Genomic DNA, 144,179 nt, shown 5'->3' with positions numbered 1-144,179 from the left:
CTTCCTGACCAGAGCACTTTTTGCGATACGACACTGCATAGCTTTAACTGACAATTGCGCGGCTGTGCGACGTTGCACCCAAACAAAATTGACGTCCTTTTGTTCCCACAAATAGAGCTTTCTTTTGGTGGTATTTGATCACCTCTGCGGATTTTATTTTTTGTGCTACAAAAAAAGAGCGACAATTTTGAAAAAAACGCAATATATTTTACTATAATAAATATCCCCCAAAAATATATACAAAAAACAATTTTTTCCTCAGTTTAGGCCGATATGCATTCTTCTACATATTTTTGGTAAAAAAAATCACAATAAGCATATATTGACTGGTTTGCGCAAATGTTATAGCGTCTACAAAATAGGGGATAGTTTTATGGCATTTTTATTATTAATTTTTTTTTACTAGTAATGGCAACGATCTGTGATTTTTATCGGGACTGCGACATTATGGCGGACATGTTGGACAATTTTGACATATTTTTGGGACCATTGGCATTTTTACAGCAATCAATGCTATAAAAATGCATTGATTACTGTAAAAATGTCACTGGCAGTGAAGGGGTTAATCACTAGGGGGCGATAAAGGGGTTAATGTGTTCCCTAGTGTGTGTTCTAACTGAAGGGGGGAAGGGACTGTGTAGGGGAAGAGATAGATCGCTGTTCATACTCTGTATGAACAGACGATCTGTCACCTCTCCCCTCAGAGAACCGGAAACTGTGTGTTTACACACACAGATCCCGGTTCTCCGTGTGCCCTGAGTGATTATGGGAGCCAGGCGGTGATTGCGAGTGCCGGGCACTCGCATCGGCTCTGTGGGCGCCCCTAGTGACCACAGGGCAAGTGTGCCATTCTGCCGCAGTTCAACTGCGGCGGCTGGTCGGCAAGTGGTTACACTTTATTGTTGCATTCCTTATAAAGTCTGAATGCTGATGATGATCCCTCAACCTTGGATTTTTTTAAGGCCTTCTCCTTTGCATTTATATGCATTTTTACATTGGAGTTAAGCCATCCAGGACTTTTGTTTGCTTTTACATTTATTACAAAATGGGATTCATTGGCTAATGCCCTTATTTAATATGCTCTTAAAGCAAATCTATCTCTCTTTCGTGTTCTTTGTTCCTAAGATTTTATCCCAGTTTATGCCTTCTAGCAAGGTTCGTAGTTTAGGGAAGTTGGCTCTTTCTAAATTCAGTGTCTTTGTATTCCCCTAGTGCTTCCTATTTGTGTGATTTATACTGAAGCCAATTGACCTGTGATCGCTGTTTCCTAAATTGCCCCTTATTCCCACATCTGTGATCAGGTCTGTATTGTTGGTAATCAGTAGATCCAGTAACGCTTTATTTCTAGTTGGTGCATCTACCATCTGAACCATAAAATTGTCCTGCAAGACATTTAGGAACTGGCGAGCCTTAGACGAATGCATGGTTCCCTCCGCCCAGTCTATGTCTGGATAATTAAAATTCCCCATTATGATAACACTTCCGATCTATTGCGGGGTCACCAGTATGGTATTTGTACATTGAAATCATATCCCCTCTCAAGCGTCTCTTCTCCAGAGACAATAAGTTCAGTGCTCGCAACCTTTCCTCATAAGTAATGTCCTCCAGTCCCTTTATTAGCTTTGTTGCCCTTCTCTGGACTCTCTCCAGTTCCAGCACATCCTTCCTGAGGACTGGTGCCCAGAACTGGACAGCATACTCCAAGTGGACCGTACCGTACCAGCATTTTGTAGATTGGGAGAATTATCGTTTTATCTCTGGAGTTAATCCCCTTTTTAATGCATGCCAATATTCTGTTTGCTTTGTTTGCAGCAGCTTGGCATTGCATGCCATTGCTGAGCCTGTCATCTACTAGAACTCCCAGGTCCTTTTCCATTCTAGATTCCCCCAGAGGTTCTCCCCCAGTGAGTACATTGAATTAATATTTTTGCCACCCAAACAACAATACACAGGTTCTCAACAAGACAATACACAGGTACCCACAGCACAGTCTTGCGCCTAAAACTGTGCAGAGAAAGCTATTGATCAGTAAAAAAAATAGGTGATGTGGCTTTTTACACAGCATTATCTTCTACTGAATTAAATTGGCGAAAATTTGAGCCATTGTTGGCTCTATCAGAACCACTAGACTGGCTGGAGAAGACTTGATTGAAAAGTGAAAGGAGCCAAGTGGAACATTTTTGGATGAACAGTAACTGCATCAGATGTAGTCATTGGTGTGTGCAGCCTATTGCATTAGGGTGTGTACCCCAGAGCACAAACACACGTGTGTGTGTATCAGCAGAGCAGAGGATGGTGTCAGTAGAGCAGTGGACGGAGTCAGTCTTTCTTTTATTTTAATTTTTTTAAAATTATTTTTTACAATTTAATTATTTTTATTATTTTTTACAATATTATATTTTATTATTTTTTTTTTTACAATTTTAAACAGACCCCTGATGTCTCACTTTTGAGACAGAGAAAGAAACTGAGGACAGAGATTTCCCAGGACCTTCATCTGCAGCATACAGTAAACATAGTTTACTATGCTTCAGTTTAGAATGACGACTGGAGCAATCTGAACAGATTACTCACCGTGTTCATTCAGAAAAGGAAGGGGCTGGCTAATTAAATATTTACCAGCCCCTCTCCTGCTCCGGAGAGGAGAGGAGGGAAGCTGGCAGCATTGCCAGGGTGGAGACAGGAAGCAAAGGGAATTGGCACCACATGAGGTGATTAGGGTGTGCCCAGGCACACCCAGCACACGCCTATGGATGCAGTCAACATTTAAGTATTTAGGCAGCCATGGGTCCTTCTGGCTGCTTAAATGTAGTATCTGGCAGAGTAGATGGACCAAATTAAAGAAATCTAGTCTTATATGGCTAGGTATAAAAAATGTCAGTATTAAAATGTAAATGATGTAAATATTCCTATCCCTTTGGGTGGCTTATTAAATACTGGGGTCCTCTCAAACTATGGTAGGGCTGGACTTGACTGCAGGACCACCTACAGGCTGCAGCCCCCCAGATTGCCATATTGGTGACAGTTGACCATCAATCAGAAGCAGATAGGGTACGAAATCTTGAGGCAGAGTTGTAGTCTATTTCAGGGTAGGTAAAAGGCAGTTAGCATACCTCCCAACTTTTCGATATGGGAATGAGGGACACCTACTACCAAAAGTATGTATAAATAGGTCACGCCCCCTGCCACACCCCCTTAAAGGAGAATTAACCCCCCAAAAAGTTTAGTCAAACCCACAAGGGCTTTATTTTTGTATTATTTACCACTACAATTCCTTTATACTGGCTTTTGAAATTTACAAATGCAGCAATTTAGAAACTGGATGAAAAGTTTAGCGCTGGAAAACACTTTTTAAAGATAAATAATGCACTTTATATACAACTATATAGATCAGACCAAAATGAGGAACAAATGATGTGGAACAAGGGACAGAGGGAAATTGCTCCAAATCAAGGACAATCTCTTGAAATTAGGGACAGTTGGGAGCTATCCAGTTAGGTGTGGGTTGTGGTGTGACTAAACTGCAACTCTGAATATCTATCAACAGAGGGCATGAATCTCAGCACTGGTGAACCTGGGAACAGGTTGCAAGGAGCGAGGGGTGAGGGGTCCAGTCATCTGCAGAGTTTGGGAGGTAAGCAGACTCTGGCAGGTCCGGAAAGCCAGATTTCATCTATTTTTGTAGGAATCAGAGCTGCCAGCAATGATGTGCAGAGAAGCCGAATGGGAATAATAGGATTTTTCCAGATATTATTGAGAGAACCAGGTGAACCCCAATATAGTGTTTCCAGTAGTTTTATGGATCTTTAAATTTTCATTGCTGTTCCCTTAGGATGACAGTTTATATATGAATTGTGTTTCTTGGAGTTTCTCAGAATAGGCTGCATTACATTTTGTTCGACTGTAATCAGACCGAGGTCAGATGATCAGCGCTGACAAGCTCATAAAGCTTCTTACAGACGTTCATCTTGCAGCCACCTTAATAATTTTTACAACAAAAGTTCATTGTACAGACATGCACATGCTTATTGGACAATCAAGCCTGTTTGTGCCTATGGAATGGCCATACACTGATTGAGATTTGACCAGCCCAGCCAAGTTTCAGTGTATGGGCTCCCTCCTCATGACTTTGTTTAAAGACTAATTCCAGAGCAGACACTGGCATATTATACGTAGTTACTTTCAGGGCTTTTTTGACACACTCTTCATCTCTGCCTCCTACCCACCTCTGAGCACCATCCCCTACCCACCAAGTATCATTTTGTGTTACTAAGTAATTTGAATGGAATTTGATAGACCCCACCCCAGCATTTGGGGGAGACTGTTTTTGACCAGAAGATGCTAGACATGGAGGCAGGGCCGTAGATCATTTTTTGTGCTGGCGGGGGTTCAGCAGCAGGTACTAAGTAAAAGTCTTTTTAAATAAAATAAATAAAATAAATTGCGCCAAAATTCTAAAGACTGGAAAAAGGAAAAACAATATGTGTTGCCCCTATTAAGCAATCACATCCTTAATTGTATTTTATCAGGTCCTTTAGAAAATCAAACCTGATTTCAGTTTTTTCCTTCTAGTTTTTATGAACGCTGTTGGCTATTGTCCAGTATTAGAGTCCAAACTGAATAGGTGCAAAGTGATGTGCTGCCTACCTACAAGGAGATGGTGACCTTTGCACCTCTTCAGTAAGGTTGGCTATTATGGGGCAAAGTGCACCATGTTGTGTCAGACAGAGCACTCACTCACTTTAACTTTTACAGATTAAAAAAAAAAGGGGGAATGCACTGCCTACCACAGGATGGTGCCCTGTAATAGCCAATCTTACTGGGCAGGTACAAAGGGCACCATCTTGTGGAAGGCAGCACACTCACTGTTAACATTAGCTTCATTTTCAATTAATCACAGAATAAATAATAAAAAAAAACAATCAACTGAAAAATGACCAGCCTTGAATACACTGACTTCTCTTTAGGATAGGTTCACATTTAAGCGGGTACGAGAAGGTGTGTCATTGAACACCTTCCTCCACTGGCAGAGGAAAAACACACTACTACTTAGGAGATACGTGGAGGTACACTACAATACGGGAAACCCTCAATCCACGCACGTTTCATGCACCTCATTCAAATCGCACCCCCCTTGCAATCTGCAGTGGGTGTCAGTGCTATCTTAACGACACCCCCAATCAAAGGTTGCAAAACACAGTGTATTTGCCTGAAACAGATCGCATTCACAAAACAAGCATGCAAACCAGTTGCAGTGCGGTTCCAAAAATTGGTGCATGCATGACTTTGGTGCGATTTAAGCCCATTCAAAATGAATGGGCCTTGATTGCACCGCAATCAACACAGTAAGCCTGGTTTCACACTATAGTTTGCATGTAAATCGCACAGGAACTGCACCGCATTCCTGTGCAATTAACATGCAATTCTGTGTGGTGTGGATTGAGCCCATTTTAAATGGGCTGAATCGCACCAAAGAAGTGCAGGCACCTTTTTTTGAAAACCAACCATGCAATCTGGTTCAGACAAACACTGCGTTTGTGACCTTCTTTTGGGGAGTTGTTAACTTTGAATTGACACCTGCAGCAGATCAAAAACACAGTGTAATTGCAATGCAGTGCGGGAAACGCACAGGGATCACAGCGTATCCTGTACATCATATGTATGAACCAGGGGTAAAACTGGGCCAAGGCATGCCACTGAGAGAAGCAGAAAGTCCTGGCTCTGGCATTGGCAGACATGTTGTGGTGCCAACTGCTGAATTAGTAAGCCGGTGAGCACCACAACAAGCTTGCCAGTGCCAGGCTGGACTGTCAGTAACACAAGCAATAGAAAACTCAGCTTAGCCTCAGTCAACTGTCATTAACACAAGCAATACAAAATTTAGCCCAGCCAGCCTCAATCACATACTTTGCCAGTTGCCACACAGAATCACAGACAGTCTCTCACTGACTCGCGATTACCTAGCATGAACAGCAGAATGCCAGCAGCAGCACAGCAGTCTGAGCAGTAGTAAGTCTGAGGACACTCTCTGAGACTCTCTGAGACTCTCTGAGACTCTCTGAGACTAGGCCAGAAGAGAAAGAGGGACATACCTGGACAGGATAGCAGCATCCATGTGGGGGGGGGGCTGGCGGCTAAACAGCACTTTACAAGCACTCTGTTTTCCAGGGCCCAGGCAAAGCTCCTCTCCCAAGTCCAAGGTGGGAGTGGCACTGAAAGCCAACGGGAATACATGCAGTGCAGTGGGCAGGACTACATGCCCCGCCGGCTCCCACTGTGCTGCTTGGTGATAGATCTGTCAGCCTTTAGCCCGAGCCCAATAGACCGGCCTGGCAGTGTACCACAACATGCATGCGTTATGCTTAATGATCTATTACACTTGCTGCAGCGACTTTATTACACTCTGTGTGCCACTGACTGCAGTGCTGCCTGTCACTGGCATAGCTGCCAACTGTCCCGGATTTCCCGGGACATTCCCGGGACTTGGACTTCATTCCCGGATTTGTGGTGTCCCGGGAAATGTCCCGAAAAATCCGGTTCCCGTTTTGAAGCCACCGCCGCCGCTAGAGGTCGGCGGAGACATTGTCTCCGCCGGCCGCCATTTTGTTGAAGTTCAGGAAGATGGCTGGGGGGGGCCAGACGAAGCTTCTGCGTCGCCGCCCACCCCCTGCCCCGCTCCGCCTCGGCCCGCCCCGCTCCGCCTCGCCCCGCTCCGCCCCGCCCCGCTCCGCCTCGGCCCGCCCCGCCCCGCTCCGCCTCGGCCCGCCTACCCCCCGCCCCGCTGCCAGTCTGATATGGAAAGGGGCGGGGGTTCTAGGTGGGGGGGAGCGCGCGCACCGCTGTGGGACACCTGAGGTGAGTGGGGGGGGCACTGGGGACACCTGATGTGAGGGGGGGCACTGGGGACACCTGATGTGAGGGGGGCACTGGGGACACCTGATGTGAGGGGGGGCACTGGGGACACCTGATGTGAGTGGGGGGGGCACTGGGGACACCTGATGTGAGGGGGGGCACTGGGGACTCCTGATGTGAGTGGGGGGGCACTGGGGACACCTGATGTGAGGGGGGGGCACTGGGGACACCTGATGTGAGGGGGGGGCACTGGGGACACCTGATGTGAGGGGGGGGCACTGAGGACACCTGATGTGAGGGGGGGGGCACTGGGGACACCTGATGTGAGGGGGGGGCACTGGGGACTCCTAATGTGAGGGGGAGCTCCGCCGGGGACACCTGATGTGAGGGGGGGTCCGCCGGGGACTCCTGATGTGAGGGGGGCTCCGCCGGGGACTCCTGATGTGAGGGGGGGCTCCGCTGGGGACTCCTGATGTGAGGGGGGGCTCCGCCGGGGACTCCTGATGTGAGGGGGGGGCTCCGCCGGGGACTCCTGATGTGAGGGGGAGCTCCGCCGGGGACTCCTGATGTGAGGGGGGCTCCGCCGGGGACTCCTGATGTGAGGGGGGGCTCCGCCGGGGACTCCTGGTATGAGGGGGAGCTCCGCCGGGGACTCCTGGTGTGAGGGGGGGCTCCGCCGGGGACTCCTGATGTGAGGGGGGGCTCCGCCGGGGACTCCTGATGTGAGGGGGGGCTCCGCCGGGGACTCCTGATGTGAGGGGGGGGCTCCGCCGGGGACACCTGATGTGAGGGGGAGCTCCGCCGGGGACTCCTGATGTGAGGGGGGGCTCCGCCGGGGACTCCTGATGTGAGGGGGGGCTCCGCCGGGGACTCCTTATGTGAGGGAGGGCTCCGCCGGGGACTCCTGATGTGAGGGGGGGCTCCGCCGGGGACTCCTGGTATGAGGGGGAGCTCCGCCGGGGACTCCTGGTGTGAGGGGGGGCTCCGCCGGGGACTCCTGATGTGAGGGGGGGGCTCCGCCGGGGACACCTGATGTGAGGGGGAGCTCCGCCGGGGACTCCTGATGTGAGGGGGGGCTCCGCCGGGGACTCCTGATGTGAGGGGGGGCTCCGCCGGGGACTCCTGATATGAGGGGGGGCTCCGCCGGGGACTCCTGGTGTGAGGGGGGGCTCCGCTGGGGACATCTGATGCAAGGACGGACTCTGCTCGGACATCTGAAGCAAGGACGGACGGCTGGTGGCAGGCGACGTGGCTGGTGACACGCTCAGGGATCCCACTGATTCTGCATTATGGTGAGTTGAATGATTTCATTTTATATTACAATGTAATAATAGAAATAATGCGCTTCAATCATCCTGACACCATAACAACCATGGTGCCGGATTGATTGAAGTGCTAACACCAGGTATTTGGAGTATCTTTATCTGCTGATTGTTAAACTTTCTAGAATACACATATTTCTATTGTGTAGGATCTAGGGCTGCTGTCCCGTCATTTCCCTCTCTCTCCCCCTCTCTCCCCCTCTCCATCCCTCATTCATTTCAGACTCTAACCACACCCTCTAGAGCCACGCCCATTTAAGCCACGCCCACAATTTCCCGTAAACCACGCCCATTTTTGCTAGGCCACGCCTGCTGACGAATGCCCCACCCCCTAATTATTGGACAGCTCCGCCTACAGCCACAAAAGTGTCCCACATTTTTTTTTTACAATGTTGGCAACTATGCACTGGTGCCATGTGCGGCTGCAGAGCAGGGACACCATGCATTTCATTTTGGCCCTGGGGGGGGGTTTGAACACCCCTGACCCCCCCCTTATCTACGCCCCTGCATGGAGGCTATACAGACCATGTGCTAGGATGCCATCTTAGAGCAAGTGGGGACATTAAATATCTGCTTTGAATGGCTACATTCCACCATTATACCTGTTGGAACGTTTGGTTGGAATCCTCCCAATTTTGGGATTTACAGCATTCCAGATAGTACCTTTAGTTGGAACCTAGGGGGAATTCACATATGAGAACACTATAGACATTGAGGGGGTCCCCATTTTCAATGGTCTCTCTCCCCACGAGCCGGCAGGACATCTTTGGATCTGTCCCTTCACTTGTCCTTATTTTGATGGATGAACTCTTTAAATTTGCTGAACCTGATACATATTGTATATCAAGTGTTATAAAATTGAGATCGGAGGTCCTGAAGAAGCAGGATGTGAAACACATTGACCCATACTTAATGATCACCAGGGGTTTTTCTACACAAGTCCCTGTAAAATTGACTTTGGTGTATAATGATTTTATATATGTTTTAAACCTGTACAAATAAAGGTGTGTAAATAATTTTAAATGATGTTTATGAGTTATATGTACCACTGGAGATATAGTCAAAGTCCCTCTCTATGGACATAGACCCACCCCAGCAACAACAGACCCCACCAGTATCAACAGACCCGACCACAGCAACAATAGACTTTCCCCAGCCACAATAGATCCCCCACACAACAACAAACCTCCTCTAGCAACAGTAGATTCCCCACACCACAATAGACCTCCCCCAGCAACAAAATACCAACCCAGCAACAATAGACACCCAGCAGCAACAGATCTCCCAGCTGCCAGCAACAACAGACTTCTCCCTCAACAGTAGATCCCCCTCAACAACAAGAGACCCCCACACAAAAATGGTTCTCAACCAGCGACATTAGAACCCCCAGCAGCCAGCATTAATAGACCCTCCAGCACTTCTTAGCATAAATGAATTCAGTGCTGGAGGTGCCAGAACTGCGTTCCCAGCATTCCCGCTGAAAAAAAGCCCTGGTTACATTGGTCCATCTAGGACCAATGTAACTATGTGTATACCATACCTGACTTATGCTGCTGCTAGCTAGAAATCACTGAAGTAGACAGCACTAGTCCAGTGATCTCTACTTGCTTCCAGGTCCTGTGCCGAGGGGCTGCCCTGCTTCATTTTACACAAAGGGGGTCAGCTATTCAGCACAGGCACCATTCATAGAATTCTTTACTGTACATGTTCTTATTAATGCAAAGCAATCTCTGATTGGACGAGGTGGAGAACCAGGGTGGTAATGTCACGCTCTCCTACCTCATCCGATCAGAGATTGCTTTGCATTCATTCAGAATAAAGCCGGCTGCTCAGAACGCAACCTGGAAGCAAGTGGAGATCACTGGAGAAGAGCTGTCTACTTCAGTGATTTCAAGCTTCCAGCAAATTCTTCTTTAATAGACTTCTGTCAAAGGAAAATGTTAAAAAAACTTTCCAATGATCAGTGGCTGCAGCCAATGAGCTGTATTAGTGTATTCAGAACAGGGCCATAGATTATTTTTTGTGCTGGGGGGGTTCAGCAGCAGGTACTAAGTAAAAGTCTTTTTAAATAAAATAAATTGCACCAAAATTATAAAGACTGGAAAAGGGAAAAACAATATGTGTTGCCCCTAGTAAGCAATCACATCCTTCATTGTATTTTATCAGGTCCTTTAGAAAATTGAACCTGATTTCAGTTTTTCAGTTTTTCCTTCTTCTAGTTTTTATGAACGCTGTTGGCTAATCCAGTATTAGAGTCCAAACTGGGGGGGGCGTGACCGGATGTCGGTAATGGCGGTGTGGGAGTGAGGAGAGTGAGCGGTGAGATGTGAGCTCCTCTCTCTACCTCTAGCTGACTGCAGAGCCTTGTACCCAGTGCCTGGGTGGATAGGAGCAATGGTGGCAATCAGCCGGCGAGTTGGCGTTTGAATCCTTCTCCCGCTTCTCTGTTCCTCAGTCGGGGCGGCTGCTGAAACTGCGGCTGCGCAACAGGAGCCCGGGAATTGCCAAGTCCCATCGGAAACAGCAGGCCGGTGAGAGGGTGAAGTCCGCGTCCCCCAATCCAGGGAGAGCTCGGACGGACGCCACTGGGGAACAGTTGCGGTGCTCCCGTGGTGGTCGGGAGAGCGACCGAGAACGGTGGGGGCTGAGTGTGGCGGAGCGCAGACATCCCATTTTTGAAGTGTGGCGGAGGGGATCTCAGGTGAGCGACCCTGAAACAGCAGGCTGGGACTATCAGAAACAGCAGGTGAGCTGCAACAAGTGGTGGGAGATATTGTGGAAGCATTGTGGGACATTGGGACAGTGTATAAACCCTCAAGCCTATATTGTTTACTGGCTGCATTGCCAGGAGAAGCTAAGCAAGTAACCCTGCATTTTAACACAAGAGAGTTAAGGATAACCCAGATATATGCTATAAAGCTTTCAAAGGACAGTGTAAAACAGCACAATATAGTATAATATAGCACAATATAGTGCCATCCTCACCGCTAACTTCAGTGTTTTGTTGCTCCTTGTTTTTACCCTCCTTTTGGTCCTTACTTAGTTACACTAAAATACAGTCATGTCAAGGAAAAGAGGGGATGAATAAGTTAACCAGGAGAATGTGGGGCCTCAATCATTGCGGTCCGCGAAGGATAAAGGAAATCAGGCGGCAGCTGCAGCGGCAAAATTAGAGAAATATGCACATACTCCTGAACAGACTCCCACAAAAAATGGACAACTAGCACAAGTAAAAGCATCAGTGGATAGGAAAAGCCATCGGCAGGTAACAACAGCCACAGCAGGAACAGGGCCTAAGACCGCGAATAACAATAAGAGTGCAGGGTCGGCAGAAAAAGATCATATATTAATATCAGTTAACATCCCCCCTACGGAGATAGAACCCACCTTGAGGGACGTACTGCAAGCCGTTAATTCATGTAAATCATCGCTTGGGGATCTATGCTGTCAAGTTAAAGAGGTCAAAGAAGAACTGTCACTAATGAGGCAAGAATTGCAAAAAGCAGTAGAAAGGATAACAGCCTTGGAGGGAAGGGTAAGCCAAGTGGAAGACGACGTATACCCCCTACAGCAAGCAGTTAAAACCCTAAAGGATCAACTGGGCAGAGTCATTGAAAAAATGGATGAAATGGAAAACCGTCTCAGAAGGGACAATGTGAGGGTAGTGGGGTTTCCAGAAGGGAGTGAGGGGCCTAATCCTATTGCTTTTTTGGAAAAGTGGCTTATAGAATTATTTGGAAGAGAGACTTTTTCCTTACAGTTCTCAATTGAAAGGGCACACAGAGTCCCTTTTAGGGCCACTCCCCCAGGGGGACATCCTAGATCATTATTACTGAAGTTTTTGAGTTACAATGTTAAAATAATTTTACTGCGCAAAGCTAGAGAGTTGAGACCTACCCTCTATAAAGGAACCAAAATCTCATTTTACCCGGACTTCTCACCAGAACTGCAGAGACGTAGGGGGGGGGGGGGGTGTTTGGGGATTAAACGTAGTCTACAAAAATTCGATGTTAAGTATGCGCTACTTTATCCAGCGTGGCTGCGGATAGAGGCGATGGGGGAAATTCTTCTTTTTGACTCTCTGGCAGGAGTAACCTGGTGGTTTGAAGGAAATAAACAGAAGTTGAAACCCAAAGAGAGGAACCTCGCATGTTAATGATACCTGGGCTGAAAACACGGAACACTGGGATGAGTTATGGACCTGGCAAAGAATAGAGTAGGGAAGCTGGGTCTCACATATTAGAGTAGAAATGAATGTAGTGGAAAGTATCATATGTAAAATTTCATATATTTGCATGTTTTCAGTTTGGGCGTGGTGCAATATGGTAGGAGTGGGTATGATATATGAAATGCATGAGGTGGTCACAAATAAAGCCCCTTGGGAGAACCTGGTAAGGTGGGGGGAGGGAGAGGGGGGGAGGGTACTAAGGAGGGGGGGTTGGGGGGCATGGGGAGGTGTAGTTGATGGGGGGAGGGGGGTAAGGGGTTTATTGGGTTTAGGGCAGAGCAATATTACAGCTCACACATTAGTTGCGGTGAGTTATGGGGAAGAAGGGGAAAGAAAAGTAGGTTTGAGTATAAGAGAAAAAAAAATGTTTGGAATTGACACAAGTGAGAATAGAAGGAAAAACCGCAAGGGTATTAAAGCACAGAGGGCAATTAAGGTTTATAATATAATGCACTTTATTGATTCTGAAGTTAAGTTTTTTGCTATTTTGTTTTTGATGTTCCTTTCCTCACTTCTTTTTTTATGCAGCCTAAGGTTCTTAACATAGGCTCCTGGAATGTCCGGGGTTTGGGGAATCCGGATAAGAGGTCTGCTATTTTTTCGATGCTGTAAATGAGGGGGGTGGGCTTGGTCTGCCTGCAGGAGACCCACCTGACAAAGGACACCACGTCCTATCTTCAAAATAGGAGGTTTCAAGACCAATATCATTCGGTGTACTCTTCATATTCCAGAGGGGTGAGCATAATGGTGAAAAGAGGAGTGGCTTTCTCCTGCCGGCAGATCAATATAGATGGAATGGGCCGATATATTTTTTTGTATTGTTCAATAGAGATTAGAATGTATGTTTTAGCAAACATTTATATACCTCCGCCATTTAAACTTGAAGTTATGTATAAGTTAATGGAATTTATGCTGGATAAAGTTGACACTCCGGTTATAGTAGTGGGAGATTTTAACGAGGCCCTTAATAAAAGTCTGGATAGATTTCCACTGGGAGTCCAACTACATAATGTAGCAGAAGGCCGTTTAGGTCAGTTCTTGGTAGAGGCAGGGTTGGTTGATGTATGGAGGGTACGGAACCCTGATAAACGGCAATACTCTTGTTTTTTGGCCTCCCATTCTACACTCTCTAGGATCGATATGATTCTGGGGAATGCGGAATCATTGCCATTGATAAAATATGTGGTTTGCCTTCCAAAAGGGGTCTCGGACCACTCACTGGTGGTGGTATCAGTGAATATAGGGGGGAAGGAGCCACGAGGATCCTGGAAGCTGAGCCCATTTTGGTTGGAGCTAATGGGAGAACCAGAGAAGATAATAAAAAAGCTAGAAGAATTTGTAGTATTCAATGAAGGCTCAACTTCATTTGGTGTACAGTGGGACACCCTGAAGGCATTTGTCAGGGGTGTACTGATCCAAGGTGTGGCAGGGGTCAAGAAGAGATCTAGGGAATGGGAGGAAGGTATTCGGAAAGATCTGGAGAAGGAAGAGAAACAATATATAGAAAACCCAACACTAGAGAAACAAAATGTATGGTTAAATAAACAAGAGACCTATAGAATAGCAGTACTAAGGAAAGGGGAGAATAAGCAACTTTTCCAGAGACAATGGGCCTTTGGAGAAGGAGAAAGCGTGGGACGAATGTTGGCCTACCTAGTGAGAACCAACTCCTCCTCCTCGACAATTCCCGCGATTAAGACTGTAAAAGGTGAGATTTCCTCCCATACATCAGAGATTACGGATAAATTTAGGAATTATTATGAATCCCTGTACAGGTCGCAGTTGAGAGCCGGGGAAGAGGATATGGATACTTTTTTTAAGAACATATTAATACCAACCTTTACAGGAGAGGATAGAGAGGGATTGGAGGCCCCAATAACCTTAGCTGAATTACAGCAAGCCATGAATGGGATGGCAAATCAAAAGTCTCCGGGGCCAGATGATCTCCCGATTGAGATTTATAAGCGCTATGGGAAAATATTGCTACCAGAATTACTTAAGACACTGAACTGGGTGTTGAAGGTGGGGAGATTGCCTAACTCAATGACTGAAACTACCATTGTCATGCTACATAAAGAAGGGAAGGACCCGTTGGAAACGTCGGCATATAGACCAATATCTTTGCTATGCGCTGATGCTAAAATATTGGCAAAAGTGTTGGCAGCCAGATAAAATAAAATCATTCATAAACTCATACACCCGGACAGGGTTTATTCCCAATAGGTCCACTAGTATGAATATAAGAAGGGTATACCTGAACTTGCAGACCCCGACAGAGAATATGGGGTCAAGAGCTGTTATGACCCTGGACATAATTAAGGCTTTTGACAGCCTGGAGTGGGGTTATCTCAGGCGGGTTCTGGAAGAATTCGGATAAGGTCCTGTTTTTATAAAATGGATAAAAATACTGTATAATGGCCCAAGCGCGAGGATCAGGGCTAATAATGAATACTCAGAAAAAATCTGCTTAGAAAGGGGGACGAGGCAGGGGTGCCCTTTGTCCCCCCTGCTTTTTGCCCTCGCGATGGAACCGTTAGCAATTAGTATTAGGTCCTGTGTAAATATGAAGGGATTCCTAAGAAAATCAGGAGAGGAGAGGATCGCTCTATATGCCGACGATGTCCTCCTCTTTTTGAGGGACACGGAGCACTCCCTTAAGCAGGCAATGGATATGGTAGAGAGGTTTGGTAATCTTTCGGAATTAATGGTAAATTGGAGGAAGTCAGCACTCCTACCAATAGACACTCTTAATAACTCCCTGACGTCGGAAATACCCCAATTGGAAGTAGTTACAACAATGAAGTATCTAGGTATAAATCTGACAAAAGATCCAAATCAGTATATAGAAGATAATATAGTCCCACTATTTATTAAATTTAAACGTAAAATTGATATATGGAATCGACTACCCCTGACAGTAGCTGGGAGATGCAACCTAATCAAGATGGTATGGATGCCCCAATTACTGTATTTGTTACATAACTCACCGGTGTGGCTAAATAAAAAGTGGTTTAAGAAAATTGATACGCTATTTAGGGAGTTGGTATGGAGTAGGGGTAAGGCCAGGATTGGCCTTCAGAGTCTGCAGTTGCCAACCAAGGAGGGGGGAATGGCAGTCTCTCATCCAAGGTGCTACTTCCTGGCGGCACAACTGCAGCATCTAAGAGGCGGGAATGCCGACAGGGGCCTGCTGACTCTGGAGGCTCCACACAAGACAGTGGTAGAGGTATTAGAGGCAGACTCCTTTTCCATTAGTAATCCCACAATTAGGATGATAATAAAAGTATGGAAGGCAATAAAAAGTTTAATGGGATATGATGGGTTCACAGAGTATGCCCCTCTTTGGCATAATAGAAATCCACAGGAGGTGGTTGCTATGGGGGAGTTTAAAGAATGGGAAAAGCTGGGCATAAATAGACTATTATATAAAGGGTATGTATTAAAATCCTTTGGAGATCTCCAAAATGAAAATGGGATACCAAAACAAACATTTTAAAGATATTTGCAAATGAGACATGCTCTGAGTGTCCAATTCAAGACACAGCCTCTAGTATGGAATAATGCACCATTGCTTCAAAAAATGATCAACGCAAAGGGACTTATCTCAGAAATATATACGCAGCTGTGTAGTAAAAGCATTGTAAGGCTGGAACATCTTAGATGTAGGGAAGGGTGGGAGGAGGACATAGGGAAAATAACAGATGAACAGTGGAAAAAATCCTGGAGCTGGGACATGTGGCATCGGTTTCTCCCTCACAGAAAATCTCACATTTAATGCTGATACATAGAGTATATTATACTCCTAAGAATCTATTTAGATTTGGACTAAGACTAGACGCCAAGTGCCCTAGATGCCATGAAGTGGGTGACTTGATCCACATGGTATGGAGATGTCCCAAACTGGTCCAGTATTGGGCGGGGGTAGTAGAAGTTATAAATGGAACGTTTGGGACTGCATTAGAGACAGATGTTAGATTATGTATCTTGGGGTATGGAGCATGGGAAGGAGTGGAGGCAATTTTAAAAATTGCGGTTGTAAGGTGCCTGTTTCAAGCCCGGAAACTGATTGCGCAAAGATGGCAATCAGCTAAGCCCCCTAGGGTAGAGGAGTGGTTAAAAACTATAAATGAGACAATATGGAGGGAAAGAGTTTTGTACATTAAGAGAGGGAAGCTTAGGGAATTCGAAAAAATGTGGAATCCCTGGCTGGCAAAACTAGGATATAACGGTTAGCAGCGAATGTGAGAAAACCTGCCCGTTGGGGGAGGGGGGGGGATGGGGGGGGAGGGGGGGGATGGGGTGGGAGGGGGGGGTATGGTAAGGGCATATTTTATTTACTCAATATGCAATGCAATGTCAGTTTGTTGTAAAACCAAAGACTTTAACAGTATTTTATTATGTGGCTTTGCTCTCTTTTTTTAAATGTGTCTAAGATGGGATGTAAATCTAAGAAACTTTAATAAAGAATATAAAAAAGAAAAAAAAAGAGTCCAAACTGAATAGGTGCAAAGTGATGTGCTGCCTACCTACAAGGAGATGGTGCCCTTTGCACCTATTCAGTAAGCTTGGCTATTATGGTGCAAAGTGCACCATGTTGTCTCAGACATGTTATGTTAGAAAATCAAACCTGATTTCAGTTTTTTCCTTCTTCTAGTTTTTATGAACGCTGTTGGCTATTGTCCAGTATTAGAGTCCAAACTGAATAGGTGCAAAGTGATGTGCTGCCTACCTACAAGGAGATGGTGACCTTTGCACCTCTTTAGTAAGCTTGGCTATTATGGTGCAAAGTGCACCATGTTGTGTCAGACAGAGCACTCACTGACTTTAGCTTTTACAGATTAAAAAAAAAGGGGGAATGCACTGCCTACCACAGGATGGTGCCCTGTAATAGCCAATCTTACTGGGCAGGTACAAAGGGCACCATCTTGTGGAAGGCAGCACACTCACTGTTAACATTAGCTTCATTTTCAATTAATCACAGAATAAAAAATAAAAAAAAACAATCAACTGAAAAATGACCAGCCTTGAATACACTGACTTCTCTTTAGGATAGGTTCACATCTAAGCGGGTGCAAGAAGGTGTGTCATTGAACACCTTCCTCCACTGGCAGAGGAAAAACACACCACTACTTAGGAGATACATGGAGGTACACTACAATATGGGAAACCCTCAATCCACGCACGTTTCATGCACCTCATTCGGATTGCACCCCCCTTGCAATCTGCAGTGGGTGTCAGTGCTATCTTAACGACACCCCAAACAAAGGTTGAAAAACACAGTGTGTTTGCCTGGAAGAGATCGCATTCATAAAATGACCACGCAAACCAGTTGCAGTGCGGTTCCAAAATTGGTGCATGCATGACTTTGGTGCGATTTGAGCCCATTCAAAATGAATTGCACCGCAATCAACACAGTAAGCCTGGTTTCACACTATAGTTTGCATGTAAATCGCACAGGAACTGCACCGCATTCCTGTGCAATTCACATGCGGTTCTGTGTGGTGTGATTTGAGCCCATTTTGAATGAGCTGAATCGCACCAAAGAAGTGCAGGCACCTTTGTTTGAAAACCAATCATGAAATCTTCTTTTGGGGAGTTGTTAATTTTGAATTGACACCTGCAGCAGATGAAAAACACGGTGTGATTGCAATGCGGTGCGGGAAACGCACAGAGATCACAGCATTTCCTGTACAGCATATGTATGAACCAGGGGTAAAACTGGGCCAAGGCATGCCACTGAGGGCATCAGAAAGTCCAGCCTGGCTCTGGCATTGGCAGACATGTTGTGGTGTCAACTGCTGAATCAGTAAGGCCCCTTTCACACTGGGGTGGGGGCGGCGTCGGCGGTAAAGCTCCGCTATTGTTAGCGGCGCTTTACTGTCGGTTTTCGGCTGCTAGCAGGGCGGTTTTACCTCTGCTAGCAACCGAGAAAGAGTTAAAAACCACCGCGAAGTGCTTTGCCAGTGGTATAGCCGCGATGTCCCATTGATTTCAATGGGCAGGAGCGGTGAAGGAGCATGTATACACCGCTCCTTCACCGCTCCGAAGATGCTGCTGGCAGGACTTTTTTTCCATCCTGCTAGCGCACCGCTCCAGTGTGAAAGCCCTCGGGGCTTTCACACTGGAGACACAGCAGCGGCTGTTTCGGTTCAGTTTGCAGGCGCTGTTTTTAGTGCAATAGCGCCTGCAAACCACCCCAGTGTGAAAGGGGCCTAAGCCACAACAAGCTTGCTAGTGCCAGGCTGGACTGTCAGTAACACAAGCAATAGAAAACTCAGCTTAGCCTCAGTCAACTGTCAGTAAAACAAGCAATGCAAAATTTAGCCCAGCCAGCCTCAATCACATACTTTGCCAGTTGCCACACAGAATCACAGACAGTCTCTCACTGACTCGCGATTATGAGTGAGAACAGCAGAATGCCAGCAGCAGCACAGCAGTCTGAGCAGTGGTAAATCTGAGGACATTCTCTGAGACTCTCTGAGACTAGGCCAGAATACAATGTCCCAGCGATTGGTTTCCACCTCGTTTGTCTGAAGGAAAAAAGCTAGCCATGTATATTTAGTGGACATCCCCGGTGCTGGCCTCACAGTTCTGGCTATGCTGGCCTGTAGGTTCCCAGGATTTGGAGATTCAAGCATTTATATATATTTTTTTACAAGACAATGATAAGCTTTAAAACAGACCCTCACTGACCTCAGTAGCTGCAAGCGATGTGGACCAATTCATCCCCACTGCAGAAGCACAGAAGTTGTTCTCTCAGCAGCACAGCAAGCAGTGACTTAAAGAGGAATTGCCATTCTGAAGCTTCCCTCCAACCACTTTGCATATTATTCTATATATACTGTGATTCTGTACTTGCCAAATATGCTGCAGAAATCTCCCTCCACTGAGTCTGGCTGCAGCCATTTAAACCGTGGGCAGCTGAAGCTGCTGCCTAATCACTTCCTGGATTTACACAGACACACAGAGGCACACCTCCAGCTCTGCAGCTCTCATTGGCCCTCCTATGACTCACCCCCCTCCCTTCCTGGCAAACTCTCATTAGAATGAGAGAGAGAGCCGTGCATGATGTCATAAGCCTAGGCTTTTTACCAGCCAAGAAACAGGAAGTGGGCTGTATAAGGTATTTACTTGCAGAAAAAAATGTTTTACTATCCAAAGTTAAAACAACAAGGGCAGAAGATTTAATAAATGGAAAGATGAAAAAATGACTGAAGTTCCCCTTTAAAAGCTTTGCTCAATCTGCTCCCCTTTTTACTAGTGGCTTGGCAATTCAGCCTGCTCTCTTTGCGACAGTGACTAAGCAGCTCAGCTGACTATGCTCCCCCTCTCTACAACTCAGTTGACTCCGCTCCCCCTCCCAATAGCTCAGCTCCCCCTCCTAGCAGTGACTCAGCATCACAGCTCCCCCTGTAACCTTCCAGCCTTCTAATTTTCCCTGTAAACACCCCCCCCCCCCCCAATGCTCTGGGAGGTGGAGCAGGTGAGATGTGTGAGATGAGTATTCCTATCAAATTTGAAAAATAAAATATGCAGAAAAAAAAAATCTTCAAATTTCTTTTTAAAATGTCTTTTTTAGGCTCTTGCACACTGCAGCATGAAAAAAACTCAGTACAGCTTTTTTTTTTTTTTTTTACTGAGCTAAAATACAGCCCATTAATTGTAATGTGCCCATGCACACAGCCGCATACACAAGCACCCACCATTCTTCAATAAAAAAAAAAAAAAAAAAAGAAAAATCTGCATTTTCAAAGAGAATTGTAAAAAAAAAAAAAAAAAAAAAAAAAAAAGTTGATTACACCCACAAGTTCTTTTTTTACTACTTTCTCTTTCACTTCCTTTATATTGGCTTTTGTAATATGAAAACAGCAATTTAGAAATTGGATGAAAGGTATAGTGCTGGGAAACACTTTTTGATAGATAAATAGTTCATTTTATATACAATTATACAGATCAGACCAAATGAGGGACACATGAGGAGGAAAGAGGGACTTTGTTCCAAATCAGGGACAGTTGGGAGGTATGCAGCTGCATATTTTTTTGAATATTCATAGAAAATGTTTGTTTTTCCCATGAACTCCAAATTTCTGTGTGGTTCTGGTAACTCATTCCAATGTTAGCAAGCCATAACAAGGTTGGTTCATGTAAAAGGAAGCTATCACCTATTAGAGTATATAGGCCAGTGATGGCGAACCTTGGCAACCCAGATGTTTTGGAACTACATTTCCCATGATGCTCCACTACACTGAAGAGTACATGAGCATCATGGGATATGTAGTTCCAAAACATCTGGGGTGCCGAGGTTCGCCATCACTGATATAGGCGTTCAATTAATTTGTAACCAGAAGGTGGCGCCATTGCACAAAGATCTCTCTGAACATTTAGAAAAGTACAATAAACCTTCTTATAACATATTTAAATATCTCCTCTTCCTGCACAAATCCAAAAGTCATGCAAATCATTTCTTTATGCACATTAAAAAATGTGGAAGTATTTTTAGAATACATTACAATCCAATGCATAGAAAAGTGCTGTGTAAAATTAAGTGTTTCTAAGCAGGAGTTAGAACCCGAATAAAACCTGACACTAGAGCCTTTGTTGTGATCTTGATGATCTTTGATAATGAATAACTTTAGGTTACAAACAGCCACAGAGATCAGCGATGCTTGTATTAAAGCTCTTTTAGAGCCCTTGCACATGGGTCCCTGAGGCCATGCAATGTATATGCCAGAGCCCCCACATAAGGATGTAAGCATAAAATAGAAAACTTTCTATTTTTTGCAATGCCAGTATGTTTTGCTTGTGTTCAAGTACGTACCGCCATATAAACTATATTGCCAAAAGTTTTGGGACACCTGCCTTTACACACACATGAACTTTAATGGCATCCCAGTCTTAGTCGGTAGTGTTTCAATTTGCAGCTATTACAGCTTCAACTCTTCTGGCAAGGCTGTCCACAAGGGATAGATAGATAGATAGATAGATAGATAGATAGATAGATAGATAGATAGATAGATAGATAGATAGATAGATAGATAGATAGATAGACTTTATTGTCATTGTATACATACAAGAAAATTTATCCGGATACTTACTTTACAGCAGCAATAAAACACTTCTCAACAAAACCACACATGCATACTCCTAGCAAATGCCCACATATCTATTTAAATATAACAAAATATAAAATGTTATTTAAAAAAAAAAATTCACAAATGTAGCCAAATCCTGAGCCCCTTGAGGCCTAATGGTGACCTCCAGAGTTAGGGACAACTGACAGCCTGTGTAGAGTGGGTTACAAGGCATGGTGGGTGCAATGCAAGGTAGATTCATAGGCGCCAGACAGTTCTTGAATGCAAAGAGATTCATTGTCTCCTAAACAGAACATTGGGAGATAAGGTCAGGGCCAGGACACCCTTTAGTAGTTGCAATGTTAATTCAGCAGACTCCGAGACTTCTATAGGCAGACAGCCACGCAGGGAAAGGCATCCAGCAAGACACCACATCTGCATGAGTAGGATCGCTGTCTCCTATGGCAACAGTCTTGAAACATTTTCTAACAAAGGTGGTAATGAACTTATTCACATTCTCCTATTGTAGATCTTCACTCAATTAAGCTCCCAGTCTTTCACTAGATCCGCTGATCCACTGCCACTGAATCCCTTGGCTCTTCCAATCTTCTCATTCAGTATCTTCCTCAAGCGTCACCCCCACATCACTGTAACCCCCTGCTCATCAGCCCCACCACTGTACCCCCTTGCTCTTCTGTCCCACTACTGTAACCCCGCTGTTCATCGGACCCATCAATGTACCCCTTTTCATATCTGCCCCACCACTGTACCTTCCTGCACATCTGCTCCACCAATGTATCCCCATGCTCTTCCGTCTCACTACTGAATCACCTTCTCATCTGTCCTAACACTGAACTCATCTGCTCATCTGCCCCACCACTGTACCTCCTGCATATCTGTCTCACCTCTGTACCCCCTGCTCTTCTGCCCCACCTCTGTTCCCCTGCTCATCTGTTCCACCAATACACCTCCTTTCACATTTGCCCCACTGCTCTACCCCCCTGTATTTCTGCCCCACCACTGAACCCCCTTCTCATCTGCCCCAATACTGAACCCCCTGCTCATCTTTCCCACCACTATAACCCCCTTCTCATCTGGCCTCATCTGGCACTCTGCGCCACAGGAAAAGTTGTGGGTGATTTTCATTGCACTGAATACTGGCTCTGGCTTAAAAGGACACAGAGTGCAGGGTTCAGTAGTAAGTGACGCAAAGGTTCAGGAATAATTTCAACAAAGTTCCCAGAAGCTCCACAGTAATTCCACAAACTGTCACCTGATTGTGGTTTTCTCAATCACAGTGAAATCCCTTCTTTCTGAGATTGGTAGTAGCAACCAAGCGAGTCATCTTCCTCCAGATGGTGGGTGGGGCTAGCAGGACTGTGATTGGCTTTAGCAGTGGCCAATGACAGTCCTCCTCCTCCTGGAAACAGGGACCCCCCCCCCCCCCAGCAGAACTGCACCCAGTCTCTTCTCCATCACAAAAGCTGACGATCGCAACTACAGCAAAGTTACAGAACCAAACAATGTTTCCCATCTTTTACAATGTATGGGGGCACAGGGCCTCCCCCCTCAGTACAGGTGTGGCATGGGGAATTCTGAAATTGGAATGCGTTAGTGTCTCACTGACACTTCCCTGCACTGCTCTGCTGATGGGGAGGGAGTCGAGTGCCGGCAAAAGAGGCTTTGTGTGCTGCTTGTGACACCAATGCCGGGGGTTGCCTACCCCTGGTTTAGATGGAACACTTTGTTATAACGGATTTCCGTGTTTTATTGTTTTTTTCCCTTGGCGTTTTAATGTTTTTATAATCCCTAAATGCCTAATATGTAACTGACCAAATATTTCAGCTAAGGCCTAAGCTAGGCAACCTATGTTAATGTGTATGTATGTGTCAGTTATATCTGTTATTTGCAAAATGAATGTTAAAGTTCTCAGGGGGTAAAGTCTGGCAAGCTGGATTTGACTGTAGTTTGCAGTGAGTTGTGATTGCCTAAAAGGGAAGCTATTTTTTTTATAGACGGAAATTAGTAAAGCTATACAGTTTGCCAAAAAGTAAGAATGTAGTGCTGGGCTTTCTGATCATAAAACCTAGCATGCTTTTTAAACAGTGTCATGAATGCACCCTTTAAAATATTTTTTTTAATATTTTAAACCAATTGATTTGAATAAATAAAAATAAAAATGAAACAGGATTGGTTGCATTATTGAACCTAAAGTCAAATTGGTAGAATTGACTTGTTGAAATTGATTGTGACAGATGACATGTGAGTAACATTGCCAATAATTATACATCCATTCCTTGAATTAATTGTACAAAAATAACAGCAAAAACTTACCAGCTGTAAATAGCTTGTGTATTTGTCAAATTTATATGCAGTAAGTAAATACAATAAAATCCTTATGATTTTCTTTCAGCTTTCCTGTTCCTACCTGTCAATATATAAAAGTAAAATCAAGTGATTAACATCTTTTAAACCGGTACTGGCCCATAACAGGACCTGTGATGATGACGACAGTCTGGCAGAGGGGTATAGGAGCGTATTTGGCAATTCATTGGGGATTGTAATCATAAAACGGTTAAGAACGCCTATTTTAAAGAATAAAACTAAACTTAGCCAGACTTAGGGCATTTTTGTTTTTCTTCAAGTTCCCCCCCAAAAAATTACCCCTTTCTTGTAACCAGAGAGTTGGGAAATTGATCTAACAAAGCTGTCTAAAACCAAAATAAATTGGCTGGACATACACTTTAAAGTCTGTGTAAGGTTAGATCCCTTTCTATAGTGCTTCAAAGTTTAAATCTTATATTTTATAAATTATAAAGGAACAAAAATTGGTTAGAAAATGTCCAGAATTCTCAGCTCACCTCTTATTGACACGCTATTGAAAAAAAAAATCATATTTACTAATGTAATTGTAATGTACTAATGTAATCATATGTATCATGTAACAATTTTACCCTGGCCTCCCTGAGAATGGAAATGGCTGATCAGTGGCTGCTTAAAAAAACAAACAAAATTATGCTACATTTTTCATGACCTCCTGAGGCCTGTCCTAGTCACTTGCCGACCGCCCACAGTAAATATACATAATTACTTTGATGTTAAATGCTGGGGTTATGGCAGCAGCTAGCTGCCATAACCCCGGTATTGTTGTTTACTGTGGGCGATTCTGTGTCTGATAAAAGTGGTCCCACGGGATCACTTTTATGGGCGGCGGGATAGATGCCCCCCCCCCCGTAAGCGATCTCGTGTGGCCGATCGCTGGGCAGGAACTCAAGTGAGGCCAAGATGGCCCACACTCGGCTCTATGCCTTTGGAGGACCGGAGTGACCTCTTACATCACTTTACGGTTCTTAGGCATCAAAAAACATTTTTTTTTTCTTAGACTGGGTTCACCTATGCGAATTGGATGTTGTGTTTCCCTGCATCCAATTCACATAGCAGGAGATTGTGACCGGCTCCCTATGGAGCCGGTTCACACATCTCCAGAGCGGCTCCGGTGTGAATTGCATAGAAGTCCTGCACGTCTTTTGGTCCATTTCAGGTCTGAATTCAGCCTAAAATTTGGTCTGAAATTGGACCTGAAAGGGTGAATGGGGACGCACCGGACTCTTGCTGTGACTCGGTGAATGCTGCAATCTGAACCCAGCCAAGTCAAAATGTAAAAAAATTATTTTTTTTTCTTTTGCTTTTAAAGTTTAATGAGAGATCTGGGGTCTTTTTGACCCCAGATCTATCAATAAAGAGGATCTGTCATGCTTATTTCTATTACAAGGGATGTTTACATTCCTTGTAATAGGAATAAAAGTGATAAAAAATAAATAAAGGAACAGTGTGAAAATAAAAAGTAAGATAAATAAGAAAAAAAAAGAATTTAGAGCGCCCCATCCTTCCGTGCTCATGCTCAGAAACAAAGACATATGTAAGACAAGAGGGAGAGCAATGCCAAATAAGTGTAGCAGTAAAAGTTTTAATAGGCACATTAGGTAAGGCAACTGACAGGATTGTGGTCAACAATGCTCGTCAGTAAGTGGACAGACCCCGCTGTGGGTGGCCAGCTGACCGGCGTTACTCCTCGAGGGAGACCGGATGACTCCCTCTGCAGTGTCGATGAGCGGCAACACTACCAGGAGGTGTTCCGAGAGTCCCAAGTGGATGAGGATCAGGCTGGCGTCGCGGGCGTTCCTGGTGGTGGGCGTGGCAGAACGATGGCCAGATGGCCACCAACAGTGGAGTGTGCCCACTTACTGACGAGCATTGTCAACCACAATCCTGTGAGTTGCCTTACTTATTGTGCCTATTAAAACTTTTACCGCTACACTTAGTTGGCGCTGCTCTCCCTCTTGTCTTCCCTGCAGAGTCACTTCTAGCTCCTCTACAGTGGCTGCCACTCAGTTAGCACCTTGGACTTTCTTCCTCATGTGACGGTCCTTGTTGTAATTAATTTATTTGCTTATTCAGCCTAGCGGATTTGGGTATGATAGCCTCTAGTGCGCCAGATTTCTCCCCTCTTGAACACATATATAAGTAGCGCCCGCATATGTAAACGGTGTTCAAACCACACATGTGAGGTATTGCCGTGATCGTTAGCGTAGTTTGTCGCCATTCCACAAACATGCACAATTTTAAAGCATGACATGTTAGGTATCTATTTACTCAGCATAACATCATCTTTCACATTATACAAAAAATTGGGGTAACTATTTGAAAGACCGTTGCGCAATTACAGTGGAACCACCTTTTTATTCTCTAGTTTCTCTGCTAAAAATATATATATAATGGTTGGGGTTCTAAGTACAGTAATTTTCTAGCAAAAAATGCTAATTTAGAATTGTAAAAAAAGTTCCAGAAAAGGCTTAGTAAGCAAGTGGCTAAGAAGCTGTTCCAATGATTGGAGACAGTAGCGTCAGTGTGTAGGTACTCTTGCATATCTAAATCTATTTGTTGATATTTCTGTTGTGTCAATTTTAATCTACTCCTCAAGAATCTAAGAATCTATCTTACTAGTATTGTGATAATATTGTGATAGTATTGTGATTTAAAGTGTGTGTTTAAACAAATCTTTTATTTTTTTTTACTAGTTTTGGACAGAATAGAGAATATCTAAAAAAATCCCTCGTCAGTTTATTTTTTAATTTGCCTCACTGGGGAGATTTCCCTTAAATTCTTGTTCTGGAGATACAGCAGGAAGTAAGAGGACATTTCTACCAGTTGAGGTATTTTCTCGTTATTAGAGGAACAGGTGTCATCCATGAAAGATTTACCCTCACCTCTTGCTGTGTTGAAAACCCAAAAAAAGTTGGATTTCCCTTCACTTTGCTTCTCTGTGACAATGGCCACTAGGATTAATTTAGAGGGTGACTCCACCCAGTAGGGACACAAAATAAAAACTTTGTAATGTAGTAAATCCTTCCTCACTCTATCCAAAGCTAAAAACAAAAGTTTTGGTTTTGAATATACTTTGAACATTTATGTAAGCCCCCCTGTGCCAGTTTACAGTCTAAAAGGTTTCTCTACAGATGATAGACCCATGCAAGAGCAGCACAGTGAACTTTTCATTCACACTGACCCAAGGACTTGTCCGAGTCAATGGCAGGCGAATTAAGAAACCTGTTTTTGGGCAGCTACAGCTTCTGTATTGTAGCATCTTTTATTCTACAGCATGCTACAATTTGTATTATGCCATAGCTAAAACAACCTGTACATGCCACCATAGTAGCCTAAACTAAGAGCACAAAACTATACCTGATGATTGCATTTATGTTCCCTCATTACTTTTGGAAATATGCATTACTGGTTTAACGTAATTGATTATTAACAGCAGTAATAAAGGATCTGTGATATTCTTTGTAATGATTAACATTGGTGTTAATTGTCACACTTTAGCTGTGAAAAAGCACACTTTGTTTTAGAAGAATCCGAGATAAGAAGCCTCCGATATTCCACGATGCATCGAAGGACAAAAAGAGACTCCTCTTCATCCAATGATGGAAAAATGGAACATGAAACCCAAAAATTACAACTCAAACGTGAACTTGGCCTGGTTAGTGCTGTATCACTGCTAACTGGCACCATGATTGGTTCTGGTATCTTCATGTCTCCTCAGTGGGTCCTCTATCACATGGGCAGTCCTGGAGCCAGCCTGTTAATATGGGCAGCCTGTGGTGTTCTAGCGATGTTAGGTGCCTTTTCCTATGCTGAACTTGGCACTGTCATTAGGGAATCTGGAGGGGAGTACATTTATATTTTAAGGAATGTTGGCACCTTACCAGCCTTCCTTTGTGCATATACATCAGTCATTGTGTTACGACCTGCTAGCATTGCTGCTATCTCAATTGGTTTTTCAGAATATGTGGTGGCTGCCTTCTACGAGGACTGCCCACTGCCTCAAGTAGCGGTGAAGTGCACATCAGCTGCCTGTATCCTCGTCCTGGGCATCATCAACTGCCTCAATGTTAGGCTTTCTGCTTCTTTGATGAACTTCTTCACAGCTGCCAAGCTGATTGCCTTGTTGATCATAACTGTGGGTGGTATGGTTTTCTTGGCCAAAGGAAACACTCAGGTCTTCCAGAATGCCTTTGAAAATACGGCTGCAGGATTTGGTCCAGTTGGAGTGGCTTTTTATCAAGGACTCTGGTCTTATGATGGATGGAACAATCTGAACCCTGTAATAGAAGAACTGAAAAACCCAGAGGTTAGTTAATGCATCAAACACAATCAATAGATAGTACATACTTGCTAGCAAACTTGCATTTCCAGGGATTCTCCAGATTATCTGTTAATGAAGGGCGGGACTGCATCCACTTGTGCGTAGAACATACAGTACTGTGCAGAAGTTTTAGGCAGGTGTAAAGAAATTCTGTAAAATTAAGAGTGCTTTAAAAAAAATACATTTAATTGTTTTTATCAAATTACAAAATGCAAAGTGAGCAAACAGAAATAAAATCTAAATCAAATCAGTATTTGGTGTGACTACCCATTGGCATCAATTCCTACACTTGCACACTTTGTACACTTGCACAAAGTCATGGATTTTGTAGGATTAGAGTCAGTTGTATGATTAACTAATTATACCAAGCAGATGCCAATGATCATTAATTTCATTTGTACGTTGAAACACAGTTATTAACTGAAACAGAAACAGCTGTGTAGGAGGCTTAAAATTAGGTGAGGAACAACCAAACTAAGGTGAGGTTATGGAAGACTCATGTAACAGGTCATACACCAAGACAAGGCTGAGCACAGCAACAAGACACAAGTTAGTTATACTGTATCAGCAAGGTCTCTTCCAGACAAAGATTTCAAAGCAGACTGGGGTTTTAGGATGTGCTGTTCAAGATTTTTGAAGAAGCACAAAGAAATGGGCAATGTTGAGGACCATAGACACAGTGGTCAGCCAAGGAAACTTAATGCAGAAGATGAAAGACACATCATGCATACTTTCCTTAAACATCCTAAGATCTGTAGTTAGTTCTCTAAGATGTTTGGAACAATCTACCTGCCGAGTTCCTTCAAAAACTGTGTGCAAGTGTACCTAGAAAAATCGATGCTGTTTGTGATCACACCAAATATTGATTTGATCTGATTTTTGCTTCTGGTCATTTAGTTTCCATTTTGTTAATTGATCAAAATAAACTGTTAACACTTCTATTTCCAAAAGCATTCTTAATTTACTGCATTTTTTCACACCCGCCTAAAACTTTTGCACAGTAGTATAAATCATATTGAGTGTTTAGCGTTATTCTTGTCCAGCAGCTCTGTGATATTTGCCCAGAAGAGCAGTTTCCCAAACCTGTCTTCAAATCTCACCAATGGTGAATATATTATGGATATCAAATATAGAACACACACGCCTCGGTTATATATACTGAAGTGATTGGGCCACTGCTGTTAGTACTGTCCCCACTAGTGGAACAAAGGTGAAATAAAAAATGCTAAACAGCGCTTGCTCCACCTAATGTAGTGCTAAGTACCTATATCATAATCCTCCGTGTCTATATCTGGATCATTACAGTAACATAAGACAATTAGTGATTGATGTCTCAGTCAACAAATTAATTATTAGATGATGAAATGAACATATAGTGCATAAATTAAAAACAAAATGAACCAATTTTATATGAGTGGTAATTGTATCCAACAATCTATAAGATTTTAAAGTGACATTTATAGTGCATTAGAGTGATATCTGGGCAAAACAAAGTCTTTTCTTTAAAGTGCTTCGTGTTCCAATGGTGTCTGTGCATGCACCTCGTAGGGGGCTGTGAATACTTCGCACTCACCAGAGAGGTTGGACTCCTCTACCCTATAGAAAAAAGAAATCTGCTGTGCTTGTAGGTCTTTAGGGGGACCTGTCCCACTGCAGTATCCTCTGGTTACTCCCACTGGTGTTAGTTACCTCCAGTTATGACTCCAACGCTCCAGGACCAGAATGTGCAGGTGTGCGATATATGTAGAGAAAACTCCTCATAGTGTAAAGTCCTCAAAAAAATTATTGAATATTGGCATCTTACATGTTAAAAATCCATTAAAATTGAATAGTCATATGTAACCCGACTGGACGTCACTGAACACACAAACAGCCCTACACTAGTGTAGATAGTGGTCGCTGCCTATGGTATGGCGTGCGTTCCAGATGCCTATATTCAATAATTTTTTGGAGGATTTTATACTATGAGGAGTTTTCTCTCCATATATCACACACTTGCACATTCTGGTCCTGGAGCGTTGGAGTCATAACTGGAGGTAACCAACACCAGTGGGAGTAACCAGAGGATACCGCAGTGGGACAGGTCCCCCTAAAGGCCTACAAGCACAGCAGACTCCTTTTACTATAAGGTAGGTGCAATGTATCTGGTGAGTGCGGAGTATTCACAGCCCCCCACGAGGTGGATGCACAGACACCATTGGAACACGGAGCACAACAGCACTTTTTAAAAAAAGAAAAGACTTTGTTTTGCACAGATATCACTCTTATGCACTATAAACGTCAATTTAACATTTTATAGATTGTTGGATAAAATTTACCACTCATATAGCATTGGTTCGTTTAGTTTCATTTATGCACTTTATATGTTCATTTCATCATCTAATAATTAATTTGTTGACTGAGATATCAAGCACTAATTGGCTTTTGTTACTATAATGATCCAGATTTAGACATGAAGGCTTATGATATAGGTATTTAGCACTACATTAAGTGGATCAAGAGCTGCTTAGCATTTTTTATATTATGGATATCAACAGAGGTAGTGAGTCTGCATTCATGAGACACTTTTAACTGCACTTGTAAATATGTGGGGTTATTTGCCAAACTTGCATTGTAGGTGGGAATCTATTGGATTCTCTAAAAAATCTCCATAGATCTTATCCTAGTAACATGTCAAACTTAGGTAAAATGGCATTTTGGATGAACATATGTACTCTACCTTCTTCGTCCTGGACAGCTTCCCCAAAAGGAATGAGTCCCCTTCCCCTCGACTTTCAGGTGAGAAAATAATTGCCCAATTTTTAAGCAACTTCCTCACTTTTGCACTTCCATCCCATATCCTGCATGTCTGCCCCTTCCAGTGCTCCTCATTCCTTTGATTTTGTTCTACTACCCCTAAATATTTTAAATGTGCATTAGAAAGTTAAAGGACACTTATGAAAAACATAGAGGCTGCCATTGCAGGTCCTTCCCTGGCTTAAAATTTTTAAATAACCCGCAAAGGTATGCAGATAAGGATTTCTGACTTCATGTGCTTGTTCTAGACCCATTAACTAATATTAAAGCTAGTGGTTCAGCATAACAGCTAAACAACTAGCATTTTCAGAAGGAATTCTGCAAAGGAAGCACCTATATTTCTCCCAACAATTTTTAAAACCCTGATAGTTTCTTAGTAATATTGGCAGTTGTCTCTAACAGTCTCTTGTTTCTGAGAACTCTGGAGAATAAAACAGGGAACTACTCTAAAAAGTGCTGATTAAGAATTTGTAGGGTTTATTACACTACTACAGTGGCATAATGGTCATCACTGGCCAAGTTTAGCACCGTAATTCTAATAGAAGAGACTGCTACTAGCCAACACTATTTCCTGTGGACTTTGGTGCCTATGGAACATTGAGCACATAAGCCCTCACCACTGAGTGAGCTTGAGCTGGTAGGTGTATTATAGCAACAGTTTTCTTTTGTCATTCAGATAAAGGTTTTACATAAATAAAAGCTGACCAACTCTTTAACTGCCACATTTGCTGGACAGCTTGGTCTGTTGAAAGAAGTTGAAAAATAAAAGACTTTCTGGCCGATCACCAGATCATCAAAAATAACAGACTTACTAACCACTTTAAAGGGATTGTAAATGATCACCTTGTAAAACAACCCATTCAGTTTAAAATAGAAATGAAAGGCAAAACACAAAAACACTTTCCTGACAGACTCCATGGCAGCCTTTGTGTGGGTTAATCCCGCCCCCTCATACCTCATAGGACCCTTCTCCCATAAATCTTTGTTCCGGGCCAGAGGCCGTGTTCCTTTTTTGTCCTCCTCCTAGGATAAGGTGACCAGATTTTAAAATTAAATTCAGGGACATTTTTCTTTTTTTTGGCAAATGGTAAACTATTTTATAAGCATATTTTCCTCAAATTATATATGCAGTGTATGTAGTATGTGTTTATGGAATGATTGTATGATATATACGTTATTTCTCACATTTCGTCCATGAGATAAAAAAAAGATACTTCTATGAATTTTTTGTTAGGAGGATAAGATGGAGAAAAAACTTCATAAAGTATTAGAGTGGTATGGAGGGTATGGCGGTGGGTGGTATGTACAGGAGAGGGGTTGGGTTGTATGTGTAGAAGAGGGGTGTGGAGTGTATAGATGGATGGTGTATGGGGGGGGGGGGTGAGGACTGTATGGATGGATGGGGTATGACATACACAATACCCCGGACACTTACTGTACAAGTCTCCCAGCACAATCTCCGCAGTTTTCAAGAGAGAAGCAGGTAACATGGAGGCTCTGCCTGCAACCCCACCTCTGTGTGCCTTCTGCAGCTAGCCAGAGCACCAAAGCAAGGTGGGGGCTCCGCCTCCATGTCCTGTCTGCAGCAAGAGCACCCGGCTCCACCTCCACCTCCACCTCCATGTCCCGTCTGCAGCCAGAGCACCTGGCTCTGCCTCCACCTCCACCTCCATGCCCGTCTGTAGCACAATGAGCACATGGAGGCGCCGATTGCAGGGGGTAGATGGGGAGGGAGAAATTTTGGCCGGCAGGAGCGGAAATGTCGGATGAGACACTGTCTGGGTTACAGGCGGCCAGAGACATGTCTCACAAACCGTACAGGTGGCAACCCTAATTGGGCCCCTGCAATCCTAGGACAAAACTGGGGACAGACAGGCTCCAGGGACAGTGTCCTCAGTCCGGGGACTGTCCCCGGAAAACGGAGACGTCTGGTCACCCTATCCTAAGACCAAAATGAAGTTTTACCTTTTATGAAGTTTTTTTCCGCAATCCAGACTTGGCAGGGTTGGAAGGCGATACTGTGGTTTCAAAACGATCCTCTCTGAAGTCCAGCAATCCTAGCTATTAGCAGGTGGACATGGGCGATAATATGCCACGAAGAGCTTACTAACCAGGCCATTGGCAGGCAAGCGGCAATATGGCCAAACGTCCCAGCTATTAGTGGGAGTCCTTGTAAACGCCCTGGTCGTGCAATGAGTTGAGCAGTAGCTCCCAGTTCCAGGTCTGGTCGGGATCGTGTCGCAATGGTGGTGGTGACGTATATAATTATTCATTAATATGGCAGCCGTATCTATGTATTGTGTGTCCCCTTCCTTTTCCTTCTCAGGCTACGGTGTCTAGGGCCATGGCGGCTGGAACACATTTGCGCTCCAGCTTGCCATTTCAGGAAGTCGCCGGGTCCCGTCTGTGCATCTGCCAGCTGCGAGTGAAACTGAGGCTTGGTTCGCACATGCGAGGTTCCATCAATATGGCAGCGGTCCAGCAGGCACACGACCGCCGCTGGCACGCTGCGGGGCGCAGTGACATCATCAGCGGTGGATATTTTAATTAGCTGTCAGATCTGACATTCCCTGGGTTATACTGCAAACTTGCCGGCGGTTTTCCCCAGAAACCCTTTTGCTTACTGCTGGGTAAATGTTCATGTTGCAGGCTTAATGACTCATGGCTGATGGATGTTACAGGAGTTTCATCCATTTCTGTTGATGTCTTTGCAGTCTTTGTCCTATCCTGCTCTGCGAAGATAAAGACTGTCCTAGGTCTCAACGTCGTCACTCCTCTTCAAGCTCCAGGCGCCATAGATCATCCTCCAGGTCTAGGCACCACAGAGAGGAGCCCAAAACCACATCCGGGGCGACACTCTCACCACCATTCCAGCCGCTCAGAAAGGAAAACCTGCTGGGGATATGGGGCCCAGGTCCCTCAAGGCAAGTTGCTCTGCGAGCCATGCTTTTCGAAAGCCATGAGAGAAAGATGGTGGAGACCAACGAGTGGAAGCACTGGTCGGAAAGGTGGTCCATGAGTCCTTGTGTAAAATGGATTCCGACCATACCCACAACTCTGCTGGCGACACAGTCCCAGTTCCTACTTCGGAAGATCTTGAGGCTCCAGGTCCATTGCAGCCGAGCCATTCCTCAATTAAAGGAACACTAAAGGTAAATTTTTTATTTTTTAAAAATAACAAACATGTTATACTTACCTCCACTGTGCAGCTCGTTTTGCACAGAGTGGCCCCGAACCTGGTCTTCTGGGGTCCCTCGGCGGCTGTTTCAGCTCCTCCCCGCAAGAACTAATCACCACCATGCGAGGGAGCTTGCATGGTGGTGAGTTCTTGCGGGCGCGCTCCCGTGATACAGCCGGCGGCCAAAGCCGCTCACTGTATCACTCGGCCCCGCCCCCCAGCGTGCCGCGTCATTGGATGCGATTGACAGCAGCACGAGCCAATGGCTGCGCTGCTTTCAATCCATCCACTCTAGCCAATCAGCGGTCAGGTTGATCAACGAAGATGATGTCGGGAGCAAGCGCTGGACTTTCGAGGGTTCAGGTAAGTAAAACGGGGGGGCTATTGTCGGAAGTTTTTTCACCTTAATGCATAGAATGCATTAAGGTGAAAACATTTTTACCTTTACAACCCCTTTAAAGCCTCAGACAGTGAGGCAGAGGTAGATGACCCCGGCGTGAGTTTTGAATTTGCCTTAGTACCACAGCTAGTCAAGGCAGTCAAAGAAGCTTTGAGGTGGGAAGAGCCAGTAGAGGCACCCTCCAAACAGAGGAAATATTTCAAACACCTCAAAAAAGAACGCCCTAATAATAAATAAGAAATAATTACTGATGAATTGGGTGGTGTAGAAAGGAAGAATTCCTTGCTAACAAAAGTTTCAAAGATGTATCCGTTTAGAAGTGAGAATGTGAAACATCTGGAGTTGGCTCCTCTCATTGACGCAGCCCTAATGAGATTGGTGAGGCACATCACACTCCCACTGGAGGATATCCTTTATGGGTGGCCTGAAGAGGAAAATCGATAACGACCTCAAGCGGATCTACATTACAGCAGGTATGACCTGCAAACCAGCTTTGGCTCTCGCAGCCCTATCTAAAGCGATGGAGGCCTGGATGCTATTCAACATCTACATCCACCCACTCCTCAAAATGATCAAAAAATTAGACCTCTGCTTCCACTTATACGCTGACGATACCCAAATCTACTTTCGCATCACCGGACAAAAAGACCACCATCATCAACTAGAGCAATGTCTCACTTTGATAGACGACTGGATGACCATCAGTTCCCTCAAACTCAACGGGTCAAAAACAGAACTTCTCCTCCTAAACGCTAACCAAAATCCCAAAACCAAGTCTCCATGGATACCTCCCACCATCTTTGGACAGACCATCTCCCCGAGCACCAAAGCCAAGAGCCTTGGAGTTATCTTTGACTCAGAAATGACAATGGATGCACAAATAGGATCAGTAGTCAGTGGATGTCACCATCTCCTCCGCCTGCTACGCAGACTCATTCCCTTTATCCCAGAAAAGGACAAAGCAGCAGTAGTTGGAACAATCATCAATTCCCGTCTTGACTACGCAAACTCACTCTACATAGGCTTACCCCAATATCAGCTTGCGCGCCTACAGGCCATTCAAAACGCGGCGGCAAGACTGCTAACAGGAAAAAAACCCTGGGAGTCCATCTCCCCATCCCTGAGGAGCCTACATTGGCTAACCGTAAAGAATCGGTTCACATTCAAGACCCTCTGCCTCACCCACAAATGCATACAAGGAAACGCCCCTCAATACCTCCGAGAGAAAATAAAACACTACGCAACCAATCGCAATCTGCGATCAACCAACCAAAACCTCCTCCTCGTTCCCAAATACCGCTACAAAGCAAGGGGAGAACGCAGATTCGCAGTCCAGGGACCTCGGCTATGGAATAGTCTTCCAACTCACATCAGCATGGAAGAAAACCATCTGGCCTTTAGGAAAAAACTAAAAACCTTCCTCTTCTAACAAGCTGCTCAGACACAAAACGCATTAGCGCCTTGAGGCAATTCAGTTCGCATTTGCAGCGCTTTGCAAATCATTCATTCATTCATTCATTCATGGATGACGTAGATGCATCCCCGAGGAGCATCTCCGAAGAAATGGCCAGGAGTTCCCCTATACATGAACTAAGGTTGGCCACGGCTTTTCTGGGGGAAGCTTCCCTTGACATAATTCGCCTGGTGGCTCAGATCATGCTGCCTTGTGGCTGCGCCCGTGGGTAGCTTACTCTGCCTCCAAGCAGGCATGGTGCAGGATTCCCTTTGAGGGTTCGTCTCTCTTTGGGAACAAATTGGACAGTGCCATCACCCGTGCCACAGGGGGCAAGTCGGGATTCCTTCCCCAGAATCTTCGCCTGCTAAACCAGAAAAGAACACAGTCCAGGAAAGGATCGGATTGTGCGAGGGATGCTCGCTGTTATAGACATGGCCATGAGTTCAGGAAGACTTGGAAGAAAAACCAGCCTTCAGGCCATAAGTTTTCAAAGGGAGCACCTTCCAGGGGACAAGAAGCCTCTAAGTCTTTTTGATATTGCGCCTGCCCAGACAGAGCGAGTCGGGGCTCTCTTACTTCGCTTTCAGCACGTCTGGGCAGCCTCGATCAAAAGGGTTTCCTCAGGCAATGCCTGGACATTCAGCAGTCCACCCACTCTCCGATTCGTACCCACATCCTTGCCTCACTCGGAAGAGAAAAAGCAAATCCTCCTGTCCTACACAGACTCTCTAGTGGCTCAGGGCGCTGCAACACCAGTTCCAATCGATGAAAGGTTTCAAGGGCTCTTCTCGCCCCTCTTCATGGTTCTGAAGAAGAACAGCTCCTGGAGACCCACTTATAGATCTGACCCACTTGAATTCTTTCATCAAGAAAGAGAAATTCAAAACGGAGACACTACTCACAATCCGTCAGGCAATCCAGCCAGGCGATTGGATCACGTCCATAGATCTGAAGGACGCCTACTTTAATGTCCCAATAGCAGAAGAGTTCCAGAAATTCCTTTGTTTTGCTGTAGATCAAGTCCACCTGCAATGCACCTGTCTCCTCTTTGGGCTTACGGCATCGCCTCATGTGTTTTCTTGTTGGCTGTCGTGGCACTGATCAGGACCAGAGGTATCCATCTGTATCTGGATGACCTGCTGTCCACAGATCCCAGTTCATCTCCACTCTACTAGAGTTCGGCTGACTACTCAACCTGGAAAAGAGCCACCTAGAACCTACACAGTCCCTGATATTTCTCGGGGCTCAATTCAATACGCTCCGGAGCACCATCTCCTTGCCCCTTGAAAAAATTCCAGTAATTCGGGACAGAGTTTGGCTTGCAATGTCCTCCTCTTATCTCCGGGCCTCACAGTGCCTGAAAATCATTGGAACCATGGTAGCAACAACACCTATGGTAAAGTGGGCACAATGGAAAATGCGGCCCTTCCAGAAGGGCTATCTCCAGCAGTGAAACCCAGGGCTCCAGGATCATTCCATCCGAATAACCTCATCCATGTGGGAGAGCCTTCCTAGGTGGTTGCCTCACCTAGGTGAACCTCCTCAACTGTCACTCCATCGCACCTATGTTTTGGAACACCATCTCAACAGATGCCAGCAACAGGGGCTGGGGAGCTCTCTGCCTGACAGAGGTAGCCCAAGGCATATGGAGCTTTCCTTCTCACAAGATAGTCTAGTCTCCGATGTTCTGGAACTCCAGGCAGCGTTCTGTGCTTTACAGGTCTTTCACCACTTAACAGCGGGAGCCTCAGTCCTCCTAAGACTGGACAACACAACGGCAGTCTCATACATCAAGAGACAGGGAGATACTCGCAGTCTCTCCCTGTTGAAGGAGGTAGCGCCTTTCATGACCTGGGCCCAGATGAACATGGGCAACCTAATAACTGTCTATCTTCCCAGAGTCCAGAACGTGCAGGCAGATTTTCTGTCGAGAGTTTCTCTAGACAACAATGAGTGGGCTCTCCACCCTGAAGTCTTCAAGTGGGTCCTGTTCCTGGGAGTCATTCTGGAAGTAGACTTTTTCGCCTCCCCGTGCAACTTCAGACTAGAGAGATACTACACAAGGTCACAAGATACTACACAGGGCCTATGCCTTTCCCCCGGTTCTTGTCATTCTCCAGTTTCTGTCGAGGCTCAGGATGCAAGAAGCAGAGATGGTGGCAATAAACCCGTACTGGCCAAACAGGCCATGGTTTCCCCTGCTGATGCAACTCAGCTTCCGGGACCCAGTTCCTCTGCCCTCCAGACCAGATCTCCTGTCGCAAGGGGCAACTCTACATCCCTGCCCGGCCCATCTGCACCCGATGGTTTGGTTTTTGAGAGGGGAAGGCTGGAGGCCCTAGGCTGTCCAAGCAGGACCATCTCCACGTTATGGAATGCCAGAAGATCAGGCACCAACAGAGTCTACCAGAGGGTTTGGAAAAAAAATTGCAGACTACACCTCCTCCACTGCGGGGTCTTGCAATAATCCAAAAATTCATGATATCCTGGGCTTCCTACAATCAGGCTTGGATCTCTCCTTGTCATTCAGCTTGTTATGGGTTCAAGTCTCTGAAATTTCTGCCTTCACGGGCTTATCCTGGGCTAGACACCCTCTTCACCTTTCTCCTTGGCAGCAGGAGTTCCCTCCCAGTGTCTGGATTAGGCTAAATTATGGAACACGGCCTCTGGCCCGGAACAAAGATTTATGGGAGAAGGGTCCTATGAGGTATTAGAGGGCGGGATTAACCCACACGTAGGCTGCCATGGAGTCCATCAGGAAAGGAAAATTGCGGTAAGTATTTGATAGAAAACTTTCAGTTTTCGCCCCTTTTTTTTTATAAGTGATTACATTACCTCTGTTCTCAGCTGCATAAGAGTCTGATCATTGGTGGAGAGCATATTGAGTTCCAAGCATAGCTAGAGAACTGACCATGGTGTGCTCTCCTGTTTAGTGTGGTCAGTTGTTAATAGGAAAGCAAGGGGACTAGCAGGGACACCAGAGATTTCACACAAAGGAAGCAATACAAAGAGAACAGGATATTTTCTCATACATGGTACAGCAGGCACATACAGTGTCTTCAAAAAGTATTCATACCCCTTGAAATTCTCCACATTTTGTCACAAACAAAAATGTAAATGTATTTTATTGGGATTTTCTGTGATAGGCCAACACAAAGTGGCACTAATTGTGAAATGGGAGGAAAATTATAAATGTTTTTCAATTTTTCTTACAAATAAATATGTGAAAAGTATGGTGTGCATTTGTATTCAGCCCCCCTGAGTCAATACTTTCTAGAACCACCTTTCGCTGCAATCACAGCTGCAAGTCTTTTTGGGGATGTCTCTACCATTTTTGCACATCTAGAGTGAAATTTTTGCCCATTCTTCTATGCAAAATAGCTCAAGCTCTGTCAGATTGGATGACGAGTGTCTGTGAACAGCAATTTTCAAGTCTTGCCACAGATTCTCAATTGGATTTAGGTCTGAATTTTGACTGGGCCATTTTAACACATGATAATGCTTTGATCTATATCATTCCATTGTAGCTCTGGCTGTATGTTTAGAGTCATTGTCCTGCTGGAAGGTGAACCTCCGCTCCAGTCTCAAGTCTTTTGCAGACTCTAACAGGTTTTCTTCTAAAATTGCCAAAAATCTAAAATGATCAACTCTGACCAGCTTCCCTGTCCCTGCTGAAGAAAAGCATCCCCACAACATGATGCTGCCACCACCATATTTCACAGAGGGGATGGTGTGTACAGGACGATGTGCAGTGTTCGTTTTCCGCCACACGTAGCGTTTTGCTTTTATGCATAAAGGTCAGAAAGTTAAGTGCTGTGTCCCCCACATGGCTTCTCACAAACTGCCAACGGGACTTCTTATGGCTTTCTTTTAACAATGGCTTTCTTCTTGCCACTCTTCCATAAAGGCCAACTTTGTGGAGTGCATGACTAATAGTTATCCTGTGGACCGATTCTCTCACCTAAGCTGTAGATCTCTGCCGCTCCTCCAGAGTTACTATGGGCCTCTTGGCTGCTTTCTGATTATGTTCTCCTTGCCTGGCCTGTCAGTCATGTCTTGGTAGGTCTCCAGTTGTGCCATACGTTTTCCATTTTTGGATGATGGATTGAACAGTGCTGCGTGAGATGTTCAAAGCTTAGGATATTTTATTATAACCTAACCCTACTTTAAACTTCTCCACAACTTTATCATTGACCTGTCTGGTGTGTTCCTTGGTCTTCATGATGCTGTTTGTTCACTAAGGTTCTCTAAAAGACTTCTGAGGGCTTCACAGAACAGCTGTATTTATACTGAGATTATATTACACACAGGCGGACTCCATTTACTAATTAGGTGACTTCTGAAGGCAATTGGTTCCATTAGATTTTAGTCAGGGGGATCAGAGTAAAGGGGCTGAATACAAATGCACACTTTTCAGATATTTATTTGTTAAAAAATTTTGAAAACCATTTATAATTTTCCTTCCACTTCACAATTATGTGCCACTTTGTGTTGGTGTATCACATAAAATCCCAAATATAATACATTTACATTTACCAAAAGTTGTAAAATGACAAAATGTGGAAAATTTCAAGGGGTTAGACTACTTTTTCAGGTCACTGTATCAGGAATATGAAGTGTTGAGGTAACAAACTCTTTAAGTAAAAAATTCACTTTCTTACATATGTCTGGGTATTCTTTGCAAAATTTAATTCACCCTCACTTTATTAACTAGATTAAGCAAAGTAAAAATGTTGCTTTGCCAAGTGAACATGCTCCAGTTCTTCAGTAAATCAACCCTTAAGAACTGCAAGATCTGACTGGTAAAACATCTGATTGGCAGGTATTCCAAGTTAGGGGTGCTGATTTAAATGGGTCTCATAGCTTTTAACACTCGGGAAACCTCTTTGTGTTTTTGTCAATTTATTTTAAAGTTTTATGCAAAGTTAGTAAGTTTTAAACTGACTTGTTTATCTTATTATTTCTCTACAATCTTACAAATATATATTGAATACACCCATGAGTAGGGATGGGCCAAACACCCGCCGGTTCGGTTCGCACCAGAGCATACAAACAGGCAAAAAATTTGTGTGAACATGCAAACTCTATTAAAGTCTATGGAACACAAACATGAAAAATCAAAAGTGCTAATTTTAAACGCTTATATGCAAGTTATTGCCATAAAAAGTGTATGGGGAGCCGGGTACTGCCCCAGGGGATATGTATCAATGCAAAAAAATAAACTTTTTTTCAGGAGCAGTGATTTTAATAATGCTTAAAGTGAAACAATAAAAATGAAATATTCCTTTAAATATCGTGCCTGGGGGTCCCCTTAGTCTGCCTGTAAAGTGGCGCATCTTTGTAATGTGTACAACAGGGCCGCAGCAAAATTACATTTCTAAAGGAAAAAATTTAATATAAAATTGCTTGCTGCTGTAATGTATTGCAATATAGATAAAAATCAAGGAAAAAAATCGGGCCTGGTATGGATTTTAAGGGGAACTCCATGCCAAAATGTAAAAAAAAAAATTGGTGTGGGGTCCCCCCCAAAATCCATACCAGACCTTTATCTGAGCAAGCAGCCTGACAGGCCAGGAAAGGGGGGGATGAGCGAGCCCCCCCCCCTCCTGAACCATACCAGGCCACATGAGAATTCCTTTATTAAAAAAGAAAAGAAAAGTGTCCCACGATGTACATCCATTGTCAGTCACGCCACCTGACGGACCTGAAAAATAGAAAAAAAAAAACAAAAATACTCCGCCTCCATGGGAGGGCTTCTGCCGACTGCTGTCTTTTCGCTGTGACAGCTGTTATATAGGATAGGCATAGGCGGAGCATCCCGCTGACATAACTGGGTGAATCCACCCCCCTCTGACGGCACATGACATCAGAAGGGGAGGAGCCACTCGGTCACATCACCGGGTGGCCCTTGCTTATATAAAAGCTGTCACAGTCAAGAGACATAAGTCGGCGGGATGCCTCCCATCGAGGCGGAGCTTTTTTTTTTTTTCTATTTTTTGGGTCTGTCGGGCAGCGTGATTGAAGATGGATGGACATCGGACACTGTACTGTATATATAGTCTACACTACACTGACTACACTGTGTGTGTGTGTGTGTGTGTATATATATATATATATATATATACACACTAAACTGCCTGCACGCCACTAACTAACCTGCGGTCTCTCAATCTCCTCCGCATTATTATAACACTATATACGGCCGCCATGTAAGCAGGCCTTATATAGTGCGGGGCATGGACTTAGCCCCCTGAGCCATGATTGGCTAAAGGCACCCTGCCTTTGGCCAATTATGGCTCTCGCAGCAGATCTTGCAGTGCAATATGGGGCGTTCTGCAGCGCTCGAACTTGCCACAAGTTGAATTTACAGTTGACTCAAACATTGGGCCCATCCCTACCCATGATACAGGAATCATGTATTTTTTAAGAGAGAGCACAGCAAAAGCTGTTTGCCTTTAGCTTTTGCCTGTTTCTCTACGATTTAATCTCCTTATAGCCCTATCTGATCAGAGCAGGCAGGAGGGAAGAGAAGTCAGTTGCGTGTGCAAATTGTAGCTTTAATATTCAAGAGGAGTCAAGTTTATGCTAGTTGGAAATGTTAATATGATATGCATATTCATATACATTTTAACCTATCTAAACAAAGAAATCAAAAATATTTTTTAGAAGCATTTTAAATCCTGAACATAGCATTTCTTTTATTTATACATTGTAGTCAACCTATGAAAAGTTATGATGGCCCTGTTTGTTAGAACTTCAAAGACAGTCTAATGCCGCGTACACACGGCCGTACTTCCTGACAGAAAAAGTCTGATGAGAGCTTTTGGTCGGACATTCCGACCGTGGGTATGCCCCATCTGACTTTTTCTTTCGGCATTTCCGACAGACTCAGGTATAGAACATTTTCTAAATTTTTCAGTCGGAAATGCAGACGGAGTTTAGCTAGTTGGCAAGTCCGCTCGTGTGTACGCGGCATAATAGGTAATAGGGAGTGGACCTTACAATTACATTGGAGGTTCTTCCACCAAAACCACATTTCATTTATTTGAAAGCATATTTTGTATGTGATCACTGCATATTTATCAGCTAATTTTCTATTTTTTCTGAATATGTTGGTGCTTCAACAAAAAAAGGCAAGCATAAAATATATAAAATGTATTTAACCAATCTATTTATTATATTCAAACTGAATTTTTATTTTATTTTAAATCATATAAATGTTACATGTGAATGTTTCATACTTATCTCTTTCCACTTTCAGCCAGTAGGTGATCCAAGTAAGGACCAAAGGCTTCTACATATCATTATATATATCTATATGTGTGTATTAATAATATATATGTAATAATTCATAATAATTTAAACAAATAATGAAATCAGTAGCTTATGATGGTTTTTTAAAAAAATTACTATTGTTTGTGTTTTAGGTGATTCTCCCGCGAGCTCTGATGATTTCTATTCCACTAGTAACATGCATCTATCTCCTGGTCAATGTCAGCTATTTTGCAGTGATGACTCCACAGGAATTTCTATCTTCAGACGCCGTGGCCATCAGCTGGGGGTCAGTTTATTGATTATATTAATAATTATAAAATGCTATTCGTTTGGGACTAAAGCTAGCCTATGCATATCACTCATGCTTCCAAATTGCTCCCCTATTTTTCCATCGATTGGTTTCATATTTTAAGCATTTTATCAATAAAACTCCCTCACCCTTATATAGAGATGAGTGGATTTATTTCCTCAGAAACAACATTCGACCCAGACTGAGATGACTCATAGGAAGCAAACTTCACCATGCCTCTTTTTGATCAACCAGGTAAACTATCTGCTCAACTAGTGCAGTAGTAAATTAGTATTTTGGACTCTGATTTCATTTATCCTGGGAGCCCCTGTTGCATCCTGGAGCTTGGTCAGCCTGGAGAACCTGGTCAGCTAGTGAGTGGGATCCAATAGGGTTCCTTCTTTTATTGACTTACAGGGAGCAAGACATTATTGGAGAACCTGTACGCTGCATTTATACTAAAAACGAAGTGCCTTATGGGCTCGTTCACACGGACGCATTGGGACATATAGCATAAAATGTGCAAATATTTTGGCACCCGGGAGCCACAGGTATTGCATATGTAGCCAGGTATTGGCACATGGGTGCCTATTATGGAAAAAGAGAAATTAACTTTGCAGATTACCATGTTTAGTTATTCTCTATTGCCAGTTCCTGAGAGCCCAGCCTTGACAGTTTGGTATAGAATTACTCTGTATAAACTATGTAAATATGCAAGAATAAATTTGTAGTCCATACAGTAGATGCTGTATTTGGCTCTTGAACTTATATTTTTTAATCTGGATGACAGCCTTAATGATTTATCAATGCTCATCATGTGAGATGATGTTAGAAGCTCACTTTAGGAGAGCTGTTTTCTTTTTGTTTTTTTTTTACCTTAGGCACATATGTTGCTCAGTTAACAAAAGAAGATGCACTTTGCAATAAAAATTTTCTGGAAGCTTAGTGAACATGGTGAAACTTCACTTTGTATAGAACACCCTATCACATGCAAAGAAAAAAAAACACCATTTTGCTTGCACGTGATTGGATCATGGAAGTCAGCAGTGCTTTACCCCATTCATTAAGCTCTGTGGATAATTCCCCTGCAAAGTGCAACTTTCCTTGTAAAATGAACAGTCTGTCTTTATTATGTGCAGGACAAATTGCCCTCAAAGAGGTGGCACAGTATCTTGTATATTTTGCCTGCCTCCTGCCATCAGTGCCTTTAGAAATTTATCTCCTTTCTCAGTTATTTTACATATCGTCATTTTTATTGCAGACTGAAGGTTCTGGGAAGCTGGACTTGGATATTATCTCTAGGTGCGGCACTTTCTACTTTCGGCTCAGCAAATGGAGTCTTCTTTAGCGGAGGACGTGTGTGCTATGTTGCAGCCAGAGAGGGTCACTTGGTAGGCATTCTTTTTAAGTCGTTATAAAATGGTACTCAAGACATTATAAAATCTTAGATCAAGATAGCTTTGTGACAACATCCTGATTTTTATACAAGAAAAACTAACTAACTAAGTGGGACTTTAAATGAGGACATTTCTAAAATGTACCTCCATCCCCAAAATGCATATAAAAGAAGAACACAGAAAGGTAGGGGGGTTTTGTGGGACTTTAAATGAGACAGGCCTGGGAAGGTAACACAACATGGTAATAATGAGAATATCTGTTGATTGCACCATAAATGCGACCACATCGTGTTGCATAGTAATAATTACATAAACGGTAAGTTATAATAAATCCAGGAGATATTCTCATTATTACCATGTTGTGTTACCTTCCCAGGCCTGTCTCATTTAAAGTCCCACAAAACCCCCCTACCTTTCTGTGTTCTTCTTTTATATCCTGATTTTTATGTTGCCAAACCCATTGTTGCACCGTGTTTTCTCAATGACAATGGGTAATTATGTATCTATAATCTCATGTCAGTCTAAATCTGGCTATAGATATAGAACAGTCCAACATGCAAGTGTGTTCTCACAATGTCTTGAGCTTTAAACAGGAATACATGGGTTCTGCAAGTGGTCCTCCTGTTTAGCTTTGAAGAAGGGAGTGAGAGGCGTCATTCAGCATGCTGTAGAACGTCCTGGTTTATTGCATTAAACATGAAAAATACTAAAACACCACAGCGTGGCGACATGTGTGGTAGGTATGTACAATATACAGATGAAAGAATACATTTCCTTTTAAAAAAGTGATAAAGTACAGTACCCAAAATCAGCAGCCTTGTGCATGTCATATTCAGCTGTTGTAATCTACTACAGCATGGTGGTGTGTATTATTAGCTGACACTTTTCATTAGGTGTGCCCTCTTCCTTAGTCGGGCCTGTGACATTGTTCCCTCCAGTACCTGTTTAATGCTTGGAGTAAGAAACATGTCACTTACACTGAGGAAGTGGGGATGCCCACTGAAACGCATCGGCTAATGATGTCAACACCATAGCGGTGGTCACTATGTATTGGAGTACAACAGTGAAATATGTATTGATACCTCCACTCTGTGTAAAGAACAAAAATGCATGATGGAAAGAGAATAGTCCAGCATGATTGCACAGTGCCCCAACAGAACATAACTGCTGCTACATGCTGCTAGAAAAGCTTACGACAGGGAACCATTTGTTCATCAGTTTGGTAATCACAAGCAATTGTATTAGCATGACTGATTTACTAAAAAAAATTGTCCATGTTTGTTATGATTAGAACTGAAAAATATATTTTTAAAAGATTAAAAAATAATTGTACTTTTTTTCATGTTTTCGTAGACAGCCAGTAGATGTAGCGCACGCATCATTTTCTAGACTCTCCATAAAGCTGACCATAGATGGTTTGAATCTTGGCTGATTCGGCGAGACCGGCCAAGATTCAAACCATGTATGGGCAGGCTGATAGTACCCAAGTTGATAGATCTCAAACTATCACCTATACAGATCACTCTAGATAAACAGCGTGCTAAAGTGCATAATCAAATGCACAAGAAAAATGTCAGTCCATGCTATAAACACAAACATTGATAATAATGATAAATACACAGTAACAATGTGATAACAGACACAAGTAAAATCACCCAAGTGAAAATAAACATAAAAATGAGAAAAAAGAAAAAAATGTAGTATAACACAAGTCCATAGAACTGAATGCCACAGTATGCCACAGTGCAATTAAAAGTCCTCCAAATATGAGAGTTCTTCACACCACACCACTTGTGAGCCAGTCGCCTCTTCCCCATAAGAATTGAACTCACCAATCTAATTGCCTCACATGCTCATGTTTGGCAATAATGCAGTTTAACCACACCGGGTTAATAAATCCAATATAGCCATATCCACCTCTTCAGATATGGATCAGCTCACCTATGTATGGGAAGAAAGAGGAGAGCTCCACTAGTGCAGTATGTCTCAAATGTGGTTTATTAAAAAAAAACTTCAATCATTGCACTTACATTATTCCAATTAAAAACAAGCATGAATTGCATTTGTCCAAAGCGTAATAGTGGTCAGACCTAATGCCCACAGGCAATGTCTCACCCGACTGGAGAAGAGGTGGATATCGCTATATTGCATTTATTATATTTATTGCCAAACATGAAAATTAGATAAGTGGTGTTGTGAAGAACTCTACCTATTTGGAGGACTTTTAATTGCACTGTGGCATACTTCGGCATTCAGTTGTATGGACTTGTGTTATACTAAATTTTTTCATTTTTTCATTTTTATGTTTATTATCACTTGTGTGATTTCACTTAATCACTTTATGCTTGCGTCTGTTATCACATTGTTATGCCCCATACACATGGTCGGATTTTCCGACACAAAATGTTCGATGGGAGCTTGTTGTCAGAAATTCCGACCGTGTGTAGGCTCCATAGGACATTTTCCATCAGCATTTCCGACAGACAAAATATGAGATCCGGATCTCAAATTTTCCGACAACAAAATCCGTTGTCAGAATTTACGATCGTGTGTACACAATTCTGACGCACAAAGTTCCAAGCATGCTCGAAATCAAGCAAAAGAGCCGCACTGGCTATTGAACTTCATTTTTCTCGGCTCGTCGTATGTGTTGTACGTCACCGCATTCTTGACGTTCGGAATTTCCGACAAGATTTGTGTGACCGTGTGTATGCAAGACAAGTTTGAGCCAACATCTGTTGGAAAAAATCCATGGATTCTGTTGTCGGAATGTCCGATCGTGTAGTTTTTCCGCATTTCATTTTTTACATATTTATATATTTTTTTTTCTGTGGCGCATTGGTGTTTTATGCATATTTTAGATCACTTATCCATAGAACCTACACATTAATAGATTAATCAACTTGAGTACAACCAGCATGATGGATTTTTTTTCATTTTTTTTCCCAAGAAATTTTTATTAAAGTTTGCATGTTAACAGAAATCATAAGAAAGGTTACAAAGAACAATAGGTAAGATACAGTAACCGTCATCTGGGTGTCTTTCTTAAATGATGGTTATACCTAAACCTTTGTATCTAGACATATCCATTCCCATGCAGGGGTATTTTGTTTTTTATGGAAGGATTCGTGGTGTAATCTGAACATCTACGTTGTGGGGGGTTGGGGTGGTTGTGTGTATGGGGCTCTGAATGAGAAGTAGGGGTAAACCGAAACAAGCCACCTCGTGACCCATTCACCCCTAAAGGGATCTGACTGTGAGTGGGTGGGGGCCATAAGCACCGGCGTAAGTTTTTTAGTCAGATTTGGTTTACTGCGAGGCGTAAATGAGCCCTATCGTAACTGTGACATATGAGGATCTGTCTATACCTCTGGTGGCCTTTCTTCCTCATGGGTGAACTAGTAAGGCCTTACTTTGGGGGTCTGATAAGAATATCAGGTCGCCTAAGTGGTGATGGATGAATTAGTTGGGGGGGGGGGGGAAGGGAGGGTGGGGTTGGGGTGACGGAGATCCTTAGTGTCCTTGAGAAGTCTATAATTGTTCTCCCCTAATTGGGTAGTGATGTATTAGTTTGTAGATTGCTAGCCTCCGTGGCTTCCCTAAAGTGTAACCAGCATGCCCAGGTTTTCCTATACTTTGTCGGATTTTCTTTAGCTTGGTGGATAATGTATTCCATTTCAGCAGTTTTCTCTATGCGGTGGAACCATTCAGAAATTGTAGGGGGAGTAGTGCACCTCCAGTGTACTGGTACACATTGATTGGCAGCATTAATGAGGTGTGAGGTGAGGGATTTTTTGTACGCTGAAAGAGGTATGGAAGTGTGATGGAGTAGGTATTGTGCTGGGGTGAAATCTGGGGTGTATGACGTGATTTGAACAATCATGCGGTGGATTTCCATCCAGAGTGGTTGTATGAGCGGGCAATCGCACCATATGTGCAGTAAGGAGCCTAATGCCGCGTACACACGACCGGATTTTCCGGCAGAAAAGGTCCGATGGAATCATTCCATCGGATATTCCAATCGTGTGGGCTTCATCTGACTTTTTCTTTCTAAAATTCTGACGGACCTAGAAATGGAACATGTTCTAAATCTTTCCGACGGAATCAATTCCTATCGGGAAAACTGTTCATCTGCATGCTATTCCGACGGACCAAAAACGATGCAAGGGCAGCTATTGGCTACTGGCTATTGAACTTCATTTTTCTAGTCCCGTTGTACGTCATCGCATTCTAAACGATCAGACTTTGGTGTGATCGTGTGTGGGCAAGTCCGTTTCAGCGGAACTCCGTCTGAACGCAGTCGGAAAAACCGTCAGAGTTTATTCTGACGGAAAAAACGTGTGTGTACGCGGCATAAGGCTGAGTTGTATCTCCAGCACAGTGGAGAGATGCCGGGGTGGAATTTGTGGATCTTGTCAGGTGTCCTGTACCATCTGGAGTAGATAATATATCTACTTTCTTGAGTAGAGATATTGATGGATCCTTTGTGTATATGGTTGTATATGTGCTCCCATTTGTCTTTGGGTATATCCATGGCTAGTTCAGTCTCCCATTGTCGGTTGATTTTATAATCTTTTGGGTTGCATCCTATGAACAGGAGTGTATAAAAAGCCGAGATCAAATGCCTTTGAGGTTCTGCGCTATTACAGAGTGCTTCAAAGGGGGTATAGTCCCGGTGCCAGTGGGTGTTGTGGAAAAAGTGTCTAATTTGTAAGAATTTAAAAAAGGGGATGTTTTGTTCTGGGAATTTAGAGGAAATTGCCGGGTATGAGAGGAGTTTGCCATTTTGAAAAAATTGTTGCGCTCTAATTGGGGGTTCGTGGGAAGGATCACATGTGTGAGGAGAGACCTGAAGGGAAGTCGGGGGTTCTGGTCTAAAGGAGTCATGGGCCCGGGCGAAGGAATCAGTTGAAGGTTTTTTCAAGCAGATCTAAAGTTCAGCATCGTTGGACCTATTAACAGGTTTGTGGTGTATTCTTTAGGGGTGGATTTGTGGTCGATCCAGGGAAGGTGAGAGACCGGTACCTGTGCAAAGGAGTTTTCAATTTGGATCCAATCCTTGCTATACTTGTGTACGTGCCAATCGATAATTCTGGTAAGGTGGCATGCCCAATGTTATTTGTAGATATCCGGGAGGCCTAACGCCCCTTTCAGTTTGGGAAGTATCAGTCTATCCCACCTCAGTCTGGGGGTATTGGAGGACCACATGAGGTTTCTGCACATTCTTTTGTAAGATGTGAAGGAAGAAGGGGGAAGTTTGATGGGGATGGCCTGAAAAAGATAGAGGAGTCTGGGCAGAACATTCATTTTTAAGATGGTTGTTCTACAGAACCAAGAAAAAGGACCTGTATGCCATTTGTGAAGGTCTCCCTGGATGATCTGGAGAATGGGTATAAAGTTCCGTGCGTAAAGTTTGGTTAATTTGGTGGGGATTTGGGTACCCGGGTATGTGATCGCATGTGGTTCCCAACCAAAGAGGAAATTACATTGGCATTGTGATACCGTCGTTGTCGGGAAAGTTATGTTCAGGGCTTTGGATTTAGTGAAGTTGATTTGGAGATTGGAAATTGTTTTAAAAAGAGTGAAGTCTTTAAGGAGGTTGGGAATGGTGGTTATGGGGTCTGAAAGGAATAGCAGGCTATCGTCCACATAAGCTGCAATTTTATATTGTTTGTGGTGGATATTAATGCCTTTGATGTCTGGGTTGTCTCTCAGTTTGCAAAGAAAGGGTTCCATGGTAAGGACGAAAATAAGGAGGGATAGGGGACACCCCTGACGTGTGCCGTTTGAAAGGGAGAAGGCGTCCGACAGGCGGCCGTTGACTCTGATTCTGGCTGTGGGAGACAAATATAGTGCAAGTATCATTTGAAGTAGGTGATTTGGAAATCCCATCGCCTGTAGTGTTGCATGAAATCAATCTGGGGAGTATACGGTTTGCCAGGACTTTGGCATAGAGCTTCACATCTACGTTAAGAAGTGATATGGGACGGTAGTTAGATACCATTGTGGCGTCTTTGCCTGGTTTTGGAATAAGCATTATGTGGGCCTCTAGGATGTCCTTGTTGGCGATCGGGGAAGAGGGTAGATTATTGAATCCCTTGACAAAATGGGGGATGGAAGTATCGGTAAAGGATTTATAATAGCTTACAGTTAGGCCACCGGGGCCTCTATTGAGATCGGGTGGTCTAAGTCTGTCGATTGTTTCCTGGTGAGTGGAGACGGGCTATATCGTAATAGTATGAGTATATATAGTGTAGCGCTAGTATTAGATCACAAAAGAGTTTAAAATCGCAAAAAACAAATATATCCAACTTATTCAAAAATAGTACCAAGAAGGATTTCAATAGATATCTGTTTGCCTAAAGAAATCTGAAGACCAATAAAGAGTCAAAATCAGGTGGTAGTGTCTGTATACCCCATAGATGAATTGAAAGAGGCAATACACAATAAAAGGGTCAGGAAAAATAAATACATCCAACCATTTTGTTCGTAGCACCATATGTTCAAAGTAATACTGGAGAGGATTTCAGTAGGTATCTGTTTGTATAGAAGCTGAAAATGCAATAGAAAGTCCCAAATAGGTAGTGATATCTATACGCCACATAGATAGGTTGAAAGGAGGTGGTATACAATGATAAAGTCCCCCATGTGGAAGCAATGCAGGCTTACCGGAACCGTTGGACTCACAGAGACGTATATCCCCTGAGTCAGAAAGGCTTGTGTTACCACCGGGCAGTAAGGTGAAGTATCCCGATGGACCAATATGGAATCCGGATGTTGTTTCCAAGGCTCCCAACAAAATTCTTTCTTGTATAACCAAATTTGTAGTGGCTCATAGAAAGTAAAAAAGGGGCCACATAGTATAATACCGTTTTTGTAAGGTAAAATTTATTATGATAAAAAACTTACATGTTCCATAATAAAAAGCGCTTAAAGTAAAACTGATGGCAGGCAGTGGAGTCTCCCGACGCGTTTCGTCTCATTAGACTTCATCTGGGGTACCTTGCCACTGCTGCCATACTCACTTATATATCTACCAAGACCCCCTTTGATGAGAATCCGGCATGTGCCACTTGTTTGCTTGCACTTCCGGGTAATGCCAAAATGGCGGCCCCGCGTGCGTTCCAGGCCTCTTTCTCATGGCTTCTATGCGTTCCAACCTTCCCTTGTGGAAAGAATGAAGAATAGATATGCCCATTTATTACAAGGTTTCCGAATCTTATAAAAACTAGATACCAGTGATGGTGTATAAAAGTAAAAATGATGATGTGAATTGAAGAAAAGACATCCGGATCTCCCGCAGGAAGCGAGTAGAACCGGATGACCGCTCCTCGTGACGTGTGTAGACTCAGCTTCCGTCCAAGTGGAACGCAAGCTAGGCGGCCGTCCGCCGCATGCGTCTCAGTGCAGCGGAAGGCATGGCGCGATGTCATTACCAGCGGTCTACTCTACCGACACAGATGACTATACACTGCATGTCTTATGTGTATTTCTGTATATGTTACTATCTGATGTATATTCTTATTTTTTCGTCACGAGGAGCGGTCATCCGGTTCTACTCGCTTCCTGCGGGAGATCCGGATGTCTTTTCTTCAATTCACATCATCATTTTTACTTTTATACACCATCACTGGTATCTAGTTTTTATAAGATTCGGAAACCTTGTAATAAATGGGCATATCTATTCTTCATTCTTTCCACAAGGGAAGGTTGGAACGCATAGAATCCATGAGAAAGAGGCCTGGAACGCACGCGGGGCCGCCATTTTGGCGTTACCCGGAAGTGCAAGCAAACAAGTGGCACATGCCGGATTCTCATCAAAGGGGGTCTTGGTAGATATATAAGTGAGTATGGCAGCAGTGGCAAGGTACCCCAGATGAAGTCTAATGAGACGAAACGCGTCGGGAGACTCCACTGCCTGCCATCAGTTTTACTTTTAAGCGCTTTTTATTATGGAACATGTAAGTTTTTTATCATAATAAATTTTACCTTACAAAAACGGTATTATACTATGTGGCCCCTTTTTTACTTTCTATGAGCCACTACAAATTTGGTTATACAAGAAAGAATTTTGTTGGGAGCCTTGGAAACAACATCCGGATTCCATATTGGTCCATCGGGATACTTCACCTTACTGCCCGGTGGTAACACAAGCCTTTCTGACTCAGGGGATATACGTCTCTGTGAGTCCAACGGTTCCGGTAAGCCTGCATTGCTTCCACATGGGGGACTTTATCATTGTATACCACCTCCTTTCAACCTATCTATGTGGCGTATAGATATCACTACCTATTTGGGACTTTCTATTGCATTTTCAGCTTCTATACAAACAGATACCTACTGAAATCCTCTCCATTATTACTTTGAACATATGGTGCTACGAACAAAATGGTTGGATGTATTTATTTTTCCTGACCCTTTTATTGTGTATTGCCTCTTTCAATTCATCTATGGGGTATACAGACACTACCACCTGATTTTGACTCTTTATTGGTCTTCAGATTTCTTTAGGCAAACAGATATCTATTGAAATCCTTCTTGGTACTATTTTTGAATAAGTTGGATATATTTGTTTTTTGCGATTTTAAACTCTTTTGTGATCTAATACTAGCGCTACACTATATATACTCATACTGTTTACAAATTTCCTTATTTTGTGTGTGAGCTGCTTTAATAGAGTAAGCGCGGTGTTTTTGAGGAATTTTTTTCACTATATCGTAATAGGAAGTCATTAATAGTCTACGTTCCGTCTGGGGTTGGATCATTCAGGTGTGAAGTAGATATATTGTAGAACTTGGAGAAATATTGCAAAAATTGGTCGGCTATGTATTCTGAAGTGGTCATGGTATTACCCGAGGGGTCCTTGATATTATGAATAGTATATGCTGCTTTTTTAAGTTGGAGGGCTCTAGCCAAGAGTTTCCCAGATTTATTACCAAATTCATAGAATAATTTTTGGGTTAGGGCATATTTGCGTTTCAGTGTTTTGTGGAGCTCCTCCGGGAGTTCCTCCCTGCCTTTTAGGAGTTCATTGAAAGATGTAATGGCCAATGATAATTTGTGTGCTTGTTCAAGTGAACGTATGCGTGCGGACAGTTCTTCAGTACGGGCTTTTCTAATTTTGTTCCTTTTAGCAGCTAAGGAGATAAGTTCTCCCCTAATTACGCAATTATGCGCGGCCCAAATTGTAGCAGGTGAGGATTCCTCAGAAATGTTTTCTGGGAAATATTGGGATAGGCTTTTGGTAATTTTTTGAGTTGTCTCCAGGTCAGTCAAGAGGGAGTTATCTAAGCGCCAGATAGTGGATCTGGTGTGTGTCATCGGGAGTGTCAGTCTCCTGGTGATGGGGTTATGGTCAGAGAGCAGCATGGGGTCAATTGTAGCCTCAGTAAGAAAGGTTAAGTCATTCTGTGAGATTAAGAAGCGATCAATCCTGGAATACTTGTTGTGCGACGGGGAGAAGAAAGTGAAGTCTTTTACATTTGGATGCAACATGCGTCATGTAGAGTCAGGTCACTAAGTTGGGTTTTTATCGCGTGGAGGGCTCTGTAAGTCATGGATGACGAACCATTGGATGTGTCTTGGGAAGGGGTCAGGGCAACATTGAAAGGTTGTAAGTTGTTGTAGGGTTTTGCGAAAAAAGGATACTTGTGTGTTTGAGGCGTAAAGTTTTGCTATCGTGATAGGCCTTTTATGTATGTATGAAAATCTGCCCTGAACATATCTTTGGACTTATAATATTTGGATGGGGCAGTGCTTGGATATCAGGATAGAGACGCCTTTAGATTTAGCTTCCTCATTGGAGGCATGGTAAACTGTCGGAAAGTAATGGCTGTGAAGCTTGGGAATGCTGTCTGCTCTAAAGTGAATTTCCTCTATACGGGCTATGTGCACCTTGGTTTTATGGAGAGTGGAGAGTAGTTGTTTTCAGGGGTGTTAAGTCCATGGATATTTAGCGAGCATAACATGAACTGTATGGGGAGTTGTGTCGATAGCTGGCGTGTTGAGGGTGGGGCGATGTTATTTATGCTGCTGCTGTATTTAGAGTAGGAATAAATTGGGAGTTGTTATCTCTAGGGGTGTACAGTATCTAGTGGGATCGGTGAGGTACAGAGCGTAAACAATGTGTGCACTCCTATTGGTTTGCCTGCACTGTGTTACGCTGCTGTGTGGGGGTTGACGAGTACCAAACTATGAAGAGTTACCAGATGTATATGTTCGCCCTTCGCCACAGGGCGTTGGACTGAGAGGGCGGAGGTTAACCCCTCGGAGTACTTTGTAAAGCAGGGTGTAGCCTGTACGCGTTGGTTTGACATGGTGAGAGTCAGTGTGTGGGATTGAGGCCATGTCAAATAGAGATTATTTGTATGCCTAGTGCAGTAGTCTCCCTGTGGTATTTGCCCTTAAGATGGAGTTTCTACCGAAATTCACAGAAATTCACAGTAGAAAGTCCATGGTCTGGGTTGTGCAATATAACAATACAAAAGTCAGTAACCCAAAAACATAAACTAGGATAGTAAAAAAATGCAAGCCTAAAACCTTTGGGACTGCAAGAAACAAACTTTTTACCAATGTGAACATTATACAGATAAAGATACCAATCGATCTGTGCCAAGAAGGCTGAATACCTGCTTACAAAGTCATCAGTCTATAGTTCTTACAGCTTGTTTTCTTCTGCTCCATTATGAGCCCTTTATCCTTCATTTCATGGGGGGCACAGAGCGCCAAGAGTCTTTTGTATGGAGTGTTGCCCTGCCCCTATTTACCACACTCCAGCAGCCTTCGTGGGGAGGGTATTATCTACGTTGGTTGAGGAGGTCGGGAGGATGTTGCAGGTGAACGTGTTTCATCATCCCTTTAATAGGGGTTGTGTGATGCCCCACTGTCCATCCAGGCGTAGAGTTGTACTGACCTAAGGGGGCTGGGGCACGGTCTAACTTGACTGAATGGGAGCGGGGTAGTATATAACCAAGGTATTGTTGCTGAGCGGAGACCCATATCTAGTTTGTAATTTCCTCTGTCAAGTGTAAAAGCTCCTCAAATATGGGTGGTAGTGCAAGTAACACGACAGTTTGCGGTATAAAGGTAAAGTGTCTGGCGGGTGCCAGATAATGGCCTCTGCGTCATTGTGGTATTATATTTTCCTGGGATGGTTCCTTCCACTGTAAGAAGTGGTCTATCAATACGACTTGGTGGTCAGGGTAGAATGTTACACTTCGTAAGAGTGTATGGGACTCCACTGTTTGATGCAGGCTTCATGCTGTGAGGGGGTCTCCGCAAAACGGGGGGGGGGGTGTGAGTGCCATGCCAGGTCGTAAGTCCAGTAGTACACTGTGGGACAAATGAATTTTGGGGGAGCCACCCGCGTCTGCTACCATTCCGCCTTATGCATACAATGTCAGATCTATAATTAAGCTATACGATCATGTCTTTTAGGTCAGATGGCAACTTAATTCCCATATTGGAGGTAGGGCATGGGGGATTTCGGCTTATGACCACTGTATAAAGCCTTAGACAAGGCTCCATGAAAGCATACCATACCCTGTTGTCTAGATCTTCCATGTGGCGTTACATTTCCCTTAGTTGGGTGTGGGTGTCTACTCTTTTCGTGGCCCGGCGGAGTACTGTGTCGTGCTGTTCTGTCACTTTTTCTACCTCATGTACTCTGTCAGTGAGCACATGATAATCCAGCCAGAGTTCTGAAATGGCAGCTGACAGAGTATCTTTTATATCAGCAGCAATAGTCCGAAGATCATGGATGTTCAGGTGGGGTTGAGGGGGGGAATCTATCCCTCCCGTGCCTGTTGTGACCACCGAGGGTGTAGCAGTTGGTGTCCCCGTTAGAGAAGGGGCTGTTGTCTGAGAGTGCCCGTGGTGGGAAGACGCCATGTTCCCTCTGTTGGTCCGGAACATTTCAGGAATGTTTTGGCTCAGACCCCCATTCTGTTCCCGGGGGGGAGCGGAAGAGGGACATTGAGGAATGACGGGATACTGTCCCCATGTTCTATGTGTATTTTGGGGTAAGGTTACCTTCGGTAGTGAGTAGCTTTGTCCTGTAGCGGCGGGAGCTTTAGATTCAAGCGTCCATCTTCATGCTAGGTCAAGCCACGCCCTCCCCGCATGTTGGATTTTTAATGCGATTTTTGCAAGTGGCTATAGATCCTAGCAATAATCATTGTGTCTTCCCCCAGCAGCAGGTACGTCTCCCTGTGCCCCCCTTGCCTGGGAGAACACAATAGCGCCACTAATTGTGTTGATGGGGGAATCCAGCGATATTCTTTCCTATGGCCGGCGGCTTAACTCTGCTGAAGAAAGCCTGCTGTCTTTGAAGTTCAATAGCTCAAGCTGAAATTTAGACATACAATTGAATGAGTCACAGCAGTGACTCATCTTCATCCCTTTTTCTCTCTTCAGACATGGAGATCCCCGTAATTTTGTATAGTGTGTGTGTGTGTGTGTGTGTATATATATATATATATATATATATATATATATATATATATATATATATTATATAAACAAAGTGTGTATCCACCTTCATGATAATATTAACTGTGTGTGTATTTTGTTATTATTATACTGTTATTTTTTTATAATCATTATGAATAAATCTCATTTACAGCCAAATATTCTCTCGATGGTTCATGTGAAACGGCTCACACCCTCCCCTGCCCTCATCATAACATCTGCCATCTCATTAATAATGATCATTCCCTCTGATTTCAGCACTATTGTAAACTATACCAGGTAGGTGAACTCATTTCTTCCTCATAATACAGTATCCTTTGTCCATCAGATGTTCATTTTCCAGGCACTTAGCCTTGTACACAGTAGATGATAAAATGTATGCTGTACCTATGAAAAGCATTGCTGTCTGGCACTGGGTGACCCCCTGGGGAAACAAAACCAATCAGATCGCAGTGTCAGAGGATGTGAGAAACTTTATTCAGCACAAGGTGCCTACTTGCAAGATAGCTGACTCTTTCGGCTACACCTTATGTGCATTATGTGCCCCTAAGTATAAGGGGCTTCAGAGACTGGTACCCCACTGTGATGCAGCCATTAAAAGGTTTTCCTCTAGATTAAATGATTGTCTTTCAGAAAGAAATTATCATAGGATGACTGAGATACACCATGCTTATGGGCAACATCACACAGCAGTAGACACCGACAGATCCTGGGGGATATCTAAAAGGCAAACAGGAATATTTTTGTAGTACACAGGAATTTTTAAAAAAGGGCTATATGTAATGATATTCAGGGTTTTGGATCACCAGCCAACTTTGTTAAAACAAAGTGTTTTTATTTTTTAAACATGCAAACAGAAAAATGTTTTCTTCAGAGGACAAAACAAAAGCAGTCCATAAACTCTGGAATGTAAAAACTTTGGCTCACTGCCAGTAAAGCTTGTCCCTTACCAGGGTTTTAAAGTCCTCGCCTGCATTGGGGTCCAAAGAAAAGGACACCAAAGCTCAGCCATGTCCCCATTACAAACTGAACTCGGCTTCCTCACAAGCATGTCCTGTTCCACGTTACACCTCAATTATACCTGCTGACTGTTTCCTACCCTTTTTCAGCACCCTCTAAAAGGGGGTTAACCCTTTTAGAACCATAGTACCCGTAGTCAGGGTTGGAGACTCTCTCCCACCAAAACTCTCCCCAATCCTCTTAATTCCAGGTGTGCTTTGTCCAACCCCCCCCCCCCCATGAAGGAGTAGGACCTCTCCCTGATCCCCTGGGGCGCAAGGCTCCTGACAGTTACATAGGGTATGACATGGTCCACCTAGCCAAAAGGCCTGGTGGGCCCCTCTCCTTATGGCCAGCCAAAGTCGACCACCAAGTACTAGGTCAAGGGGCTCTCCCAAGGACAGACCCTGCAGGTTTGGGGGAGGAAGGAACCTAAGGGCCACACATCCTGCCCCTAGACGTCAGAGCAAGCCCAAGGACTCACATCCTCCATCCAGTGAGAAAAAAACACACACAAAAGTGAAAGGTGATAAACGTGGAGATAAAATTTAATAAAATAAACGCACTGGATAAGGCCTGAGGCCTGATAACAAAAATTGCCTCGGACTTCGCCAAAAGGCCTAGCCCTAAAAGGCGCAGTGCAAAAAAAAGTTTTTGGTGCTGTGACCATGTGCCTTTTCAAATCGCGGGGTCCCACACCCCAGTGTTACTGAGAGCACCTCTAGAGTGACCACACCCAGGGAGCAAGGACACAGTGGACTCTCTGCCTTCCCAGCCCATGGCCAGACAAGGTGGATCCATTTAAACCAGGAGAAACTGGGCTGTTCCAGTTTTCCATGGGCAATTACTCCCATGCCCCAACTGCCTGTGGATGTCCTAGTTTCTGTTCCAGCTGGTACTAGCCTTCAGATCCCCCATCATTCCAGCAAGGGTACTATATAGCCAGCCATCCCAGCCCCCCTTTAGGCCAGAATGACAGCATAGCACCCCTACTGGACACTGATAAGAACAGACACCACACTTGATCTTAGCCAAAAGGCAGAGAAGGGATATGGGCAGCAGCTGTGTTTGCCATAATGAACCCTGTCTGTACTGTGCAGGCAGATCTTCATTATCAGTGGTAAGTAGATTTGAACACTGTCTGTTCTAACAAAGGGTTAAAGGTGTTGAGACTGGGCTTCTTGAATTGTATGTTAATGAGGACAGATTTGGGACAGGCTCATTTTAACATTGTTCAAAAAATCTTTCAGTCAGCCATGACACCAACATTTTTTTAGGCATTCTGTGTGAATGGCAACACATAACCAACATATAGTGGGGTTTTCTCAAATTTGACTACAAACCTGAAAATATCCTTTAAGGTTGATTTTAAAAAGCAGTTGAGCCCGTTCATTTTTTTCTAGAACACAGGGTTTCTAACTATATCCCTGCTACTGTCTATTTCACCTTGGGGCTTTACACAGCATCCTAGCCTATTCTTGGAGCCATCCAGAGCTATGTAACATATATACAAGTGATCTGACTATAAAGACTGTGTAATGCATGGTTCATCTGCATTCTCTGAATATTCAGTAATAAGTATAATACTGGAAGATGAATGTTGCAGAAGGAAAATGCCCAATGCAATGAAGGGTACTGGGTAAATGTGAGGCAGATCTGTAATGGTTCTTAGCCATGTGTGCGCAAGCAGGTCATATTCCCATAGATTTCTTTCATTCAGTCTGTGGGCTAAAGAAAAGAAATGTAACATCTTCCTTTATTACCCCTTGGCGCCAGCCGTGCACATATATGCGGCCTCTTGGCAGTTGGGTCTTGAGGCCGAGCATCCGCATATATGCGGTCGCCCTGTGTTTTTCAACTTACCATGCTTGGAATGCACTTCCAGCATGGTAGCCAGAGGGAATCGGTAAGCTCCCGATCCCCGGGAGGGGATCTTAATGGGCCAGGAGGCAATTGGCACAAAGAAGTTAAACATAAACAGTGTAGATGGATAAAATTTCCTGTTGTAACAATTGTATTCTGACAACCGCCACCAAAGGCTGTCAGAACACCCGAACACTGACTATATCTGATTGGATGCTTGCTCTGTTCAGCCAACAATTTTCCATCTGACCCCTTTGAGTGGTACCACCTGGGCCACCCACTGATTGAATTTTGGCCGGTTCATCAGCAGCTGGTCGAATGTTGTTCAATGTAAGACCAGCTTTAATGTCAACTCAGGTAAAGGAGAAGTCCAGACCAATTTTAGGACATATTAGCACTTATAATTTAGCAGGTCATCCAAAAATGTCCTCTTTGTTATTGCTAGTTTTATGATTGTTAAAGGTGGTTAGCTATTACATTATCTTATCCTTATTTCAGACACCACTGCTCTTTACCATGCCTGAACATTTCAGTATACGCAGTGATAAATTCTGATTACTGTAATCTTGTTCCCTTGTCTACATTCAGCTTTACAACCTGGCTTTTCTATGGTACAACGATTGCTGGCCTGATATATATGAAGATTAAGAAGCCGGATATTCCCCGACCATATAAAGTAAGTGATAAAATGTTCGGCTTCTTAGCTGTATCCACAAGTTATTTCTACCTTAAAGCAGTATTAAACCCCAAGGCAAACATTTATTATATTGCAGCTTACCAATTCTTAGATGTGATGGCTGCATTAGATTTCTTTTTCCTGATGCCAACATGGCAGCATACTAGTGATAGAGCTCTGCCTCTTGACCACTCCCTCTGGACCAGTGAATAGCATAAATGAAGGCATAATTAGCCGCCACCCCATTCTTCTATTTTTCCTCATACCTACACGCACCTGTGATGAAGTAAGCAGTTTTATGTCCCCCACCTCTGCCGCTGAGCAGTAGCTGTCTGGGTTCAAGCCTCTCCCAGTGCGAAGTCCCAGCGCTCGGGCTGCTAAATGCCTGGGAAACCCTCGTCTGTGGGTCTTGATGGGCCTCTGCAGTGTTTCCTCTTTAGGAATGAAATCTGAAATATAGCCTAAGTTTAGGGGCTTTGGGGGGGCAGCTTGCCATTTCCTTTTACTATGAACTTCCCTGGCCCTGCAGGCTATGACTTTACCTGTTTTTGTCAATCCTCTTTTTGTTTTTTCCCCCCTTTCTCTTCTCCTGTTTACTCTGGGGTCAGGGTAGGTTGCGTTCGGGAGGTGAGCGAGTCGCTCCATGCAGCAGGGGTCCCGGTCTCCCTATAGGCATGGGGCGGCCGACGAACGATGTATTTACCGGCCTAGGGCGCTCCCGATGATGTTCAATTTTGGCCACAACAATAGGAGGAGCTTGGGGGGGCGGTTTCTCCCATCCCCAGGAACTGGTGTAGGGCGGGCAGTATACAGCCTCCTGACTGTGGCTCCAGGCTTTGCAGTTATCTTGGATGCAGACTCAGCAAGTTTCTGTGGCGCCCTCTGCTGGTAGGACATTTTTTTTGTTTAAAAAAAAAAAAAAAGACACTGAAAGGGAAAATGTATTCTTTTTTGTTTTAATATAAAAAAAAAGGAGAAAGAGAGGGGGGTGGGAGGTATCCTGTTAGAACATTACTGGCGATCTCCATCCCTTTTTTCTCTCTTTCAGCTATTTGTATTTTCGGCTGGCTGTCCCTTTATCGCTATCACCATGAGTCAGTCACCACTTATGCAAGACCCTCAATGCTTAACCACTTCGTTACCCGACTATAGTAATATGACGTCCGCAAAAGGGCTCTCCCATCCTGGGCGGGCGTCATATGACATCCTGGGCTTCCCAGCTGTCTAGAGGGCGCATATCAGTGCCCATCAATTCTACATATCAGTGCCTCCTCATCAGTGCCACCTTATCACATCAGTGCCCATCGGTGCTGCCTCATTAGTGCCCATCAGTGCCGACCCATTAGTGCCTGTCAGTGAAGGAGAAAACAAAATTTTATAACAGAAACGAATACAAACTTTTTTTTTCAAAAATGTCGAACTTTTTTTAGAAAGCCTATCAGGCAGCCGGGGCAGCCTGCTGTCCAGCTGTGGCCCTTACTTCAGTGGCTAGTGCCCTGAAAGTCTGGACTCAAAACATTGAGTCAAGGAGGGGGTGCCAAGGGCGGATATCATTCGGGCTCTGGATGAGCTAAAGGTGTCAGCTGATTTTATAGGCGAGGCAGCAATAGACACGGTCAAGTGCTCTGCCAGGGCTATGTTGCACACAGTCACGGCAAAGATAGAGTTAAAACCATGGTCAGCGGATCCTTCCTCAAAACAGTCTTGGTGTAAGATACCTTTTGATGGCAAGTTCCTCTTTGGTTCCAACATGGAGTCGGCCATCTTAAGAGCGTTGGGGGGCAAGTCTGGTTTGCTCCTACAAGACAAAAAACAACAGAGGTCAAAGCCTTTTTCCAGTAGCTTTCATTCCTACAGAACCAGAGACTCAAGATTTTCTCGGCAGTCCAGGGCCCCGGGTGGCGGCTGGAAGGGGACACAATCAACTTTCCTTAGAGCTCACAAGCAGAAGATGCTGAGTGCCCCGCGGGAGCCTACTAAGTCTTTTTGATGGTGTGCAGTCCCAGATGCTCCCAATAGGAGCCAGATTGGCGCACTTTGCGGACATCTGGGCAAAAAACTGTACAGACCCTTGGGTAAGATCCACGATCACCCAAGGGCATGCTTGGAGGTTCCTTAGCACACCCCTTCCAGATCGCTTTTTACCCACTAAAATTCCAGAGACACAATCAAAAGCAGCTGTCCTATTCAATATGTTCAGTCTCTCGAAATGCAGTAAGCAGTAACACCAGTCCCCTCCTCGGAGAAGTACTCAGGGTTTTACTCCACCCTATTCATGGTATGCAAGAAGGACGGAGGGTGGCACCCAGTCATCGACTTGAAGGGACTGAATCGTTTTATTTAGTTAGAAAAATTCAAAATGAAGTCCATTTACACAATCATTCAAACCATACAGCCAGGCAATTGGATGCTCTCTCTAGATCTACAGGACCCATACCTCCACATTCCAATCTTGCCCACCTTCCAGAGGTACCTGAGGTTTGCAGTCGGTCAGACGCATTTACAGTTTACAAACCTACCCTTCTCCGAGGACCTTCACAAAAGTCCTCATTGCCATGCTAGCCCCACTCAAGGTGCAGGGACTTCGAGTCCACCACTACTTGGATGATGTCCTACTGCTGGCCAGGGATTGAGAAGAATTACTGTCATCCACACTTTGCAGAAGTTTGGGTGGATCATCAACTTCAAAAAGAGCCATCTCAACACGACCCAACAATTGGTGTACCTGGGAGTGCTGTTCGATACGGAGAAGGCATCTGTTTCTATTCCAGCAGAGAAAGTGAAGGTGATCAGGAAGAGAATTTTAGTAGCAGAAACTACCACTCGCCTATCAGTCTCTCAGTGCCTCAGTCTACTAGGCACCATGTCATCGTGCATCCCAATGGTTCCTTGGACCCACTGGCATCTCTGTTAGTTTCAGCTAGGTTTCCTTTATCCGGTATCTTTCATTATGAGAAGGAGCCTACAGTGGTGGCTGAAAGTGGGGTCCCTAAAGAAGTTGCAGCCCTTAAGTCCATTAAGTTGGACCATTGTTATGACCGACGCCAGCGAGACAGGCTTTGGAGCACACTGCGAAGGTCAGTCAGTTCAGGGCAGATGGAGCTTCCCCGCCAAGGGAATGGTCTCCAACGTGCTGGAGATTCGAGCAGCCTTTTTGGGATCATCTGTCACGAAAATTTCTGGATCATACGGAACGGGCCTTGCATTGTATTCTCTCAATTGGTCCACAGGTGGGGTCTACCTTAAATCGACCCCTTTGCATTTCACAAAACAGCAAGCTTCAGAGATTCTTGTCCAGATTTCTGCATCCTCAGGCAGAGGGAACAGATGCGCTGGTTACACCTTGGAATTGCAGCCAGGCTTACGCCTTTCCTCCAACAGCTCTAGTTATGAGGTTCCTCCTGAGGCTATTGAAAGAACAGGTGACAGTCATAGCCATCTTCCTGTTCTGGCCGCGAAGGCCTTGGTTCCCCTTGGTGATACACCTCAGCAAACAGCATCCAATCTCCCTACCAGCATTCCCGCACCTGCTGGTACAGGCAGATTCCTGCCCCCGAAGATACGCAGGCTGGAACTTCGAGCTTGGCTGTTGAGAGGGGGAGGCTGGAGAGCTTAAGATGCTCCCCTGGAGTTATTGCCACTTTACTGAAGGCCAGAAAACCCACTACTAATAAAGTCTACGCCAAGATCTGGGACAGATTTGCACTCTGGCTAACTGAAAGAGGCCTGGATCCTGCAGCCCCACCTTTATCAGCAGTATTGGATTTCCTTCAATCGGGCCTAAACATGAACCTTATCCTCAGCTCATTACAGGTGCAAATATCAGCAAACTCTGCAAAAACAAAGCTCAGATGGGCTGAGCAGCCGTTAATCAGACAATTCTTAAAAGCAGTTATCAAAATTCGCCCACCGTATAAAAGAGTCTTTCCCCAATGGAATCTGTCAGTTCTACTAGGCTTAATATCGGCCCATCCCTTTGCTCCAACCCGAGGATTGTTCTCTTTGGGACATAACGTACAAGGCAGTTTTCTTAACAGCAATTACCTCTGGAAGGAGAGTGTTGGAGCTTCAAGCCCTGGGAGCCTCAGAGCGGCATATAAGATTCTTTCCAGATCGGGTCGACCACTTTATTCCAAAGATAGCAACGCCCTTCCACCAGGCTGGTACTTGGGCTTTGCCCAACTTCCCAGAAGGGCGCTCAGAAAATCTGAATGAATTAGATGTCTCCAGGACGTTAAGGAAATACTTATCTGTTACCGCGACCTTCCTGCAGTGGTGACTGCACACTCCACCAGGGCGGTGGAAGCTTCATGGGCAGCTCTCTCGAATGTGTCCATGGAAACCATCTGTAGAGCAGCATCTAGGTCTTCTCAAAATACTTTCTTAAGACATTATAGAATTGACCCAGGCGCTTTGTCATCTGTAGATTTTGGAAAGGAGGACTAGACTATCCAGTCTTCAGTTATGATTTAAAATAAATTTGGTTTTGTCAAGCAGTACCCATCCTGTCAGCTAGTTATTTATCACTAGTATGCTGCCATGTTGGCGTCAGGAAAATGGAAAATTGTATCACATACTTACCGTAATTTTTCCTTTCCTGACGCCAACTATGGCAGCATATGAGCCCACCCATGTGCGCTCCGGTATGTGGCTTGTTACAAAGAATGGGGTGGCGGCTAAATATGCCTTTATTTATGCTATTCACTGGTCCTGAGGGAGTGGTGAAGAGGCGCTTCCGATTTTTTTTTTCTGTCGTATGAGAATTTTCATACTTTAGTAACCTATTCACATTCTATATGGAAACTAGCATGCAAAAAAGAAAAGAAAAAAAAAGAATGATCATTCGTCTGATATCTCATCGTGTGTACTAGGCTTAAAGTGATTGTAAAGTCTTGTTTTTTCCCTATAAAAATAACAAACATGTTATATTTACCTGCTCTGTTGCAGTGGATTTGCACAGAGCAGCCCAGGTCTTCCTCTTCGTGGGTCCCTCTCCTGTACTCCTAGCTCCTCCCTCCTGTTCAGTGCCCCCACAGCAAGCAGCTTGCTATGGGGGCACCCGAGCCGAGTCACAGCTCCCTGTGTCCATTCAGACACGGAGCCCCGACTTGGCCCAGCCCCCTCTCTCTCCTGATTGGCTAGCTGACTTTGATTGACAGCAGTGGCAGCCAATGGCATCACTGCTGTATCTCAGCCAATCAGGGGGGAGAATCTCGGATGGCTTAGACACTGGTGGACATCGCTGGACAGAGAGGGACCTCAGGTAAGTATTAGGGGGGCTGAGGGGGGCTGCTGCACACAGAAGGCTTTTTTTATCTTAATGCATTAAAAATAAAGAACCTTCTGCCTTTACAATCACTTTAGGAGCCCTTTTACACTGGGACGCAGGCTGTGTTAGCAGTAAAGCACTGCTTTACCGGCGCCCTGTGGAGCTTTTATCCCCAAAGAAGGGGTTAACAAGAGGTTAAAAGCGTATTGATTTCAATAGCAGGGGCGGTTTAGAAGCTGCCGCACCACCCCAAAGATGCTGCTTGCAGGACTTTTTTTTCCGTCCTGCAAGCGCACCGCCCCAGTGTGAAAGCTGCTATCTACTGTGCCCCCTGTGTTCCTTCATCCAGTGTAAACAGGAGCACAGGAGGTGTGTTACTGGCCAGAACTCAGGTGAAAACAGAGGGAGAAACAAACCTGAAAAATTAAAACGAATGCAACCACCACTTGCAACTCTCAACTGCACATACACACACTGCCTATGATTGGCGGTGTGCAGTGATGGCTTCCTGGTGGGATTGCTCAGGTGGGATGGGACTATGATCTGAACACGCCTGAGCCCATCCCTAGTGACAACCATGGCTCCCTCCACAGACACAGTATACAAATGAGTGTAGACAGGAAGGGATAGGAAATGTATTATTTGTAGGATTACTAGGCAAAACGAAGTAAAAAAGCCTAAAAATGAAAACAAATGCAGCTACCACATTCAAGGGTTGGTATACTGCAATGTATTAAATCTTTGTTTTTGAGTTTATTGTTTTTGAATGTTTTAGAAAGAATAGGGTAGGTTTCCAATCCATTTCCGATTTTTATTGCTGCAGGTGTTTCCTCTGGGTATAATCACCTTCTCTTTTTGCATTAGTAACCATTAACATGATAATCTAAAAATCTTAAAATTCTACAGTTGTCAACAGAACAGGAATATTATTATTATTATTATTATTATTATACAGTATTTATATAGCGCCAACAGTTTACGTAGCCCTTTACAACTTGAGGGTAAACAGTACAAATACAATACAATTTGATACAGTAGGAATCAGAGGGCCCTGCTCCTTAGAGCTTACAATCTAAGAATTATTACACTGTACCATCAAAAATGAACATTAAAAAAATATCGAACTGGACAAAACTTTTGAATATATTTGCTTGGAGTTTCACTCCAAATCATGTTTTGTGGTACAGCCAGGTGCTTGGCTAAGAATGGAGAATGAGAGAATCACTGGCTGCAGCTGCTCTCTGTAGCTGCTACCCTGCGGTGCTGAACTGGTTAAAAGCAGTGGCGGTTGGTGTTCAAGATATTGGGGGGGTTGGCACTACCGCCCCAACCCCCCCCCCGCAGGATGGACGGGAAGGCGGCGGTCGATGGCATTATCTTGGAAGGCCAATGACGAGGTGGTGATGCATCCGGGGTAGGGCTCCTAGCTGTTGCTGCCCCTCTGCCCTTCCACCTGCTGCTTCTCGCTCCAGCTTGCCAAGGGAATACCTGGGGCCATTGCTTCTCCTCCCGACCGAACAGGCATTGCTTCTCCTCCAGGCCGAACAGGAAGTGAGTCCTGAGACCCGATTGGGCCGGGACTCCCTGGCCAATCGAGTCTCAGTACCCACTTTCTGATTGGCCTGGGAGGGGCAGCAGGAAGACAATAACGAATATCAATTCGCTATTGTCACACAACTGGGTGGGTTCAGGGCGCAGTGCTCTGCGCCCCGAGCCCATCCTTTTTTTAAGCCAATTAGGGACCTTAGGCTCTAATCATGTGCTTAAAAAAAAAAAGAAAACCCCACTGAAATCCATGCGTTCGGCGCCCTGCACGTAGATTAGGGGCCAGGTGCATGGATTAGGGGGGTGGCGCCCCTGCACCTCTAATGAAGTGGCCGCCACTGGTTAAAAGCTAAATCACCAAGGGGAGGGAGCTGCTGAGCAGAAAGAGTTCAATAGACTGAATGAGACAGTACTGCACTGTGGGAGCTTTAGTCCAGAGGAGAGAGACTCTACTGTATTCAAAGGCATTTGAACTGCATTTCCCAGAGACAGATTGCCGTTAGGAAGGAAAAGAGCTGCATTTTTTTGGGCTGTACAGGACACTGCTTCCACTTGCTTTGAGGGAAACTGAAGGGTGCACATCGCTGTCTAGTGTACCCCATCACTACTGTATATTGGCGACCTGACTAGGTTCTGGAATGCTGAGTTTGGGAGTGCCAACAGCCAGAGTCACCTGGGTGCAGAGCAGAAAGTGAATTAATTGCTGTGTGTGACCAGATGGTGAGCTGCAATATCATTGGGACTGGTGAGCTGCTGCTGTGGGCATTTACTATCTGCTGATAGAGACTGAGCCCTTTAGGAACTGGCCATACAGCCATCTAGTAGCCTTATTGATGCCGGCAGGCTTGACTGGGAGTATTCTCATGTACACCAAAGCTACAACTGGACCCCACTGATAGAAAAATACAGAAAAGAGGGCGCACCAGCCTAGTGCATTATCCCAAGTATATTTATTAATACTGATAATAAATTAAAAACTACTCACAAACATGTGGAAAATGAAGCTTTGTAAAAACCACCTTGTCGTGGCAATCAGTCCTGAAACTGACAGTCTCCAGATAACAGAGAAGAAGACTTTGAGGCCTCTGCTATTGACGCATTTCGAAGCAATACCTTCTTCCTCAGAGCCTCTGGGCCCCAACGCAACCTGGCTGAAGAGTTAGGACTAAAGACTGTCCCTTTAAAGCTACTACACAGAGACCTACACCTATTGCTTATGCAAAGAGTTACCTCTCAGGGGACATTGCACCAAATCCTAGCCATTCTCCTAGAGTGCACTCTAGGCTAGTTATAGTATTACTATTCACATTGCAGTTAATGCTTCTTTGCATTGTTTATTGCTAACCTTGCTGATTCATGAGTTAATGCCAGTCTAGTTAGAACTCTGTTCTAAGTTACCTTGGCATAGCGATTATACTGTCTAGCGGACACAACCAAGTTAACCACTTGCCGACCGGTTCACTCCGATATATGTCGGCAGAATGGCACGTACAGGCATATTAACGTACCTGTACGTTGCCCTTTAAGATGCGACATTGTGGGCGCACGCGCAAGCTCTGTGAGTGTGATTGCAGGTCCCGCGGACTGTATGTCCGCGGGGATACCCACGATCGTCTCACGGAGAGGAAGAACGGGGAAATTCTGATGTAAACAAGCATTTCCCCATTCTTCCTAGTGACAGGACACTAATCACAGTTCCCTGTGATCAGGAGCAGTGATCAGTGTCATGACACACGTAGCCCATCCCCCCCACAGTTAGAACACATCCCTAGGACACACTTAACCCCTGCAGCGCCCCCACTGGTTAACCCCTTCACTGTGTCACATTTACACAGTAATCAGTGAATTTTTAATCGCACTGATCACTGTATAAATGTGAATGGTCCCAAAATAGCACCAAAAGTGTCCGATCTGTCCGCCATAATGTCGCAGTCACCATAAAAATCGCAGATAGCTGCCGTTACTAGTAAAAAAAAAAATATTAATAAAAATGCCATAAAACTATCCCCTATTTTGTAGACACTATAACTTTTGCGCAAACCAATCAATAGATGCTTATTGCAATTTTTTTTACCAAAAATATGTAGAAGAATACGTATCGGCCTAAACTGAGGAAAGCATTTTTTTTTAATATATTTTTTGGGATATTTAATATAGCAAAAAGTAAAAAATATTGCATTTTTTTCAAAATTGTCGCTCTTTTTGTGTTTATAGCACAAACAATGAAAACCGCAGAAGTGATCAAATACCACCAAAAGAAAGCTCTATTTGTGGGGAAAAATGGACGTCAATTTTGTTTGGGAGCCACGTCGCACGACCGCGCAATTGTCAGTTAAATCGACGCAGTGTCGAATCGCAAAACGTGCTCTGGTCTTTGGCCAGCCAAATGGTCCAGGGCTGAAGTGGTTAAAGTGTAGACCTACTCCTGCAGGAGCTTCTTGGTAATCTGGATTCTCTGTTCTGCGCCGACTCCAACAACAACCTCAGCCCCTCTGACACACCTGGTTAAATGAAAGTTACTGCAAGCCCTTATAAGAACATAAGTACTGATAACTTTAACTCGGCTGCAAATTAGCATCAGTAAATAGACTCAAGACTGTTTAGTGGTATATGAACTCAATGTATTGTTACGGGTTAGAACAAATAGTTTAAGCATGATGAAGCACACAGAAGGTAGGTTCAGACACAGTATAATCACTATGCCAAAGTAACTTAGAAAAGAGATCTGTACCACTAGACTGGGAATTAACTCATGAACCAGCAAAGTCCTCAAAAAACAGTGCATATAAGCATTAACTGCAATGTGAATAATGCTATAACTAGTGCTCTCTGGGAGAATGGCTAGAATATGGTGCAATGTCCCCTGAGAGGTACCTCTTAGCATAAGCCAAAGGTGAAGGTATCTTGGAAGGGACAGTCTTTAATCCTAACTCTTCAGTCGGCTAGCGCTGGGGCCCAGTTGTAATGTTGGTGCACATAAGAATAGTCCCAGTCAAGCCTGCTGTCATCAATAAGGCTACTAGATGGCTGTATAGTGAGTCCTAAAGGCCTCAGTCTCTCTACCAACAAATAATAAATCCCCACAGCAGGAACTCACCAGTCCCAGTGATATCGCAGCTCACCATCCGGTCACACACAGGGATTAGTCTACTCTCTGCCCTGCACACAGGTGACCCTGGCTGTTGGCACCCCCGAACTCAACGCTTCGGAACCGGTTCAGGCCACCGATATGCAGCAGTGATGGTGCACACTGGACAGCAATGTGCACTCTCTGGTCTTTCTCATGGCAAATGGAAGCTGTGTCCTGTACAGTCTGAGAAAAATGCAGCTTTCCCCTCCTGCCATTCTCTCACTGGAAAAATGCAGTTTGAAAGCTCTTGATTACAGTATAATCTCTCTCCTCTGGAGTGCAGTTCCCACAGTGCAGTGCTGCCTGACTCAATCTATTGAACCCTTCCTGATCAGCAGCTCCCTCCTCTGGGTGATATAGCCGCTAACCAGTTCAGCATCGCAGGGAAGTGGCTACAGAGAGAAGCAGCAGCCAATGTTTTTTTCATTCTCCATTCTTAGCCAAGCACCTGGCTACACTAGTAAAGTTGACTTTAGGATGTTGCTAATGCATTTAACTTTAATGTAATCAAAACTGTCCTTTAACTTCTTGCTCCATGTAACGCATATGTGCAGCAGCAAAGAGGGTGGGCTTTAACGACCATATGCCACATGTATGCATCCATGAAGGGCCGTGCTGAGAGTGTGCTCCCAGCAAAGTGACCAAGCTGTCATAGACAGCTCTCGGTCACTAGTCATAATTGAGAACCAGCCAGATGGGCTTGTGATCATGTGGCCACCGTGACAGCCAATCACAGTGGTCATGTGATCAGGAAGTCTGTCCTGCCGCCAGGCGCAAAGACCCACTTAAAAGGTGCCGGGGCTGGGTGAGAAGGGGGTTAAAGAAGACTAGAATAGACTAGAATAAACAAAAAATGAAATAACCCTCATCTGTTTCTGTTCTTCAGCCAACAAGTTTAATGAAAGCAAAAGACAGGAATCTGGATTTTTTCCCATAACAATATATTTATTTCAGGTTCCGATCATTATCCCAGGGATTGTATTTATCGCCGCCATATACCTGGTCCTGGCACCCATCATCGACAGTCCTCAACTGGAGTATCTCTACGTCGTGCTCTTTATCCTAAGCGGAGTTATTGTTTACATTCCTGTGGTCCATTACAAAAGTTCCAACAAATGTTTCCGATCCATTACTCTTTATCTGCAGCAGCTGCTGGAAGTTTCTCCAGCTGAGAGAAATGACTGAGAAGAGGCCTGGAGACATCTGATGCCCCTTTGTCTGTGAGCAGATATCACTACTTCCCGTTCCTCTGGACTTCTAAAGGTTTATATTAAATACTTCCATACTGTGAACTAGACCTTGTAAATAGAAATTTGTTTCATATAAAATGTATTCTCTGTCCACTTGACTTATAAATCTATGCATGCAATGTAAAGATTAGAACATTTCCTTTTACTGTTCTCACTCATGTGTAAAATAAAGCTTAGTTCATGATAACAAGGAGTTCTTTTGTTCCTGGAGAAGGGTGAGGTCCTCATTACCAGGACACACATCACTGAAGGGCCATACACATTGTCCAAATATCGGACAGCATTGGCCGTTTCAATAGAAACCGGCCAACATTCGGCTCGTTTGTACGGCAGCCGGGCCATCTTTTGTCGGGGCGTGACTGAAAAAGGTATGTCGATTGGCACCCGATCAACGCTCTCAGCCAATGGACTATCCCCCTGTCAGAACACAATAGCTCAGCGGTGGAGATTACTGTACTAACATCAGATTGTTAGTACAACAGCTCCTCCTGAGTTCTTCAGTTTTTTTTCATTCAGCCTGCTGAGTTGAATGTAAAAAATGAATAGTGTGCCCCAGGCTTAAGGATTTCAATTCTAGGTAAAGCTGTATGTCTTTCAATGGGCATTCACTAAGGCCCCTTCACTTGAGCATAGCTGTTGATTAGGGATGAGCTCAGGCTTGTTCTGACATGAATTTAAACCTGCCTGAGCTATCAAAGCCAACAGCCAATCATAGGTAATGTGTATACGTACATGCCTCTGACACTTATGACTGTCTCTCAGCTTTGACTGCTTCTGGGTGGGATAGCTTACAACCCACCTGAGCTCATCACTGCTGTTGACTCATGATCCATGGTGGATTGCTGTGTCAGCAGCAGCTGGCCTGTGGTTAACAGGTGATCAGGAGATGATTTTCTGCTTCTTGCAGCCTGTTTGAAATCCCTCTTGGTCGCACAGCAACAGCTTCCATTGGAGAAAGTTATGGAACAACCTATTCACTCCTATGGAACACATTGACAGGCAGGATCACCTGCCAACTGCACCATGCCCTACTTGGGGGGTTAGCAACCTGCCGATTGTGATCTACCCGTCGACCGCAGACAGCTGATGGGTAGATCGCAAGCATTGCTAGCTTTGCTGATCCTTCCTCTCTGCTGTCTCCACTGCTTTCTTCTTCACTGCAGTGCAGGAGGCAGCACAGCACTGGATGGAGGGCGGGAGTAGGAGCTGCCTCAGTAAACCTTTTCAAGTTAACCAGCAGGTAATTGGTTGCTAGGATGCTGGGTGGTCCTAGCAGCCAATCACTGGCTTATTAATATGAAGTTAACTCTGCCAGCTCCCACTTCCACCCTCCATCCAGTACTGTGCTGCCTCCAGTTCTATGCTCTGCTGTACACACTGTCAGGTAGAAGAGTGCAACCTACACAGTGCTGTGTGAAGGGGCAAATTACACTGCTGGGGAGGGGGCAACAGAGAACACTTATGTGGGGGGAGAAGGGGGGGGGTGATGTGAAGGGTGCAGAATACACTGCTATGGAGGAGGCAGAGGACACTACAGTGGGGAGGTGTTGTGAAGGGGACAGAGGATAATGCTCTGGGGGGGGGGGGGGGGGGCGGCAGAGGCCACTGCAATGAGGGGGGTGTAATGTGAAGGGGGGCAGAGGACACTGCTATGGAGGAGCAGAGGGAGGCGGGGGAGCAGAGGACACTACCATGGGAAGGGTCAAAGGACACTGGTTTGTATGGGGGGCGGAGGACACTACTGTGGGGGGGGGGTGCAGAGTATACTACTGTCTGGGGGGCAGAGTACATTACTGTGGGGGGGGGGTGAAATGAAGTGGGGGAGGGACAGATACTACTGTAGGGTGAGAGGACACTACTGTGGGAGGGGGGCAGCGGACACTACTGTGGGTGGTAATGTGAAGTGGGGCAGAGGACACTACTGTGGGGGAAGTGATGTGTGTGAGATGACATGTACTGGAGAAAAAAAAATTCAGGCAGGTGTTTTACTACAAGAATAAGGAGACCACAGATTACACAGCAGTGTAAAATAGGCCAGCAGCAGCAAGGCTAGTACAAAATTTACTAAAGAAAAAACGCACAGGCTGGGCTGTGCCACTTTTGTGAAAAAAATATAGCAAATTAAAAAAATTATATAGCATATACAGTGCAATTGCATATACAATTGCTACACAAGCCATATTCTAATTTAACCACTTTTCCCCCGGAAAATTTACCCCCCTTCTTAACCAAGCCATTTTTTGCAATTCGGCACTGCGTTATTTTAACTGACATTTGCGCGGTCATGCACTGCTGCACTCAAGTAAAATGTATGTAATTTTTTCCCCACAAATAGAGCTTTCTTTTGGTGGTATTTGACCACCACTGGGTTTTTTAATATTATGCGTTTTTTGTGACACGAAATGATCCCGGAATATAAAAGTGGTTCTGAAGGTTTTTTTACATTGATGCATTCTATGGAAAATGCACCACAGAACTGGCTCGGGATCGAGACCACATGAGTGCCCTCACAGCAAGCAGTATGCTATAGGGGCACTCAGCGGGAATGGGGGAGCCAGGAGCACCAGCAGGGGACCTGAGAAGAAGAGGATCAAATCTGCTCTGTGCAAAACAATTGCACAGGGCAGAAAGGAATACCATGTTTGTTCTTAAGAAAAAAAAAAACACATTTCCCTTTAACAATCACTTTATTGTTATTAAAAATGACCTTTCCATTTTCGATAAAATTCAATGCAATATGGCAACCTGGAGGCATTCTGTACATAGTTGGTGTATAGAACTTCCCCAGAAATGTGCACTAAGTAGCACATCAAATTTTAGGTATCCTCTGTAATAGGAGTGATATTTTTGGTGAGATATTCCCTAAGGGTTAATTGTTTCTAAAGGGATGCAGACACTGCAACGTCCCTCATTATAATGTTGAAACTGCATCAGCTAATTATATTGAACACATACACTCCCATTCAGGAATCAGTACTTCAAGAACACAGTGGAGCATACAGATTTTTGCTACAAACAGAAACAGGTAAGAATCTGCTTTAAAGTTTGTTAAAATCCTGGCAATGTACATAGATCATCCAGAGGGGACTGTTTTTTTTTCAACAAAAGTGAGCAATTTTAGTGAGCAAGGCTAGGTCCATATTAAGGGACAAAGAGCACAGGATGAGGATTTATTGTAAGAATTCAGAAACTGCAGAGGATACAGCATGATGCAGTGTGAATTTAAATAAACCAAAATTAACTACGCTTCTTAGTGTGATAAGATCAACGTACATAGTATATATGCAGCAGATGACATTAAGGTTTTTAACACCACCACTGTGAAAAAATGACAATAAGATTAGAAAAACATAAATTATAAGAAATTGCAAAAGTCCATAACAAGTCCAAAGTGATCTCAATGTGAAAAGCATCCACCCTGAATAAAGGTATCCTCTCCACCATCATGGAGATACACCACACACTCACTGGACTCTGTTGACCCAAATGCGCAAAAAGGTAGATCCCACAGATTGGTCAACATATATTGGAATCCAGGTCACTGCTGACATCCATCCAGATATCCAGGTGGATTCGTACTTAAATGCTCCAATATCCCTTTATAAACATTGAACTTACCGTTCGGGGGGGAGAGAAAAGAGGGCTCTCATAGTGTAGTATTATAAAAAAAGATTTATTTAAAACCAATAATATTGTACTTACATCAAAGTAGACAAAAATCAGCATGTAAGATAATGGGAACGCCAGTTTGCATTCCACCTGCGCTCCAACTACCAGAAATGACGTATCTCGAGAAACTCCACCCAATGCCGTTTCGTCAGGTTACGTCTCACATCAGGGGCCATGTGCTCAGATATGCTAACACTTTTATACATAATTACAACCAGCACGGGCCAATCTGATCAAATACCAAGCCATCCTCATTAATTATATAAAACCAACCGACAGACAGTGTTTTATATAAACAAATCTCATATTGGATAGTCTTATTTTAACCTCTAAAATATATAAAATATAAATGATATATATTTTGGGATATAGCTTAACCTCATTACCATTAGCCTCTATCTGCTAGGGAGAAAAGGGGCCCCAAGGGCATCTAGTGGTCACTACAGATATTATAAAAAGGTATATATGACTTCTATGTTCACCTCTAGTGTTAGAAAGATGTAATAACATTGATATTTTTTCTCTCATAATGGCCAAATAAAGAGGACCTCTAGCGGTTAGCCATGAATAACACATCCTTTCCAGATTAAAATGTATATTATCTCTGGAGTTGATAGAAATAACCCAGACTTACAATTAACCATCAATAATTAAATAAAAAATCCAAAATAAAACAATTCAAATCAATTTCTATATTCAAACCTGCAGGACTTAAAGTATTGAGGTCAAATATCCACTTAGTTTCATTCCTTGAAACAGCTTGGGTCATAATGTTTCCCCTCCAGTAATTTGCTACTCTATCTATCCCACACAATTCTAAGAACAGTGTAAATTTAACCAGAAGTAGGATACTATTAATCAGGAATAATAGGCCAAAATGTACTAGAGACAAAAAGAAAGAGGTACAGTAATTTACTATGAAAAATAAAGACTGTAGATGACACAGTAATGTAAAAATGTCCAGCAACAAAACCATTTTACTGAGCAAGGCTAGGCCCAAATTTACTAGGGACAAGTAGAACAGAATGAGGTCTTATTGCAAGAATAAAGCTACTGCAGAGGATACAGCAGTGTAAAATTGACCAGCAGCAGGGAATTCTCAATTAGAGGTAATAGGCCTCACTGTGTTTGCCTAACTTTTATATGGAGATAGTGAGGGTGAGTGGTATACACTGTGTTTGCCTAACTTTTATATGGAGATAGTGAGGGTGAGTGGTATAATGTGCTTTTGGTGCACATTGTTCTTGTTTTTTTTATTTCAGTGGTGCATGCTGCAAACAAAAAGGATCTCCAGGAACAGATGGTAAGTAACAAGTAAATGCTCCACTTCACTTCTCCACTTCTCCACCTCAGCAGGACCCAGCTATCACTGTAGTAGCACCACCTACTACAGTTATTGTGGGCTTCCCCAGCTGCTATCAGGTATGATAAATGCATAATTATAGTGTGCCAAACAGTATCAATGGAAGTATGCAATAAATATCATTCCTGGAGAACATTTTTTTCTGGGTGAATCTTCACATAAATTTGCAAGAAGCGCAAATCTCTGATCCACAGGATTTGCCTCAAGCCCGTGTCAGCAGCAAACCCAAACCCCATGCCAACCTTTATTATGCTCTGAAAGGTGCTACTGCAAGGGAGGTGGATGCAGTCTATTTACATCCAGTATTAAGCATTTGCAGGGTGTAAAGGTAGAGAATAAAATCAAACAAATAAAATAAATTCCATTGAAACTAAATCTGGGTACACACATACAGAAAGTCATCTAGTTCAGAAGGCACCAACCAACTTTAGGTCCATGTGCACTGACTGTTCAACAGATCAGTCTATTGGTCGGCTTCTATTGAATGGTCATGCTGGAAAACCAGCATTCGATCAGCCCTTGCAGCCATTGGCTGAAGCGCTGATTTGGGTATTCTGACTGTAGGGTAGGGGATATCCCTACATATCAGGGGAGATTCCTGCATTCACGTCGCTTATGCAGATGTGGAGATCTGTCGCTTTTTTTCATTCAACCCAGCTAAATATAGAGAGGAACGATAACTCATGTAGAAATTTATATTTGAGGCAGGTATCAGACTAAAAGAATAACAGTTTTTTTATCAATATAAACAGTAATAACGTAACATATTTACGTTGTTATTCGGCGCCGCTGGGCTGGCATGATTTTCCATCTGGGCGTGATTGTGTGTGGAGGGTGTTTTGGCGCCGGATGCCTTCCGCTAATTAATCCGCCAGTGTGACGCTGGGAGAGGACCGGGGAAAGTCGATTGCTCACTACCACACCCCTACTAGGCACGGAACAGGCTATATAGCTGCACTTATGGCTTTACTCTTTTTACCATTGAGACCAGGGCACTATCTAACGCCACAAGGTAACCATCTTGTAACACTGTACCCCCCTTTTCTTTTTTCACGTGCCACTCACATTGAGATTTCCCTTTCACTGCATGTTGCTTGTGGACTCTGGCAACTCTGTTAGTCATTTATACTGCACCAGTTCTTTCTGTACTTACTACAGGTGACACTTCTTTACCCTTACCACAGTCTATGGTATCTCTATGGTCTCCAGGAGCAGGGGCTACACTTCACCCCTGTATGGTAGCCCTAGTCTCGTTCTTACTGAGTAATATTTTTTCATAGACAATTTTCTTGGAAGCCGATATTCGGATCCATCACCTTTGGCGATCTTCACTTGCTGGGGGTGGCCCTGTGTGCACCCGATGTTCCCATGGACTTCTGTAACCTCAGCTCCTGGGTCAGACATCCTTGGCAGCCCTTCTGCTTCATAATTCTGCATAGGTTGAACCCGTTTTTTTATATGTGAGCTTTTGCTGTTGGAAAATTTACTTCCTCTCAATCTTCTCTCTTTTTCCAATTTTTTGGTTTTTATCTAGATTATAATGTCACCTACATATTTTTTTCAGATCAGCTTAGCATCCACTCCTGATGAGTGGAACTTATCCACAAAACACGTCGAGCTATACAGGATGCAGTTTCGATCCCCTACAGGGTTTCAACTTTACATACATACATTTTACTCCACTATGGGATCTGGTTATATCTACAAAGTCCATCATATTTCATGTTAGGTTTCATAATGGCTCACACATGGTCAGTTGTTTGTCATTTTACCTCTATTATGGAATTATTGACTTCTGTTATATTTTTTATATACCAAGCAAGGATTGATATGCTATCCATGTAAATATGTTACGTTATTACTGTCAATATTAATAAAAACTGTTATTTTTTTAGTCTGACGATACCTGCCTCATTTAAGGTCCCAATCTCCTCCCTTTGTCTCAATGAATAGGGATGGAGGCGCAAATCTATACATGGGTGCCTCATTCAAAGCCCCACAACCCTCCTCTTTTTAATGTAGAAATTTATATGTATATTCAAATAATTATTTTCAAGTGTTTTTGCCTAGCTGTTAATGCTTTCTGTGATAATTTACAAAGCTTCAGCCCACTTCTGTAAAATGTTTACTAAGTGTTTTGTAATGTTAGGATTTTCCATTAATGATGTTTGGGGATTATCTATAGCATATTCCAGAAATCTGGATAAAAAATATGAACAAAGTATCATAGGGCACATCCACCCATCATAAAACATACCCATCAACGTTTAGGACCTGCAGGAGATGCAAAGAGAATGAGGGTGCCATTCTTCATGTGTTCTGGGAATGTTCATGACTAAGGAACTTCTGGGTCCCAGTACATTCTCTAAAACAAAAATGAACCGACATTCATTTGGGAGACAACCTAGCTGTGTTCTTGTCTTGAAGAAATAATATCTTCTTATTGGTTTCCAGCAACATACTGGAAAGTCAGTTATTCCTCCCAAATATACAGAAAATCAAGTAATTCAGAAACCAGTGTGAGACAATTCCCCAAATTCCCATGTCAGGCATCACATAGTACACAGTCATCTGTCTCACTGGCTCAGTCACAGCCAGGTCCAGGACAAAGACTGTATATAACACTGTGCCCCGCTGCCACTGACATTGTGCCCTCTTCTAAGGTCTGCCCACATATTCCGCCATGTGAGATTTCAAACACTGGCTATACTATAGGGTTCTCAGGCAGTGAACAATGCTTCCCTGTGTCCCAGTTTATTCGACTATAATAGTCGATTATAACATGCAATATATCATGGCACAAACATTAGTGATGGATCTCTTTACAATTAGGGACCAGGAAATATTTAGGGCCCTTAAAATGTTTAAAATGGCTCGCCATAAGGTCGCATATTCCCTCACGGTTGCCTCAGCCTTGTCCCAGGGCATTGATGGAAATGGCACAGAAGTAAAGGTACAGTTGCCTAGCATAGCCCAGAAGAACCCATGGAGGATGTGATGACCACCCCGTCACCTTAACCCTACCCTACCCACATGTATTATGTACGAGAGGAAGAGCTGAGAGGGGAGTATCTCTGTGTATTGAGCCGCAGTGGTCCAAGGTCTGTTTCAAGGTTTTAGGGACGTAACATTGAACTGGGAGGCCATATGACCTGGAGGGGGTGGGGGGGGGGCAGTTAATGCCAATTTGTGCTGTGGGTAGAATTATGCTGGATGGATTGTCAGTGGGGGAAATGGTAAGAGGATTTGTGCTGGGGAGGATTTGGGTGGGGAGAGGATTTGTGTTGAGAGGCGTGATGGTTGAAGAGGGGAGGATTCGTGGTAAAATTAGGGTATTGGAGGGGGAGAATGTGGGCTATAAAGGGGGGCAGAGGATTTGTGCGGGGGGGATTTGTGCTTGAAGAATGGGGGTTTTGGGGGAGGATTTGTGCTGGAAGGGAGGATTTGGGGTGGGGTTGCAAAGATTTGTGCTAGAAGAGAAACAGGATTTGAGGGTAAGATAATATATATATATATATATATATATATATATATATATATATATATATATATATATATATATATATATATATATATATATTCTGGTGGAAGAGACTAGTAAGTCTGGATTAGGGGACAAATTCCTTTCCTCGCCCTGGGCACTGGCTGCACTTTCTCTATGTGTTCTGTAACATGGCTGGAGTTCTGACTTTCCCCTATTCTATCCAATACTAAAACAAAAGTATTAAACTCAAACAAAGTAAATCAAATAGCACAAATCTATTTAATTTTCCCTTTACAACTAGATTTTTTTTATTTCTCCATAAACCCATTCATGACCGGTTCTCTTTATAGGACTTGAAGAAGTGAACGTTCCTGCTGCCTGTGCAAGTAATTTGTCATTGTAAGTGGCTTATTTAAACAGCTGCCCCTTGATGGGAGGAATATGGTGGCCTTGGAGTTCCCATGACAATTACATGCAATTACATAATTTATCAACAGAATTATAACCATCGAGCGTTTAGCCTAAGACATCATTAGTGCTACAATCAGCTGTGGGAATTATATGTGAAATAAGGCTAGACGGAGTACTGACCTTCACAAGGCTATCGAGGAACTGGGAAATATGGTGATGGAGATTTGAGAAATGCTGATCAAACATTATCTAAGCTTTCACCATTCTCAGTAATAGCCGAAGCCGTATTCAGCCTCCAAGCATGATCCCAGGAAAAGTATTCTATTTTTTTTAATTTACATGTAAAATTTTCTATATTAAGTTGCGCTGCTATGCTCTCATGTGAGTGAATACTAGCAATAAACCTTAATAATGCTAAATTATATATATATAAAGTGACTCCGTACGTAAATAAAAATTGATTGATTAATTGATTAGATCATGTTTAAAATAGTCCACTGTTTTAAGGTGATTTTCAAACGTGAAATTAACACACGATACACCCAAGAGTCGTGGTTAAAAGAGATAAAGACCTCCACCTCTGCACACACTGCCACTTACCGACTCCAAATGATCTCCTATTTTCAGGAGATCACACTCGCTTAATACCCAACCCAGGCCTTTTGAGAGATGGAACGGTGATCCCAGCGTCTTCACAGAATGTAATCTTTCAGGGGCACGTGTTGCCCATTGATCCCAAAAAGACATAAAAGCTTCCATAGTGTAAAATCCTAGGTTACTTTATTTAAATAAGAAAGTATTGCACTTACAGTTAAAACAATAAGAGATTGCAGTATAAACTAGCCGGCCGGCTCTCGATAGCAGCCCGTCACTCCGGGACCTGCGTGAACGCGTTGACTTCAGTACGTCGCTCCTCCCTACGCATTTCGTCACACCTGACGTCGTCCTGAGGCCTGTTGAATGCCACTATGTGTTGACCCAGGGACAACACATCACCAGACAGGAATTTGAATCGTCTCCCACTCCATCCAAAACTAGAAGTACATGTTTATGGCTTAGATAAATTTCTTATTCACATAAGAAAGGAAGCATGTAAAATTTCAGTTGCTTCACTGTTTGCTACTATTTGCAAGAGGAAAATATTGGGCAGACCTACTTGTAACAATGATGGTTGCCAGGCTGTTGTCCTGCTCCAAAGGCTTAAGTACTTTCCAAAACAAACCTACAGATTAAAAAGTCAGAATTCCCCCCTCTGAATACTTGTTCCAGGTCAGTTCCTAGGAAAGTATTGCCACTGAATGCGCATGACAGCCAGACAACAAGCATTTTTCAACAGTCAGCAATCGCAACCTCCATATACTTTTCACCCTGGATAACATACAATCTTAGATACTTTCCATGATTGTGCATTTGATTTGGGCACATACAGTAGCTCACATTCATAGGATAAGTGCACAAGCGCCTTTGAAGCCCAATTCTGGAAAACTTTTTTCCATGCAGTTGGGCTGCAATGGCACTGCAAGGGTTAACTTCTCATGTAGGTCTAGGGGGCATAGAAAAAAAAGATTTACTTGATGCTGTTAGACAGGTCCCCAGCCTTTCTCAACCTTTTCAACACAGAGGAACCCTTGAAATAACCTTCTGGTCTCAGGGAACCCTTGCTAAAAATTACGATATCTAAACTCATGATACATTAGTGTGATGGTTAGTGGGTAGAATGCTCCCTACACTTGTGATCATTGGGAAGAATTACCACCTTAAAGATAGCTAAAAAGATCAATGGTGTCAGTGAAAACTTATCTGAGAGGCAAGAATTGTTCATAACTCAAGGGACCCCTAGCAGCTTCTGGAGGAACCCTAGTTGAGAAACCCTGCCCTAGAGCATCTTCCCCCCCATGCTTCAGCGGTCTAAGGTCCTGATGTCATCAAGACTGATGCAGGGTTCACAGGCCTGTATTGGACATGATGACATCTAGGGATAGTCCACTGCTGGAGCATGGGAAAGCGCCATTTGCTGGGGGAATGGAGGAACAAGTAAATAAGAGTGCTTTTAATCTTAGCTAGAATAATACAGAATGTATATTTTATGCAAATGTTTTTATACAGACTATATTTGCTAAGTTAAATTACGGTTGTTGCCACAAGTCCTGTTATTTGAAATTTCCCTTCATTTACTGCTTTCGGGGATGGTGGCACTGAGAGAGTTGAGAACGTTAGCTGAATTGTGCCTGGGCATGCTGGCTGAAAAAGACTGTCCTAGATAATAGAGTGGTATAGAATTTTAAATTTAAATTTAGGCCTGGCATGGAAAGAATGGCATGGAGGTCCTCCCATGATTCATACCAGGCCCTTCAAGTCTAGTGTAAATTTAAAGAGAGACCCCACACAAAAAAAAAAACAAGTGGGGTTTCTCTAAATCCCATACCAGACAATTATCCGAGGTTATGGCATAGCAGGCCAGAAAAGGGGAGAACAAACTTGCACTCCCCACGTAGGAAACCAGGCCACATGCCCTCAATATATTGATGAGGACAAGGGCCTCCTTCCCACAACCCTGGCCTGATGGTTGTGGGGGTTTACGGACAGGGGGCTTATCAGAATTTGTAAGCCCCCTTTAAAAATAAGGGTGCACCCAGATACTGCACCTCCCACCCCAATTGTGAATCAGCAAGGGGGCATAGTACCCCTGCTCATTTACAGAAAAAAAGTGAAAAGTAAGTAACACATGCACAGTTTTTGAGAAGTCCTTTTATTAAAAAAAGAACAAAAAAAATCCCCACAATGTAAATCCATCATCAATCGTGTGATCCAGTGGTGCAGAGCCAAGCCAATTGTATTGAACAGTGCTCAAAGACCCATGGGAAAAAAATACTCACCAACACAATGCATCCTAACAACATAAAAAAAAAAAAAAAGAAAAAAAAAGCTGATCACCAGCTTCTGTTGAAGGGACATAGGTCCCGAAAAGGAAGAGGCGAAGCCTCCTCATATGTGCCCACCAGTACCGCCTGCCAGTGCCACGAATCAGTGCCCACCAGTACATAAGTGCCAGCAATCAGTGCCACCTATCAATGCCGAGTGCCACCTAGCAATGCCCACCAGTGGTGCCAATCAGTGCCTCATCAGTGCCACCTAGCAGTGTCACCTACCAGTGCCGATCAGTGCCACCCATCAGTGCCCATCACTACCACCCATCAGTGCCAGATATCAGTGCCACCTATTAGTGCCCTTCAGTGCGACCTATCAATGCCCATCAGTGCTGCCCATCAGTGCCACCCATCAGTGCAACCTCTCAGTGCTCACCAATGCACCTATCAGTGCCCACCAGTGCCACCTATTAGTGCCCATCAGTGTGGCCTTATCAGTGCCCATCAGTGTACCTTATCAGTGCCCATCAATGCAGCCTATCGGTGCCAATCAGTGAAGCATATCAGTGCCCATCAGGGCAGCCTATTGGTGCCCATCAGTGTAACCTCATCAGCGTACATCAATGAAGGAGAAAAATTACCTGTTTGCAAAATTTATTAACAAAATATAAAACGGTTTTGTATTTTTAGAAAAAAAAAAATTGTTTTTTTAAATTTTTTTAACAAAAAATAAAAAACCCAGAGGTGATCAAATACCACCAAAAGAAAGCTCTATTTGTGGGGAAAAAAGATACAAATTTCATTCGAGTACAGTGTTGTATGACCGCGCAATTGTCATTCAAAGAGTGACAGCGCTAAAAGCTGAAAATTGGTCTGGGCAGGAGGGGGGTTTAGGTGCCCAGTAAGCAAGTGGTTAAAGTGGAGTTCTGCCGGAAAAAAAATTAAAAGTCAGCAGCTATAAAAAAACTTCTCCATGGCACCGGCATTCTTACTGTGGGTGCCCGTCCGTGATGCGTCCCAGAAGATTGCAGGGAGGGGGGGGGGGAGAGGGGATCTTTCTTCTGGTGCCGCGGAGCCCTAGGAGGAAGTGGGAGCTGGATGCCTCTAAAAAGAGGGTATCCGCTCCCCCCCCCCCCCAAAAAAAATGACATGCCAAATGTGGCATGTCAGGGGGTCACCTGCACTTAAAGAGGAAGTTCTATTTTTGGGTGGAACGCTGCTTTAACCCACTACCTCTGAACCCAGGTTGTCCTGGACCTGCCCCCAGCCTGTGAATAGACAGTGAAAGGAGAAGCAGCACAGTGATGAGCGCCTCTCTCTAGCACTTGCTCTCTCCTCCTATCAGCGTGCTTCTTGTTAGTACATTAACTGACTGACCCCTTGTGTTTCTTCTCCCTCTCACACTCCAGCTCTGCTGTATAGAGAATGCAAAATGTTATTAATAGGTAAAATTCAGGTACTTGCACTACTTACTATATTAAAAAAAACACATCTCATGATGTATTGATTACAGAGCTGCATTAATTTGTGTCTTTTTATATCTGCCTAGAGTTCAGCTTTAATGTTTACTTCATTACTTGTATGTAACCAGATTTATATACAGAGAATGCAGTCCAACGCAGCACAGAAAGTGCTGAAATACATGCAGCCAGGGTGATATTCTGTATATATAGGGCAGGGGTAGGCAACCTGGGGCTCTCCAGCTGTTGTGGAACTACATTTCCCATGAGGCATTGCAAGGCTGGCAGTTACAATTACTCCCAGAGGCATAATGGGACTTGTAGTTCTGCAACAGCTGGAGGGCTCCAGGTTGCCTACCCCTGATATAGGGATTGCATGTGTGTATGGTCAACCTAATTGCGTAAGACCCACTTTGCATAAAGAGTTAGAGAATATACAGTATTGCTCACCTAAGTAAGGGAATGCCTGCGTACAAGCACCACTTTATAATGAGCAGGATAGTCTCTCGTGTTCAAAACGAAATAATTAGACAAAAATCCTGTTCTATGTCACTACATGTACTTAAGGTTCTGAATTAGTTGAAAAAGTAATAATAATAGCAATCAAATATCCTATTGACTCTTCCAATTCCCAGAGAGTTTAGACTATTCATTACCCTTACTCCCATAAAATCAATGAAATTATTTAATGACATTTACAAAAATCTGTAACATCATCTCTGCCACAAAAAAAAAAAGGTAAGTACAATGACTGAACACAAGATGGCGACATACCACAACAATCCTGAGTCCATAAACTCATTTCCACTTACTAACACAAGCAAAGGAAATGAATGGCAAGATGATGAAACAAGTGTCATAAACATCAGTTAGAGATTGCAGATATCCGAATGGACAGCTTATGTCTGGTCTGTATGGTATATTTAGGAAAATAAATCTCAAGAGGAAAATCAAAAGCAACCACATCAAAAACAGGCAGCACATTTTTTTTTTTTATAATGAAGTAACTACCAGTGAACTGCTATCCAGAACAAATAGCAAGTCTGAGTCCTCCTATATATACTGAGATAGGAGTGATATTTATATAATGTGCTGCTGCTAAAATCGGTAGGCTTTTCACACTTCTTCTGGACAGGACAACATAGCTGGCCAAAAAACACTAGGCGAGAAATAAAGGCACCTTCCGGTATTTTAGCCGACTGGTACATGCCCAGCAGGGCAGAAGAAGCAGCTACCTTGGGCATTTCGGTAGGACGGGGGGGGTGCAAAAATGGAAACACCTGCAACCTATGCTGCTGAAGTAGTTCACATTTCTGGGGGGTTAATAGCACACTTTGGCCTTTTTACCCTGGGTGCTGAAGGACCCTGTCCTGGCACTGATCCTTAAGAAGAAAATGTCACCTTGGGTAGCCTTTTGTGTCTAAGCCTAGGAGAGAGAATACAAAAAACATTATAAAATAGAAAATATTCTATATCCTATCTGATCACAATTCTCCCAGATGAGCCATGGCCACACATTAGATCATCTCCCAGTCTGGCCATATCAAGGAACTGTCATTCAGTGTCTATGGAACCTTAAAGCAGAACTATACTCCCCTTCACTCCAGTGCTGCTATGTACCAGAGCTCCCTGGAGGCTACTTTACATCTTCTGCTGGTCTACATCTGGGTACTGATCTCCGAACGTTTTCATTGGCCGGGACAAGATGACGTCACTCCAGCGCATGCGTGGGAATTTATTCATCTCAGCACTGCTGAAATTGAGCTGTGTACGTGTAGTGTGGACAGGCAGGTTAGAAACCTTAATGAAGAAGAGACATAATGGGGTTCATTTACTAAAATTGGAGAATGCTAAATCTGGTGCAGCTGTACATGGTAGCAGGGGCGGATCCAGAGCCTAGTCTCGGGGGGGGGGGGGGGGCAATGCCAGAAAATACTTTTTTTGGGGTAAATTTAACGGGGAAATGGCTGGTGTTAGCGCTTCAATCAATCACGGTGTTATGGTGTCAGGATGATTGAAGCGCATTATTACTATTATTACATTGTTATAAAAAATGAAATAGTTCAAATCCCCATAATGCAGAATCAGTGGGAGCCCTGAGCGTGTCACTTGCCACTGTCACCTGCCACACGTTGCGGATTGTCACTTGCCACGTCGCCTGTCACTAGTTGCAGATTGTCACTTGCCACGTCCCATGTCAGACTTTGCAGATTGTCACTTGCCACGTCGACTGTCACCAGATGCAGATTGTCACTTGCCACGTCCCATGCCACATGTTGCAGATTGTCACTTGCCACGTCCCATGCCACACGTTGTAGATTGTCACTTGCCATCTCCCATGCCACACATTGCAGATTGTCACTTGCCACCTCCCATGCCACACATTGCAGATTGTCACTTGCCACGTCCCATGCCACACGTTGCAGATTGTCACTTGCCACCTCCCATGCCACACATTGCAGATTGTCACTTGCCACCTCCCATGCCACACATTGCAGATTGTCACTTGCCACCTCCCATGCCACACATTGCAGATTGTCACCTGCCACCTCCCATGCCACACATTGCAGATTGTCACTTGCCACGTCCCATGCCACACATTGCAGATTGTCACTTGCCACGTCCCATGCCACACATTGCAGATTGTCACTTGCCACGTCCCATGCCACACGTTGTAAATTGTCACTTGCTACGTCCCATGCCACACGTTGTAGATTGTCACTTTCCACGTCCGATGCCACACATTGCAGATTGTCACTTGTCACGTCCGATGCCACATGTTGCAGATTGTCACTTGCCACGTCCCATGCCACACATTGCGGATTGTTACTTGCCTGCTATAATTGTCTCTTGCTGTGTCCCAGAGTCAGGCAGCACATTACCAGTCAAGCAGCAGAGAGATGATGTAATCTCTCTGCTGCTGCGGCTGCCTGCACACTGCACAGTGAGAGCAGAACTGCAGGGATGTAGGGTGGGCGCTGGGCGGTGAGAGATGATGTTATCTCTCTGCTCCTCTGCCCGCTGGCTCCCTGATTGGCCAGCAGCCGCTCTCATACTGTCACTGAGCCGCACAGCTGCTCACCAACAGTGCCGCCCGCTGTCTCTCCCCACAGGAGCCACCCGTGCTCTCAGCCGCAGAGCCGCCCACCAGCTCTCTCACCCGCAGCGACACCTGCCCGCCCACTCACTCACCCACATTCTCAGAGGGGGCAAGTGCCCCATTGCCCCCCCCCCCCCCGGATCTGCCCCTGCATGGTAGCCAATCAGCTTCTTCAGTTAGGCTTGTTCAATTAAGCTTTGACAAAAGAAAAAAAAACCTGGAAGCTGATTGGTTTCTGTGCAGAGTGGCACCGGATTTTGTACTCTCCGTTTTTAGTAAATTAACCCCAGTATGTCTTCTGCATTAAAAATCTTGCCTGTTCCCAAATTTTTTGTTTTATTCTTAAAGCTCCACTTTAAGATTGTGTTGCCCAACCTCCCTCTCATGCTCCAGTGTATTTAGATGAGGCTGCAGGGGTCTAAGAGAATGGGAGTGGAACTGGAACCAAAAAGAGAAACTGCTTTAACTGAGGCCATCTAGAAGATGAGGATACCAGCAACCACAGACATATAAACAAAAGGACAAGCTGAAACGGTGAATAAATACCAATGTAGAGATCAGTTAAGGAGAGTGTAAAAATAGCTCTGGGTATGTAATCTTATTTCTTTACTATCTAATTGCTATGTTATTCTAAAGTATTGATGTTGATCCCCATGACTAAGCTCCATGGGGCGAAACGCGTTGTGACATGGCCTGGCCAGAGTCCAGGCTGAGGTTGCCACTCATACACTCATCTTGGGGACAGCACGGATGTGCAGCAACAGGGAGTCTTTTCTTAACCTTCAGGTATTGATGTTGATATAGGTGATCTGGTTAGCAGGCGACCCCTATACCTGAGAGGGCCTCCACAGTCTCCTTAGTTTGTAGTGTAATGTAATAAAAATGTAACTTGAAGCGCCACTGCTAAAAAGTCCAAAAGGTTGAGGGGGACAGTGGAAAGAGTAGCCAGTGTGCTTCAAGGGTCCAAATCTGCCCCTTTCATCAGGGTTTAAGATTGAAAAGAAGACCTGTGCTTCTAATCACACCCTTAAAGGTCCAGTTCAATTGAAATCCATTTATATTGTTTTCAATCTCAGGTCTTGATAAAGAGGGTAGTGAGTAGCAGTGGTGGCAGGTGCTTTTTTTTGGGGGGGGGGTGACAAACAACCACCCATCCTCCCCCGAGCGGCACCCCCCCACCCCCCCGCTGTTTGCCGGTCAGTCCGGCACTTACCCCATCGTGGCGGGTGGCAGGCAGCGTAGTGCAGTGTCTCCGTGTCCTCTTCTCCATGGCGGCTTCCAGCTCCTCCCCTCCTCCTAGGTGTCCAATAAGATTGCCTGTCCTTTCCGCCAATCGGGGAACTGGTGTCAAAATCTGCTTCTTGATTGGCCAGGAGAAGGATCAGTGTTACAACAGCGAATATTCATTTGTTGTCGTAACACACCTGGGTGGGATCGCAGCGCACTCTCTGCGACCCAAGCCCACCCTATGTTGAAGACTATTAGAGCCTCTGGCTCCAATTGGTGCTTCAAAACATCCCCCCTGCATTGGAATCCATGCACCGGTGTCGTGAAAAGGGCCGGACACATGGATAGGGGGGGCAGCGATGGACGGGGGGCGGCGCACGTGAGCCCTTAATGGACAGGCCGCCCCTGGTGAGTAGCCAGTTACCTATGTTAGAATAAAGTCGTATCTGGTCCTTGTAGGTATAGTGGTGTAGTAGTGGTGTGGCGCTTCAATTTACATTAGGATCAGGATTTTTTTTTTTGCAGGTGAGCTGTGTCTTTCAAAATCAGTGTATTTGCATACCTTTAGGTTTGTGGACTACAGAATTAAGGGGAACTAAACCCTCCTATCCTTTACAGCCAAGGAAGCTGCCATCTTAGCCTTGTTTACATCTACAGCTACATTGGTGCTGCACACGTTATCAAATCAGCTATTTGATGGCTTGACAGTTAAGTTGCACAAGCAACTGTGACAGTATTCATTCATGACATGACTTGAATGTAATGGTTTTGGGAAACATTTAAATCGATAAGTTTAGTTCCACTATAATGAAACATTGATTTCTATGGAACAGTTAAAAACATGTGAACTGGGTGTAACACCATATAAAAGGGAGTGCCGGGGTGAACAGTGGGAAGGAAGGGTCTATGTCTGAATACGGCATATATTCTTTGCACAGCGGCCAGGGCATGAAACAAACCCAACTGTCTGGGATGATTCACCGCGGCTTGGAGTGCAGGCCAACAAAACAGGGAAGTGTACAGGAAATGGGAGAAGGTCTGGAAAAAACAGTCACAGCTAATAATAATGTGGAACACAGCATGCGATTTGGGAGGTTCAAGCAATAGATATACACTATATAGCAAGATATACGGATATAGCAAGACACAAACTAAGCTTCTCCAGCTCTTGAGAGACTACACATCCCAGCAAAGCTGGACTGAGATTATGCAGCAGATCCATCTATAAAGAGTACCAGCCATGTCTGTAACCACCCTCACATCCCCGGTCGTGGAAGAAAAGATTTTCACGCACAAAAATAATTAGTGAGATCGTTGTCTGTGATTGGGTTAAGCATCCCATAGAAAATGAAAGCCACCCATTAAAACTCTTAGACCTTTCGCAAGCTTTTTACCCCAGAGGAACCCTTCAAATAATCTCAGGGAGTTCCTGCTAAAAAATCATTATATCTACAGGTAAGGGTTCATTAGAAAAATAAGAAAGTTGTAGAATGTTTTAAATAGAAGCCAAGTTTGTGGGTATAGTACTCCCCCAGTGCCAGGGATGTGTGTAGAGTACACCTTTTGTGCCAGGGATGTGTGTGGAGTACACCTCCTGTGCCAGGGATGTGTGTAGAGTACTCTCCCTGTGCCAGGGATGTGTGTAGAGTACACCGTTTGTGCCAGGGATGTGTGTAGAGTACACCGTTTGTGCCAGGGATGTGTGTAGAGTACACCTTTTGTGCCAGGGATGTGTGTGGAGTACACCTCCTGTGCCAGAGATGTGTGTAGAGTACTCTCCCTGTGCCAGGGATGTGTGTAGAGTACACCGTTTGTGCCAGGGATGTGTGTAGAGTACTCACCCTGTGCCAGGGATGTGTGTAGAGTACTCTCCCTGTGCCAGGGATGTGTGTAGAGTACTCTCCCTGTGCCAGGGATGTGTGTAGAGTACTCACCCTGTGCCAGGGATGTGTGTAGAGTACTCTCCCTGTGCCAGGGATGTGTGTAGAGTACACCGTTTGTGCCAGGGATGTGTGTAGAGTACACCGTTTGTGCCAGGGATGTGTGTAGAGTACACCGTTTGTGCCAGGGATGTGTGTGGAGTACTCACCCTGTGCCAGGGATGTGTGTAGAGTACTCACCCTGTGCCAGGGATGTGTGTAGAGTACTCACCCTGTGCCAGGGATGTGTGTATAGTACTCTCCCTGTGCCAGGGATGTGTGTAGAGTACTCTCCCTGTGCCAGGGATGTGTGTAGAGTACACCGTTTGTGCCAGGGATGTGTGTGGAGTACTCACCCTGTGCCAGGGATGTGTGTAGAGTACTCTCCCTGTGCCAGGGATGTGTGTAGAGTACACCGTTTGTGCCATAGTTTGTAGACACTATAACTTTAGTACAAACCAATTCCTATGCATTTATTGGGATTTTTTTAACAAAGATGTAGCAGAATACATTTTGACCTACATTTATGAAGAAATCTGATCTATTATTGGCTATGTTTATAAAGAAAAAATAAAAGTATTGTTTTTTTAAATTACATTTTCGGTAATTTTTCGTTTATTTTGCAAAAAATGGTGACAACCAGGGATTCCTCACTTTGGAGGGATTTCTTCTCACTTCCTGTTAGGGTTATGGGACAGAAAGTTAAAGGAAATCTCCCCTATGGGATACAGATGGCAAAAATAAAAACCCTCAGTGATTACAACCCTCCCTTACTCTAACCATTTAGTTCTATTTAAACTCCAAGGTTTCTGCTTTCCTCCACTGCAGACACATTCTGTATGTACTATCTTCTCTCCACCGGTGCAGCTCTTCCCCTGCCTGCCCCCTCCATGCAGCTCTTTCCTGGTCTGCCTCCTCCATGCAGCTCTTTCCTGGTCTGCCTCCTCCATGCAGCTCTTTCCTAGCCTGCCCCCTCCATGCAGCTCTTCCCCTGTCTGCCTCCTCCATGCAGCTCTTTCCTGGTCTGCCCCTTCCATGCAGCTCTTTCCTGGTCTGCCCCTTCCATGCAGCTCTTTCCTGCTCTACCTCCTCCATGCAGCTCTTTCCTAGCCTGCCTCCTCCATGCAGCTCTTCCCCTGTCTGCCTCCTCCATGCAGCTCTTCCCCTGTCTGCCTCCTCCATGCAGCTCTTTCCTGGTCTGCCCCTTCCATGCAGCTCTTTCCTGGTCTGCCCCTTCCATGCAGCTCTTTCCTGCTCTACCTCCTCCATGCAGCTCTTTCCTAGTCTGCCTCCTCCATGCAGCTCTTTCCTGGTCTGCCTCCTCCATGCAGCTCTTTCCTGGTCTGCCTCCTCCATGCAGCTCTTTCCTAGCCTGCCCTCTCCATGCAGCTCTTTCCTGGTCTACCTCCTCCATGCATCTCTTTCCCATTCATTCCCCTCCCCCTCCATCTCTTTCCCCTCCCCCTCCTCCTCCATCTCTCTCCTCTCCTCCAGCTTTCCCAGGCTGCTGCAACCAAGGAAGGAATCAGTCTGTGTCAGCCGCAGGCGTCCCCGCCCACCCTGCTCCCGCCTCCGCCAATCAGAGCGTAGCTTCCCGGAGCATAACGTCACCAGCGGCGCTGCCATTGGCCGGCTATATTAAGAAAGCCGCATGAGCCTTTAAATAGCCGGGGCGCAGCGTGGCGGAGAGTTAAATCTGACGGAGAGGTGCGGCTGTGAGCAGAGAGCAGGGATCCTCATCACCCGCCACCATTAGAACCATAGGCAAGCTGAGGAAGCGCCGGGCGGCCGGCAGTGGTAGTAGCGGAGCGGCGATGGCAGCGATCCGGAAGAAGCTGGTGGTGGTCGGGGACGGGGCGTGTGGGAAGACGTGCCTGCTCATTGTCTTCAGTAAGGACGAGTTCCCCGAGGTCTATGTCCCCACCGTCTTCGAGAACTACGTGGCCGACATCGAGGTGGACGGTAAGCAGGTAGAGCTGGCCCTATGGGACACGGCGGGTCAGGAGGACTATGACCGGCTCCGGCCTCTCTCCTACCCGGACACCGATGTCATCCTCATGTGCTTCTCGGTGGACAGCCCGGACTCTCTGGAGAACATCCCGGAGAAGTGGGTGCCCGAGGTCAAACACTTCTGCCCCAACGTGCCCATCATCCTGGTGGCCAACAAGAAGGACCTCCGCAACGACGAGCACATCCGCAACGAGCTGGCCCGGATGAAGCAGGAGCCGGTCCGTACTGACGACGGACGGGCCATGGCCATCCGCATCTCCGCCTACGAGTACCTCGAGTGCTCCGCCAAGACCAAGGATGGCGTCAGGGAGGTCTTCGAGACCGCCACCAGGGCGGCGCTACAGAAGAGGCACGGCCCCAGCGGGGAGTGCATCAGCTGCTGCAAGCTGCTATGATCCCCACCTCTGTGTGTGATTAGACTGTATGGTGCCCCACCATGGGGTTACCCAACATCTGACATGATTGGGCGGTGAGGACTGTAATCCTGATGCACCTGAGATTGGGTTCGTTTCATCCAACCCCCCCTCTGCATTCATTTTGATGCTTGAGCCATTGGTGGTCACCTCGGTCCACCCGCTGTGACCTAAGCACTACATCAAGAGGTTGGGGGGCTTATCCAAGTCTCCTGAGCACTACGTTCTTCCTGAAATTGGGCTCCCCACCCTGACCCATCCCTTATCTATTGGCTCAAGACAGTGGTCACTTCAGTCTCACCATTGTGACCCAAGAACTGCATCCAGAGCTTGGGGGTTCATCCTAGAGGTTACCCAAGTCTCCCCATTGTTACCTGTGGACTGCATTCTTCTGGCGATTGGGCTCTCATCCACCCCAAATCTTGTCACCTGTGTTTATTCTGAAGCTTGAGACGTTAGTGGTCACCTCAGTCCCACCACTGTGACCTAAGAACTGCATCTAGAGGTTTGGCTGTCCATCCTAGAAGGTACATCAAGTCTCCCCAGTGGCACCTGAGGAATGCATTCTTCTAGAGATTGAGAGGTCACACAAGCCCCCCCCCCCCCCCCCCATTCTGTCACCTGAAGACTCTACTCATCCTGATGCTTGGGACATTAATTGCCACCTTGATGCCCTCACATGAGAACTGCATTCATCAGATTGAGGGGTCTCATCCTAGAGGTCACTGTTGTCACCTGAAGGCCATTCTTCTGGAGATTTGAGTGCCCCTTCCCAAAGGACACCCATTACCCCCATTGTCACCTGAAGACTTCACCCTGATGCTTGGGACTTTGGTCACATTGGGCCCTCTCCACTGCATTCATAAGATTGGGGGTTCTCACCCTGAAGGTCATCCAAGCCCACCATTGTGTGACCCAAGGACTGCATTCATTCTAATGCATGAGACATTACCACCTTGACATCCAGGCCCTTCGCACCCTGTGACCTGAAGACTGCCAATGCTCAGTAGATTGAGGAGTCTCCTGTTCTTGAGGTCACATCCCTCCCTTCATGACTTGAGGACTGCTGTTTACCCCACACTAGTGCTGCGCCCTGCCAAGCAGTATTCCCCCTGTACAGATAGACTGAGCCTCTCTATTGTGCTGGGGAGGGGGTCCACCCCTCTCTGGTGACCTGAATGACACTACCTTCTTATCCAGGGGACTCCCAAGGTCTTTGCATGTTGGGTTATTATCGTGGTGGCCCATCTTGAGATGGGATAACAATGCTTTGATACTGTTGAGTCCTCTGTTGCTGGTGTCCCCAGTTGTGTGTTGCTGTGCAATGTGTTACTGGTTTATTCACAAGCAATTGTCCTCTTCAGGGCTAACAGGGGCGATCTCCTGAACTGTATATAGACCTGTAAATATATATATAAAAATATTCTATTGAGCAGACTTGGCAGCTTGCAGTGTACTGGTTCCTGTGGAACTACAAGTGTCAGGATACTTGGGACTTGTAGTTCACCAGTAAATGGCACACTGCTACTTGCTAAAACCTGCTTAGGAGGGAGCTCGGACTCTGCGCCCTTCTGTCTTTTGAAAGGAAAACTGTGCTGAGACAATATACAACCTGCCATGGGTTTCTGGAAATGCTAGTTGCCTGGCTGTCAAGATCTGAACTTTTCTATATTATCTGAGACTAATCAACAGCTGGCCATACATTATACAATTTTCTTATTCAATTTCCTCTAGTCTAGATTTACCATCATCTATGTAGTACAAGGGCCTGCCTGATTGAGTACAAATTGAAAGCTTTTAGGTTTGACCTCCCATATTATATAGTTTTGGTCAATGTAAAGGAAAATTGTATAACGTTGCCAGCCTTTGAGCATAGTGACTCAGAAAGCAGTGACCACACGTGTGTTTGACATGTTCAATGGCAGCCTGTGTATTTCTCAGTACTGGTTTCCTTTGCAGATCAGTCTGTTTTGCAGCTGTAACTTTTTTTTTGTTTGTTTTTGTTTTTTGTTTTTTTGTTTTTTTTAATATTCTTTGACACTCAATGCACTTACCATCTGCATAGACACTGTAACTTAACACTTTTTTTTTTTTATTATACACAATTATGTTTTCCAGTACATGAATGTACAGTCATGGAGGAAAGTTACAAGACTTGTAGCATTCCAAGTATTAAATGGGACGTGTAGCTCAACAGTAGTGCAAAAACACGTAAAATGTGGGTGAAGGTAAACTATCAGATGTGTTTACAGATTTCTTTTTTTTTTTTTTTTTTTTTTTGTTAGAGGCAGATATTTAATTTTTGTTTTCTGACAGTGGTACTAAACTGTTAAACTGAAAACAAAGGCTGACAGCAGTAAAAAAAAAAATTTTGGTATGTTTACATTAAATTTATTATATGTATATACAGGTTTTTATGTGAAATATTAAATATCTTCTAAATATATTTCTGTGTTTTTGTAATTTTTTTTTTTTGCATTTTAATGCTTATATAAAAAAAAAACTTGGTGCCCATTTTTGAGGATGCATAAAGGTTTTAGATCTCGATCGTGTTTGTTTTTACTCCTTGGTTACATGCAGACCAAGTGTAGCAGAAGTGATGGTGACAGGTTTGGACAATCTAAAGTGCCTACACCAGTCCAAAATGTATTTATTACGGGTACTTTTTGTATAGCACTGACATTTATGCAGCGCTTTACACATATATTCTACATTCACCTCAGTCCCTGCAAACGAAGGTCCCTAACTCTCATTCATGCATACATATATACATGATTTCATGTTTTAGGGGGGCGGACTGCTTAAGTAACTGTTTGGACCTCCCATAGCAATTCCATAGCTTACCCAAACCCCTGTCACCTCTGCTAGATGGCTTGGTCCATGTGTCTTTTTTTTTTTTTTTTTTTTGTTTTTTTAAAACCACATCCAATTCGAATGACCTGTGAATGTGACCGGCTCACACATGTCCAGGGTGGCCGCCACCGTGCGGTTTCAACAAGGGTACTGTGTGTGTTTTGGGTCCGGTTCAGATGTGAATTTAGGGAAAGATTTACACCTGGACTGCAAGCCACAGCCGTACATATATGAACCCAACCTAAATGTGAAGAGCTTGAAAAATTGCTGCACAATTACTGTGCGAGATAAAAAGTTGCAACAACCGCCATCTTTTTCTCTAGGGTCTCTGCTAAATAACAAAAGGTATGTTTGGGGGTTCTGTGTAATGATTTTTACATGCAGGAGAGAAATGTCAGAATTGGCTTGGGTGGCAGGTGGTTAACAAACGGATTCTTCGTTTGCATATATTGCATCATGTGTTCAAGCTGCCCAACTGCATATGAAAAAGGCCTGATGTAAGCTGAGTTAAAAAAAAAAAAAAAAAAAATTGTGTGAAATAGATATGTTATCTAGATCTATATATACAAACACTTTTTTTTTTCTGCTTACCAGTCCTTAAGCTGGCCATACATTATACAATTTTCTTTAGAATTACCTTCAACTATGTAGTGCAAGGGCTTGTCTGATTGCATACACATTAAAAGTTTAGTTTTGGTAAATCTAAAGGAAAATTGTATAGTGTATGTATACACACATCTATGAGCTAGCCTTGGGTGTGGTGGCTGCATTTGGTTTTTAATTTCAAGCTTTTTCACTAAGTGGTCCTGCCACTGTCACTTCTGCCCTAGGGAGTGACAAAGCACCCTCACTCTCCTGTATCAATGCTGGAGCAGAATTGTCACCTTTAGGACAAAGTGTTTACCAGGAGCCTTTACACACAGGCGCATAAACAAGCACTGCATATGCTTGAGTAATAAAATAAAAATACGTTTCCCGCTCTAAACAAAGCAGTTTTTCTGCTATTGGGCTTTAACAGCCTGGCTTTCTAGTGAGCATGTTTATCCCTAGAGAGGGGGTTCATCTATCTAGGAAGGGATCATTTGGGCACAGGCTTACATACCTGAGGTGGGGGCACTTCAAGTCAAGCCTTCCGTACTTGAGCAGAGGCTTGCATACCTAGAGAGGGGGGGTACTTAGGCACAGGCTTACATACCTGGGGTGGGGACATTTAAGCACAGGGGTGTTTACCTGGGGGGGCACTTTGGCACAGGCTTACGTCACAGGGGCAAACAGTTGCATTTACCCTTTATGTTGTGGGACTGTACAGGCACAGGCTAAGGCCTGGTTCACACCTGCACATTTTTAGTGCATTTTCAGTTTTGCAGAAACACACTGCAGTCCATTTAACATGGTTTTCTATGGGTCAGGTTTACATCTGTGCATTTTATGGAAAGGGCCAGGGACCGGTTGGTTGTGTTTTTGGTTCCATAGACATCAATGGATCAAAAACATGTATTAAAGAACGCAAAAATGCATCATCTGCAACCTGCATAGGTGTGAACCAGAGCTAAGAGAATATTTTTTTTGTACTTTTTTAGTAAGAAAACCACAGCACTGATGTGCTCTGAAAACAATTGCATTTTGGGAGCATTCAGGTATGCAGGTCAGGAATACTAATCTCAATAACAGACACTAAACAAAGCCTCTCCTTGCAGCAGCTGGAAAAACAACAATGGCCCCCAGGTGTATATCAAATACATCTCATAAAGTAGTAAATGGTTTATGAGACACATTAGATGAGGAATACTGACTTCAGCGGCTTCATCCTTGTTGGGGCCCACTGCAAGGTAAAAGGTGTGCCCCCTGTTATACGTTGTGTAGGGGCGATGGTTTGCGTCATTATTATTATTATTTATTCTTGATTTTATTTTTTACAAGTACTTATACACCTCGGTTGCAATGTGATGCGGTGACTTGCAGTGAGGTTCAGTGCGTAGTGTAAACATGCAGCTTATCTTAAATTTTTATGCAATGCACTGAAACCCATCTTAACGCGGTGTTGTGGTATGAACCTTTGTTTTCTACACTACACAGTCTCCACACCAATTCATCCCAAAGGTGTGCTATCAGGTTCAGGTCAGAACTCTGTGCAGGCCAGTCAAGTTCCTCCACCCCAAACTCTCTCATCCATGTCATTATGGACCTTGCTTTGTGCACTGGTCCAAATCATTTGGTGGAGGGGGGATTATGGTGTGGGGTTGTTTTTTAGGGGTTGAGCTTGACCCCTTAGTTCCAGTGAAGGGAACTCTTAAGGCGTCAGCATACCAAGACATTTTGGACAATTTCATGCTCCCAACTTTGTAGGAAAAGTTTTGGGATGTCCCCTTCCTGTTCCAACATGACTGCGCACCAGTGCACAAAGCAAGGTCCATAAAGACATGGATGAGCGAGTTTGGGGTGGAGGAACTTGACTGGCCTGCATAGAGTTCTGACCTCAACCCGATAGAACACCTTTGGGATGAATTCGAGCAATCGGGTTGAGGTCAGAACTCTGTGCAAGCCAGTCAAGTTCCTCCACCCCAAAGTCGCTCATCCATGTCTTTATGGACCTTGCTTTGTGTACTGGTGTGCACAAACATCCCCATAGACACACTCCTAAACCTTGTGGACAGCCTTCCCAGAAGAGTTGAAGCTGTTATAGGTGCAAAGGGTGGGCCAACTCAATATTGAACCCAACGGGCTAATGCCGCGTACACACGGTCGGACTTTACGGCGGACTTTGCCCGGCGGATTTTTCGACGTACTTTCCGACGGACTTTGTGAATGAACGGACTTGCCTACACACAATCCACCAAAGTCCGTCGAATTCGTACGTGATGACGTACGACCGGACTAAAACAAGGAAGTTCATAGCCAGTAGCCAATAGCTGCCCTAGCGTGCCTTTTTGTCCGTCGAACTAGCATACAGACGAGCGGACTTTTCGACCGGACTCGATTTCAACGGATAAATTTTAAACAAGTTTAAAATCTAAGTCCGTCCAACTTTTGAGAAAACAAAGTCCGCTGGAGCCCACACACATTGAATTGTCCGACGAAATCCAGTCCGCCGGGCAAAGTCCGCCGTAAAGTCCGCTCGTGTGTACGCGGCATAAGACTGGGATGCCATTAAAGTTCACGTGTGTGTAAAGGCAGGCGTCCCAATACTTTTGGTAATATAGTGTATTTGCCCTTGCGTTGAGATTGCATTCATTTATGCTGATCAACGCAGCTCAACTAATGAATGAGCCCTTAGTGACGGAACTAGACAGCCAACTGGCATCTTCAGTAGGTCATCAATGACAACCACTGTATGTCTCTGGGGCTCGATCCCCTGCGTTCCTCGATCTGTAAATGTTTAAACAGTGGTGGTAGAATCAGATCATGCCGTTTAAATTGACATGAAGTTCTGGATATTTGATGTATCTATTTAACATTTCTGTGCTCACACGGGTGACCTCTCTTTTAGGCGTCCCTGTTTTCTTAGTATGTTGGTGGCTGCACACGGCTGCGTCTTGCATTTGGGATTTCTGAGCAGACAAATAACTTCTGCAGTGTTGAACGTGGCAGGGGAAGCCAAAGGAGCTTTAGAATTTTAGTACAAAAGTTTCCCCTCCCCCCCACTGCACTGGAGTTTTAAGCTTCATTTCACCCTGAGGTCTCCTTCCAGGGATCAGGCAATACTGTGAAAGTGTCAGCTGTTCTATCAGCTCTTCTCATCTGGTAATGTCAATATCAAAGGTTCTGCTGTGCTTGGACCTTCCCCTGTTCATAGGGAGACGTGTCCCTACCCTAGCCATGCCTAGTTTTACTGTTTTACTACTGAGGCCAATCGAAAATGATTTTTTTAGTTGCATGTGATTAACCATTAGGGCCCTGGAAACCTTTTTAACCACTTCAATACCAGGCACTTTCACCCCCTTCCTGCCCCGGTCACATTTCAGCAAAAAAAACTAAAAAAAATGTGAAAAAAAGAAAAGTTTTTCTTAGTTTGTTAGAAAATTTTGTAAATAAGTAATTATTCTCCTTCACTAATGTGCGCTAATGAGGCTGCACTGATGAAGTGGCACCAACGAGGAGGCACTAATATGCAGCACTGATGGGTACTGACAGGGGCTACTCATGAGGTGGCATTAATGAGGAGGCACTAATCTGCAGCACTGATGGGTGCTGATAGGGGCTACTGATATGCAGCACCGATAGGTGGCACTGATGAGGAGGCACTAATGAGGAGGCACTAATCTGCAGCACTGATGGGTACTGATAGGGGCTACTGATATGCAGCACTGATGAGGAGGCACTAATGAGGAGGCACTAATCTGCAGCACTGATGGGTACTGATAGGGGCTACTGATATGCAGCACTGATAGGTGGCACTGATGAGGTGGCACTAATCTGCAGCACTAATGGGTACTGATAGGGGCTACTGATATGCAGCACTGATAGGTGGCACTGATGAGGAGGCACTAATGAGGAGGCACTAATCTGCAGCACTAATGGGTACTGATAGGGGCTACTGATATGCAGCACTGATAGGTGACACTAATGAGGTGGCACTAATCTGCAGCACTGATGGGTACTGATAGGGGCTACTGATATGCAGCACTGATAGGTGGCACTGATGAGGAGGCACTAATGAGGAGGCACTAATCTGCAGCACTGATGGGTACTGATAGGTGGCACTGATAGGCTGCACAGGTAGGCAGCACTGACGGGCACCGATGAAGATGGCACTGAGGAGGAACTAATATGCAATACTGATGGGTACTGATCGGGGCCACTGATATGCAGCACTGATAGGTGGCACTAATCAGGAGGCACTAATCTGCAGCACTGATGGGTACTGATAGGCTGCACAAGTAGGCAGCACTGATGGGCACCGATGAGGTGGCACTGAGGAGGCACTAATATGCAGCACTGATGGGTACTGATAGGGGCCACTGATAGGCGGCACAGGTAGGCAGCACTGATGGGCACTGATGAGGTGGCACTAATGAGGAGGCACTAATCTGCAGCACTGATGGGTACTGATAGGTGGCACAGGTAGGTGGCACTGATGAGGTGGCACCAATCAGGAGGCACTAATATGCAGCACTGATGGGTACTGATAGGGGCCACTGATATGCAGCACAGATAGGTGGCACTGATAGGCTGCACAGGTACGTGGCACTGATGGGCACTGAAAGACAGCACTGATTGGCATCACTAATGGGCACTGACTGGCATCACTGCTGGGCACAGTTGGGGCTGCACTGATCATCAGTGCCCTGATTATCTTTGTAGGTCTCCCCTGTGAGAAAATGCTGCTGATCGTCTCTCCTCTCCTCACACGCTGTTAGTGTGAGGAGAAGAAAGCTGATGACTGTCATTTCCTTGTTTACATGTGATCAGCTATGATTGGACACAGCTGATCACATGGGTAAAGAGCAGTGTCATTGGCTCTTTACTAAGATCGAGGATGCACCATGTCCCGGGGACACAGCGTGCCACTGATTGGCACGCTGTGCGACCCAGCGGGCGTACAATTGCCGTGAGAGTGGGACGATGTCCCAGAACAAGAGAGCCATCCCGCCGCCGTCGTTTGTCTATACGGCGGGCATGAGGTGGTTAAAACAGCGGCAATTACATTCATATGTACCAGAGCTGTGGTAAAATGGCGTCTGATCTCAGTGGTGTATCCTGGTAGTGTTAAAGTGTTACTAAACCCAGGACCCTGCATTCACTATATCTGGTCTCACACAGTACACAGAACATGGAAATGTAATTATTTTAGTAAATATAACCTGCTAAATACCTCTTCTCATCAACAATATATAGCAGTCTTATGACTTCTATTAGTATCTGGTTAAAGCTTGTAGGAGGAGTTTTCATTCTACTCTGACTGTCCTATGAGGCTGCATGACCCCCGACCCTCTGTCTGGACAGTGCTGATTGGCCCTGTGCTCATCACATGCACCCTTCAAAAAAAGAAAAAAAAAAACTCTCTAGCAATACACACCAAACTGAGCATGTGCAGAGTGACTCCAAGGCTCTGTTCTATCAGAAGATAGATTAAGGACAGTATAAGATGGAGTGGATCAGAGAAGACAGTTTCAAACAGCCTTTTTACACAGTTCAGAGGAGTAACCCTTTAGGTTCCACAGTGAGTATGACAAGCATGCTTTACTGCATATACAGACTGATTTTACAGTTGTGGGTTTAGTAACACTTTAAAGTTAGAGTCTGTTAGTGAGAACCGGGTTCCTATGTTGAGCCCAGGAGCTGAGTCCATCATCTACTGGAATTGGAGTCCTGCTATAGAGCACTAAGGTCTAGTTTACATTTGCAGATAGGGGTGGGGATGGTAAAAACAGGCACTGAGCTGCGTTATTACCACCCTTTCCTAAGCTTCAAAGGCAGTTGTACAGGGTTACACCTATGTCACAGACGCAATGCTTTGCTTCACAGAGTGGCAAAAAGATCTCTTCCACTGTGTTCCGTGGACAACACAGCTCGCCAAATGTGACTCATTCTAGTTCATGGTGGTGCAGACTTTTAGGGGTGAAAACAGGCGGTGAGGGGGCAATATATCGTCTTCTCACCGTCTGTCAAACACCCAATGGTAATGCTAATGTAAAGTCCTAAGGCACATCACATTACATCAGATCAGCCCCTTTGGGCATCATTGCCTAAGCCAGTGGTCTCCAAAGTGCGGCCCTTTGCTTGCCTTTATCCAGCCCCTGGGCAACTATTCCACCAACTGATATGGAACACTATTCTGCCACTGACACCAACAATGGGGCACTATTCCTCCCTATGATACCAATGATGAGACACTATTCCTCTCTTAGATACCAATGATGGGGCACTATTCCTCCCTATGATACCAACAATGGGGCGCTATTCCTGCCTATGATACCAATGATGGGGCAATATTCCTCCCAATGATTCCAATCATGGGGCACTATTTCTCCCAATGATGGGGCACTATTCCTCCCAATGATACCAATGATGGGGCACTATTCCTCCCTATGATACCAATGATGGGACCTATTCCTCCCAATGATACCAATGATGGGGCACTATTCCTCCCACTGATACCAACAATGGGGTACTATTCATCCCACTGATACCAACAATGGGGCACTATTCCTCCCACTGACACCAACAATGGGGCACTATTCCTCCCTTTGATGCCCATCATGGGACACTATTCCTCCCTATGATACCAACAATGGGGCGTTATTCCTGCCTATGATACCAATGATGGGGCACTATTCCTCCCAATGATTCCAATGATGGGGCACTATTCCTCCCTATAATACCAATGATGGGACACTATTCCTCCCAATGATACCAATGATGGGGCACTATTCCTCCCTATGATACCAATGATGGGGCACTATTCCTCCCAATGATACCAATGATGGGGCACTATTCCTTCCAATGATACCAATGATGGGGCACTATTCCTCTCTATGACACCAATTATGGGGCACTATTCCTCTCAATGATACCAATGATGGGGCACTATTCCTCCCAATGATACCAATGATGGGGCACTATTCCTCCCAATGATACCAATGATGGGGCACTATTCCTCCCAATGATACCAATGATGGGGCACTATTCCTCCCAATGATGGGGCACTATTCCTCCCAACGATACCAATGATGGGGCACTATTCCTCCCTATTTTACCAATGATGGGGCACTATTCCTCCCAATGATACCAATGATGGGGCATTATTCCACTCCTATAATGGGGAACTATTCCACCCAATGATGGGGCACTATTCCTCCCTATGATACCAATGATGGGGCACTATTTCTCCCAATGATGGGGTACTATTCCTCCCTATGATACCAATGATGGGGCACTATTCCTCCCAATGATATCAATGATGGGGCACTATTCCTCCCAATGATGGGGCACTATTCCTCCCAACGATACCAATGATGGGGCACTATTCCTCCCTATTTTACCAATGATGGGGCACTATTCCTCCCAATGATACCAATGATGGGGCATTATTCCACTACTATAATGGGGAACTATTCCACCCAATGACGGGGCACTATTCCTCCCTATGATACCAATGATGGGGAACTATTTCTCCCAATGATGGGGCACTATTCCTCCCAATGATACCAATGATGGGGCACTATTCCTCTCTTAAGCCCCAGTTCACACCAGTGGGACTTGTCATGAATGTTTAAAATCGCATGACAAGTCGCACCTTATATGTGCCTATGGAAATATTCAAATTGGTGTGACTCCGACATGCACCAGTTTTGAAAAGGTTTCTGCACTATTTTTGGCAATCTCATGTGCGATTTGCATAGACATCTGTGCATGAAGTCACACAGATTTTGCCAATGAAATCAAACTGACCGGCACCTTTGAAATCGCGCTGAAGTAGCGACATTCAGTGTGAACCGGGGCTTAATGCCAAATGTGGTGATGCCAGCAAAATTACCACTCCCGCTGGTCACAGTCCGGCCCCCCTAAAGTCTAAAGGACAATAAACTGGCCCTTTGTTTAGAAAGTTTGGAGACCCCTGACCTAAGGTATAGACAGGGCGATATGCCTTATGTTCTATTCTTGTAGTTCACACCAATGCTCTGTGTTGGTATCCTCTAAAAAATAGTAGGACAGGTTGCATTTTTATACAGTGCACTGCGAAACCCTACACCAAACTGCAACCCGCTGGGGTGCAAAGAGTTGAATGAAATGTCACTTTTGTGCACATGTAATACAATCATGTGATAAGTAAACAGCTACCGGTATTTGTTTTTTGCATTATTGAATAATTGAAGAGCGGCAAAGTTTAGCTGACATGTAGTAATCAGCGGGTACCAAACCCGCAGAATGCTACAGACTCAATCAAACACAGGTGGTGAGGAGGTGCCACATCGCTTCCTTACTGCCTGTCAGTAACCTCTGAAGTGTGATCTGAACGTAGATTGGGCTTCAGAGGAAAGATTTAGATACCTTAGTTAATCGGTCTCAATGCTTCTGCATTGCAAGTCAAGCAAGTGACTATTCTCAGGTGATACAGAGATGAAACAAACCTTCCTACATAAGTTGTACCTCTTTATCTGCAGTATTTTCATGTCTACAACCGTTCACAGAACATAATTTATAAAGCTTGTCTGAGCTGTCAGAAAAAAAGGGGAGAAGAGCTGAAATTACACTCTGCAGAGCTCAATGAGGAGAGCTCTGAGAGATGATTGGAGGGATGGGACACACCCCCTCCACAAAGGATCAGAGCTGAGGCAGTCAATCAGCTGGAGATCCCTCCCCTGTCATGTCACCTTTTTTTCTCTTGGTGTCAGGAAAACATGTCAGAATTGATCCATGCTGATAGCAGCAGGCAGAAATGACAGTTAGTGCTCTTACAGTAATTGAGACAAGTACACACTATAGAGGGATATGCTTTGTTCATATTTCATGTCTGAGGTTTACAACCACTTTAAAGCTGAGTTCCAGTTGGTTTTAAGAAATAACAATTCAGTGGCCCCCTCCCACAAGGGATTTATGGCTCATTTTGTCTAGGGTAGTGGTCTCCAAACTGTGGCCTTAGGGCCGGATGCGGCTGTTTGCTTGCCTTTATCTTGCCTTTGAGGCATTATTCCTGCCAAAGGGATGAGGTGGCAACCCTATGGCAGCACTAAATGGCATTGATAGGTGGCACTGATGGGCACTAATATGTGGCACTGATGGGCACTGATTGGCAGCACAGATGGGCACTGATTAACAGCATTGGTGGCCACTGATAGGCAGCACTGGTGGGCATTGTTGGGACTGCACTGATAATCAGGATACTGATTATTAGTGTACACGTCCCTTTCACACAAGCCGACTACCGTCTCTCCTCTTCTCTCCTCACGCTGTCAGCATGAGGAAAGGAATGCTGATAATCGGCTTGTATTTACATTGTGATCAGCTGTGATTGGACGTCATATGATGCCCTCCTGGAAATGTGTGAACGCGGTGTAGCTGTCATTTATCTATAGCGTGGCCGGGAACTGGTTAAATATCGTTTTTGGTTTGTGGTGCTCAGATACAGTGTAGTTCCGCTTTAACATGAAAAAGTTCTAAATGCAGATGAAACTAGCACATGTGCATTACAATATGTATGATTATTCCTGACTGAGGACCACATTACTGGTTAGAATTTCATTCATTCAAAAAGCAAACGGGAGCAATTTCCATCCTTCGCCTTTGATTTTTCTCTACACTGCGGATGAAAATGATCATCAATGTGCCCTATTACCCATTAGAAAATAAAATGAACATTTTAAAAATGAACATGTATTTTTAGCCACGTATGGCTGGCTCAAATCTAAAGCTGCCTACACAGGGATTTTTTGATTTTTGCTGCAGCACTAAAATAAAAAAAAGTAAAAAATAATATTAATTTATATGCAGACTGAATGCATTACAGTAATAAATTAGGAGGGTTCAATTAGAATGTAAAGTAATTTAGGTGGCTATGTTCTGTGACAGATCATGTGGCAATAAATGAAGTGAATAGCTAGAAGATAGAAAATAACTAGTGATTTTCTTATACAATGGAACGTTGAAGAATGGGAAAAGTCTGGATAGTCCATAAAACAATTTAAAGCTGTACTGAGTGAGCATAAGAATGGAGCTGGGGGTGAATCTACAGGGGGTGCATTGTCATGGGTCTATGAGCAATCCTCATACATCTACTATGTAATTTAGCTCTAGAATTTAGATCAAAAGAAAGTCCTATTTTTCCTGCTTCATGTATTTTTACTGAGCGCTAGACAGATATTCACTAGCTGGTGTGATAGATAAGCAAAACATAGGAATTATCCCTTATTAGAGGCAGCGTGGCCCCATTTACAAGGCCGTAGGCACCGTGAACTTTAAATACCTCTGACTTCCAGAATACTGAACACAAAGAACACATAACACAAATCTCACATCCTTAGAGGAAATATGCCTAGGGCAGGGATATGTAATTAGTGGACCTCCAGCTGTTGCAGAACTACAAGTCCCATGAGGCATAGCAAGACTCTGACACCCACAAGCATGACACCCAGAGGCAGAGGGATGATAGGACTTGTAGTTCTGCAACAGCTGGAGGTCCGCTAATTGCACATCCCTGGCCTAGGGTTATCAGTGATCCTGCTCCATAATAAGGATCGGGCTTGGTAGCAAGCTTATCAGCTAAAGAACAAAATGGAGACTTCTACTAAATATGTTAAAGTTTTTAGAGTTCTTAAACCCAAAAGCAAACAGTTCTTATATTGCAGTTTACCGATTCTTAGATGTGGCGGCTGCATTCGTTACTTTTTTAGAAAAGGAGAGTTCATATGGGGTGCGGTTGCCATCATCCCTATAATTTTAAGCTAAGAAATGGTTATTCTATATTGCAGAGTGGTATGTTATGCCTGAAGAAGATATTTTTTTTGAGTGTTCGAAACGCGTTGGATATCCCCAACTTCTGGAACCATTTACTGTTTTTATATAGTGGTAGGACTTAAAAGCAAGTATCTGGGGAATACCACTCTCTACAATTCTGGACATGTGCTATCATGTTACCTGCTGTTTACTTTGCTATGTGAAAATTTTGGCTGTGAAAATATCATGGTTTGGAAACAACATGAATTTATTGTTTTATTTTTATTTTTTGATTTAAAGAATAGTGAATGAATGGGCACCGCTTCTAATGATGTCTGATGACGAAACGCGCAAGTCAGAGCTTGGAACACAATCACGTCACTTCCGGTTTTAGTACACCCGGTCTGTGGAATGCACGCCGTCCCAGACCTACGTTTTCTTTGCTGCAATTATCCCTGGCACTAGTTGAGTGTGTATTTTAACTTTGTGATTGACAAATAAAGTTCCTTTATCGGATATACACTATGAGTGTCAATCTTTTCTATGCATTCACATGTGGCCATCCCATTATTTAACACACTGCAGAGGAGGCACTTCCACCAAGACCAAAGGCAGGTTTGTTTACATGCTTGTTACCCCTGCAGGGGTGCTTCTATCTGGTGAATGTGGAACCTGAGAGGGGAGCACGAGTGATATTCACTTTTCTGCACAGAAGTTGTGATCAAGTCACCTTGGATATTCTGCACAAGTCACTTTGAAAAGTCACTTTAAGGACGTTATCTGCATAAGCCATTTTGGAAAATTGCCTATAAGGACATTATATATTTTTTATAATAATTTGTTTGCTGCCGCTATATATATATCTTTTGCATAGCACTTTATTTGTGAATTATTGTTTTTGTGGCACACATAAGCAATTTTTCCGACAGCACATGATTTATATGAAGGTTCATGCACATGAACATATAGGAGGATTCTTGTTTTGATTGATTGTAGTCACTACACTTTTGAGTTTCTGGCAGCGCCACTCACCCCTTTATACTTATACACTAAAAGAATGAAATACGTATTATACTGTGAAATAGGAAAGCGATACAATGGGTGAGCAAGAGGAAGCTGCACGCCCCGATAAAGGTACAAAAAATGGAAAAGATTTCCCTATGAGGTTTTGTATTGCAGCAAAAAATTCAAAATGATTATAAAATATATTTATTACAAAAATGTTATGAAATTACAGAGGCATAAATATCTGTTAAAACAGGAGCTCTGTAATAGAGGCTAACAAACATACATGATGATACAGCTGTACAGTGAATATATAAAACATAGCATGATGTACATATAAAGTCATACTAGGACAACCCCGACGCATTTCAACCATATATAGTAGAGGTCTTCTTCAAGGGGAAAAAAGTACAGAATTCTAGAAAATGCAATATATAAATGAGTACATTGAAAATCAAACAATAGTGTATACTGATTCCAACATAGTACATTATAATTATTAAAGATTATATTTACCACTAACGCCTGTAAAGCAAGCCTCCCAAATAATGTGCCTAAAAGTATTGCTCGAGGATCCAGACAGCGCAGCAAGGACTCACAAAACCCCCACGTCCCAAGAGGGCAGACACTCACAGGGCCAGAATCCCCATGAGCGTCAGTTTTATACTGTAGTTGTTTATTTGGTTGCCTTTAAAATCCCCAACAAAAGGAGGATTTTTCTGTGGTTAGTTTTCTTTTTTATGCTTTCTTTCTTCTATTTTTATATGGTGATCCAGCCAGGAAATCTGTTGTTTTTCAAAAGCGCAAGCTCTCTTGCAGATGTGTCAGCTACAGAGATGAGACAAATCATTTAACGCTAACAGGGGTGCTTACATTGATCAACTTCTATCTATTTATGTAAAACCTTTATCCCCAAAGAAAAAAACAGCTGTTTGCCGTAACTGCTTAAAGCAAAACTCCGTTAATTTTTTGGTTCCGATGCAGTGATTTTTGGTAGCTGTGCCACCCTTTTAGCTACTCCCCCATGTCATAAAATAGGGTATTCTCCTGCCTCTGTAGGCCCCCTCACACATCAATGGTGGGTGGAAAATGCTACGTGTAAAGAAGACAGCCTGCTGATTGGACAGTTAAAGAGCAACAGATTTGTGGGTTTATCTGTTTACTAGGGGTGCAACGGATCAAAAAACTCACGGTTCGGGTCGTTGCTCGGATCAGGAGTCACGGTTCGGATCATTTTCGGATCAACAAAAAAAAAAAAAAATCTGGCTGTAATATCCACAATCTCCCTATTGGCAGGGTGTGGCAGAGTATTGGCAGAGTATTGGCAGAGTATTGGCAGGATATTGGTGGGTATATTGGCAGGGTATTGGCGGGTATATTGGCAAGGTATATTGGCAGAGTATTGGCAGAGTATTGGCAGAGTATTGACAGGGTATTGGCAGGGTATTGGCAGAGTATTGACAGGGTATTGGCAGAGTATTGACAGGGTATTGACAGGGTATTGAAAGAGTATTGAAAGGGTATTGAAAGGGTATTGGCAGGGTATGGCAGACTATTGGCACGGTATGGCAGAGTATTGCAGCAGGGCATGGCAGAGTATTGCAGCAGGGCATGGCAGAGTATTGCAGCAGGGCATTGTTGACATCCGATCTCTCCCCTCCACTGTACAGATCAGTACACAGAGGGGAGAGAGGAACCGGCGTCATGACATGACGCCGGTTTGTTACAAGTGATCGCTCCGTCATTTGACGGAGCGATCATGTGCTAAACGGCCGCCGGTAGTACCAAGATGGCCGCCGCTCCGGAGCTAGGCCGAAGCCGCGGCCTTTCCTATGGCCGAGGCCACAGAGCGCTCCGCGGACCGCGGGTGTCCCGATCCGCGGAGCTTGATCCGTACGGGTCACGGATCAATGACGATCCGTTGCACCCCTACTGTTTACCCAAAGTAGAACTAAAGTTGAAAAAAAAACAGTGAACAGGCAATCCTGCAAACATTTGTAGAATGTACACTGAGCTGCACATGCACAGCTCAGTTTACATTCCGGCACACTGCCTGTGTACTGGGATGACTACGCTCCTGCATATGCGCAGTAGTGATATCATTTTGTACCGACCGTACAAGATGGCTGAGGTCCAGCACCTGGGAGAAGCTGGGGAGAAGGTGTTGGTGCCACTGAGGGACCTTGCTTGCCATTGGACAATTGGAAATAAGGAAAGTAATTTTGCCTTTAGTGCTGCTTTAAGCTGCCCATACACTGTTAAGCCGGCCATAGGTTATAGGAAAGAAAGTCACTGGCAATAATTGCATGAAAAATACGACTTGCTGGTTGTACCCAAGTTGTACCCAAGTTGACCCAAGTTGATCGATTGATCAACTTGGGTACTATCAGCCTGCCCACACATAGTTCAAATCTCAACCGGTTCCTGTTGAACTATCCGAGATTCGAACTGTCCCTGGCCGGCTTTAGAATTTGACCCAATTCAGAGAAATCATACGATATTCTAACAGTGGGTGGCCCTGCTGGTTTGGCAAAGGAGGATTACTCAATCAACCAAAGCCAGGCTGAAAATTGTTGGTGAATCAGTTCCAGCTGCAGACACTGTTGGGGAAGGTTCTAGTGGCTGTCAGAATATAATAACCCAGCAGGGTGGATTTGTTCATCTGTGACGTTTGTGTGGGTGGAGAAATCTGCTAAAGTTCTTTCTTTCAGCCCACAAGCTGATTGAAAGAAATGGAAGTAGAGAATACCGCGCTAAGTGACAAATGGAAAAAAATTTAAATAAAAAGCAAAGCGGCTGCTAGAAATGTGAGATACACACATATACGAATGTAAAGTAAAGCTGCGCTAAAAAAAACAATATTAATAAAAAGTTGAAATAAAAATAATGTAAATATAGTCCAAAAAACACAATGATTGTGTAGGAACTTCCAACACGACAGCAGCCTGTGTGTTGCACAAATTCAATCCATATAATGTGCACCAGTGTATAATCTTGTAATAAACACCACTACGAGACAGCGCACCTCCACCACATAGAGTGCGTGCTTACCAGAAGGCAAGCTCTTAGGAGCCTGCGGCTATAAACCCAGCTAGGGCCTCTGTCCGGAGGGGTGTTGAAAGAACAATTCAGATAATTGGTAAGAAGAGTCTTGGGCTAGGCACCAGGCGACCAGGGAGACTCAATCATCAGCCAGTCAAGGGAGTAGGTCAAGCGTTACCCAAAAATGTAAACAGACTCACCATAGTATAAAACGTACCATACAAGGTTTATTAAAGCTAAAAATTGCACTTACAGAAATGCAGAGTAAAATCATCAAGAAAACAGCTGGCCGGCTTGCGAACACCCGTCCACTGCGTTACAGCGCAATGACGTCAGCACGTGAAACCTCCCGACGTGTGTTTCGTCACAATCTGACATCATCTCGGGGAACAAGAAATATATGTGTATGGCCGCATATAGAGTACACGTCTCTCTTCAGCCTATTGCTTGTCAGCACATGTGCATGCAGCATGCCTGATTGGCTCCAAGTCATGCCCCTACTTCTCCCAGTCTAAGCTTTGCTGTATAGGGGATTGCAAGTGATTGATACAAACTCATATTTAGGTGCTTCCACTAGGTGCATTTAAAAATATATTCAATCATTCATTATTAAATATATTGTTTCATTTGTATCTTTTATATGTGCCTGAACTTTAGCTTTTTAGCACTATGCAGCATACTACTACTACCAGGGCTTTTTTTCAGTGGGAACGTGGGGTACGGCACCTCCAGAGCTCTGTCCTATTCTTCTCCTCTACCATGTATGTGTAAGCACTAGTTATTGATTTAGGGTAGCTTCATCACATGCTCTATTGTATCGTTCCCTGTATGTTTTATCATTATGTGTTTATGGATATGTATATATGCATACATACATTGTCGGAGATCTTAGTTATCTTTTATGTATTGGGCATATATCTCCCTATATGATCACAGCTCCTGTGTGACTTTATCTTGCGAAATGATCCTAATATCTTTGAGTCATCAAATTTCTTTCTACTCCTTCACTTAGTGGGGGGGTTTGTTGGTTTTTACTTATTTGTTTTGCTTTATACATTTTTGATGTGTTCTTGGTTTGTTAGGAGATGTATTTGGATATTTATGTTTTACACATAGTAGTATTGCCACGATTTTGGCACTCCTCGATACGCATCACACTGATGTGGTTCTTGGTTTGCCAGAATTGTGACCAATCTTTTCCTATCATCATTCCTGAAACGCATTATACTTTGCATATATATACAGTATACACGTATATGTTTGTTTATATGATACGTAACGATTTTTATTATATTTGATTTTTGTCACGTGCATTCATTTGTTTATTTATTATTTCATTTTTGGCTTTTTCATTTTTATCAACATTTTGTGCTTCTCTTTCCTTTTTTATTGTTTGTATGTATATGTGTTAATATTTTTATGTACTTGTGTATATATATATTCTTTTTCTTATATATATTTTTTATGCTATATATAGTTTTTGTCTTCTTATGCTCTTCTATATTTTATAGGTATACTTTTTTACATAATTTTCAAAAGCCTTTTTGGCAAGAGTGAGCATTTCTTGCCATATCAGGGGTTACAGGGCGTTGTGGCTGCCCCTTACAGTTGGTGCAATTGCTTCAGCTGCCCTTGTGACTTTTTCATTGGTTACATCTGTAGGTTTAATGACGATAGGCTTAATCTTTGGCTGTCATTTATATATATCTATTTGTGCTTTGGACATGTACCTTCAGCTATGACTAAGCACCAGTAAAGGGGTGTGAAACGTGTCAGTTGATCCATCTATTGTCTCTGTTCGCTGTATGGACTGATTTTATTTAAAAAAACATTTTTTCATTGGAGCGCGGCTGTCTGGATTTCCTCTATTGCATGTGCTCTATACACAGAGCCAGCACCCAGGCTGTGCAAGGGAGATGAGGCTTTGGTATTGTTACCTGAAGCGGTATATATTTTTCTTTACCTCCACCTACTAAATGTATGTAATGGGGAGGGTCTATTGATGCTGACTGCTGGGGGATCTATTGTCGCTGGAGGGGATCTATTTTTTCATGGGGGTTTATTGTTGCTGGGGGGGGGTCTTATGTTTCGGGGGGGGTCATTTGTTGCTGGTAGGGATCTACTATTGAGGGAGAGGTCTATCAATGCTGGCTGCTGAAGGCTCTACTGATGCTGGCTACTGGGGAGACCTGTTGCTGCTGCCAGGGGTCTACTGTTGCTGAGGTGGTATTTTGTTGCAGGGTGTCCATTGTTGCTGGAGGGGTCTGTTGTTATGAGAAGAATCTGTTGGTGGTGGGCCTATTTTTACTGAGTAAGATCTAGTGTTGTTGGCGGGGTCTAATGTTGCTGCGGGGGGGTCTATTTTACTGCCTTTCTTGTTATAATTACCAAAGTCAATAAAAATTACTTAGCACCACAAAATGATACTTAGTTCTGTATTCTCCAAAAGGGTCAGTACAGGGAGGTGGATAAGAGGTGGAACCAAGGGACGGTTCTCTAAGGTGGGTAGGAGGCAGAAACAAGGGATGACTCAGAAGGGGGGAGTTCCTGCACCTGTCCTCTGAGAAAGAAAGCCCTGACTACTACTACTACTACTACTGCTACTACTACTACTACTACTACTAATAATAATAATATTATATTTTCATCATCATCTGTCTATACTCTTGTGAATTTAAATGAGAAATGTAAAAATGCAGTATTAATAAAAATTATGCATTCATAGATATTGATGTTAATGGATGTGATAATCCATAATAAATAACTGGCTGCAGTTAGAGGAATCCATTGTGGTATTTCTATAGAGGAAAGGCAGATAATGCAGACAAAGAACAGAGCCACAGGCGGTACAGCGGCACACAATGGAGCCCAGTACCAGCTGACCCCTCCACAAGAAAACAAGTGTCAGCACTTTTCTGTGCCATTGAGGGGCTGTGACAGATCTGTGTGCTCATCCTCTTTACAGCCAGCGCCAGCGGTAAAAAGGAGGCCAATACACAAAGACCTCAACTCATTGACTAGGGAGCTAATGCTGCTCTATAACTGCAATCTCCTTCATACATCGAACTGGCATTTGGTCTGCCTGCTCACACTGTAATGGACACTTCAAAGCATACAGTGCTTTGAAAAAGTATTCATGCCCCTTGAATTTTTCCACCTTTAGTCATCTTACAATCAAAAACGTAAATGTATTTTTATTGGGATTTTATGTGATAGACCAACACAAAGTGGCACATAATTGTGAAGTGGAAGGAAAATGGTTTTCCAAATTTTTTACTAATAAATATGTGAAAAGTTGTATTCAGGCCCTTTTACTCTGATACCCCTAACTAAAATCTAGATGAAACAATTGCCTTCAGAGGTTGCCTAATTAGTAGAGTGCACCTGTGTGTAACATCTCACGGAGCACTGTTTAATCCATTATCCAAAAATGGAAAGAGTATGGCACAACTGCAACCCTACCAAGACATGGCCGTCCACCTAAACTGACAGGCCGGGCAAGAAGAGCATTAATCAGAGAAGCAGCCAGGAGGCCCATGGTGACTCTGAAGGAGCTCCAGAGATCCACGGCTCAAGTGGGAGAATCTGTCCACAGGACAACTATTAGTTGTGCACTCCACAAATCTGACCTTTATGGAAGAGTGGCAAGAAGAAAGCCATTGCTGAAAGAAAGCCATAAGAAGTCCCGTTTGCAGTTTGTGAGAAGCCATGTGGGGAACAAAACAAACATGTGGAAGAAGGTGTTCTAGTCAGATGAGACAAAAATGAAATTTTTGACCTAAAAGCAAAATGCTATACAGCCAGGTCCATAAATATTTGGACATCAACACAATTCTAATCTTTTTGACTCTATACACCACCACCATAATGGATTTGAAATTAAACAAACAAGATGTGGTTTAACTGCAGACTTTCAGCTTTAATTTGAGGGTATTTACATCCAAATCAGGTGAACGCTGTAGGAATTACAACAGTTTGTATATGTGCTTCCCACTTTTTAAGGGACCAAAAGTAATGGGACAGATTGATTTGGATGTAAATACCCTCAAATTAAAGCTGAAAGTCTGCAGTTAAAGCACATCTTGTTCGTTTCATTTCAAATCCATTGTGGTGGTGTATAGAGACAAAAAGCCTAGAATTGTGTCGACGTTCCAATATTTATGGACCTGACTGTATGTGGCGGAAAACTAACACTGCACATCATCCTGAATACACCATCCCCACCGTGAAACATAGTGGTGGTAGCTTCATGTTGTGGGAATGCTTTTCTTCAGCAGGGACAGGGAAGCTGGTTAGAGTTGATGGGAAGATGGATGGAGCCAAATACAGGGCAACCTCAGAAGAAAACCTGTTAAAGTCTGCAAAAGACTTGAGACTGGGGTGGAGGTTCACCTTCCAGCAGGACAATGACCCTAAACATACAGCCAGAGCTACAATGGAATGGTTTAAATCAAAGCATATTCATGTGTTAAAATGGCCCAAAGTCCAGACCTAAATCCAATTGAGAATCTGTGGCAAGATTTGAAAATTGCTGTTCACAGAAACTCTCCATCCAATCTGACAGAGCTTGAGCTGTTTTGCAAAGATGTTTACCTTCGAGTGCTGCTAATTTTTGTCTATAGATAAGCTTTAAAGTAGATCTAAACGCTTACTCTAAACCCGCGAATCCAGCACGAACATTCGTTGTTTTGGAGCTAAGGCCATCACTGCTAGATGAAGCTGTTTTTCTTCCCAGGTGACTCCATGAACATCCAGAATTACACTCAGTCCTGGTTGGCTGTTTTGCTTTCTGCACCACTGGGCAGCTGTGTCAGGATCCAAGGTGGCTCATGGGTGTGTGGTAGCCATTGTTCTTCACTCACGGAACAGATTTAGAGTCCTAAAAATCTGTTGCTAATTTTTACCTAGAGATAAGCTTTAAAGTAGATCTAAACACATACTCTAAGCCCTCAAGTCCAACAAGAACACCCGCTGTTCTGGAGCTAAGGCCATCACTGCCTGACGAATCTGTTTTTCTTCTCGGGTGACTCCAGAGACATCCAATACTACACTTGGGCCTGGTTGGCCATTTTGCTTTCTGCACCACTGGGTAGCCATGGTGGGATCCATGGTGGCTCTTGGGTGTGTGGTTCTTCACTCATGAAACAGATTAGGAGTCCACCAAAAAAACCTGTTGCTTTTCCCTTCTAAAAAAGATGGAATGCTCAGGGCCACCATGCTCCGGGATTGCATATTGACACACCCCAACAGTATTCGTCTATGAACAGACAGAAAGGGGTTAGCCTGTAGAAGTGCACAGTAATCCATGTGCATACATAAAATTGTCTGCATTTATTATGCTGAGACAAGTCTGCTATTTCTGACCTGCGTTCATCTCTATTTCACCATTGTGCTTCTCATCAATGATTTACTGTATATTATAGCTAGATGGAGTGTGGTCCCAAGTGGCACTCAGCGCTGAGTGTTTTTATTTATTGTTTCTCAGGGTATGATTACAAACATAATGAATAATGGATAAGGTGGCCACTGATGCACATCAGGTGGAGTCTACTATGATAAGATGCAGTTATAGCTTCAGAAGAAATTGCAGTGTTAAGGAAATATAAGACATATCATATAACTAAACCCCCCCCCACATGTACATATTGACCGGCGATGTTGTATACGTATAGAAAACTTGTGTAAGATGGGGTTTCCCACTGTGGTCAGCTGCTGTATTTAGTGAAGTTTGGTACGTGACATATAGCTCAGTCTACCATCCTGAAGAAAGGAGAACTATGGGCAAATAGCAGAATTCAGCAACAAATACAGAGAAACACTGCTAAGCTGTGTCTGTATTTTAATTTTTAGATGTGCTGTGTACAGAAATGCTGATTCACAATACATTTCAGCCTGCCACATTTTGATAATTTTGAAAAATGTTCCTGCACTATTTATGATTTACATCTGTTAAATTAAGTCCCACAGATATCAGCAAGGTGCACATGAAATCTCATTGATAGTCGACTTTGAAGACATAGCATAGCGTAACTTCAAAGCTGCACTGGTATGAACTAGGGCTTACCCATTCAGGTTTGCCCATCACCTTGTACAGCAGCATACTGTATATTAAACTTTTCTGTACTCTGCCAGCACTCCATTCAGTGCCTGTATGGGAGACCATGTGACTTACTCCATGTAACCCATACCTCTTCATTTTACCTCAAGCAATGGGTACAGACTTCTACTCACTCTGTTGGCAACACCCTTGACCTTGTATTCTCCTACCTATGCACTCCATGCAACTTCTGAAACAATCCTTTTCCTCTCTCCGACCATCACCTTATTAGTTTCTCTCTCTCCCTGTCTTCCACCACCTTTCCCTCTAATTACCTAACCATCACCCGTAGAAACTTTCGCAACTTCAACTCTTATCTCCTCTATTCTGCTACTGACCACCTCTATGACAAAATCTCTCCCCTGTCCTGCCCCAACCAAGTCACTTCCATCTACAATAAATCCCTGTCCTCCACCCTGGACAAGCTCGCTCCCCTCACTACACGCAGAATCAGGCCTCAACCCCTACAACCCTGGCAAACAGATGACACTAAAATTCTCCAAAAACATAGTTGCGCTCTTGAGCGTCTGTGGCACAAGACTAAGTCTCTCAAAGACTTCAACCAATACAAATCTGCCCTCCAAAAATACTATTCTTTCCTCCACACTGCCAAACAGACCTATTTTACAACTCTTATTAACACCTTCTCATGCAGTCCCCGTAAACTTTTCTCTACCTTCAACTCTCTACTTCGTCCTCTACTGCCTCCACCTACTGACTCACTCACTGCCCAGGAGATTGCTAATCACGTCAAAAACAAGACTGATACAATCCGTGATGAAATCTCCGCTCTACAGATATCTCCCCCAGTTAAGACCCCATATCAACAGGTACACTTGACACTCCCCTTAATCAAATCTGCTACTACAGACAAAGTTGCTAAACTCCTTTCTAACGCCCACCTAACCACCTGCCCTTGGACCCTATTCCCTCTCAAATACTACGTTCACCCTCTGACTCTTTCCTACACTCTCTAACCCACATCTTCAATCTCTCCCTCACCTCTGGAATTTTTCCCAATGCTCTAAAACATGCACTGGTCACCCCCATACTTAAAAAGCCGTCCTTGGACCCTACCAATCTTAACAACCTACGCCCTATCTCCTTGCTCCCCTTTTCCTCTAAACTCCTTGAACGCATGGTTTATAACCGAGTGACCACCTCATTAAGAATAACCTTCTTGATCCCCTTCAATCTGGATTTCGCCCTCAAAAATCCACAGAAACTGCTCTTTTAAAACTCACAAATGACCTACTAACTGCAAAAACCAAGGGACACTATTCTGTACTCCTACTTCTGGACCTTTCAGCTGCCTTTGACATTGTAGACCACCCCCTCCTCTTCAAAAAACTTTACTCCCTTAGTCTCCGTTACTGTGCTCTTCAGTGGCTCTCATCCTACCTATCCCAACGCACCTTCAGTTTCACTTACAATTCTACTTCCTCCACTCCTCTTCCCTTCTCCGTCGGGGTCCCCCAAGGTTCTGTTCTTGAACCTCTTTTATTTTCAATCTACACCTCTTCCCTGGGTCAACTGATAGCCTATCAAGGCTTTCAATATCATTTCTACGCTGACGACACACAAATCTATCTCTCCACCCCTCAACTCACTCCATCAGTCTCCTCACGCATCACTAACTTACTAACAGACATATCTGTATGGATGTCACACCACTTCCTCAAACTCAACTTGTCCAAAACTGAGCTTATAATATTTCCTCCCCCACATGCCTCTTTCCCTGACTTATCTGTCAAGAGCAATGGCACAACCATCCACCCATCCCCACATGTCAGCGTGCTAGTTGTCATCCTGGACTCTGAACTCACCTTTCGGCCCTACATCCAATCACTATTCAAAGCTTGCCACCTCAACATCTCTAAACTACGTCCCTTTCTAACCAATAAAACCACAAAGCTCCCGATTCACTCCCTGGTTATCTCTTGCCTTGACTACTGCAACTCCCTCCTCATTGGCTTACCTTTAAATAGACTATCCACCCTTCAGTCCATCATGAATGCTGCTGCCAGACTCATCCACCTTACAAACCGCACAGTGTCTGCTACCCCTCTCTGCCAATCCCTCCATTGGCTGCCACTTGCCCAACAAATTAAATTCAAAATACTAACAATAAGTTACAAAGCCATCCACAACTCTGCCCCCAGCCACATCACTAACCTAGTCTCAAAATACCAACCTAATCGCCCTCTCCGTTCCTCCCAAGACCTCCTGCTCTCTAGCCCCCTCATCACCTCCTCCCATATCCGCCTCCAGGACTTCTCCCGAGCCTCGCCCATCCTCTGGAATTCGCTACCCCAATCTGTCAGACTGTTTCCAAATTTATCCACTTTTAGGCGATCCCTGAAAACTTTCCTCTTCAGAGAAGCCTATCCTGCCTCTAACAACTTCACTATTTTCTCCATTAGCTCATCCCCCACAGCTATTACCCTTTTGTATAACTTGACCCTTCCTCCTAGACTGTAAGCTCTAATGAGCAGGGCTGTCTGATTCCCCCCTGTATTGAATTGTATTGTAATTGTACTGTCTGCCCTAATGTTGTAAAGCGCTGCGTAAACTGTCGGCGCTATATAAATCCTGTATAATAATAATAATAATAATAATGTAACAGCACCGCCAAGCAGGGAGTGTGTGAAATCTGGCTCTTCATAGGTAAGGATGAGTTTCAGGATTGCTGCTACCATGGCTTCACCACAAATCTCCACGATTCTCAAATCCCAAACTTTTGGCCAGGTTTGTGCAGTTCTGGACACTTCTTTTCAGTTTAGCAACCAGAAATAAGGAACCACCACCTACAACACAATGCATAGCCTTTGTTCCTGATCAGCTAAGTCGCAGAAGCCAGTAATTTGAATAGATGGATAACCCATTCCCTTTCTAAGGGTGGGCTCACAGCAGCCATGTTGTCAGTATGTGAATTGAAGCTTTTAGGCCTCTTTCACACAGGTGTCAGTTTCTATGGCGGTGGATTGCTTTTCCGAGGTCAACAGAGCTGGCAATTCTGCTGCCTCCTGCTTGATTTTTTTAGCTTATTTTTAGGCTGAATGTAAAATTTGTATAGAAACACTCGCAACTGCAAGCCAAGTGTTTGGTTCACAATTGGGGTGCATCCCCATTAAATTCAATGAGTTTGACAGGTGGTGCCCTCTGTCATACTTGGCATGCCAAATTAAATGTGTTACAGCTATGAAGCAAAACAGCGTGGCCTTGGCATGCAAAAGGTCCCCTTCAGCTGCATGCTATGTTTTAGGGAGGGGGCAGTGAAACCGCAGCTAAACTGCCTGTTTTTACAGCCCCCTGGCCACGCACGTGAAAGAGGCCTTGGGGAGGGCCTGTGATGGTGGAGGTGAACAGCTATGAAGCAAAACAGCGTGACCATGGAAGCAAAACGGCGTGGCCATGGCATACATTAGGTCCCCTTCGGCTGAATGTTACGTTTTAGGGAGGGGGCAGTGAAACCACAGCTAAACTGCCTGTTTTTACAGCCCCCTGGCCACGCACGAGTTGAACAGTAACAGCTTGGAGTGTCTTAGCAACATCCTAGCAACAAGGCAGTATGGGATGATGCCATCTCTGGGACTTTTTCAGTCAAGCTTTAGGAGGTATGTAAATGGCCTACCCCTTTATCGAAGGGGGTTGTTCAACTTTGGTAACAGCTGCACAGTTTGTTTTTATCTACAGGCATCATGTACCCGCATAGGCATTTTTTGGTAAAGGTGAACTATGCCTTCAAAGTAGATCGAAACCCTTATTGGATGACATTAAACCTCCTATGCAAACGTAAGCAATTAGAAACTTGTTTCGAGAAGCTCTTTAATGCTCAGCACTCAGATTTCTATGCTGTTTATATCTGAGAGATGTGCTGTCACTCAATGTTAAGATTGAAGTACATGAGCTTCTTTGGGGTCATGACAAATTTTTTGGCCCCAATTGACTTCAATGGGATCACCAAACAGAAAGTAATAAAAGACTAAAAAATATGAACGTATTTCCCAGTGAATTTAATAAAAAGCCAGACAATGCACTTGGTTTTGAGTTACATTTTAACACAACACATTAAAAATAAATGTGCGTTTTCTAACCCAATAAATGTGGTAAAGATGTGCCTGCCGACATAATAACCACATGGCTGACATCCCATGGCTTTTTCCAGATTAGGCTTGTCTTATTTTGGTGCCATGCTCATGGGAAAATCAACCCAATTAATCCACACAATTCACATAATTAGCTGGGTGAAGAATACACGCTAATCTTAAGTGGTCCACTTTAGTGCTTTCATGCCAAATTAAGAATGACATGAGAAATTTTACAGTCTTTGTGGAGAGCTGTAAAAGAATAAAATAATCCTTTCACCTTTCATGTATTACAAAGGCAAGAATTGACTTTGTGTCATAAATCACAACTACAACTTGAAAGCTCCTAAAAATTGGTTGAAGCTTCTAGTCCAGATGTTTTTCTTGTTAAAACACTTGACCCTCATCTTTTTCTTTCAAGTTCTGGGATGACATTCAGCAAAAGGACCCCCTAAGGCGATGAGGAGGCACTGCTTTGATGACACTACAGGCGGCAATTATTGGTCTTGTTTAAAGCTCATTGTTTGTCATTTGGGCTGTTGGTAATATTTATGATGATCTTGTTAGTGAGTTTAATGAAAGAATGTGATAATGGTGTGCAGGTGGATAATGACGGCAATTATTTTTGGTTATTTTTTTTCTATTTCTTTGCTCTCAAGGTTCTATACCAGTGTATTACACATTGGGATCTACATTTAGAATACATTTCCATGTAAATGTATCAGTATTTGCACAAAAAGTAATGAATAATAACATTTGAATGGTTTTTAATATGTGTGAATATGTTATTTCTGATATTTAAAGCCCAACTCCAGGCAATAAAAAAAAAATAGCCCTTGCAGTGGGGCTGTGCTCGTACTACAAGGGTTATTTGCTTATTTAGGTTTAGGGGAACAATAAAAGGAGATTTACTTATCTGATCCTCGATTTCCCCATGCAGCTAGACTGGTCCCCACAGCATCTGCACCCATTACCCCACTGGTCTAGAGTCTTGATGTCAAAATTAAAAAGTAAAATCAGAGCAGGGTCCATAGATCTGCACTGGACATGAGGTTGCTGAGGCAAAGTCCACCGCCAGATTATGAGGGCGTGCCAGCTGCTGGGGGAGCAGTCGATCAGGTAGGTAAAACTGTTCTTCCTCTACCCATGACAAAATGTCCTACTAACCCTTGCACAGTCATACTGCTTGGAATCATTTTTTGTTTGCCTGGAGGTGGGCTTTAAGTTGTCTTTTGCAGGGCAATTATAACTTTCATTTGGCAAATGTGGTTTCTTCTATCCTTGTCAAATTAATTGTAATTAGAAAGTATTATACATGTTTTGTGGTAAGTAGCCTGCATGTGCCTACGATTTCTTTAGCTTAAATTGACTTAAATTGTAAGATATAACATTTTTTAATTTGACTCTAGTTTCACTTTATGGGAACATACCCTAAGAACATTCATTCCCACGAGAAAATAGGCTAAGAGCATTCAATGAGGAGAAGAAAATACCCATGAACACTAGGCCTAAGCGAAAGTACCCTAAGAACATTCAATCAGTAGAGAAAAAAATTTAAGAATATTTGCATTTGCTTGCTGTTTAATAGCCTAATTGATTAGTGTATGAAGAGTTAACAGTCTCCACGGTTATGACTGAATATACAAAGCATGGCAAGACTTCACTGAGAAGAAGAGTGGCTGAAAACCTAAACTGATATCTCGCATGGTTTTAGGTTGGTCTTTTGGTTGGTCTAGCTCTTCCATGGTTGTTGGCTTTTTGACGTTCTCCGAGGACTGTTTTTGTGGAAACAGGGTCTTGAAGGTGGATATCGATTTCAACTGTTTCTTTTACAGCAGTAGTTCTGTATTGTTTGACCATGATCCTTATTAGTGTTCCATCCCTGTCAATTTTAGTTTTTGGCTATTATTCTTCTTCACTTGCCTGTAATAGTTACACATTACATAGTTAGTAAGGTTACATAGATTTTCAGGTTGAGGGAAAAAAAAAAGTTAATCGATTTCAACAAAAGAAAAATTAATAAATAGATTAAAAACCTGCACAGTTGTGTGAAAAGGTATTTGCCCCCTTTCTGATTTTTTATTTTTTTGCATATTTGTCACACTTAATGACTCAGATCATCAAACAAATTTTATTATTACACAAAGATAACCCGAGTAAATACAAAAATGCAGTTTTTAAATAATGGTTTCAATTATTAAGGCAAAAAAGCTGTCCAAACCTGTCTGGCTTTATGTGAAAAAGTAATCGCCCCCTAAACCTAATAACTGGTTGTGTCACCCTTGGCGGCAACAATTGCAATCAAGTGTTTGCGATAACTGGAAATGAGTCTTGTTTTAATTCAGCCACATTGGAGGGTTTTCCAGCATGAACGGCCTGTGTAAGGTCATGATACAGCATCTCAATTGGCTTTAAGTCTGGGCTTTGACTAGGCTGCTCCAAAACCTAAATTTTGATTTGTTTAAACCATTTGGAGGTGGGCTTGCTGTTGTGTTTCGGATCTTTGTCCTGCTCCATAACCCAAGTGTACTTGAGCTTGAGGTCATGAACTGAGGGCCAGACATTCTCCGATTTTCTGGTAGAGCTCAGAATTCATGGTTCCATCATTATGGTAAGTCATCCAGGTTCTGAAGCTGCAAAGCAGCCCCAGACCACCACGCTACCACCACCATGTCTGACTATTGGTATGATGTTCATGTTATGAAATGCTGTATTAGTTTTATATTAGTTGGCTTAGTTTTAGCCAGATGTAATGGGGCACACACCTTCCAAAAAGTAACATTTTTGTTTTATGAGTCCACAGAATATTTGCCTAAAAGTCTTGGGGATAATCAAGATGTTTTTTGGTAAATGTGAGATGAGCCTTTGTGTTCTTTTTGGTCAGCAGCAGTGGCTTTGGCCTTGGAACTCTCCCATGGATGCCATTTTTTCCCAGTCTTTTTCTTATTTTTGAATCATGAACACTAATCTTACCTGAGGCAAGTGAGGCTTGCAGTTCTTTAGATGTTGTTCTGGGTCCTTTTATGACCTCCTGGATGAGTCTCCGTTATGCTCTTGGAGTAATTTTTGTAGGCCGGCCACTCCTGGGAAGGTTCACCACTGTTCCAAGTTATCTCCATTTGTGGATAATGGCTCTAGCCGTGGTTCACTGGAGTTCCAAAGCCTTAGAAATGGCTTTGAAACCCTTCCTAGACCGATACATGTACATTACTTTGTTTCTAATCTGTTCTTGATTTTTTTTAGATTGTGGCATGATGTGTGGCTTTTTGTGATCTCTTAGGCCTCATGCACACGAGACGCCGGTGCAAACTCTGCTGCACACATTTTTTTAAAAGTTGAAACCGGCGTTTAGAAACGCCCGTTTTTCCGCGTTTGCATGCCACGTTTGCATGCCGCGTTTTACCGCGTTTGCGTCTAGAAGCGTCTGCAGAGCAGAGAATGACATTTTGCGACCCAACTTTGGGGCCCTGTATCTCGGGGCCACTTGGTGCTAGGAACCCCAAATTTGGATATGTTATAGTGTTAGTCTATAACACAACACTATACACTATACAACACTATACACTAACACAACACTGCAGTGCTAACACAGTGGAACTAGCACTACAACATATACATATCCATATCGCAAAATGTCAAGCACTTCTGCAGCAGAGAATGACATTTTCCAACCTGACTTTGGGGTCCCATATCTCAAGGCCACTTGGTGCTAGGAATTTGACGTTTGAACATTTGACGTCTGAAACGTGGAAAACTTTTGCGTCTGAACCCATTTTTTTGCTTCTGTAAAAAGGAGGTTAAACGCAACTGCCTAAAAACGCCAAAAAACGAGATTGTGTACATGGACACATAGGATAACATTGAATGGGTTCAGGGGCAGTTGAAAAAAGTGTCCAACTGCCTCTGAACGCGAGTTTAACAGCGTCTCGTGTGCATAAGGCCTAGCGTGCTTCACTTTGTCAGACAGCTTCTATTTATGTGATTTCTTGATTCAACAGGTCTGGCAGTAATCAGGCCTGGGTGTGGCAAGTGAAATTTAACTCAGCTTTCCAAAAAATTGTGGTTAATCACCGTTCCTTCATGATTCAGCATGGGAGGGGGCAATTATTTTTTCACACAACTGTATATACTGAAATCTCCACCCACAGTTAATCCAGAGGAAGGCAAAAAAACCTGATGGTACAATTGACTCCAACAGGGATTACACATTTCCTGATCGCGTAAGGCACCCTGAAGAAAAAAAAAAAAACGCAATCTACTGAGCTGGTTAGAAGCAGCTCTGTTTTACATTTTCACAGCCTTTCTGTAGGTGGTGGTTTTCCCCCAGATGCTAAGAGTGCCCTCTGGTCATTTGCAGTAGCCTTAAATTACCAAGCACACCTGCTGTAAGCTTACTGTTGTCTATTCCATGCTGAGAGCTTGATGTATGAAAGTGTCTATACAAAGAAGCTGAAGGTTACACAGCACATGCTGCAAGAATCAGACCTACCATAATATGTGAGGAACTCTGTCCAATTTGGATTATAGAGAACTCAGTAATATGTAAATAAAAGCCTCAAGTACCACTGAAAGCAGCACAGAAAAATTCATGAGGTGTGATGTCCTATATTTAAACCATCCATACACTGATGGTGGCTGTTGATTTCTGACAGCAAGCGCCATAAGGTGTCAAAATGCTGGAACAGCTGCTGCATATGATTGGATGCTGGTGTTGTTCGCCCAACAATCTTCAGTCAAAGGATGATGGGCAAGAGGGTGCCCGCAGGGCCACCAGTCAGGCAAATTTGCTCAGCTACCTCAGTCTCCCACTTGAGCCCCTGAACAACTCTAAAGTCCAGTACTGGCACACACATACACACTCTGCCTGACTTCCAAAATAGCATACTTGGTTTCTGAGCAACCCATCACCAGGCCCAAGTACTTTTATATGTGTACAAGATCACTTGAAGTTTTAAGAGTCTAAAGCAACTCTGTAGCGAAAATCTTTAGTCTTCAAAATAAAGCCAAAGATCATGCAGCATTTGACACTTCCTGGAGTGTCAGATTTTTGGTCCCCCTGTGCTGTATGCAATGGGGGACAAGGAGAAAAAGCAAAGGGGTTCTTAGAACAAAAGTAAGTGCAAGTAACAAATTTACTGTCCTAGGGTGACAACATTCACACATGGTACTATATCTATAGAGAAGCAGCGTTGTGACGCTAGGACAGTACTACAGAATACTTCCCATTCTCCTCATCTCCATAGCATAGTGGTGAGGTGTTCTGTAGTTCACAGACAGAAATGGGAATGATAAACAATAACAGTATAGCAGAGTATAATGCACAGGACAGATCACTAGATTTCTGGCAGGATTAAAGTGGTTCTAAAGTCATAAGCTTTTTTTACGTTAAAGCATTCTCTGCATTAAGGTAAAAAACCTTTTAGTGCCTATTTCTCCTCCTCTTCCCCCTTTATACTTACCCAAGTCATGTATTGATCTGCCGCTTTGCCCACTGTATTTCAATATTTGACCCATTAATTGCAGAGCACATGCTGCCATTTTCCTATGTTTTTGTGCATAGGATGTGGAAACAAGGCTAAGTAACCAAAATTAGAAAAACATGGCAACCTTACCTGCTCTGAACAAGCAGCCCTGAACCTTCTCTTCTTGGGTCCCCTGCTGGCGCTCTAGGCTGCTCCTCCTCTGTATGTGACAACATAGGAAGCCACTTCTTATGGTCGCACATGTGCAGGCTTGCTCCCAAGCTGGGCTGTGTGTCCATTGATACGTACATTGAGGCTCAGCTCTGCCCCCTGCTCACCTCACTGGATTTGACTGACAGCAGCAGGAGCCCTCAGCCAAGCCTGTGAGAGAGCGGAGAGAAGTCCTGCAGACGTGCACAGCAGCAGATCAATACACGACTTAGGTAAGTATAAAGGGGGAAGAGGGGGAGAAATAGGCACTGAAAGGTTTTTCACTCTTTGTTATATTGCAGCCATTTGCTAAAATCATTTAAGTTCATTTTTTTCCTCATTAATGTACACACAGCACCCCATATTGACAAAAAAACACAAAATTGTTGACATTTTTGCAGATTTATTAAAAAAGAAAAACTGAAATATCACATGGTTCTAAGTATTCAGACCCTTTGCTGTGACACTCATATATTTAACTCAGGTGCTGTCCATTTCTTCTGATCATCCTCGAGATAATTCTACACCTTCATTTGAGTCCAGCTGTGTTTGATTATACTGACTGGACTTGATTAGGAAAGCCACACACCTGTCTATATAAGACCTTACAGGTCACAGTGCATGTCAGAGCAAATGAGAATCATGAGGTCAAAGGAACTGCCTGAAGAGCTCAGAGACAGAATTGTGGCAAGGCACAGATCTGGCCAAGGTTACAAAAAAATTCTGCTGCGCTTAAGGTTCCTAAGAGCACAGTGGCCTCAATAATCCTTAACTGGAAGATGTTTGGGACGACCAGAACCTTTCCTAGAGCTGGCCATCCGGCCAAACTGAGCTATCGGGGGAGAAGAGCCTTGGTGAGAGAGGTAAAGAAGAACCCAAAGATCACTGTGGCTGAGCTCCAGAGATGCAGTCGGGAGATGGGAGAAGGTTGCAGAAAGTCAACCATCACTGCAGCCCTCCCTCAGTCGGGGCTTTATGGCAGATTTGCCTGACGGAAGCCTCTCCTCAGTGCAAGACACATGAAAGCCTGCATGGAGTTTGCTAAAAAAACACCTGAAGGACTCCAAGATGGTGAGAAATAAGATGTACCGAGCATTACCTTGTGAATGAGTCCTTATAAAAAGGTTAGAAGCTACTTTCTTATTGCTTCAGCTGCTGATTGAAAATTAGTTTGACTCCCCAATTTTGCAAGCCACCCACCTGGCCAGTATCACCAAGTACCATACAATAAAGGAAATCCCATTATGGGTACTAATAGAAGCCTCGGAATGTGATCCACTCTCAATCTCTAATTTATTATGGCTCCAACCTAAAGACCGTCGTACACTAAGTAACCCTATAACTAAATATTTTGTATCTCTCTGGGACAGTCGGAAAACTAAAAATCATCTACAATCAAAACATAACCCCCTATTATCCTTTTTCAAAAATCCTGCCTTCTACCCGGCATAGATATATCCAAAATCATTTAAAGCCTGGTCAAATGCCAACCTCTTAATGCACCATGAATTCATTACTCCTAATTCATTACCCCTAATAAACTCTTATAAATTAACCTATGTCCAAAAGTGGGAGGAAGATTTGGGACGAAAGCTGGACGATGCAGAATGGTCTGAAATATGGATAACTACTAAATCTGCGATGGAAGCAAATTATAAAGTTCTAACCCGCTGGTACCTTGTACCTGCCAGAATGGCTAAATACACTTCTAATCATTCAGCCCTCTGTTTCAGGGGTTGTACAGATCCAGGTACCCACCTACATATATGGTGGACATGTCTAATAGAGAAATCTTATTGGGGGAAAATATTTGAACTAGCCTCCAAAATGTTCCAAACGCCGCTAACACCAGACCCTTTCATTGCATTACTTAATCTAAAACCAGACCATCTAACATTCTCCCAATTTAGGCTTTTTGTTCAACTTTCAACCGCTGCTAAACAAACAATGGCAAAAACATGGAAATCACCAAAACTGTCATTGGCTGAAACCAAGAACAGAATCTGCTGTTGAAGGCAACCAAATTCCAAAATTCAAGAAAACATGGAATCCATGGATAAAGACTCATTTACCCCCAAATTTCAATGATTCAGTCCTTCAGCCATGGTAATTGATTATTTAACCACTTGAGCCCCGGACCATTATGCTGCCTAAGGACCAGAGGTCTTTTTCCAATTTGGCACTGCGTCGCTTTAACTGCTAATTGCGCGGTTATGCAATGCTGTACCCAAACGAAATTTGCGTCCTTTTCTTCCCACAAATAGAGCTTTCTTTTGATGGTATTTGATCACTTCTGCAGTTTTTATTTTTTGCGCTATAAACGGAAAAAGACCGAAAATTTTGAAAAAAAATGATATTTTCTACTTCTTGTTATAAAAAAAATCCAATAAACTCAATTTTAGTCATACATTTAGGCCAAAATGTATTCGGCCACATGTCTTTGGTAAAAAAAATGTCAATAAGCGTATATTTATTGGTTTGCGCAAAAGTTATAGCGTCTACAAACTAGGGTACATTTTCTGGAATTTACACAGCTTTTAGTTTATGACTGCCTATGTCATTTCTTGAGGTGCTAAAATGGCAGGGCAGTACAAAACCCCCCCAAATGACCCCATTTTGGAAAGTAGACACCCCAAGGAAATTGCTGATAGGCATGTTGAACCCATTGAATATTTATTTTTTTTGTCCCAAGTGATTGAATAATGACAAAAAAAAAAAAAAAAAAAAATATTTACAAAAAGTTGTCACTAAATGATATATTGCTCACACAGGCCATGGGCCTATGTGGAATTGCACCCCAAAATATATTCAGCTACTTCTCCTGAGTACGGGGATACCACATGTGTGGGACTTTTTGGGAGCCTAGCCGCGTATGGGACCCCGAAAACCAATCACCGCCTTCAGGATTTCTAAGGGTGTAACTTTTTGATTTCACTCTTCACTGCCTATCACAGTTTCGGAGGCCATGGAATGCCCAGGTGGCACAACCCCCCCCCAAATGACCCCATTTTGGAAAGTAGACACCCCAAGCTATTTGCTGAGAGGCATATTGAGTCCATGGAATATTTTATATTTTGACACAAGTTGCGGGAAAGTGACACTTTTTTTTTTTTTTTTGCACAAAGTTGTCACTAAATGATATATTGCTCACACAGGCCATGGGCCTATGTGGAATTGCACCCCAAAATACATTTAGCTGCTTCTCCTGAGTACGGGGATACCACATGTGTGGGACTTTTTGGGAGCCTAGCCGCGTACGGGGCCCCGAAAACCAATCACCGCCTTCAGCGTTTTTAAGGGCGTGAATTTTTGATTTTACTCTTCACTGCCTAACACCGTTTCGGAGGCCATGGAATGCCCAGGTGGCACAAAACCCCCCCAAATGACCCCATTTTGGAAAGTAGACACCCCAAGCTATTTGCTGAGAGGCATGGTGAGTATTTTGCAGCTCTCATTTGTTTTTGAAAATGAAGAAAGACAAGAAAAAACTTTTTTTTTTTTTCTTTTTTCAAATTTCAAAACTTTGTGACAAAAAGTGAGGTCTGCAAAATACTCACTATACCTCTCAGCAAATAGCTTGGGGTGTCTACTTTCCAAAATGGGGTCATTTGGGGGGGTTTTGTGCCACCTGGGCATTCCATGGCCTCCGAAACTGTGATAGGCAGTGAAGAGTGAAATCAAAAATTCACGCCCCTTAGAAAGCCTGAAGGCGGTGCTTGGTTTTCGGGGTCCCGTACACGGCTAGGCTCCCAAAAAGTCTCACACATATGGTATCCCCGTACTCAGGAGAAGCAGCAGAATGTATTTTGGGGTGTAATTTCACATATTCCCATGGCATGTTTGAGCAATATATCATTTAGTGACAACTTTGTGCAAAAAAAAAAAAAAAAAAAAAAAAATTTGTCTCTTTCCCGCAACTTGTGTCGCAATATAAAATATTCCATGGACTCGACATGCCTCTCAGCAAATAGCTTGGGGTGTCTACTTTCCAAAATGGGGTCATTTGGGGGGGTTTTGAACTGTCCTGGCATTTTATGCACAACATTTAGAAGCTTATGTCACACATCACCCACTCTTCTAACCACTTGAAGACAAAGCCCTTTCTGACACTTATTTTTTACATGAAAAAGTTTTTTTTTTTTTGCAAGAAAATTACTTTGAACCCCCAAACATTATATATTTTTTTAAAGCAAATGCCCTACAGATTAAAATGGTGGGTGTTTCATTTTTTTTTTTCACACAGTATTTGCGCAGCGATTTTTCAAACGCATTTTTTGGGGAAAAAACACACTTTTTTAAATTTTAATGCACTAAAACACACTATATTGCCCAAATGTTTGATGAAATAAAAAAAGATGATCTTAGACCGAGTACATGGATACCAAACATGACATGCTTTACAATTGTGCACAAACGTGCAGTGGCAACAAAATAAATACATTTTTAAAAGCCTTTAAAAGCCTTTACAGGTTACCACTTTAGATCTACAGAGGAGGTCTACTGCAAAAATTACTGCCCTCGATCTGACCTTCGCGGCGATACCTCACATGCATGGTGCAATTGCTGTTTACGTTTGACGACAGACCGCCGCTTGCGTTCGCCTTAGCGCAAGAGCAGGGGGCGACAGGGGTGCTTTTTTTTTTTTTTTTTTTTTTTCTTTATTATTTTTTTGCTTTTTTATCTTATTTTTAAACTGTTCCTTTCATTTTTTTTTTTTTTAAATCATTTTTATTGTTATCTCGGGGAATGTAAATATCCCCTATGATAGCAATAGGTAGTGACAGGTACTCTTTTTTGAAAAAATTGGGGTCTATTAGACCCTAGATCTCTCCTCTGCCCTCAAAGCATCTGACCACACCAAGATCGGTGTGATAAAATGCTTCCCCAATTTCCCAATGGCGCTATTTACATCCGGCGAAATCTAAGTCATAAAATGCTCGTAGCTTCCGGTTTCTTAGGCCATAGAGATGTTTGGAGCCACTCTTGTCTCTGATCAGCTCTATGGTCAGCTGGCTGAATCACCGGCTGCATTCTCAGGTTCCCTGTTGAGACAGGAGAGCCAGAGAAAAACACGGAAGACGGTGGGGGGGGGGGGGCATTCCCTCCCACGGCTTGTAAAGGCAGTCTAGAGGCTAATTAGCCGCTAGGATTGCTTTTACATGAAAGCCGACCGCTGGCTGAAAAGAATGATACCAAGATGATACCTAAACCTGCAGGCATCATTCTGGTATAACCACTCAAAGTTGTGAATGGCGTACCTGAAGACAAAAAAATGGTTAACAATAAAGCACAGTAAACAATAAAGTATAAATAATTACATACCTGAAAAACAAACATGATAAAACATAATAACAATAACAATAACAATAACAATAAAACACTGCAGAATAGAATACAGTAAAAAAAGAGCAGAACAATAGAGAGAGAGAATAGAGAGAGAGAACAATAAAACGACAACTATTTTTTTTTATTTTATATATATTTTTTTTTTTTTTACACTTTTTTTGTAACTAACTTTTATAACTGTAACCGGTTCCAGGTTCGGGTCTCTCAAAATGCGATGGCATCTTGGGAGACCCTGTGAAAGTGTGCCTAGTCTGTGCAATGCTGTACCCTACGCTAATACTCAACTAGTGTATGGTAGCGTTCAAAACATTCACCAATGCAAAGACCAGGATTGTCAGGACAGGAGGGACAATAATAGCGGGTGTCACGCCTATATCCGCGTTTGCTGCAGACACAACATCTTTTTGGGGGGGTTCGTTGGGTAGTGGTACTCGGGAGCACATAAAAATGCCTCTCATGCAGCCGACTGCATTTCGTTGGGGGATGTGAATGGGGGAAGTACGGGCGCTGCAGAAGTGGTGGGTTCCCAATTAGGATTGGCGAATGCAGCAGGAAGGGCACTATGGGCACGACGGGCCTGTGTTTGTCTTTTTGGTGGCAGCGGGACACTACTTGTGCTTGCCACCTCACCAGCTTGAACTGCACTTATGGGACTCGCCACGTCACCAAGTGTTACTGCAGTGCTGGTTTGACTACGACCGGGGTGTACTAGGCCGCTGGTGCTTGCCAGTTCAATAAAAAGCTTCCAAAAAAACTGTTAGCGATCGCAGGGATCAGGTCTGACTCTGCGAACGCTGCAGTTATGCGTTTAGTGTTTTGTAAGTGACAGTGATCGATCGATACTGCACTTGGGTGGGCTGGACTGGGCCGGGCGGAGGGGCAAAACGCAGGTGCTAGCAGGTATCTGGGTTGATCCCGCTAACACTGCGTTTTTGGGAACCCTAAACTGCTGGGGACGCTAGTATAGATCTGATCTGATCGGATCAGATATTGATCCGTTCAGATACTATACCACTAAAGGAGGCGTATGCTGCGTGCGTGGGTGTTAGTGGTACTGGCGCTAACCTGACGCTGCCTGGGGCCGGTGCTTGCTAGTTCACCAAAATGCTACCAAAAAAACTGTTAGCGATCGCAGGGATCAGGCCTGACTCTGCGAACGCTGCAGTTATGCGTTTAGTGCCTTGTAAGTGTCAGTGATCGATCGATACTGCACTTGGGTGGGCTGGGCTGGGCCGGGCGGAGGGGCACAACGCAGGTGCTAGCAGGTATCTGGGCTGATCCCGCTAACACTGCGTTTTTGGGAACCCTAAACTGCTGGGGACGCTAGTATAGATCTGATCGGATCAGATATTGATCCGATCAGATACTATACCACTAAGGGAGGTGTACGGTGCGTGCGTGGGTGTTAGCGGTACTGGCGCTAACCTGACGCTGCCTGGTGCTTGCTTGCCAGTTCACCAAAATGCTACCAAAAAAACTGTTAGCGATCGCAGGGATCAGGCCTGACTCTGCGAACGCTGCAGTTATGCGTTTAGTGTTTTGTAAGTGACAGTGATCGATCGATACTGCACTTGGGTGGGCTGGGCGGAGGGGCAAAACGCAGGTGCTAGCGGGTATCTGGGCTGATCCCGCTAACACTGTGTTTTTGGGAACCCTAAACTGCTGGGGACGCTAGTATAGATCTGATCAGATCAGATATTGATCCGATCAGATACTATACCACTAAGGGAGGCGCATGCTGCGTGCGTGGGTGTTAGCGGTACTGGCGCTAATCTGACGCTGCCTGGGGCGACGCATATCACCGCCGGGCGATCAGGGGGCTAAACCTTTATTAGGTAATAAACGGCGGGTGCCCTGACACTATAAAAAATAAACGAACTAACCTGCGTCACCCGTAACGGTTATACGGTGATCAGTGGTGAAAGGGTTAACTAGGGGGCAATCAAGGGGTTAAAACATTTATTAGGTAGTATATGGGGGTCCCTGTCACTATAAAACGCTGACGGCGAACCTAAATATTTACCTCACTAACTAGCGTCACCAGCGACACTAATACAGCGATCAGAAAAATGATCGCTTAGCAACACTGGTGACGGGGGGTGATCAAGGGGTTAAAACTTTATTAGGGGGGGTTAGGGGGGTACCCTAGACCTAAAGGGGGGTAATACTCACTGTCCCAACACTGTAACTGTCACAAACTGACACTATGCAGTAATCAGAAAAAAAAAAAAAAAAAAAAAAAAAAAAACCTGCTGGTGTCAGTTTGTGACAGGGGGGGGGGGTGATTGGGGGGGGATCGGGGGGGGATCGGGGGGGGGATCGGGGTGTTTTGTATGCCTGGCATGTTCTACTGTGTGTGTGTGTGTTGTGCACTCACATTGATGTCTTCTCCCCTCGGCGCTGGAACGGAAACTACCGAGCCGAGGGGAGATGACATCATTTCCTTTGCTGCTGTTTAGCATACAGCAGCAAAGGAGTGTTCCCATTGGCCGGCGGCGATCGCGAGGGGGGGGCCACGAACGGATGGCCTCCCCCTCATCTCGGATCGCCGGGGAACAGAACGGGACCGCTTCGGGCACCGGGGGGGGGTCCGATCGGACCCCCCACCCGCGAGAGGCAAATCACGTACATGTGCGTGATTTTGCCTGCCCGTGCCGCCTTGCCGACGTAAATCGGCGTTAGGCGGTCCTTAAGTGGTTAACTGATTACCTGATTACTCAACAAAACCGTGTAACCACATTTTTATTCATACATGGAATAAATACGCAGAACCATGCTCTGGTACCTGGACCGACCTTGTGAACTTACTCTTTATGTATTCTTTCTTCTCCTTCCTTTTCTCTTACTTCTCTTTTTTTTTAATCTCATTTTATGTTATGGTACAATATTTGCTCATCCATATCTGCTCTATATTAATACATACTAGACCGATATATGTACTAAGTTTTTTAAGATATCTTTTGTTAGATATTTATAGTTACAACTTTCATACTTATCAGATAAAGTAACATAGAGCAGTTAATTAATTAAATGTATGTGATGAAGTTTAATGCAAAGAATAACATGCTATGTTACCTATGTATATATATATAATTTGTTTTATTGTTTAACAAAGAGCTTATGTTTATACATCCTTGTACATGTAACCAATGGACTTTCATTTTATTGTGCAATCAATAAACCTTTTTGACAAGGAAAATTTGTTTGACTTTCCTACGGTGTTGCACTTGTGCGTTCACTTGATTTGTTTGCAAGACACTGGTTAAAAGCTTGCTTGTCAAACCTCGGCCTTTCTTCCCTGTCCTTGCCGGCAGGACATGGCACCTGCAAAGCACAGCATACAGAAACAGGGTAGTGATGTCATTAAGGGAAGTCAATTAAGGGGCCCTGACAATAATGACAGATCACTCCAGCATTAATACAGAGACCATATTGACATCTGTGCCTGCCATATGGTCTGTGTGGTTCCTCTTAGGATCAATGCGTTCAATTGTTTCAGTATTCTTTTTACCTGGTAAATATTTACCCAGCTATCCTTGTATCAAAACTAAAATCTATACTGTGGCGAACCGGACCATATACCAGCTGTGTATAGGAAACACATGCTAATATATGTTGAAGAATAGAGGGGCAGAGTGCTACCCTGCTTAGGATCCCTCATTTAGCACTGCTGTTATTAAAGTGTCACTAAACTCACATCATCAAAAACTATCAATAAATGGTGTATTACATGCTGTTCATACTCACTCAGTCACTGAGATTTGTTTTCTGTATTCTGCAAAAAACCTGGTTGATCCTGCTGTTCTCTGCTCCCCTTCTGTCCATGTCCCTACTTCAGTTGGGGATTTTGCAGAGCAGTGTTGACAGCTCTGCACATGCTCAGTTTTCAGTGTATTTTCTACCCTGAGCATTTCCTCCCTATCACATCTGAGCCGCCCATGCGACTATAGAGTCACACATGTGGGTGTATGCACAGTGGTAAATGACAGCCCACTCCCTCTCTCCTCCTCCATGCCCACTAACCAACTAAACACAATGGGGGTTGGATATTACATGTAGATTAATGGTGGCTTTGCCTCCCTCTTTTTCTAAGACACAAGCTGGAGGGGCGTGACACAGCTTGTGACTGGCAGACATCTGCCCACACCATGTTATTGCCAAAAAATAATAAAGATTTCATTTCAAATACTGTATATATTTGTATGACTATTTAAAACAGTTTATTGATATTAATTATTTATTTTTACTCTTTATTCCAAAGGCTGTTTTTTTTTTTTTAACATGTGACCAGCAGCAGAGGACTAGAAGCTCCTCCTGCCACTGTTTCCCTGCAGACAGGCTAGGACATGTTACAGCTGTATATTGATTAGGAAAAAAGGTACTGATGTTTTTTTTTTAATAATTACATCCACATACAGAAAGAGAAGGGACAATGTAAATTAAACAGTGTGTGTTTAGTATCACTTTAACAAGATCTATAACAGACAAGAAATAAACTGTAAATACCGTATTTATCGGCGTATAACACGTGCCGGCGTATAACACGCAACCCAAGTTTAGGAGGGAATTTTAAGGAATTTTAAGGAAAAAAACTTACATTTAAATGCCCATCAATGCAGCCTTGTGCAGGGGCGGACTGACCATTCGGTCACTCGGTCGCCGACCGAGGGGCCGACGTCAGGAGGGGCCCCATGAGCGGCTCAGTCAGCAGCGGAAAAAAGCCGCCCGCCGCACCGCACGAAAACCCGTCCTCCCGGATTATAACAGCTCCCGGCGCCGCGGCCAGCCCGCTGCCGAGCAGACCTCGGATTAGGGAGAGAGAGAGAGGCTCTGTCAGCAGGGCGGGGCAGGGAGCTCCACTGACGCTCTGACCCTGCCCTGCCCCTCCCCTCCTCATGTAGTCTGAGTCTGTTCCTAATTAGAGCGTCTCTCCTGCACTTCTGAGAGCTCCGCTCTGGATCACAAAGATCACCGCCCCTACCGACGAGAGCTCCGCCCCCTACCGACGAGAGCTCCGCCCCCTACTGACAAGAGCTCCGCCCCCTACCGAGGAAAGCTCCGCCCCTGGACCTCTGAGAGCGGGAGGTGAGCCCGACTGGTCAGGTAGGTCCTTCTGCCTACCGTATATACACGGCCTGTAGACCCCTTTTTTTCCCTAAACCATCCCTGGAAATGTTGTTTAGCCCCCTGTATAGCTGTGCATTGCTGAAAGTTTACATTTTAAAACTGGCTACCTGGTTATCTCCTATAGTCGCATCCCCAGTCTCTGGTTATCTCCTGTAATTGCATCCCCAGTCTCTGGTTATTTCCTGTAGTCGCATCCCCAGTCTCTGGTTATCTCCTGTAGTCGCATCCCCAGTCTCTGGTTATCTCCTGTAGTCGCATTCGCAGTCTGGTCATTTCCTGTAGTCGCATTCGCAGTCTGGTCATTTCCTGTAGTCGCATCCCCAGTCTCTGGTTATTTCCTGTAGTCGCATTCGCAGTCTGGTCATTTCCTGTAGTCGCATCCCCAGTCTCTGGTCATCTCCTGTAGTCGCATTCGCAGTCTCTGGTTATCTCCTGTAGTCACATTCGCAGTCTGGTTATTTCCTGTAGTCGCATTCGCAGTCTGGTTATTTCCTGTAGTCGCATTCGCAGTCTCTGGTTATCTCCTGTAGTCGCATTCGCAGTCTGGTTATCTCCTGTAGTCGCATCCCCAGTCTCTGGTCATCTTCTGTAGTCTCATTTGCAGTCTCTGGTTATCTCCTATAGTCGCATCCCCAGTCTCTGGTTATCTCCTGTAGTCACATTCGCAGTCTGGTTATTTCCTGTAGTCGCATTCGCAGTCTGGTCATTTCCTGTAGTCGCATCCCCAGTCTCTGGTTATTTCCTGTAGTCACATTCGCAGTCTGGTCATTTCCTGTAGTCGCATTCGCAGTCTGGTCATTTCCTGTAGTCGCATCCCCAGTCTCTGGTTATTTCCTGTAGTCGCATTCGCAGTCTGGTTATCTCCTGTAGTCACATCCCCAGTCTCTGGTCATCTCCTGTAGTCGCATCCCCAGTCTCTGGTCATCTCCTGTAGTCGCATTCGCAGTCTGGTTATTTCCTGTAGTCGCATTCGCAGTCTGGTTATTTCCTGTAGTCGCATTCGCAGTCTCTGGTTATCTCCTGTAGTCGCATTCGCAGTCTGGTTATTTCCTGTAGTTGCATTCGCAGTCTCTGGTTATTTCCTGTAGTCGCATCCCCAGTCTCTGGTCATCTCCTGTAGTCGCATCCCCAGTCTCTGGTTATCTCCTGTAGTCGCATCCCCAGTCTCTGGTCATCTCCTGTAGTCGCATTTGCAGTCTCTGGTTATCTCCTATAGTCGCATCCCCAGTCTCTGGTTATCTCCTGTAGTCGCATTCGCAGTCTGGTCATTTCCTGTAGTCGCATCCCCAGTCTCTGGTTATTTCCTGTAGTCACATTCGCAGTCTGGTCATTTCCTGTAGTCGCATCCCCAGTCTCTGGTTATTTCCTGTAGTCGCATTCGCAGTCTGGTCATTTCCTGTAGTCGCATTCGCAGTCTGTTCATTTCCTATAGTCGCATCCCCAGTCTCTGGTTATTTCCTGTAGTCGCATTCGCAGTCTGGTCATTTCCTGTAGTCGCATTTGCAGTCTGGTCATTTCCTGTAGTCGCATCCCCAGTCTCTGGTTATATCCTGTAGTCGCATTCGCAGTCTGGTTATCTCCTGTAGTCGCATCCCCAGTCTCTGGTTATCTCCTGTAGTCACATTCGCAGTCTGGTTATTTCCTGTAGTCGCATTCGCAGTCTCTGGTTATCTCCTGTAGTCACATTCGCAGTCTGGTTATTTCCTGTAGTCGCATTCGCAGTCTGGTTATTTCCTGTAGTCGCATTCGCAGTCTGGTTATTTCCTGTAGTCGCATTCGAAGTCTCTGGTTATTTCCTGTAGTCGCATTCGCAGTCTGGCCATCTCCTGTAGTCGCATCCCCAGTCTCTGGCCATCTCCTGTAGTCGCATTCGCAGTCTCTGGTCATCTCCTGTAGTCGCATCCCCAGTCTTTGGTTATTTCCTGTAGTCGCATTCGCAGTCTCTGGTTATCTCCTGTAGTCGCATCCCCAGTCTCTGGTCATCTCCTGTAGTCGCATCCCCAGTCTCTGGTCATCTCCTGTAGTCGCATTTGCAGTCTCTGGTTATCTCCTGTAGTCGCATTCGCAGTCTCTGGTTATCTCCTGTAGTCGCATCCCCAGTCTCTGGTTATTTCCTGTAGTCACATTCGCAGCCTGGTTATTTCCTGTAGTCACATTCACAGTCTGGTTATTTCCTGTAGTCGCATTCGCAGTCTCTGGTTATCTCCTGTAGTCGCATCCCCAGTCTCTGGTTATTTCCTGTAGTCGCATTCGCAGTCTGGTTATTTCCTGTAGTCGCATTCGCAGTCTCTGGTTATTTCCTTTAGTCGCATCCCCAGTCTCTGGTCATCTCCTGTAGTCGCATTCGCAGTCTCTGGTTATCTCCTGTAGTCGCATTCGCAGTCTCTGGTTATTTCCTGTAGTCACATTCGCAGTCTGGTTATTTCCTGTAGTCGCATTCGCAGTCTCTGGTTATCTCCAGTAGTCGCATCCCCAGTCTCTGGTTGTCTCCTGTAGTCGCATTCGCAGTCTGGTTATTTCCTGTAGTCGCATTCACAGTCTGGTTATTTCCTGTAGTCGCATCCCCAGTCTCTGGTTATCTCCTGTAGTCGCATTCGCAGTCTCTGGTTATTTCCTGTAGTCACATTCGCAGTGTTTGGTCATCTCCTGTAGTCATTTATGATATCTATGGCTATGCATATTTATTGAATCCATATTAAGCACTATATTTGATTGGCTGTTTGCTTCTGCTTAGGCCTGGCAAACACGCACAATCGCACATGATGATGACTTCATCATCATGTGCGTGATTGTGATTGTGTGTGTGTGCCAAGCAGAAGCAGCCAAATATAGTGCACAATATGGATTAAATAAATAGTGGGAAGAATGCCCCTTACATTGGTGGTCAGTGAGAAGAATGTTCCTTACATTGGTGGTCAGTGAGAAGAATGTTCCTTACATTGGTGGTCAGTGAGAAGAATGTTTCTATACATTTGTGGTCAGTGAGAAGAATGTTCCTTACATTATTGATCAGTGAAAAGAATGTTCCTTACATTGGTGGTCAGTGAGAAGAATGTTCCTTACATTGGTGGTCAGTGGGAAGAATGTTCCTTACATTGGTGGTCAGTGAGAAGAATGTTCCTTACATTGGTGGTCAGTGGGAAGAATGTTCCTTACATTGGTGGTCAGTGAGAAGAATGTTCCTTACATTAGTGATCAGTGAAAAGAATGTTCCTTACATTGGTGATCAGTGGGAAGAATGTTCCTTACATTGGTGGTCAGTGAGAAGAATGTTCCTTACATTGGTGGTCAGTGAGAAGAATGTTCCTTACATTGGTGGTCAGTGAGAAGAATGTTCCTTACATTGGTGGTCAGTGGGAAGAATGTTCCTTACATTGGTGGTCAGTGAGAAGAATGTTCCTTACATTGGTGGTCAGTGAGAAGAATGTTCCTTACATTGGTGGTCAGTGAGAAGAATGTTCCTTACATTGGTGGTCAGTGGGAAGAATGTTCTTTACATTGGTGGTCAGTGAGAAGAATGTTCCTTACATTGGTGATCAGTGAGAAGAATGTTCCTTACATTGGTGATCAGTGGGAAGAATGTTCCTTACATTGGTGATCAGTGAGAAGAATGTTCCTTACATTGGTGATCAGTGGGAAGAATGTTCCTTACATTGGTGGTCAGTGGGAAGAATGTTCCTTACATTGGTGGTCAGTGAGAAGAATGTTCCTTACATTGGTGATCAGTGAGAAGAATGTTCCTTACATTGGTGATCAGTGAGAAGAATGTTCCTTACATTGGTGGTCAGTGGGAAGAATGTTCCTTAAATTGGTGGTCAGTGGGAAGAATGTTCCTTACATTGGTGGCCACTCTGTGCGAAACGAGCTGCACAGTGAAGGTAAGTATGACATGTTTGTTATTTAAAAAAAAAAAAAAAAACGAGCCTTTACAATCACTTTAATTTTGGAAAGGTACCGTTGTTGCACTTTCTTTAATGTAATTCTGTGACGAACGCATGCAGTGTGGGCAGTGCAAAATGTAGGTGGGGATTTGTGTGGGTGTGGCTTGAGTGTGGGTGGGAACACATGAGCTGGGACAGGGGGCCCCAGGATCTCCTATTGCCCGGGGGCCCCATGAGTTGTCAGTCCGCCCCTGGCCTTGTGTCATCTGCAGCCTTGTATTGTCATTTGCAGCCTTTCAGTGTCATTTGCAGCCTTGTGTCATCTGCAGCCTTGTTGTGTCATTTGCAGCCTTGCCCAGTGACACTGCAGCCTTGTAGTGTCACTGCAGTTTTTTTTTAACAGAAAAGTTTTTATTGATCTCAGTACTGTACTGTACTGTACTGTATAAGACTGTATAAGACATGTTAATCACCACAGTATTTACACATACTTCTTTATGCATATAATCTGATATACATTTTAAATACAAGAGGTGTCATAGTTGTCCTGTTGTGTCTGTTTTCCCCAAAGGATATACTATCATAAGTACAGACTTTCCTATCCTTTTGCAACCATGGTATCAATTGTGGTGTTTCCAAAGGGGGTGGGGGGAGGAGCGGGGGAAGACACTGAAGGGGGGATCCCTCACATCCTTAATAGGGCCTTAACTGTCAGCCCCCAGGCACCCCATATCTTTTCAAATTTATTGGGGCATTTACGACTCATATATATAAGTTTATAGAGTGGTAGAGTAGTGTCAATAAGTTTTCTCCACTGCCCAACCGTTGGGTTCCGGCTGCTTCCATTTAATTAGGATGGCCTTTCTGGCATAGTATGAGGTATAGAAAATTAGCAACCGTTTGTGAGTATTTGTAGTAATGGTGTCACAGACTCCCAGTAGGAGGATACGCGGGTCAAGACCTATACTTAAATTCCCAATCGAGTTTATATACTGTACCACCTCCCTCCACTGCAGTTTTTAAATATGGCGCCGCCGAGAGACACAGAGCTGGTCCTGTGTCTCTCGGCGGCTCTTGGCTGCTTTCGGATCCTCTCGTAGTCCTGTGGGCGGAGCCGAGTCCCGCGAACATTCATACATAGCCGAGTGTACTCGGCTAGCTCCACTCACAGTCACGCCCAGTCCCTGTGTTATGTCCATCTTAGGGCGGGACTGGGCGTGACTGTGAGCGGAGCTAGCCGAACCTAGCCGAGTACACTCGGCTATGTATGATGTTGGCGGCGCTCGATCCTCCACTCACAGTCAGCGGGGGATCGGCGGGGATCGGCATATAACACGCACCCACGATTTTCCCCTGATTTTAAGGGGAAAAAAGTGCGTGTTATACGCCGACAAATACGGTAGTTTGCCACAAAACCAGCATGAGGGAGAAGTGTCTGTCTTCCTACGACTTCAGCTAAAGTATGGTGATAGGCATAGCCGGTCAGATTTCGGCATTGTCTGGAATAGAAAAAGTTGGATTGGATTTGTTCCTGTATATCAGAGCATTGGTCAGCAGCTTTGAGTGAGATTTCTAAATGCAAAAATGTAAATGGGGAAGCCA

At 44.1% G+C, this 144,179-nt stretch overlaps 2 protein-coding genes and 1 pseudogene across 2 annotated transcripts; 2 read left to right on the top strand and 1 right to left on the bottom strand.

Moving 5' to 3' along the window:
- Positions 1–27,361: 27,361 nt before the first annotated feature.
- LOC141141384 (b(0,+)-type amino acid transporter 1-like) lies at positions 27,362–72,195 on the top strand. Its single transcript, XM_073629043.1, has 6 exons — positions 27,362–28,164; positions 43,437–43,570; positions 44,835–44,964; positions 57,593–57,717; positions 60,889–60,976; positions 71,875–72,195. The coding sequence occupies exons 1-6, from the start codon at positions 27,418–27,420 to the stop codon at positions 72,103–72,105; spliced, it is 1,455 nt and encodes a 484-aa protein (XP_073485144.1). The 5' UTR covers positions 27,362–27,417; the 3' UTR covers positions 72,106–72,195.
- On the bottom strand, positions 59,364–59,488 carry LOC141141961 (U2 spliceosomal RNA; annotated as a pseudogene).
- A 21,132-nt stretch (positions 72,196–93,327) lies between the features above and the next one.
- RHOB (ras homolog family member B) lies at positions 93,328–96,539 on the top strand. Its single transcript, XM_073625335.1, has one exon. It carries the CDS (start codon positions 93,485–93,487, stop codon positions 94,073–94,075), a length of 591 nt encoding a protein of 196 aa, XP_073481436.1. The 5' UTR covers positions 93,328–93,484; the 3' UTR covers positions 94,076–96,539.
- Positions 96,540–144,179: the final 47,640 nt, after the last annotated feature.

The sequence above is a fragment of the Aquarana catesbeiana genome, linkage group LG04 (assembly GCF_042186555.1).
Source record: "Aquarana catesbeiana isolate 2022-GZ linkage group LG04, ASM4218655v1, whole genome shotgun sequence".
In the NCBI taxonomy this organism is placed as follows: Eukaryota; Metazoa; Chordata; class Amphibia; order Anura; family Ranidae; genus Aquarana; species Aquarana catesbeiana.
The sequence above is the reverse complement of the archived record's forward strand: the minus strand, read 5'-3'. Positions and strand labels throughout refer to the sequence as shown.

Excerpts from the sequence above, each read along its gene's own strand:
- RHOB (XM_073625335.1), top strand. The coding sequence starts at position 93,485 with ATGGCAGCGATCCGGAAGAAGCTGGTGGTGGTCGGGGACGGGGCGTGT.
- LOC141141384 (XM_073629043.1), top strand. The coding sequence starts at position 27,418 with ATGCATCGAAGGACAAAAAGAGACTCCTCTTCATCCAATGATGGAAAA. Across the intron at positions 43,571-44,834 it reads GCCGTGGCCATCAGCTGGGG|ACTGAAGGTTCTGGGAAGCT; the intron begins GTCAGTTTATTG and ends TTTTTATTGCAG. Across the intron at positions 57,718-60,888 it reads ACTATTGTAAACTATACCAG|CTTTACAACCTGGCTTTTCT; the intron begins GTAGGTGAACTC and ends GTCTACATTCAG.